Source organism: Rattus rattus, chromosome 4 (assembly GCF_011064425.1).
Source record: "Rattus rattus isolate New Zealand chromosome 4, Rrattus_CSIRO_v1, whole genome shotgun sequence".
Taxonomy (NCBI): domain Eukaryota; kingdom Metazoa; phylum Chordata; class Mammalia; order Rodentia; family Muridae; genus Rattus; species Rattus rattus.
In genome coordinates this window covers 72,492,965-72,637,143 of record NC_046157.1, presented here as the reverse complement: position 1 = coordinate 72,637,143, position 144,179 = coordinate 72,492,965, and the positions used below count along the sequence as shown (strand labels likewise).

The 144,179-nt window shown below is 37.5% G+C and overlaps 1 pseudogene; it reads right to left on the bottom strand.

The window, feature by feature from the left end:
• Nucleotides 1-63,120: 63,120 nt before the first annotated feature.
• Nucleotides 63,121-129,535, bottom strand: LOC116898386 (annotated as a pseudogene).
• Between the last annotated feature and the right edge of the window lie 14,644 nt (nt 129,536-144,179).

Below are 144,179 nucleotides of genomic sequence, written 5' to 3'. Positions count from 1 at the left end.
ATGACTACCGAGGCCGTCTCTTGCTTGGTGAGGAAAGCTTCTATCTATTCCTGGAAAGGTATCTACAAGCACTAGGAGATACTTGCGACCATATTTTTCTAGTTTTTATCTCAGTGAAGTTCACTTCGACTTTCTACTATACTCTTTAGGTCTCTTTGCCCTGTTTGTTTGCTAAGCATTCACTTACTCACATATCTTTTTTACTGCCTCTCTGGCTAAAATCTTAAAGTCCATTATATATACCTTAATTACTTGGACTAGCTTCTTATCTCCTAAATGAGTCCATTTGTGTATCTGGCAAAGTAAGTCTTTTGTTTGTTCTCTGGGGAATATAGTTTTCCCTCAAGGGTGCCATTGTCTTTTTTTCTTAAGCAATTTGGGCCTTTTTTTCTGTTGTACATTCTAAGCGAGGCCACCCCTTGTCCGATCCCAGTTCCCAGTGGCTGTCTCTTGCAGGCCTGTAACCAGGACAGGTTCCTGCATAGCCATTTCTCGAGCCACTTGATCTGCTTTGTTACTGCCCCATGCCACTGAGTCTCTTCCCTCCTGATGTCCTGGGCAACGAATAATACTCACAGTTGCTGGCTTCATCAGGGTATCCAAGAGATGGCAAAGGCATCTGCGGTGCTGATGTGCTGGGGGTTAGAGGTTCAGCCATGCCAGATGACATTTGTTTTGTCCACCATGGCAGCACCCACTTATCTCTGACCTTCATGAAGAGAATTGTTCCCGTCTGTGGACAAGGTAGCCTCTGCTTTCAGCAGGGGTCAATCAGTCAGTTGTAGAGGTCTTCCCTCCACCCATGTGCTTCTGCCAGTACTTGACACTTGTGCTGTGGTGGCTCCAGGTCTGGATTGGGCAGCAAGGTGATTAGATTGCCCCCAACAGGTGGAGAATCTAGTCCATGTCAGCTGACCAGTTGTCCCATCCTCTGGGACATTACATTCAAAGGCAAAACATCAGCCATTCTACTACAGTTTAAGTCCTGGATAAGGTGATAATTGTTAGTGCCCGACTGGCAGGAACAATGTGTTCCAGGCAGAATGGCACTAAGCCACACATCTCCCAGCATCAGGTACTGGTGCACTGAGACAAGTCTTAAGCTCCACATACACAGTCTGCAGATATGCATACACATGCCTCACCCAGCCATTTCAGCACACGCAAGCCATTTTGGAGAGCAAATTTCTCATGAGCAAGGGATAGGGGCAGTCAGGGATGACCATGAACTAGTTTACCCGGCCCACGCCAAGGTCCACTGTTCTTCGGGTAGTCCATAAGTATTGTTTGTTGCCAGTAGCCCCCTGTACCCAAGGTCTTTGATGGATACTGGCCCACTGGAGCATAGGAGCACAGAGCGTTGGGTCCCTGTATACACAAAACAACTGGGTGAGCTTCCCTTCTATCTTTGCACATTGCCAGCACTCTAGGACTGAGAGGCTCTCCAGTGGCCCAGAATCACCGAATCTTGTTCTTTCTGGGGCAGTCCCTGACCCAGTGTCCTTTTCTTTGCATTAGGCACACTGATCTTTAGCCACAGATTCTCTTCTGTTGCCAGGTACTGTCTTCCTAGGTTCCCTAACTACTGTGGCCCATATATGTTCCTCTCTTGTCTTTTATCTCTCTTTAGTTCTTTAGTTTCCTTTTTCTGTCTCTTTTCTTCCCTAGCTTTCCACTCTTTTTTGTCTTCTTTCTTCCTTCCTTCCTTCCTTTCTTTCTTTCTTTCTTTTCTTTTTTTCAGTCTCTCTGTCTGCATCTCACAGCTACTAGGTGCTGTCCACTTTTGTGCACAGACCCTGAACCACACATATTAACCTTATTTTCTCCGCAACTTACACTAAGTCAGAGACTTAGCTTAACACTTCAAGTTTCTGCAACTTTTTCTTCATATCTTTTCCTTACTTTAGCCAAATTGGTGGGGCATTTTTTCATCCCCTCAGAGACCCACCATTGGAGTCTGACGGTAGACCTGATGCTCCCTACCTTCAGGCGTATTGAAGTCAACAGGCAGAAGTGAGGGCCTTCAATCCATGTCTGGAACATTTTTCTGGCCTCTAGTAGGATTCTGTCTTTCCTGTAACAACTACTAACAAGCATTTCAAGTGGAATAGTGTGAAAACAAGAAGAGAGTCCAGAAAGTAGAGGTCCGCCGAAGAGGACAAATAGCATTCAGTCACACAGAAAGACAATCAAAAGATTAACAGACAAAAAAACAGAAGTGCGCACAAAAATCAAAAAATAAGCAGCCACAGTGAGATCACCACAAAACTGAACTGATTCAGATGGGAGCTTCCGTGAGCTCACCAAAAGACAGATGGAGAGTGGATTCCACATCACTTTTCCTTCTCAACCACAGACAGATGAAGGGGAATGGATTCCACTTCACTCCTCCTTCCCAAGGTGACACCACAAACATATGAAGGGGAGCAGATTCCACATCACTCCTCTTTCCCAACCAGAATCTGTTCTAACACAAAACGAAGACCTAAGACACACAAAGACCACTCTGGAAATACAGACAGCCTGAAGGACGGGTCTTTTCTCCAATCCTGGAGAATCACCGAATCCTCACCGGCACCCAGACAGGAATCTCCCAGGCGTCCCTGGGGTTTCCCCAGACCTCCTGGGACGTCTCCCAGGGCAGTACAATCGGTGAGCCCCTGGCATGTCTACAGCTCATACTCGAGTCTCTCCTGAGACACGAGCCTCCCTCTCAGCCTGAGATGGGAACTACTGCAAAACCAGAACTCCAGAACTCGCAAGCAAATACAGACCCGGAATAGCAAATACAGACCCAGAGTTTAGCCGGCACAAAATGCAGACACAGACAAAGACACAGATGCTATCTTACCTCCAAGTGGGTCTTCGGAGACGAGGGTGGTCACTGATCCCGGACGAGCCCCCAAATGAAAGACCACCAGAGCGGGGAGACCCTCACTCAAGTCTCGGGATGATGCGACCCCCGAAGAACTCACACAAGACCATCCGTGCTGTAATCACATGAGGTTTATTGATAGGAACCAGTGCACTGGGGTTGAGACTCCTATCCCACGCAGGGGCAGTGGAGTTCGACCTTTTGTTTATTTTCTTTTCAAATGTTAGACCCTTTCCTGGTTTCCAGTCAGGTAAGCCCCCTATCCCATCCCACTTCCCATTCTTCTATGAGTGTGTTCTCACACCCACCGCTTCCTGCCTCCCAACCCTGACAATCCCCCACACTGGTGAGTCCAGCCTTGGCAGGACCAAGGGCTTTGCCTCCCATTGTTGTCCAACAAAGTCATCCTTTGTTACATATGCAGCTGGAGTCATGTATACTCTTTGGAGGGTGGTTTATTCCCTGGGAGCTCTGGTTGGTAGGTACTGTTCTTAAGGGGTTGCAAACCCCTTCTGCTCCTTCAATCCTTTCTCTATCTCACCCAATGAAGACTCCATTCTCAGTTCAATGGTTAGCTACTAGCATTTGCCTTTGTATTTGTCATGATCTGGCAGGGCCTCTTAGGAGATAGGTGTATGTATGAGGTTCCTGTCAGCATGCACTTCATGGCATCAGCAATATTATCTGAGTTTGGTGGCTGTATGTATATGGGCTGAATCCCAAGTTGAGGCAGTCTCTGGATGGCCATTCCTTCAGTCTTTGCTCCAAACTTTGTCTCCATGTTTCCTTTTATGAATATTTTTGTTCCCCCTTCTCAGGAGGCCTGAAGTATCCACACTTTGGTCATCCTGCTGGAGCTTCATGTGGTCTGTAGATTGTATCTTGGGTAATTTGAGCTTTGGGGATAATATTCTTTGACAAAGGACCTAAAACCATCCAGTGGAGAAAACATAGCATTTTCAACAAATGGTGCTATTTTAACTGGAAGTCAGCATGTAGAAGAATGCCAATTGATCCATTCTTATTGCCTAGTTCAAAGCTCAAGTACAAGTGAATCAAAGACCTCCTCATAAAACTACATACATTTAAACTACTAGAAGAAAAATTAGGGAAGAGCCTTATACACATGGACACTGGGGAAAATTTCCTGAACAGAACACCAATGGCTTATGCTCTAAGATTTAGAATCGACAAATGGGACTCATAAAACTGCAAAGTTTCTGTAAGGCAAAGGACACCGTTGTTAGGATAAAATGGCAAACGACAGATTGGGAAAACATCTCTACCAATCCTACATCCGATACAGGGCAAATATCCAATATATACAAAGGATTCAAAAAGTTAGACTCCAGAGAATCAAATAACCCTACAAAAAATGGGATACATATCTAAACAAAGAATTCTCAACTAAGGAAGATCGAATGGCTAGGAAGTACCTAAAGAAATGTTCAACATCCTTAGTCACCAGGGAAATGCAAATCAAAACAACCCTGCGATTCAACCTTACACCAGACAGAATGGTCAAGGACAAAAGCTCAGGTGACAATAGATCCTGGCATGGATGTGGAGAAACATTTCTCCATTGTTATTGGGATTGCAAGCTGGTATAACCACTCTGGAAATTAGTTTGGAGGTTCCTCAGGAAATTGGATATCTTAACCCTGTTAGGAACCAGCTATATCACTCCTGGGCATATACCCAAAAGATGCTCCAACATATAGAAAGGACACATGCTCCACTATGATCATAGCAGCCTTCTTTATAATAACCAGAAGATGGGAAGAATCCAGATGTCCCTCAACAGAGGAATCGATACAGAAAATGTGGTACATCTACATAATGGAGTACTACTCAGCTATTCAAAATAATGACTTCATGAAATTCATAGGCCATTGGATTGAACTAGAAAATATCCTGAGTGAGTGAACCCAATCACAGAAAAACACACATGGTATGATCTCACTGATAAGTGGATATTAGCCTAAAAGCTCAGATTACCCATGATAGAATTCTGTTCCTTTTCAAAAACCCAACACAACTTGGGACAAAGGGTAACAAAATTTGTTAGTTTGATTCACATAGTTTGTGTCAAAATCCAGAAATGTTGAAAGACTTGAATGAATTTTTAAGTCATAATGATGTTTGGAACTCATATGCTATAAATCCACACAAATGTTAAAATATGTGTTTTCACTTCATATAGTTTTTCATTCTAAAAAATATTATACGTACTTTCACTGTCATTGCTCTAGAGAAAAATGTGGGCTCCACAATACCACATCTTATGTCAAAATTTAACACATCTCTATGCTTGAACTTTAATATGTATTAAGTGAAAACTTACTTTGCACTTATCAAAATAGTTGCCTAGTTGAGAAGAGATAACCATTGTATATTATCACACAAAAACACACAAAATTATGCACACAATAATGTAAAAAATGTTAATGATCTACTAAATTATGCAAGCAAAAATCTAATTTGTTGTTTGTAGACTAGAGTTAAGGTAGGGTGGGAGGAGAATATATAGTTAAATGACAATTGAAATATGAATTAATATAGTCTTAGCTACCTATGACCATCCTTACTCTTGCTACATTATTTGTATTGCTATGAGAATATCATCTAGGCATAAATATTTATTTTCATATATTTTTGAAGTCCAAGTGCATTTGTGTTTTTCATGTATGATGATTTTAAAAATAATGGAAGGTTATGGCTTATTTAGTTCCTAAGGTTAAGAAACAACAGAAAATATCTCATTGGATAAATTATTTCTTTCTGTACCATAGGAGATGGAAGCAATATTCATCAACAATGTAAGGATTAATTAGCGAATTTTTACAGAAGGTTTTGAAGAACCGATTAGTGCAAATGCCATTATTTGTAATAAGATCATGCTAAAATTAACTTGAAAACCTGGACTTTGTTCCCAATTCTTTTTCTGAAAGATCTACAGCTTTCTCATAGCCTCCATGAGTATATAATACTTAGCTGACAGGTCACCTGCCACTTATAATTAATGTCATAGAAGGGATAAAACAGAATGGCAGGTTTTACACCTGATGTAACTTATCTTCTGTGAGGTTTTTCTTTGAATGTCTCACTTCTCTACACTCACCTTTGTATTTTTAATATTTTCCAAAGGCATATCGTTGCTATTGTTTTTCAAATTTCCTTATCCATTTGATTCTATTTTGTTGCCTTGTGCTTTGGTATCACAGAAAAACATTTTCTTAATTAAGAAATAATTACCTTCAGATTTCCCTTACAAACATCCACTTTGTACGTCTTCTTGTAGTTCACTCAAGAAGGCAATCTGTTGGAACAGCTGCATGAACCGCGATATAATCCTGATTCTTGAAGACGAATCTGCTGCAACTGCAATAAAAGTTGGACTTCAATTGCCAACACCCAGAAGGACATTTTGTTTCACGGACTTACCTCTTTTATGTCTCTGTGAGTACCAGGATATCTCAGTAAGCCTTTGCCAGAACTCATTTCCATATCTGCAGTGTCTCTCACAAGCCAGAAAATCAGCAAGGAAAGGAAAGCTAAATTCAAAACAACAAGACGAGAATAGAAATGAAATGATTTGGAAAAAACACTTAAGAATGTAATGTATTTGCTTAGGTTAAATCAATATAGCTAAAGAATATTGAAAATAATTAGAATGCTTAAGAAATATTTTTCTATATGACAATACCTATTACATATTATGTGATTTTCTTTCCCTTGTGATTATTCAATAGTCTTCAGATAAAGTATGATTGTAATCATACTTTACTAACACTTTTTATGTTTTGTTTCTTAAAGAGGAAAGTGGGGCTAGTTATAGGTAATACAATTTTCCTCTGCAAAAAGACAAAAGTCACTTAATCCAATAACTACATTCAAAGGCTTTGAAATTTCTGCTGCTAGATACAATATCTTGGTAAATTAAGTTCATATATAAATTAAGTGAGTTAGTCAGGAAGATCACCTGTCACAGCAATGTTTGCATCAGAAAACCATAACAAATTATGTGGCCTGATGTCTTTGTTTTTTTTTGTTGTTGTTGTTGTTTTGTTTTTTGTTTTTTTGTTTTGTTTTGTTTTGTTTTTCGGAGCTGGGAACCGAACCCAGGGCCTTGTGCTTGCTAGGCAAGCGCTCTACCACTGAACTAAATCCCCAACCCCATGGCCTGATGTCTTATATTTCCCTTTTCACCTTACTTCACAGTTACACTATTCTGGACAGCATTTGTCATATGACAAATTTGCTTTCAGGCCATGTACATCCTTTAAAAGGCCATTTCCCTAAAGATTCCTTCAACTTATATATGAAATGTTCTTACTATTCTAATAGCATTTTAACACCAATATTAATACCACTTTTTCATTGAAACAAGTTTATTTTTCATTTAATATATTCTGATTAGATTTTTGTCATCTCCTTCCAGTTCCTTCCCACCTCCTGTCCCATCTAGATCCACCCATGTTTATTTTCTCTCACTAGAAAACAGACTTTTAAGAGATATAAATAAAACGATATGAAATAAAATACAATATCACCAAACCAAAACAGATACGTGAGAATAGAACCAAGCAAGTAGAGAGAAGGACAGGTCCCAAGAAAAGGCAATAAAATAAATATATATGCAGACTCCTACTGGTTTGTACACTCAGAAATCCCATAAGAAGACACACACACACACACACACACACACACACACACACACACTCACGTGGAGAGAGGGGGAGGGAGTGGAGAGGGAGAGAATGTGGGTGAGAGAAAAGGAGAAGGAGAGAGAGTTACAGGACTTGTAGGGTTAAAAAGAGAGAGACAAAATCAAAGAAAGAAAGAAAGAAAGAAAGAAAGAAAGAAAGAAAGAAAGAAAGAGAGAGAGAAAGATAGAAAGAAACTCTTTAACATTAAACTCTAGATAAGAATTTCATAAAGTGTCACATTAAATTGTGTTACAAGGCGAGCATACCTGAGTAGCCTATCAATGTAATCTCGAGTCAAGAAACACAATTATCTTTTGACAAATATTTATTTACTTATTTTTATATATGTGCATCTGACATATGTACTGCATGTTTTTATATGAAATAAGTACATGCCGTGCAATACATATGGAAGTCAAAAGACAGCCTTTTATGCTGGGCCTGGCTTTCTTCCTTGTTTGAAGCAGGATCAGTTGTGTTGTTAGTTATCTTAGTACATATGTCTGTCTGGCGAGCATGTAGTCTTCCAGGGATCCCTTTGTCTTGTCTCACTGTAGGTATAGTAGGATTACAGATGTGACACAGCCTCTGGCCTCATATGAGCTGCAGGGATCTGAATTCAGGTTTTCAGGTTTGTATTACAAGCAATTTCACAAAATGGATTATTTATTTAGTCCTATATCCATCATGTATTTGTGAGGCATTTTCAATGTTATGTGATGATACAGACATAAATTTTGTCTTGACATCAAAATGAAAATTATAATAGATTTAAAAGCAATTTTTTAAAGGTATGCTAAAACAGACAGTTGTATTTATTTTAGCCAACCTTAGCGATTTGGGCAATCTGGAAGTCACTAACACATTTCACACACAGATTAAGTTATACCACAGCAGCATCTCCTCAGAACGCCAAATGCCGCCAGCAGAGAGCATCAATATGAATTTAACTGTGCAGCAAGTTGAATATGCTCTGAGGTTACCCACCAAGTGCCCGACAGCCCTTTGAGTTATATGTGTCCAGGCCTAATTTCTCAAGGCATAATTCTTCTGCCAAAGCTCCAGATGGAAGTCCATTTAATCATAATGTATCTTACAATTATTACAACTGACATTTTGACATTCCATTTTGGCCTGGAAGGTTGACCCAGCTGTACAGTATATTATCCTTTCAATATATCTGCTCTAATTCGTGTGGTGTGAAAAAATAGCAATTCCAGATTCTTTATCTCACTGGGTGCATGATAAATAACTCTGTAGCTCCTGAGTCTTGCTATAAAAAGCAGGTACATCCATGACAGCAGTTTCAATCAAGCCAGTTACCACTTAGTCTCACATTGATGCTGGATTCTAGAAGAGATTTGGGCTTGGCGTACTTGTCAGGTAAGGAAGCTAACAACCATGGGAACATGAATCATGAAGTTTAACAACCGTCTGGGTTGACTGCATGCTATGTTCATTATAGACATGCTTCTCTTCTTTATAAAGCAAATATTATTTTATGTTCACCTAAAATTATATACAAAAAATAGTTATCTTCATCAAGGTTATGGCTCTCGTTAAAAGTGTCCCCTACCAAGAAGATAACTAATAAAATCACCAGTGTTGTGTATGAGAAAAATTTTGGAGGGTAGTCCAGTTGACTCTGAAAATAATAATAGGCTACCTCTATTACTCATGGTTATTTCTCAGAGGGTGAAACTAGCAGACCGTAATGCTGAAGACACGGGATACTTAGGACAGAGGAGCTGCATAATTTGATGTGGATCCACCTGAAAGCCTCTTTCCTGTGGTCTAGGATCCATAGAATCAGAGAGTACAACACCACAAGCAGCCAAGGGAGGGAAACAATTTATAGTTCTACCTGTGACTTTTTAAAAAAGTTTACACTACAATAACTTTCATTTTTTCTTTCTTTAATTTTTATTGGATATTTTATTTATTTACATTTCAAATGTCATCTGCCTTCTCGGTTTCCCCTCTGAAAATTCCCTATCCCATCCTCCTTCCCCTTGCTTCTATGAAGGTGCTCCCCCTCTCAACCACCACTCCTACTTCCCTGTCCTGCCATTTCCCTATACTGGGAATAGGGCCTTCCCAGGACCAAGGACCTCTCCTCCCATTGATGTCTGACAAGGCCATCCTTTGCAAGATACAATTCACAGACCATATGAAACTCAAGAAGAAGGAAGATCTAAGTGTGGTTGCTTCAGTCCTTCTTAAAGGGGGAACAAAATATTCAAGGGAGAAAATACAAGACAAAGTGTATAGCAGAGACTGAAGGAAAAGCCATCCAGAGAGTGATCCATCCCATACACAGACCCAAAACATTCCAGATGCCAAGAGTGCTTGCTGGCAGACCTGATATAGTAGTCTCCTGAGAGGCTCTGCCAGAGTCTGACAAATTCAGAGGCAGATGCTCACAGCCAGCCATTGGACTGAGCATAGGGTCCCTAATGGAGGAGTTAGAGAAAGGGCTGAAGGAACTGAAAGGGTTTGCAACTCCATAAGAACAACAATATCAACCTACCAGATGCCCCAGAGCTCCCGGGGACTAAACCACCAACCAGAGAGTACATTTGGAGGGACCCACGGCTCCAGCAGTATATATATATATCACAGACATGCTTTTCTCTGAGCCAGAGTTTCATATCTGCCCTGCCATTCATCTGCTGTTGCAATGTCTATTTGGTCATTTCTGAGTACTACATTAACTAAATCACAGAGATTTATACACTTTAGGGAACAATGATGAATTAATTTCCCTGAGTCTTTATGAGAACATGATATTAAAACAAGCAACCATAACCATAATAATAAAAAGACCTTTCCCTAAAATAAACACCACTAGTCAGAAATTGTGAAACATATAAAATTATATCTTGCCACAGTGTCATAGACAGTCACAGAGGAAATATGATGGGTCCAGAGACAAATGCCTATTTTACCTGTGGCACAGACAATAGCAGGCTTAAATTTATGGTGTTTGTCTGTGACCCCACCTTCAGGGAGGATAACAAAGCCAATTATTCATGGATCAAAGTTCCATTTTCTGAAGCATATTCAGGGAGAAACCAATCATCAGACATGCAGAAATATTTGGGATTCTCCACCACCAAGCAATAGTTATTAAAATGTTGAGGCAGACAGCAGGGTTGTAAAGTCTTTTCTTCTTCTTCTTCTTCTTCTTCTTCTTCTTCTTCTTCTTCTTCTTCTTCTTCTTCTTCTTCTTCTTCTTCTTCTTCTTCTTCTTCTTCTTCTTCTTCTTTCTTCTTCTTCTTCTTCTTCTTTCTTCTTTTTTTCTTCTTCTCTTCTTCTTCTTCTCTTCTTCTTCTTCTTCTTCTTCTTCTTCTTCTTCTTCTTCTTCTTCTTCGTCTTTGTCTTCGTCCTCCTCCTCCTCTTTCTCCTCCTCCTTCTTCTTCCTCTTCCTCCTTCTTCTTCCTCCTCCTACTTCCCCTTCCCCTTTCCCATTCCCTCCTCCTCCTTCTCTCCTCCTCCTCCACCACCACATCTTCCTGCTCCTACTTTTTTATAGAACCTTTTTGAATTTCACAACGTGAACTCCAATCATGCTCATTTTTCTAATTACTCATATCCACCCTTCACTCTTGCCACCTCTCACACAAAATCACAAGCACAAAATCACACACACACACACACACACACACACACACAAGCAAACAAAGAATCAAAAAACATCTCATTATGGAAGTTGTACTATGTCACAGTGTTTCCCACAGTTTATCCCTCTGTCCATCCATCGTCATTGGCAAATGTTCATTGCAATTAATTTGAGATCTCTGGTTTCTGTGACATCATCAATAACTGAAGATCTCCAGCTTCTGTGACATCATCAATATTGGATCCTTACCTGGACTTCTCCAGCTATCCTGTTGCCTTGCTTCATGGAGATCCTGCAGCTTTGGATCAGTGGTACTGACAATTTTCTGATGTAAATGTTGGGGTGGGTCCACTCACAGCCCTGGATCTGGGCCTGAGAAGTAACTGAGCTGTTCAGCTCATCTGCTCTCTTCTGCACCACCAGGGTAAGCTCTCCAGCCCTGCTCAGACTAGGCCACCAATACCTCCAAGAGCTGGAGGCAGCTTCTGCTCCCCTGGTCTCATGGCCCCTAACTTGTTCACCTCCAAAGCCAGCTCCACTCTGTTCTGCCCAGTCAAGGCTTGGGACCCATCCTCCCAAGTGTTGCATCCTCTAAGGGGCTGAGGCACCCTTAGAGCTGACACACCAGTGCTTTCCCCACTGCCATTGGTCCAGTTCTTCTGAGTTGCCCAGGCAAGATACATGGCCCTCTCTCACATTTTTACAGCCAGTGATGGGGAAGGGTTAGCTCTCAAGCACTCAGGCCCTTGGAACCAGCATTCCTTCCTAGCATAAGTGGAAAATGGGGAAGTGAAAGGGAATCATGTGTATGATGTGTGCTCTACAGAGTGTAGCAGAACATGACAGGTTGTGTCAGTTTTGCACAGCCACTGGACATCCACATGGTCTCAGGTGGCTACCCTTCTCTTTACTGGAAATATGAACCACGGATATTGACGCCAACCCGTGCTGCTCCATATCCACGAACCCAGGTATTGCCCTTAGCATGGCCCCAGTTAGTGGGGTTGGCTACCCACAACAGTTTACTCTCCACCCATCAGAGTCTTAATTTCCATTTCTTCATGATGCCCAAGCTGCCACATTCTTTTTCTTTCCAATCTGACCACCACATATTCACAGCGTTTGGTGGTCCCTTAGATAGATGATGATGATGATGACGACGACGACAACGACAACGACGACATCGATGACGACGACGATGATGACAGATACATACATACATAGATAGATAATAGGTAGATAGATACATACATAGATAGATAGATAGATACATAGATAGGTTCGTAAATAGATGATATATAGGAACATGGCACCTTTACATACTGGAAACCAATGCAGAATAAAAAGTTATCTTAATCCTATGTTGGATAGTCTGTGAGTATTCATTTTTTAACATAATTAAGGGTTAACCAGGAAATCTCTATTATTTTACTTTCATCTCTAGAATTAGAAAGTGTTTTCTTTCGTTTTTCTCAAATTTATTAAATAATAAAGAATAGAATGCATCTTTATGTAAGACAAGTCAATGAGGGAAAATGTGGCATTTTTTCTGGGCAATTTTAGAAAATGGCCTTCCATATTTGAACTAGATAAAAATAATTAGGAAAATGTATTTAAACTAAGTATTTAGAGAAACTAAAATACTAGTTTAAGCTACATCTCTTCACTTTTCTGCTTTATGTCCTCTGCGTTTGCTTTTACCTAGTTTTCAAATTCTTCCAAATTGCGTGCTGTGTTAGATGATGGCCTTGGCTGACACGATAAATATGTGGTGTTTTGCTATGTTTTATTTTGTTTCCTATAAATGTTCATCTAAGAAAGAAAAAAAAGAACAATTCTCATTTACATTGTTAATTTTTATGTTCATCTCCTACTCACCTGATTTGACTTTCACTTTTTAGATTTATGAGCTGTTAATAACATAAACTGAAATGTTTAGAAAATATGATGTAGTACTCTAACAGAAAAAGACAGAGAAAATGGGGGTCAATCTTATGCTCCAACAACAATTATGTACATAAGATTACATAAAATGAGAATATTATTCCATTTCCTCATTTTTCCTGCTCTGATAGGGGTTGAACCCAGAGTCTCAAGTCGGCCAGCCATACAAATACTGCATCAAAGAGCCACAGCCCAAGCCCTGATATTATTTACATTTTTACATGGAGTGTGCTGAATTGCCCATTCTAGCCTAAAATAACTCTGTGCCCAGGTAGGCCTAGAATTAACAGTCCTCATTCCAAGGCTTATCACATGTCTGTTATTATGAGGATGTTGTATTAAGCCTTGCCTACTTTGTGTTTCTAAGTTCTTATATGCACATGAGGGAAATCTCCTATTTGATGGTTTTACAAAAGACTCTATTTGGCTTGGGTGGACGTCAATAAAGGAATGGAATGTATATTTTCATATATTTGTTTAATGGTGTTCAAACAAATGTGAGGAAATGCTCTCAGGATGAACTATATTCCAGACAAGGATATATCCTATTCTTATGCTTTTTTCTTTTAATTCTGATGTTTCTGATGCATTCATAGGTGAATTTGACAGAAGATTTCAGTTATCAGAGTTATTATTTTTAACTAATGGTAGAGGAGAATTCTTTTAATGACTTTGACAACCTCCCAGAGACCTTTCTAGGTCAACTTTTTATTGGACAACAGGAAAGAAGGTGATTTCTCATTTCTGTAATACAATTTATAAAATATTTTTTCTGAAGATTTGGAAAATTTATGTGCATTGCTACCATATATCCTCCTAATCCTGAAAGAAATCCATAGTAAAAAAAAAGTCAAATGAGTTTACTTATGTAAGCAAGAAATTGTAGTGCAATCTTTAGGACAAATTTGATTGGATTAAGTAAGCATCACTTAGACAAACCTCTGGGCATGGCTGCCCTCTGGGGCTTTTCCAGAGTAGCTTAACAGTAGAGAAAAGGTCCACACTGAAATTTGGTAATACCACTACCTGTTCTGAGGTTCCAGAACATGGAGGTGGGGGAGAAAGAAAGAAAAATAAAAGAAAACAAGCTAAACACCAGCTACCATCTCCCAACCAACTCATGGAAATATTAATAATTAATATTAATAATAATCTGCTATGCTTGCAGACATGAGCCTATCGTAACTGTTTCCTTAGATCCTTCATCTGCCAGCTCATAGAGACAGATGCAGACTACAAAACAACAGGTAGAGCTCAGGGACTCATATGGAAGAATGGGAGATATTGTTGAGCAAGCCAAGAGGACACCTCAAGAATACCTACAGAGTATTATAACTTGGACCCATGGAGATTCACTGAGACTGAACCATCAATCAAAGAGCATGCAGAGGCTGGACCTAGCCCCCCTACACACTTATATCAGATGTATGGCTTGGTCTTCATTCGGGTACTCTAACAACTGGAGTGGGAGTTGTCTCAGACTTTGTTGCATGGCGTCCCATCTCTTCCCATAGCTTGACTGCCTGGTTTGGCCTCAGTGAGAAAGGATGTGCTTAAACCTACTGGAACTATGTATCCCAGTACGAGGTGGTATGCAAGGGAGGCGTCTCCTTCTCTGAAGAGAAGGGTAGCAGGACTGGAGGGAGGGTCACTGTGCTCAGGATGCAAAGTGAATTTAAAAATTAATGGGAAAAGAAGCTGTTCTTCCTTAACTTGTTTTAATCAGATTCTCTCCGCCCCAAACACACACATACACACACACACACACTCACACACACACACACACACACACACACACACACACACACACACATCAATGAGAAAAATAACCAATGAGAGGAGCTGACAGAGAGTAGTGAGGCCATTCATATACTAAACCTGAATATGCCATTCCTTCACTTGAAGAGTTTTAGGGGAAAAAAATGTGTACAGTCTAGAGTTGCAAGCTAGAGCCCCATAAGCAGAGTTTAAAGGATAGTGTACCAGAATTCTGGACCACCAGAATTCTCAGTGACATGTGAAAAATAGGGGCCTATTTTCCTAGGAAATGTCAAAGAGAAATAAAGATTGTACTAGAAACGGTACCACAGGCCCCTTTCTATATTGTTTCAAAGGATCAGCCATGACTGTGAATGAAGTGAAAAGTAATGAGCTAATTTATTTAGCAGAGGGAAACTTAGAAGAGGATAGCATTCCTGCTATGGCCTAGTTTCTACCAGCTACTCTTAGGTTTAGAGCAAAATAGAGCAGCAATGAGCAGGAAGACATGGACAATATCACTGAAAAAACACTTCCACAGTAGGAAAGACACACTGACAGGAAGGCACCCCAACAGAAGACATAGTCATCAAAGACTCCAACTTACGAAAATGAAATGTCATTTGATAGAGTCTGAGTGCACAACGGTAGAAAGGTTATCTCTGACAAAACAGACAAATGAACACGTACCCAGAAAACTGGTTTTGTCCGTGGAGTTGAAGGTTTATGACCACCATGGCTGTGGTCCAGGGGAGTATAGCAATGACACAAGCTTGAAGTAGCAAATGTGATGCTCCGCACGGTGCTGTTTCTGAGCATAAACATAAACACCTGTGGAAGTAACAAGGTCACAGGCTATTGAATCAAAGTTCTGAAAAGTCTGAGACCAGACCACCACAAATCATAATTAGGTTCCCTGCAAGGAGGCCTTTAGAGGCCATACAGGATACAGTGAAAATAAGAGCAAATTTCATGGAAACCCAGGAATATTGGTTATCACAGCATCATGTGAGACATTTGCTGAAGAAAGCTTGAGGCGTGTCACAGAGCAGTAATATTAGCCAGGACAGCTGGAGCACTGAGAACGCCCCTGACAGCCCAAGGTATGGGATGTAGAACTGAAAGATTTGGTTGCTGTCAGTTGGATTCCATTTCTATTCCCTTTTGAAATGGGATGGTTTATTTTATGTCATTGCATAGTAGGAGTATTAGTTTTTTCTTAATTTTATACAGCTTACAGTTACGAATTTGCCTAAGTGTCAAATGAGGTTCACTTTTATACATTCAGATACTTTTAGAACTGTTAACACTAGAGATATTTAGAGAGGAATTGAATCCTCCTTTCCACATGAGATTTACATGAAATTTTGGGACAAAGGTTTCAAAATATTATGATTTAAATTATATTTGGAGATGTGAGGTTGTGAAGAAATGGACTTTTTACAATTAATCTTGACTATCCCTTGATGTAATTTAGAATCACTTTTTGTATAAACTTATGTGTGTGACATTAGTGGCATTTATAGACCAGTTTAACTGAAATGGTGAGACTCTCTTTTGTGAGCCACATTGTCTGAATAGATGAAATCTCATATTAAATAAGAAGTAGAGAGTATTTAAGGAAGGAATCTGAACAGCCATTTTACAACCTGCTACCATGTGCTCTCTAATACAATGGACTCTACATACATATCAGAAGCCAAAATTAGATGTTCCTTAAGTTGTCTTCTCGGGTATTATAACAACGTGAAATGCAGTTCACAGTTTTTTCCATCGCAAGTTTATACTCTGACAAGTGCTACCTCTGGAGTTCAGATTCTTCTCTGATTTGCAAAACTTTAGCTTCATAAGGAGTTGATTTCCTTTTGAAAAAACTTACACAACATTCCCCCATTTCACTGAGCATTTTTACTGAGACACCTTTCTTAAGTCTGAATGCTATAGCACCAATGTAGGGTGCTATGACAGATAAACTACACTCATAGACACTACTGTATCACACAGTGAAATGGTAGCAACATATACCAAACACAAATAACTAAGAAATAATTTCAATTATTTTCAGGTTTCTCATATCTGTCTACCTGGATGGTTTGTGTGTTGGTAGGCTCATCGTAATACCTCTATTGTTGCAAAGGATAGGCATATTAGAATTAATTTATAATATATTTCAATTTTAATAACACTAGACTTCTGTCTAATATTCAGTATATATAAATTCCTTGGGGTTGATTTTTTTTATGTTCTCTTAATTTCAGTTAAATGTATTAAAACACCATGGAAAACTGACAGCAAGGATACATTTACTATAACCCAAATAACTCATCAAGAATGCTTAATTATGAAAACTGTTATCATTATTCCCAGGTCTCCTGGAATTTAATGAACAACAGAATTTCTTTTTATTATATGTGCCATATATATTGCATGGTAAATTTTGTTTCATCTAAATATTAATGTCTTGGGCATATATGTGAATTAACTCAGGAGCACTTGCCTCCTTATAGACAACAAGGTTTTTTTTTTTAATATCTCAGCATTATGGAAATGTTAACTGGTAAATGAAATTATTTCCTATGATCAATTTAAATTCATGTGTCTTTAAAGCATTCAATTCCCTTTATACTTCTTCCGTCCTCTACTGAAATACTTCAGGGTAAGTCAATTGATTTAAATTAAAATGGATGGTTTTGTAAAGGTTGGCCATTTGTATAGGTGATCTTAAAATTTGTATGAGTGCTATTAAAATTGTGGTATTATCTTGTGGCAAACCAATATCATTTTACTTTCTCTATATTATATAAGTAATGTAAATCTCAAATTTAAAAAACCATTTTATTATAAATAATTTTGTAACTTCACTTAAATGTATCTCCACTGTTTCTCTCTGTACAGTATGCGTTTATAGTTTCAATTTCTGTCCATAAAATTGATCTTGTGTTAGAGAATGTTTTTATTGGCTTTTAAAACAGAAAATTCACCAATGTATGTTAAATAATGCTTTCCCCGGAAGCTACATGTATTTGTTAATAACTACCTATTCAAAGATTGTCATTATTTTAAGTTTAGCTTGATCCTCATGAAATGTAAACAATAACATACAGATAACAAGTGGAAAACACAAGAAGCTATATCAAAATTTAATAAATAATTTTTAGAATTGCAACAAATTGACTTCCAATAACTGTTTTTTAATTTTTTATTAGATATATTTCTTTACTTACATTTCAAATGGTATTACCTTTCCTGGTTTTCTGTCCATAAGCCTCCATCCCCTCACCCTCCCCAATATGTGTATTTCCCCATCCATCCTCCTTACCCCCCTATATTCCCCTGCACTGGGGGTCCAACTTTGGCAGGACCAAGGGTTTCCCCTTCCACTGGTGCCCCAACAAGTCCATCCTCTGCTACATATGCAGCTGGAGCGCTGGGTCAGTCCATGTACAGTCTTTCGGTAGTGGTTTAGTCCTGGGAAGATCTGGTTGGTTGGCATTGTTGTTTTTATGGGGTTGCAAGCTCCTTCAACTCTTTCAATCCTTTCTCTAATTCCTGTTCTCAGTTCAATGATTTGCTGCTAGCACTGACCTCTGTATTGGACAGGCTCAGGATGTATCTCTCAGGAGAGATCTATATCCGGTCCCTGTCAGCATGCATTTTTTTAGCTCCATCAACCTTTATCTAGTTTTGGTGGATATATATATATATATATATATGCCACATGTGGGGCAGGCTCTGAATGGCCATTACTTGAGTCACTGCTCTAAACTTTGCTTCCATATCCCCTCCTATGGATATTTTTCCTCTTTTAAGAAGGAGTGGGAGCATCAACAGTTTGGTCATCCTTCTTGAGCTACCTGTGGTCTGTGGAATGCATCTTGAGTAGTTCAAATTTTGGGGCTAATATCCACTTATCAATGAGTGCATACCAAGTGTGTTTTTCTGTGATTAAGTTACCACACTAAGGATGATACTTTTTAGTTCATTCCATTTGCCTATGAATTTCATGAAGTCATTGTTTTTGATAGCTGAGTAGTACTCCATTGTGTAGATGTACCACAGTTTTTTGAATCCATTCCTCTGTTGAAGGGTATCTGGGTTCTTTCCAGCTTGTGACCATTATAAATAAGGCTGCTATGAACATAGTAGAGCATATGTCTTTGTTGTATTTTGGAGTATCTTTTGGGTATGCCCAGGAGAGGTATAGCTGGGTCCTCAGGTAGTGGAATGTCCAATTTTCTGAGGAACCTCCAGACTGATTTCCAGAGTAGTTGTACCAGTTTGCAATCCCACCAACAATGGAAGAGTGTTCCTTTTTTTCCACATCCTTGCCAGCATCTGCTGTCACCTGAGTTTTTGATCTTAGCCATTCTGACTGGTATGAGGTGGAATCTCAGGGTTCTTTGATTTGCATTTCCCTGACAACTAAGGATGTTGAACATTTCTTTAGGTGCTTTTTGCGTGTTCAATAATCCTCAGCTGAGAATATTTTGTTTAGCTTTGTACCTCATTTTTAATAGGGTTATTTAGCTCTCTGGAGTCTAACTTCTTGAGTTCTTTGTATATTTTGAATATTAGCCCTCTATCAGATGAAGGATTGGTAAAGATCTTTTCCCAATGTGTTGGTTGCCATTTTGTCCTAATGACAGTGTCTTTGGCCTTACAGAAGCTTTGCAGTTTTATGAGCTCCCATTTGTCGATTCTTGATTTTAGAGCATAAGCCATTGGTGTTTTGTTCAGGAAATTTTCCCTAGTGGCCATGTGTTCGAGACTCTTCTCCACTTTTTCTTCTATTGGTTTGAGTGTATCTGGTTTGATGTGGAGGTCCTTGATCCACTTGGACTTAAGCTTTGTACATGGTTATAAGAATGGATGAATTTGCATACTTCTACATACTGACTTCCAGTTGAATCAGCACCATTTGTTGAAAATGCTATCTTTTTTCCATTTGGATAGTTTTAGCTCCTTTTTCAAAGATCAAGTGACCGTAGGTATGTGGGTTCATTTCTGGGTCTTCAATTCTTTTCCACTGATCTATCTGCCTGTCTCTGTACCAATACCATACAATTTTTAGGACTATTGCTTTGTAATACTGCTTGAACTCAGGGAGTGATTCCCCCAGAAGTTCTTTTATTGTTGAGTATAGTTTTTGCTATCCTGGGTTTTTTGTTAGTCCAAATGAATTTGTAAATTGCTCTTTCTATCTCTATAAACAATCGTGTAGGAATTTTGATGGTGATTGCATTGAATCTGTAGATTGCTTATGGCAAAATGGCCATCTCTACTATATTAATCCTGCCAATACGTGAACTTGGAAGATCTTTCCATCTTCTGAGATCTTCCTCAATTTCTTTCTTCCGAGACTTAAAATTCTTGTCATACAGATCTTTCACTTGCTTGGATGAAGTCACAGCAAAATATTTTATTTTATTTGGGACTATTGTGAAGGGTGTCATTTCCTTAATTTCTTTCTCAGCCTGTTTATCCTTTCAGTAGAGGAAGCCTATTGATTTGTTTGAGTTAATTTTATACCTTGACACTTTGCTGAAATTGTTTATCAGGTTAAGTAGTTCTCTAGTGGAACTTTTTACCTATCATATCATCTGCAAATAGTGATATTTTTATTTCTTCCCTTCCATTTTATATCCCTTTGACCTCCTTTTGCTGTCTGATTGCTCTGGCTAGGAATCAAAGTGTCTTGTCCCTGATTGTTCCTAGGTCCTTGCACCCAGCAGGCACAGTTTGCACTACGCGGTTCTCTCTTGGGTCTGGACTGTGGGCAGAGGGTGTTCTCCTCTGACTTCTCAGTAGTGTCCATAGTTCTGAGGGTCCAGCTCTCTCCCACACAGGATTTTTGTGCTAGGAGCTGTTTGGCCGGTTCAGTTCGGTCCTGGGCACAGGCCAGAACCAAGGGTACTGGCAGCTGTCTGTTCCTATATCCCTGTGTCCAGAGGCACTGTGCAATTTCCCCTTGGACCAGGGATGTGGGCAGAGGTGTGCAGAGATGGCAGTCTGTCTTGTGGTCTCAGGATGTCTGTACTCTTCAGTGGTCAGCTCTCTTCCCCACGTGATTTGGGTGCAGGAAACTGTGGGATGGTATCAGCTCACTTCCAGCAGAGCCAGAAATAGGAACTGCCCTGACCCAGAGCACTTCTGCCTCTGTGTATCCTGAATCCACCAGGCAGGTCAGTTGGTAGCAGAAAAGTGGGTGTTACCTCTGTTCTCAAGTATGTGATGGCGCTTATGGAGACTGTCTTCCAGCTCTAGGTGTGGGCAGGAAACAAAGGGTCCTGCCCTGATTGCTCCTAGGTCCTTGCATCCAGCAGGCACAGTTGGCACTTTGCAGTTCTCTTTTGGGTCTGGACTGTGGGCAGAGGGTATTCTCCTCTGATTTCTCAGGAGTATCCACACTTCTGAGGGTCCAGCTCTCTCCCCTACCGGATTTGGGTGCAGGGAGCTGTTTGGCCGGTTCAGTTCGGTCCTGGGCACAGACCAGAACCATGGGTACCGGCAGCTGTCTGTTCCTATATCCCTGTGTCCAGAGGCACTGTGCAATTTCCCCTTGGACCAGGGATGTGGGCAAAGTTGTGCAGAGGTGGCAGTCTGTCCTGAGGCCTCAGAATGCCTGCATTCCTGGGTGGTCAGCTCTCTTCAGACTCTATTATTATTATCTCATCATCATCATCATCATCATCATCAATCTATTTTTTTACAGTCCAGTCATTATCCCTCTCCTGGTCCATCCTCTGCCAGTTCTTTATTCCATTTCTCCCCACCCTACCACACCCTATCTCCAAGAGGATGTTCCCAAACCCCCCATGCCCTACCTTACCAGAGGCCTCAAGTCTCTCCAGGGTTAGGTGTACTTCTCTCACTGAGGCCAGAGCAGGCAGTCATTTGCTGTATATGTGCCAGGGGCCTCATATCAGCTGGTGTATGCTTCCTGGTTGGTGGCTCAATGGCTGAGAGATCTCAGGAGTCCAGGTTAGTTGAGATTGCTGGCCCGTCCTCCTCAGCTTCTTCCAGCCTTTTCCTAATCCAAGCACAAAGGTCCCCAACTTTAGACCATTAACCAAGTGTAAGAATCTGCTTCTGTCTCAGTCAGTTGCTTGTTGGGCTTCTTGAGGGTCCCCATGCTCCTGTCTGTAAGCACACCATAGCATCATTAATAGGGTCAGGCTTCAGAGCCTTCCCTTAAGATGGGTCCTAATTTGCGCCTTCAGTGGACCTCCTTTCCCTCTGTCTCTTCTCCATTTTTGTCCCTACAGTTCTTTAGACAGGAACAATTCTGGGTTACTCCTGCCCATACAGCACAGATTCAAAAACAAAATGACATAGTTATTGCACTTTTCATCTGAAACACACTGACCCCTTCAAAAGGTATGACCCAGTAGTTGCATTTTCGTGGAATAGTTGCACTGTAGGTTTTCTTGGTTCTGCAACTCAGATGTGTGTTTTGCCTCGACTGTCGCTCACACTGACAGCAAGCGGTTCATCAGGCAACAGCCGGATGCTCTGATAGCGAATAGCTAAAGATGGGAGGTGAATGCACCAAAGGAGTACTTGACAGAATGTGAAGGAGTAACAGAGCTTGGCTGACAGACACATCTTTCCCCAGTCCCACCTGTTTTGGAGGTGGAACTGGGAAGTTTTCCAAAACATCTTTCAAGAAATGAGAAGTTGAAACTATCTCACCTAGCAGGAATCTTTGGTTTGAAATGCTGCCACCACCCCTATCAAAACTCTTTTCTAATACAAACGGTTATGACATACAAAATAAGGGAGTAAAATGAAAAATGGCATTTGTGTCGCAGTCATTTAAATGTGTAGTTTTCTAACCCTATTTATGAAGAGCATTTATTCAACAGTATATAGAAATTGAATTTTTTTTTGTGTGTGATATTATTCAGAAGCTGCAGGATGAATAAACAAAGAGCAAATAAAATGTAAGTGGGAGAACTACACACAAATTTGAAGGACTAGGATAGTCACAGTGAGTTTTCAGACTTAGGCAGCTGTTACATAGCATATATAACGGATATTAACTGATCAGCAGTGTTCCTCTATGGCCTACTGGAAATGCATACACTGAATTCATGATTTATTACTCTAACTATGCACATATTAAACACTGGCAACTTCTACTCACATTTAATAGTACAAATGCAAATTTCAACTCATAATGGAAGGTGTTATGTTTTTCTGCTAGCTACGTGTGTTCAAGAACTAAAGTGAAAGAAGTTATTGCAATAATTTCTTTAGGTTTACTCCATAGATACATACATAACTCATTTTTGTCCTGGGAATGTAGTGACTTTTATTTTGGAGAGGTTCCAAATAGTGTCATGTAGCATTTCTCAAAGTAGGCTCAGAATTCTTCAGGTCACTGATCCAAACTAAGCAGAAGAGTCCACTTTTCTTTTTTTCGGTTTTAAATATTTTTTAATTAAAACCGACATTTTATTTATTTACATTTCAAATGTTATCCCCTTTCTCAGTTTCCCCTCCTGAAACCCACTAGCCCATCACCCTCCCCCTGCTTCCATGAGGGTGCTCCCACACCCACCCATCCACCCCCCACTACCTCTCCACCATGACATTCCCCTACACTGGGGCATCAAGTCTTGATAGGGCCAAGGAAGGGCCTCTCCTCCTCTGCTCCCACTGTTATCCACCAAGGCCATCCTCTGCTACATATGCCGCTGGAGCCATAGGTTCATCCCTGTGCACTCTTGGCATGGTGGTTTAGTCCCTGAAGCTCTTGGGGGGCTGGTTAGTTGATACTGTTGTTGCAAACCCCTTCAGCTCCTTCAATCCTTTCTCTAAGTCCTCTAATGGGCATCCCATTCTTCAATGGTTGGTTGCCAGTGTCTGCCTCAGTATTTGTCATGCTCTGGCAGAGCTTCTCAGGAGACAGTCATATCAGGCTCCTGTCAGCATGCACTTCTTGGCATCAACAATATTGTATAGTTGGTATACAATGTATAAGGGCTGGATCCCCCCGCGGGGCAGTCTCTGGATGGCCTTTCCTTCAGTCACTGCTCCACACTCAGTCTCAGTTAAACTGACTACATTTAAATACTTGAGTGTAAGAAATGGAGATCTTAATTTTGAGCCAAGTCCTGGGTAATGCTTTGGAACCGTGAAGTATAGGATTAAATGCAGGTTTAATATAATGGCAAAGAGTCAAATCAGGTTATTTAACCAGATTTTAAATTTCTGCTTCCTAATTTGAACAAAGAACATTGCAGTAGCCAACATAGAATTTTCTCTGACAGCGAAACAGAACTTATGTAACAGATTTCTGTATAAAGTAGAGCTAAATTGATCGGCTGGTTGAGAGTAGAGAAAGATTAGACATTCTTAAGAAAAGGAGGTAATTAAAATTCAGACTACATACTGCCTGTGGTAGAAAGATTCCAGCTTGCAGCTTGAAACCTGGGCTGATGGACCACTCACTGGAGCTTCTGAATGGGCTCCCTGGGACCGTGTATGAAAGTGCAAGGAACAGTTTTGCTTTTTCAAGTAATTTCTGAGTTTCTCTGTCAAGCACATAGATGCCCATCATCCTGCTCCTGCATTTCCTGTATTATGACATGAAGTGGGTGCTGCTATTAGCATATTCAGACTGTCTGAATCGGTTAAAGTGGGGGTATGCAAATGAACAGCAGGAGCTGGGTTATTTCAGGTGAAGTATTTTTCTTCTTTTTTATATGCAAAGTTCTCTAATTACCAGCTTTATTTTCACACTGAAATGCATTTCTAAGTATATTACTCTCTAATGGCATCTAGATTAATTTCTCACTCAAGAAAAATCAACACCGTGAATGCTGCACAATTTTAAAAGCATTTCTGTTAAGGAAGCAAAGACAGAATCAGGCCTTTCTTTCCTGGATTATCATTCTGAATCCTGCTAGCATAAGTATCAGAATGTCAGAAGTATAGATGTAGGAAATGACTGTCTGGTGATGCCTGAAGAAATCAGATTAGCTCTTCTATACAGGCAAACTCAGACATTTAAAGAATTAACACTAAGTAACCCGGAATAAAAAGATTGGCTTTATAGACATACTGTTGCAGGCACATAAAATGTTGACATTCAGGCTTATAGTATTCAAATTGTATTTTTACTGGCGAAATGGAGGTTTCCTTTGTTTTTTTTAAGTAATTTTATTTTTTCTTGGAAATTTTATTTACTTACATTTCAAATGTTATCCCTTTCCCCCCACCTCCCGTACCTCCTCTCCCCTCCTGAGGATGCTTCCTTTCCCAGCCAACCACTCTAACCTCAATGCCCTGGCATTACCCTACACTGGGGAAACGAACCTTCACAGGACAAAGTCCTCTTCCTCCCAATGATGCTGGAAAACGCCATCCTCTGCCACATATGTGGCTGGAGTCATGTGCCCCTCCATGTGTACTCATTGGTTGGTGTTCAGTCCCTGGGAGCTCTGGTGGGGTCTGGAAAGAATTGTTATTCTTTCCATGGGGTTGCAAACCCCTTCTGCTTACTCAGACTTTTCTCTAACTCCTCCTTGGGGTCCCCTTGTTCAGTCCAATGGTTAGCAGCAACCATCTTCATCTTTATCAGTAGGACTCTGGCAGAGCCTCTCAGGGCACACCCATATTTTCCCTTGTTTTCTTAATCACAGTGATAAAAAATTTAAAATGAACTAGGAGAGATTCACATGGTCAATATTATTTAGAATCAACATACAAAACAACAGGACAGGTAAGCTGAAAATCCCAGTTGTTCTAGGGAGGAAGAATGTAGAAAGAGAGTCCTGCCTTTAAATTAACATACAAAAGCTGGCTTACTTAAAATTGTAGGTCAGCATATAACTGCATGGTGGAAGGAGTAATCTTCAAGGAAAAAGAAAACAAAGTAAAACAGAAAATGGAGGAGAGAGGAGAGCGGAGAGAGAGAGAGAGTAATTAAGTAATTTCAGATGGTCAGAGAAAACACACATAGGAAAGAAAATAAAAATTATGTTTTTCTAACTTATAAGCCTATCATAGGGCACACATTTGAAGAGTGTTTCCTAAGAAGAATAGGAATATTATTATATCAAATTCATGGAATAATTTTTCTTCCCATTTCCTTTGCATGACTTCAAGTTTATCATTTTTTTCATAGGGGATAGAATATTGGCCAGACTGGCCCATCTGGATTAATTTTCAAGGGAGGGAGTAGTGGTCTGCAACTTTGAATCTTCATAAACTGATCAGACGTCTTGTCCCATCCAGGGCCACGGATATTCTAGTCTTTAAGCTAGGAGGACTATGGAGCAGCAATTGTAACAGTTTTCTTTTTCATTTTTTTCCTTCTTCTCATTGTTTTTTTCTCCTTTAATATTGCTTTGAGAAAAAGAGTGAGGGTCCAAAGCCTAGAGTGAGGGAGTAGTCCATCCTAAAATGATTCCAATGTTACTACTAATACTCGCCTGGTGGTTTTTTTTTTTTTTAAAGATTTATTTATTTATTTAATGTATACGAGTACACTGTAGCTGTCTTCAGACACACCCAACCCCATTACAGATGGTTGTGAGCCACCATGTGGTTGCTGGGAATTGAACTCAGGACCTCGGGAAGAGCAGTCGGTGCTCTTAACCGCTGAGCCACCTCTCCAGCCCTCGCCTGGTGGTTTAACAACATTGAATTTCTTTTTTTATTTCTGAGGAGTTTTTGAATATATTCCATGTTGGTTTTCTGTAACTTCTATTGCATCTATAGCTTTATTCTTGACATTGCTTCTTCCAGTCTTCAATTATATTTCTACAAAACTAGTCCCTTTAATTACCTTTTTCAATATTATACTTGGTCCCTATACTTTAAGAGTAATTTATTTATATACTATATTCTTAATTTGATAACATATATCATTTAAGTGAAATAGTTTTGTTAGTGTGTAATATCTATAATTATGTTACAAAATGCATGTCATTTTTTTTAAAAAAGTCTATTAATAATGCACATGTCTATGTTAGAACACAAATATGCCTATTATTTTAAACTGCTATGATTACTTAATACAGCAAATTTGACTAAGAATGATATTTAATTTGATATATTTTCTAAAAATTAGATAACAATCAAATACTTGTTAGAATAAGTGGAATAAGTTATATTGAAGATCTAAATAAAATAACTTGAGAAATTATTTTTATAGTTTGAAATTTTCAGCTTTGGTGCCCATATGAAACCACATGAAAAGTGTTGTGTTTTATAAAGGCTACATTATAAAATCCTGGATTTTATCATATGGGATCTCCTTTTCAACCGTGCCTTTCTTGACATGCCAAGCCTCATGAATATAAAGATTATGTTTTTCTCTGAATATAGTCTTACTGCATTAAAATCTTTCTCAGCAGCTTAGTTCATAGTCATCTCATTTTATCTACAATGAATATAGTTGTATTTTTATTTCAGACTATACAACGTACATTCATTCTAACATCCCAGGTCTGTCCATATCTTTGTAATCCTTTATCAACATTGTCAAGGTTCAAACTTTTAACAAATTGAGTTGTAAAGATATAGCTGGATTTTAATGGCTCTTCACCCACCTGGTAATATCCACTTACAAAATAGGCAACCTCTCTCACACGTGTGATAAAATTTTTGTTTTATATAAAGAGAATTGTAAGGACAAAGAAACAATTGGAAAAAGATAAATAGGTAGAAAGAAAGAAAGAAAGAAAAGGAGGGAAGAAAGAGAAGGAAAGAGAAATGAAAAAAGGAGAGGAGAGTTGCCACCATTAGATAATTTTAAGTCCTACTTCCTTGAGGCTAATACTTTTTTTTTTTTTTTTAACATTGGCTGCCTTTTTTTTATTCTTTTTCATTGGCTACTACAGATTTTTTTTCGTTTTTTTTTTTTTTAGCTGTTGCATTTTTAAGCTCACTTCAACTACTGAGGACTTGATATTTATTCCAATGTAGTCTAATAAAACCAAGTTATATGAGTTTAGTTAAAAAAACAATGACATTTGATGCACTCTACTTGAAAACCAGATAGGAAATTTTAATACTTCACCTTTATTTCTGGTAGGCTACCAAAGAATCAACTATTATTCAGTTAACTTGGTAAAGACTAAATTATAAAATAAACAGAATTATTTAGATGAAAATGTGTAATTTGCAAGAGATGATCGTATTTGCACACTGGATCTAGATTATCTGATGAATTGGCATATAGCCATATGTATAAATTCAGCCAGTTCAAACTTCACTTCTTTTTCTTATCTCCAGAATTCATGCAAAGGTACATGTTTTTCTAATTACTATAAATTTTCATTTTGTATGTGGTAGACTATTTTTTTTTTGCAATACTTCACTTAAATCATTACCTCTTACTATCCATAGGTAATGATTGCTCATTACAAAGGTTAATAAAGTTACAATAGGAAGGTCCCTGAATGAAGCAATATTAACACCTTGTCAGCAGAAGAGCTAATTATTTTGCTGATAAAAAATTAGCAGGGATCTAAAAAATATGGAGCACACACTGAAGACTGGCCATCCTCATATGCCCCAGTATAGATCAGAGATCCACGCTATTTTCACACTTACATTACTGATTTCATAAATGAGGTTTGAGAAATCCTCAAAACATAAATATCTTTCTAATTCATTAGTTGATGACAAGGTTCATTGCCTATCTCAGAGAAGTCCTAGAATTTTGTGCCCTGGAATAACAAAACTAGACAAACGCAGTTGGATATTAGCATCAGAGTCAGAAAATTTATTAGGATAAAAAAGGATGCAGATTGGAGCTCAAAAGGCTTGTTGTACAAAGGGTAGAGAGCTTATATTACAGGTAACATTCTGTAAGCTTTTGGGGGTCATTAGCATACCATGTTATTTCTCACAATTTGTGTATTTGTCACATCAACCTACACATAGAGCTCCATATCCTATATTGCATTCGTAGATTATTTCTAAACCTCATGGGGATATTTTGTTTTTTGAATGAAACATGGGTCACTTTCAGAAACTCTCCAATGAATGGATTTAATTATGCTTACCTAAGGGTTTGCACTCTTTGCTAACTCTTTTCTTTAAAATGCTAATTTTGTAGCTTTGGTACAAACCTTTGCTGGTTGCACTCTCTCCTCTACCCTCCTGCCTCAGTTCCATGTTGACCTCTAACCACACCAGTTATTATTTTTGTTTTAGTTGAGCCTTTTCTGTATTCATAAGTGTAATTTAAAAAGCTTATATTAATACCGTGCCAGTTTTTTCATTCTATGTCAAGCTTTAGCTCATACTTTGCTATCATTAATATAAATGAATTCCAAAGCTCAGATATTCTTTATGCTTATCATATTTCTCTCAATTCTTTCTATCCTTGTATGTTTTCCCCCAGAAAAACAAAGAGATAGCTTAACTAATTGTTGCAAATCGGAATTTCAATTATATAGCAACCACCATCTCGGATCCCTTAGACCTAATGAAGTCTGACTATCATTTCATGGGGTAATTTCCTTTTGAATCCTTCATAAGAAATCATCTGAACTATCAATGTATATATTAGTAATGTGTACAGGAGATTTCTAAGAAGATCTTTAAGGGTTAAGAGATTTCTAGGTCCCAGTAATGTGAATTTACAAGAGCATTTCATCAGTTTTGAGATAGTAGGTAATTTCTATATTAATATAAAACATACTTAATGGTATGTTGGACTAGGATACGCATGTAATACATCACGAATCATGAGGACTTATAAATATATACCATCATGTATGAAAATAGACAATTCAACTCCTGACTTCTTACGTTCCATATTTCTAATTTATACACATCTATAATCTTATGCAAATAATTTCTAGATTGCGTGCCTACTCTAGTTCTAAAAAGACTTGATCAACTAAAATTTATATTTACTTTAAAGCAAAAATGTTATGTAGTAGGAAAAATAAGAACACACAAGAGGTATTCTAGTTGTTCTACCTGGATGGCTAATTATGTTATGCTTTATAAGAAAAATTGAGTGTTGGAAAGAAAGACAGGTAGGGGTGGCAGTAAAGGGAAGGAATGGCAGGGGAGGTGGATGAAAAGAGAAAAGAAATGCTATGAGTTTTGAAGTGGACACATGGGGCCACAAAGGCAAGGGAGTTATTTCCAGCAACCTCCAGAAGACATGGTTCCATTCTAATGTCAAGATTAAAAAAGAAATATATGATACTTTAATTTAATAATTATTAGTGGCTTCAATAATAACAAAATTTAATAAAACATGATGTAGAAATTCTCTAAGTAATGTAAGCATAAGGCAACCAATCTTCTAATTATAAATAAAAAAACATTCATGTGTATAAGAAATAGGGCTGTTTATAAGAAAATACATATTCTGTTTAAAGGTGTCTGACTAAGTGATATATGTATGTAACAATGTGTAAAGACAGCAAGTTCATTATGTTCTATTAAAGGAAGTCAGCCAAAAACACAAAATTATAATTCACTTATTTTCATCTTTATATTTACTGATTAATCTATAGAAAAAGAAAAGATATTTAAAGATAAGTGAAGGAAGTAGAAATGGTAAAAAGCTTTGATAAATAGAATACTTTATGGAATATGTGTATCTAATAAAATAATTGAGTCTATGACAAGAGATATGAAAAAGAATGTAAGGGGGGACTGTGAAGGGCAATATTTGAGAAATAAATAAATATGCAAGGGTAATGTGTCTCTGCTAGGAAAATTATATAAAAATAGAGACTCAAAATACAGATGATAGAGGACACCACAGTTTACTAGTAAGAAAAAATAAAATCTAAAATATGTCTAGAATCATTATGTATTTTTTCTTCATTCTTTTGTATTGGATTTTTTAATTTATGTTTCAAATGTTATCCTCTTTCCTGGTTTCCTGTCCATAAACCTCCTATCCCATCCCCCTCCTCTTCTTCTATGATGGTATTCACCCCCAATCACCCACCCCTTCCCAGCTCCCTGTCCTGAAATTCCCCTCCACTGGGGAGTTCATCCTTGGCTAGACCAAGGGTTTCTCCTACCATTGGTGCCCAACAAGGCCATCCTCTGCTACATATGCATCTGGAGCCACGGGTCTGTCCATGTGCACTCTGAGTAATGGTTTAGTCCCTGGGAACTCTGGTTGGTTGGTATTGTTGTTCTTACTTGGTTGCAAACCCCTTCAGCTACTCCAATCCTTTCTCTAATTCCTTAAACAGGGACTCTGTTCTCAGTTCAATGGTTTGCTGCTAGTATTCTCCTCTGTATTTGACATGTTTTGGCCTCTCAGGAGGCAGCTATATCAGGCCCCTGTTAGCGTGCAATTCTTGGCATCAACAATATTGTCTGAGTTTGGTGGCTGTATGTATATGGACGGGATCTATGAATTCTTTACATCATGCTTTTTAGCCACAGCATTAAGTAACTACTGTATTTGATTTTTTTCTGTATTTTCTTATATGACCCATTTTGACAATTAACAATTACTTCAATATGATATAGCACATGAAGTCACTCTTAATCATTTGTTTACTGTATTTTTCTCCTCTTCATGCAAGGCACTTTATCTTCAGGTTTATTTTGCCTGTTCTAAGCAGGTAACAGTAAAAAGCTTCTGTTGAGGGGAAACAATCACAGAGCTCCATGCCACCTCTGACCTGGTACATTTATATGGCAAGCTTTGACACTTGCTAATATCAACTGCTGTGTATGAGGTCATGGAATGTTTGTGCTTTATTAGCTGCCATTACTGACCACAAATTCAAGTGAGGCCCCTGGAATATAATGTCTGCCTGCTCTTTGCTGCTTTTTTTAAAAGTGTGAATCAGATTCTATTATTCCTTGACTTCTTAGTTCAAAGACTGCCAATATATTTTTTATATAACAAGAGCACTTGCCAGTGGTGAAGGTCTTACATGACATAAAAGTATGTGACGTTCAGAGCTACCTCATTGCACATGCTTCTGTCCTGTTTTTCTTTGGGCAAATGTTTCTCATTTTCTTAAAACGCATAATGTGTCTTTGTCCCTCAAGAATGACCTTTACATTCTGTTCCACATATTTCTCTGTCCATGGATTCTGTGGCTTTTCTCCAGCCTTTTGAGTCTTGGCTACAGGTCTTCCTGCTCCAGAAGGCCTTTTCTGACCACCATCCAAAATACATCTTTTCTATGTCATATTTCAACCCACACATGACTAGCTTGGTTTCATGCTACTGAACTACCAATAGTTGATGTTATAATGAACACTAATATTTTCATTTTCTTCTTTTTTTTTGTATTTTAGTAAATAAAGCTCCCTAATCTCAAAGTCATTCCTGTACTCACGCTATAAATCCTGTTGTTCAGAAAGAAGAAGGCACTTGGGGAATGTGGGCTCAGTGTAGAAACATAGCTAATGGCTAGCACATGTTCTGTAGATAGACACATAGGCTGTTAGCATGATAAAATTGCCTGCCACTGCTTAATTTGGGAGAACTTATTTGACATTTCCACTGCCCTCCATCCTTTATCTGAAGAGAGGTAGCATCACATATCTAAACTCATCCCATCCATCTCTTAATAAATCATCTTCTGCACTGGTCTATGTTGTTAAATGCAAATGAACTTAATGGTCAATATTCCTAAAATATTTGATACATCTTCTAACTTTACCTCATAATAGACTATGCCACTTACTCTTTGAAAATGACTTTTGTTATGAAGCATTTAACTTTTCATCGTCTTCCTGGAGGTGAGAATAGTTTCTTTTGCTAAACCTATCCTCCATCGCTGGCATCGATAGTTCTGAGAGAGTGGCTCCGTTTTAATATCAGCCCATGGGAATAACAAATGAGTGTGCATAAGCTTCTCCCACAGCAGAGTTTTGACATTAAGAAAATTAAAATATGCCCTAATCATAGAATGTTTTAACTGTTGTCTGACATTTTAAAGGATTTTCTCATGAATTTCAGAATAGATTATGTTCCCGTCTAGCTTCTTGGTTAGAGAAAATAATCTTCTAAGTGATTTGAACTTTATTTCTAACTTACTATAGAAAAGTGTAAGAGAAAGGAGGAAGAGAAGAGGGGACAGAGAGAAGAAAGATATTTTTATTTGGTAGAAAATCCTTGTGAAAAATGAGCCTTTCTCTGTCCATCTGCATTTTCATTTCACAGGAATGCCAAATATCATATTTCTATTATAAATCATATATATATGTATATATATTTTCATACTGTTATAGTTAACAAAAAGGCCATGCCGAGATACAATAGACTTATTTTAAGAGCCATATGCATATTTCTTTTACAAGGAGCACCAAAAATAAGAAATTCTAATTCTTTTTCATGCCTCTGTAATAGAGCCATTTAATTAATCTTTAGAAATTTCTTTTTTTCAGTTTTTTTTATTGGATATTTTTTATTTACATTTCAAATGTTATTCCCTTTCTTGGATTCCCGTCCATAAGCCTCCTATATCCTCTCCTACCCCTTCCCTTCCCCATAAGGGTGTTTGCCCCATCCACCCCCCAATTCACCGCCCCCCTCTCCGACATTCCCTTACACTGGGGGTCCAACCTTGGCAGGACCAAGGACTTCTCCTTCCTTTGGTGCCCTATAAGGCCGGCCTCTAATACATATGTAGTTGGAGCCCAGGATCAGACCATGTATAATCTTTGGGTAGTGGTTTAGTCCCTGGGGGCTCTGGTTGTTTGGCATTGTTGTTATGGGGTGGCAAGCGCCTTCAGCTCTTTTAATCCTTTCTCTAATTCCTCCAATGGGGGTCCCGTTCTCAGTTCAATGGTTTGCTGCTAGCATTCGTCTCTTTATTTGACCTGCACTGGCTGTCCCTCTCAGGAGACAGCTGTATCCGGTTCCTGGCAGCATGCATTTCTTGGCTTCAGCAATACTGTATATGTTTGGTGGCTGTATGTATATGGGCCACATGTGGGGCAGGCTCTAAAGAGGGATTCAAATTTTAAATATTTTTCTCTGACCAATGCTAAATAGGTTGATATTGTTCACAATTTGGAGTTTTACTTGCCATTCAAAAGTAATAAACCTTCTTTAGGTCTGTGTCTTTAACACTCAACTTGAGCTTCAAGTTTGTTGTCAAATTTATTTTATATAATCATATTCTCTGTAATTTACCTATGTGGCCAAAATGACAGTTGCCTAGTTTCTGGAGTGATTGCTTGATATTCAAAACCACATATTCTCCCTGTTTTAAAGTATTTGATGTTACAATACTATCATGTGTCCAGTTTTGTATATTTTTGTGCAAATCATTCAATTGTGTTATGAATTTCAATAAAGGTTTACTGAGTATAGACTTTCTAGATACTATTTCTTCTAATGATATGCCTGGCAAATCAAATATCACTATCTTTCTGTATAAGAAATAAAATATAGAAAATAGAAAATGTTAGAAATATTGTTATAAATATTATGATTTATGACAGTAGATGCAGTTACTAAACTCTATAGAAAGATTTAACACTTACAAAATGGGAAGTTTTAGTTATTTTGATGTCAATGGGCAATGGAAAAAATGTGAATTGAAATAATGAATATAACAATGTTAGTAATTTTTTCTCTGCTCTTTGGTTATGAATACAGGAGATGACATTGACTTACCTCACATAATTTTTAATCCTTAGCATCAAGATACTTTATAAAACCTATGTATCTCGATGATGACATGTTGCATTTTCCAGTTCATTGTAGCCAGTGATTTTCTGTAAGAAAATAATCCTGTAAGGTTTATATAAGACTTGTAAAGTTAGACAAACAGAATTTAGATCTTGTATCCCACATCTCTCTCATATTCCATAATTACCTCTGCATTATAACTGTTTTTCTATGTCTATGCCTCAATCTAATAAAACATGGTTCTTCTCTGACGACTGGTGTCCACACACATCCATTATGATGACCATCGAGTGGTTCCTGTGCTACAAGTTCTTATATATCTCCAGGACTTTAATTGTGTACCTTTCCAAGTATTTCAAATACTCTCCACTTATTTCTAGCATTCCTTGATGCAGATTCATACTCGAAGGATCAACTCTTCTCACTTTATTGAAAGAAATAAGAAACCTCAGCTATAATATTATGTCTCAGTAGTGTAACACTCAAGGGGCTAAGGTAGAAGTATCATGAGTTGAACATTAACTGGCACTACATAGGTCAAGAATATCTTGTGCAGTGTCAATAGTGTGTCAATGAAAAAACAGATGAACCATGAGAAAGGAGAGAGAAACAGAGAAAGAGAGAGAAAAATATATAGACAAGGAAACAAGATTTCATAAGACATTATATAATATCTATGCGTTTGCCTATATAACACCTGTGAGCATACTTTTTTTTTTTTAGTGAATCCCCAGGCCCTGTTAAGGACACTGTCTTCATTTATGCACTTGATGGAAACAAAACAATCCAAGTTTAAAACAATCTAGCATTTTATCCTTGTATATTATTTCCTCAGAATATATTTAACTACAAATCCTTTCACACTAATATTGATTTGTGGAGCTTGTTCCTGTCTCAGGTTAATTTCTTGGGTTACTTCCTTCTGCAGTAACTGCCATAATGGAATTCACACTTTTGACAAAAGCACTAGAACCAAGAAGGGGCAAAGACGACAGTGCAGAGGGAGGGCAGGAAAGAGGAAAATGACGTAATTACATTAATCTTAAGAAATGAGCTTCTTCATAGAGGTAAAGGGGAGGGGAGAGGGAAAATGGGATGGGAGATTTGTGGAGGGGTAACTGGGAAGGTGGATATACATGAAATGTAAAAGAGTAAAATGACTAATAAAAAGAAATAATGAAACAATTTGAAAATGAAATAATTAAACATAAAATTTGATTAATAATTACAATAAACTATACAAATAAAATTACTTAGGATTCTATAAGAAGAATAAGCTATAGGAGTCTTATGCTAAAGGGCCCTCACCCATTTTTTCAATACACATTTCAATAATTTGGCTGTAGAGAATGGCCTTTGTATATTGCATGAACATAATATAAATAGTATCAATGAATTTAAGAGTTTAAATTGTAAAACATTAACATATATTTAGGACACTATTTATTATAAACACTCTCATTTCTATGTAATTTGGAATTCAATTAGTAGTAATCCAGGATTTAATTTTAAAATACCATGTGGATTTTCCATAAGCCACTATTTTAGGCATTACTAAGCTTAGAATGATTAGTTAAGTTGTACCTATCAGTCATAAGTAAACACAAGTACAATGATAGAGAATTGAAGATGAAATTTACTTGAATATTTTATCATCGGGACCAATGTATATGGTGACAAAGTTTATTGCACTGTCAACTAAATTTGAAATAAGTATTCTGTGCAAGTTTTCCTCTATTGGCTTATATATAATTACGCCCCTCTTTTTCGCATGTTGTCTCTAAATATTTTGAATATAGATGTCTGTGTTCATGTACATATGTCTATATCTCAAAACTCCTCCACTGAAATAGACAAAATTGCAGAATGCATGCTTAGAGTCAATGTTCATTATTTCATAATAGCAACCCACAGAAAGGCCTGTTTCCTTTCAGCAGTCACAAAGAAATCCCATCTGATTTACTCAAAGCAGTAGCTTTAGGGAACAAAAACCTTTGGTAAGCTTTCAGTAGCATTACAGAATTAATAAGATTTCTGAGAGTTCCCTGACCGTTTCATTCTCTTAACATTCTAACTCAACCATGTAGCTCAGACTATGTGAGAACCGGAAAAAATAAATATAATATCAAATAATAATCTTTTGTGGAAGCCAGCCTAGAGTCAACAGTTGAAGGAGACTGAATATCATATTGCTAAATGGCTTCCCCATCAACAAAGCAATTCTTTTTAATAGGAATAGAGTCTTAAAACGGATGGAAGCAAATTAAATGAGTTTTACAGGATTTCCTCCAGTAAGTCCTATGCCATCTTCATTTGGGAATGGCTTCAGAGAGAAAGCAAAGCGACTGCTGTGTCTGAAAGTGGTAATTAAATCCTCAATTTTCCTACAATCTTTTAATTGTAACTGTAGCAATCCAAATCTGATTAATGGAAAGTTTCCTCCTGGTAATTAAACATTATGCCAAAATTCCTGGTATTAAGATGTTTATTAAAAGTGACACAGACGTCTAAAGTTTTGAGAAGAATGTCTGAAGATTGAGATCATAAGTACCTTCATAACTTCTGAACTGAGTCTCTCCTAAGGTAGTGACTGTGATGCATGTTGTCACATTTCCATGTTTTTTTTTCCTCTTAAAACTTAGAGCATTTATTCTAGATGTAAAGAAAATTCATCTCAGACATAGCATCCATTATGAAGATGTAAATACAGTTAGCAACATAGAAGCTCCTATAAAGTCATATATTTTAATTTGTTTTAGGGTAAGAACTAAATTTCTTTGGCTCATTGATGATCTTTTTCAAATCAGTGTCTCACACACCTTTCAATATCATTATTTAAGAAACCACAGAGCATATATGGCTTGGACCTATCGTCCTACACACACCGTGCACAAGTAGCAGATTTGCAACTTGGTCTTCATGCAGGTCTCCTAAAAACTGGAGTAGAAGCTGTCCCTGACTCCGTTGCCTGCTTGTTGATTCTATTACCCTAACTGAGCTGCCTTGTCTGTCCTCAGTGGGAGGGGATGTACCAAATACTGCAGTGACTCTATGCACCAGGGTGGGTTTGTACCCAGGAGGATCCTCCCCCTTCTCAGAGGAAAAGGGGAAAGGAAGGCAGGTTGGAGGAGGGGGAGTGTGTGGGACAGACTGGGGTGAGAGTGGGGTTTCAGCATGTAAAGCATATAAGAAGAAAGAAAGAGAGAGAGAGAGAGAGAGAGAGAAGAAAGAAAGAATAACATAAATAAAGAAAATCTTGAAGAGGTAATGATATTTTATCCTAATCTATCTCAGACAGGCAATCTTACTTATTAGAAAGAAAGAGTGGCAACAACCAGAAAAACTCAGAAAATCAGATTCTTTTTAGATAAGACACTTCAGTACTCATTTATAAAACTCTAAAAATAAATTTATTTTCCAGTCAGCAGAATTTATTTTGGGGAAGTAATTCATTCCAAAACAAGGGACAAGAAAAGAAACTTTTAGGTGTGGTTCTACTTGAAGGTATTAAAGAAAATTGGTAGTGTAAAAATTAAATTAAAAAAAAAATCAGGGTCAAAATTCAACATACTAAATAAAACCTACATAGAAAAATATAAGGACAAGTTAGAATACACATAGTATAAAGAAAAATTGTCCCAATAATAGATTAAATTTCCTTGGGAACTTGTATGGTAGTATGTAGAAACGTTCTCTATGCTGTTTGACTTTCCTATTTATAGATTACATTTTGCATTCACTCCAGAAAGAATCTAATTTACATTTTGTGGCTTCAACTTAAACATGTTTACCTCAGCAGGTACTAATGAATTATTAATTACCATGATAAATTGATAAAAAATTAATTCAAGAGAGAAATATTGATAAAATTTTGGCTACTGAAAGCAGGTGATTTTATAAAAATATGTTTATAGAGAAGATTTCAAATACTGCAAAAAGTCTCATAAGCAAATATTATATAAGTGAATATACTATAAACTTAAGATATCCTTCAAATCTTACTTTATAATTAAAAGGCAGACATTTAAATATCTAACACATCTAATTTCTGCAATGGAAATTAAATAATAAATGCAAACCTACATTATGTAAAGTATGAAATTCAGAGTTTCAAAGGAAATCACAGATAATAAAAAGTACTTGAAATATTCAAAGGGATGTCGAGGTCTAATAAAAAATTACTAATATTTTTAATGTTTTGCTTTTTGACATTAATTACTATTGCTAAACTAGGAATACAATTAAATTTCCTTCTAAGTCACAGTGCTTCTTTCCCACATGTAATACAACTTTTTGATCAATTAACTCTTGCTCACTTATACTCTGTAGATAATGTAATTTTATATATTCTAGCAGGCACCTTCTGTGTCATCAAAGGTTTACTTAGAAATAAAGAGAAAAGAATAAGTAAAGAAAATTGGGATTAACCATTGAATTCACATATATCCCTTCATGTACTTAACATTTGAGTTCTTTAAAAACAAATCTATGGAAACTAAATAACTTTTAAATGAGTTTTTCTTTTTTACCTTGATAAAAACAAAATAAATTTAAAAAATAACATTTCTAAGGAGAAAGAATTCCAATAGTAAGGCAGAAGTTTATTCTCTATGGTTACATTTCAAATAATTTTAAAGATTACAAAACTGTATAAGAAAGACACATTACTTCAATCATTCGAGATTAATGTACCAAGCTGGAATCTCAATATGATTCAAAATATTTATATTGCTTACACACAGGAATGCTTTCTTACATAATGAAAATATAGTAATACATGCTGAAATATTACCAAAATTTTATAGAGATCTCTAATTTGTAAAATGTCCCCAAACACAACAAATACGTTATAGTTTACAATTTCTGTGGAGCAAAAATATGCAGACAACACTGTCTTTCTTTCAATGCCTCATAAGAATCAATCAAGGTAGCTAGATAGACTTTCGCTTGATCTGAAGATTCACATTAAAAAGTGGGTCTATTGGAATAACACCTAATTGTTTAAAAGAAATCTTAAGTCTTTGCAAAGCCTGGAAAGATGTTTTATAGACAAGTAAGATCATAACTGTTTACACAGGCTTTCATACCCATCAACACTATGTATTAAAATTTTAAAAAATCATGTTAAGAACAGATTCTGACTGAGCACAGGAACCCCAGTGGAGGAGTTAGAAGGACTGAAGGAGCTAAAGGAACCCTATAGGAAAAATAACCAACCTGAACCCCAGAGCTCCCAGAGACTAAACCACCAAGCAAAGAGTACACATGTATTGACCCATGGCTCTAGCCTCATATGTAGCAGAGGGTGGCCTTGTCTGACATCAATGTTCTTGTGGAAGGTTGATGCCCCAGCACAGGGAAATGTCAAGGCACTAATGTGGGAGTGGGTGGGTGGGTGTGTGAGAGAGCACCTTCATAGTAGTAGGGGTAGGGAAATGGAATAGGAGGGTTGTGCAGGAGAAACCAGGAAGGGAAGTAAGATTTGAAAGGTAAATAAATAAAATAACCAAGAAAGAAAGACAGAAAGACAGAAAGAAATGAAGGAAGGAAGGAACAAAGGAAGTACAAAATAAAGTAATTTTTAGCTATTGAGAACATATTTCATAAAATATTAAATATTATGTTGGCTTATTATGTATGTCCTAATTTCTAATTCATTGGTCAAGGTATCTTGTTTTAATAGAGGTGCTATTCTGTTTTATCATTATAAATAGGTATTAAAACTTATAATCTGGAATAATGACATCTTCAGCCATTTCTGTTATCTAAAACTGTTTAAGCTATTGGGTTTCTTTTCTCTATTTGTTAAAAGTTATGTTGTGTTTTGTGGTGTTTTCTGAGATCTCTTTTAATTATTTGTCTTCAAACTACATGATCTCTGAGACCTCTTGGGTATATTTATCATTTTCCTCCAAGTGAAATATCTTTTATAATATCCTTCATAGATCTTTATTTTTAATTAATTAATTAATTATTTTTACACTCCAGATTGTATTCCTTTCTCTGTCCACCCCACCCCTTGAGAGTTCCACATCCCATTCCTACTCTTCACCCCTCCTGTATTCACTCCCCCCCATCTGCACAAAGATGTCCCCACTTCACCCACCCCACCAGACCTTTAAACTTCCTGGGGCCTACAGTCTTTTGAGGGTTAAGTGCATCTTCTCTGACTGAACACAGTACCCAGAGGTCTCTGTAATGTGTGGGAGGCCTTATCTCAGCTGGTGTATGCTCCATAGTTGGTGATCCAGTGTCTAAGAGATCTCAGGGGTCCAGGTTAATTGAAACTGCTGGTCCTCCTACAGGGTTGTCCTCCTCTTTAGCTTCCTCTAGCTTTTCCCTAATTCAACCAGAGGGGTCAGCAGCTTCTGTTCATTTGGTTGCATGCTCATATCTACATCTGATTCTTTCAGCTGCTTGTTGGGTCTTTTGGAGGGCAATCATGATAGGCGCCTTTTTGTGAACGCCCAATAGCTTAAGTAATGGTGTCAGATCTTAGGGCCTCCCCTTGAGCTGGATCACACTTTGGGCCTATTGATGGACCTTCTTTTCCTCAGGCTCTTCTCCATTTTCATTCCTACATTTCTTTCAGAAAGGAAGAATTATGGGCCAGAGATTTGGCTGTGGGATAGCAACCCTATCCCTCACTTGATGCTCTGTCTTTATGTTGGAGGTAGGTTCAGTAAGTTCCTTCTCCCCACTGTAGGGCCTTTCACCAAGAGCCCCCCCACACCACACACACTTTGAGTCCTGAGAGTCTCTCACTTCCTAGGTCTCTAATACATTCTTAAGGTTTCTCCCAACCTCCTCCCTCCCAAGGTAGCCTGTTTCCATTCTTTCTGCTGAACCTCAGGCCTTCAGTCCTTTTCTCCTACCCAGTACCAGACCTTCATTTCCTTTCTCTCCTCTGTTTCTCCCCTCCCTCCCCACTTGTGGTTTCTTTCTTCTCCCTCCCAAGTGGAACTGAGGCGTCCTCACTTGGGCCCTTCAGCTTGTTGAACTTTATGAGTTCTGTGAATTGAATCTTGGGTATTCTGTACTTTTTTTTGGTAATATACACTTATTAGTGAGAACATACCATGTATATCTTTTGGGTCTGAGTTACCTCACTTAGGATGACATTTTTTAGTTACATCCATTTTCCTGCAAAACTTAGGATATCCTCATTTTTAATAGCTGAATAGTATCCCATTTTGTAAATCAACCACATTTTCTGTATCTATTTTTCTGACATGGGATATCTGGATTGTTTCTAGCTTCTGGTTATCCCAAATAAGACTGCTATGAGCATAGTGGAACATGTGTCCCTGTGGTATGGTGGGGCATCTTTGGGGCCTATTCCCAAGAATGGTATTTCTCAGTCTTTAGGTAACCCACCATATAAACAAACTCAAAGAAAATAATCACATGATCATCTCCTTAGATGCTGAAAAAGCCCATACTTAAACATAATAAAAACAATTTACTACAAACCAACAGCCAATATCAAATCAAACGGAGAGATAATTGAAGCAATCCCACTAAAATCTGGGGTGTGACAAGGTTGCCCACTCTTTCCAATATAGTACTTGAATCACTAGCCAGAACAAGAAGACAGCAAAGATATCTAGGGAATAAAAATTGACAAAGAATTAAAGGTATCACTGTTTGCAGACCATATGATAGTACACATCAGTGACCCCAGAGAACTTCTTCAACTGATAAACAACTTCAGCAAAGTGACTGGATATAAAATTAACTCAAATAAATCAGTGGCATTCCTTTATACAAATGATAAACAGACTGAGAAAGAAATTAGGGAAACAACATCCTTCACAATAGCCAGAGATAATATAAAATATCTTGGAGTAACTTCAAGTCTCTCGAGAAATTGAAGAAGTTCTCAGAAAATGGAGAGATCTCCAGTGCTCATGGATTAGCAGAATTAAGATAGTAAAAATGGCCATCACACCAAAGGCAATCTACAGATTCAATGCAATCCCCTAACACAATTCTTCAGATACATAGATATAGCAATTCTCAAATTCATCTGGAAAGGAAAAAAAAAAACCAGAATAGCTAAAACAATTCTTATCAATAAAAGCACAGCTCAGGGAATGACCATCCCTGACCTCATGCTCTACTACAGAGCAATAGTGATAAAAACTGTATGATATTGGTCCAGAGATAGACAGGTTGATCATGAAATAAAATTGAAGTTCCAGAAATAAAATCACACACTTACAGACACTTGATCTTTGAAAAAGAAGCTGAAAATATACAATGGAAAAAAGAAAGCATCTTTAATAAATGGTGCTGGTCTAACTGGATGTCTTTATGTAGCAAAATGAAAATATACCCATATTTGTCAACATGTTCAAAGCCCAAGTCCAAGTGAATCAAGGACCTGAACATAAAACTAGATACACTAAATCTAACAGAAGAGAAAGTGGGAAAGAGCCTTAAAGTCATTGACACAAGGGGAAATTTCCTAAACACAACTGCAATGGGCCATGCTCTAAGATCAAAACATGGTAAGTGAGACCTCATGAAACTGGAAAGCATTTGTAAGGCAAAGGATAGAATCAATAAGACAAATAGGCATTCTACAAATTGGGAAAAATCTTCACTAATCACACATCAGAGAGAGGGCTAATATCCAAAATATATAAAGGACTCAGAAGCTTACCGCCAAAAATCAAACAACACAATCAAAATATGGGTTATAGAGTTAAACCGAGAATTTACAATAGAGGAATCTCTAATGGCTGAGAAGCACCTAACAAAATGTTCACAGTCCATAGTAATCAGAGAAATGCAAATCAAAACAACCCTGAGATTCAACCTTACACCAGTTAGAATGGCTAAGATCAAAATCTCAGGTGACAACACATGTTGATAAGGATGTAGAGAAAGAGGAACACTCCTCCATTGCTTGTAGAATTGTAAACTGATACAACCACTCTGGAAATCAATTTGGAGGTTCTTCAAAAAATTGGAAATAAACCTACCTAAAGACCAATAACTTTCTTAATAGTAATAAATTCCTTTTATGTTTTGTCTTGGAAAGTTATCTCATTTTTAAAAGTCAGAATGGCTAAATTGAATATAAAATCATGAAAATTGTTGACATGGATGTGGAGAAAGAAGAAACATCCTGGTTCTAAAAACAAAACAAAATAACAAAATTTACAAAGACACCCCACTACTGATGTTCTTTTACCCTAAATCATAACAACAAAGAAATCATGTCATTATCTGTGGATGTTTTCAAACTACTTAAAATATCTGACTACTGGTGGTGTAATCATTGTGTATCACCTTCTCCAGTGTTGGGAGCTGATCTTTCTTATCAGATCATATCACACAAACATTCTTTTTCACCTAAAATGAACTCTGACTCCCACACAGAACTCTACAGAGTGGTAGCTAGTAAGTTATCAGCCTTGATTCTGAATCAGTCCCTGTAGGAAATGGGTGACTTTTTCATCCATCTGATCTCTGACTTTCTATGTAGTATGACCTTTAATGTCTCCATGGATTAAAAAACCAGGGTTTGAAAAATGTACATGGTAGACTTCTTTTGTCTGATGGAATTGTAAAATTTCATATCAGTTTCAATACAGATTCTCTACTAGACCACCATGGGCTAAAATATCCCAGAAGAGCACTGTCCACATCTATAAATGCAAACAACCTCACTGTACGAGGATGTGATTTGTAAAGTCATCGATTTTATCTTCAGCTCTCCAATTTCCAATTTTGTGTGAACTCCCTAATCTCCCTTTTCGTAAATTTTCTGACATGCTTTGAATATCTGTAGCATGAGACCATGACATCATTTTGCTTTTTTCTTACTGATGTTTCAAAAAACAAACAAACAAATAAAAGCCCCCAAAACAAACAAACAAAAACTGCTCAGGCATAGAATCATCAAAAAGGTAAGAAGGGAAAAGGATTAAAGCAAAAAATGAAGAGGATCAAAAGTTCCTTTAAATTATTATCATTGCCACCACCACCACCACCACCACCACCACCACCATCATCATCATCATCATCATCATCATCACTGTCATCTTAGGAAAGAGCTCTGTGGAGCTCAGTGGTATCCTTTCAAAATGAAGGTACCAAAAAATTATAAATTCATTTACGTTGTTGAAATAATATGTAATAAAAAATAATCATACGTTACTTGAAATACTCTTCAAGAGAAAAAGCTAATCAAAATAAAATGTTGTACCATATAAGGTCTGCAGTAAAACAATTAACAATAATTCCTATAAGGTAGCTCTATGGTAATAACCATTCTGAACCTTGGGAAAATGATGGAATCTAAAGATTGGATATCATACAATTTCAAATAGCTCTTGATCTAAGGTCTCAAACAGAGAATTCTCTTACTACGTTTTATATTTTTTCTAAGAAATAAATTGAAATTCTTGTATCCAAAAATATCTACAATAAAAGTCAGTGAGATTTAAATTTTTAAAAGAAATGTGGGATTATAAAAATTTTGATAGTCCACATTTTTTGAATGTACTATGGCAGTATTTTATTAAAATTATCATGCAAATTGACTTTTAATATCGAAGATAATTTAGTATTATGTTTCTAAAATTGGCAAAATTTGAACAATGTCTAATTTTTAAACATATTTTATAGATTGCAAGTGTTTAAAAAATTAAAAGAGTATTCATTAATTTTCCTTTTCCCTTCAAGTATCTGTTTCTTCATACCAGAAATAATAACAAAATTATATTACTTGTTGTGTTTCTTTGAGCTCCTTAATATATGATTTATATTACTGAATAAGTTATATAATAGAGTATGTAAATCTGATTTGATATCCTTTCTATTCTATGATGTCTGAAATGCATGTCTGCTATTGTTATTGGCTGTCAATTTTGATTACATCACACAAGTTTATTGTTCCACTCCCTTAAGACAACATTTGTTTATTGTGTAACCAACATATTTACACAAATTTAGGAGTAAAGTGTCTCCACACCTTTAAACAAGCATATAAAAGAGTATGTAGGGGATAAATAATAGAAAGGAGATCTAATTATTAACAATTGTGTTACTTAGAAATAGTACTTTAGATGATAATTTTTATTTTATTTTATTTTTACCTTATTTTATACAACAAAGCACAGTTGAAATTTTAAAAGCAATTTATCAGTAATACTTGATTATTTTGGACTTAGGAATATTCATTGCACTTGAATTTTCTGTTTTTAATGCACACTAATGATTTCTTAAGATATGATTCGATGGGGCAAAATGATATCATTATAATGACCAGGATAATATCTTTGAAATGATTGTTTAAATCTAATTCTGTTCTGATAAATTCTATGTAATTTACAGAGTACGAGTAACACAGACTCTCTGCATTGATGGCAGTTGTTTGAAACACAGTAGAAAAAGGCTTCTGTACTTTCAGAGCACTGAACATGTGTTTGCAGAAGTCCTATAACTTTCCTTTTACATGAATGTTCTGAGATAAAACAGCTAATGGAGCAAGTGGATATAGTTTATTAAATGCAGATACTATAGCTTGCATAAATACTTAGCAGTTATCAAGTGAGGGCTAAAGTTAGTTTGGTTGGAGATTACAATCACATAGGAAAGAACAAGTTATTTTTTATAATGAATAAATCATAAATTTAAATAAGGAGTTCATATTTCATTGAAAATGAATTTAACATACTGTAGTTATTAATAATAAAGTTAAAATCAACCATTCTGTGTATATATCTACAATTTTTGTAAACACCTTTCTACAGATTTAGCCAGAAGAAAAGATAAGAGATGGTTTATAAACTACTGAAATATCACAGTTCAAAGGTGTCTGTATTTACCAAGTGTTATATTATTATAAATGGCATATTCATATTTTGTGAAATGGTCTTAAAGTATTCTGTCATTCTACTTTTGATAAGGATAACCTGACCTGAAAAATAAGGTATTTCATAAGAAATGCTATTTAGAAAGCTTTTCCTTGCTTGGTGAGCAGAAACACACTTGCTCAGAGAGAGGGCTTGGCAGTTCCCAATTAGCCCTCTGTGGCAGGCAAATTCTTCTGGTCCAGAAAGTCCACAATTCAATTTCTCACAGTTCTTTGACATCAGTGAGTATAGACACAGTGGTGATAACTTCTGATTCTAAAGGTGCAAAGAAAGGAGGCAACCTCTTTTACCCATTCTTCCTTTAAAAGAGTAGAGTTGTTAAAGGGGTCAGAAGGAGGAAAGACCATGCAGAGTCTCCACAGGAAGCACTCAGTGCCCTGTCTGTCAACAGACTGTAGTGCATAGAATTCATCACAGAGAAACCCAAAGGATCTTTACCAGGACTCTTTCCAAAGCAGGCGTACCTGTTTCACGGGACTACTCAAGACCCATAGCCAATGGGAAAATAGAGTAAGGGCATCATACAGCAGCATGAAGGAAATACTTGGACATTTTAAATGCACTTGAAAGCATTTCATTCTCATAAAAAATCCTTTGACTTCTAGTTCTTTCAATTAAATTGCTTGATACAGAAAATAAGAATAAACAAAAATATATTGAAGTCCTGAAAATATACTTCTGTCAGAAACATATGGCTGTAAAAATGGAGCTAAGAGTCTGTATTACATGCAGGTACTTCAGAATTTTAGTGACAGAAAAACTAAGTAGTTGTCTTTTATTATGTATCTAGGTAACCATGCTTTGGATTTCTCTGAAAGTTAAGTAAAGCTACAAGCATGATATTTTTACCCTAACATTATTTATATTTTGTTTCCTAGAAACAGGTTACCTAATTCAGTACTCTACTAATTAGAAAAGTATTGATTTCCCAAAAAATGTACAATAAACTTGGGGGAATTCTAGATAAAGTAGCTTGCAGATTTTAAAAGGGAATAAGTAGGAGGCCCCATACAGTATAAAAATGTTAACTAACATGATGAAGAGTGGGAAGTGAAAGGAGTAGTAACTTGGGGAAAAAATGTAAGATTGAATTGCTTTCCAGAGTCCATTCAGATTCCTAAAGCAATTGTTTTCAAGGTAACCTTTGGGAAACACTGTCCTGGCAATGTCCTCAGTGTCTTCCGTGACTACACTGTCTGTGGCTCTGAAGAAAATTTTTACCACTGGATGCTTCGGGTCAATTAGATTTTACAATTTATTTTCTTATTGCTCCCAAATGTCTCAATCCTTCTAACATAACAACCTTCTATATCTCTTTTACCACTAGTTCTATCAGATAAATCTCCTTTTCCCTTACTTTCAGTGCAGAGATCGCTAGAATTTACTGGTGTCTAACAAATTCCCAATGCCCCAGCCAGAACTTAGTAAAGAGGAGTGATTGCCTTCACACGCCCTGATGTGATTGTTCTCTGTATTAAGTCTAAAATAGTATTATACTTTGTTGCTATATAGCACCAGGTTTTAATGCCTGGCATGATCTCATATACCTTACTGAAATAAAGAATTTTCAGGAAGGACAGTTTCGGTTAGTATTTTGTGGGTGTGAGTCTGTCTGTCTCAATTTCAATGGTTTCAGTTGCCTTTGATTTGTACATAAAGGGATTTCATAAATAAAGGTTTTCATATATTCAAGGTATTTTTCCTTATGTGAATGGGGTAATGATTACCCTGTCAATATCTTCTTACATGATGAAGTGACTATATTAAGTATTTACTAAGTTTTTCTTTTTTATTGAATAATATATGTATTTACATTTCAAATATTAGCCCCTTTTTTGGTTCCCCCTCTCTCATTCTCCCTACTCCTGCTTCTATGAGGATGACACCTGCTACCCACCCTCTCCCACCTCAATACCCTAGCATTCCCCTACACTGGGGAAACTAGACTTCACAGGAACAAGGATTTCTCCTCCTATTGATGCCAGACAATGCCATCCTCTGTTACATATGTGGCTGGAGCCATGGGTCCTCCCATGTGTACTCTTTGGTTGGTGGTTTAGTCCCTGAGAGGTGTAGGGTATCTGGTTGGTTGATATTGTTGTTCTTCCTATGGGTTGCAAACACCTTCATCTCCTTCAGTCCTTTCTCTAACTCTTCCATTGAGGTCCCTGTGCTGTCTGATGGTTAGCTGCAAGCATCTTAATTGGTATCAGCAAGACTCTGCCAGAGCCTCTCAGGAGACATCCATATCAGGCTACTGTCAGCAAGCACTTCTTGGTATCAGCAATAGTAACTGGGTTTGGTGGCTGCATATGGGATGGATCCCCAGGTGGGGCAGTCTCTGGATGGCCTTTCCTTCAGTCTCTCTCTACTCTTTGTCCCTGTATTTTTCCTGGTAGTATTTTGTTCTCCCTTCTAACAAAGGCTGATGCTTCCACATTTTGGTCTTCTTTCATCTTGAGCTTCATATGATCTATGAATTGTATCTTGGCTATTCTGAGCTTTTGGGCTAACATCCACTTATCAGAGAGTACATACCATGTGTGTTCTTTTGTGACTGAGTTACCTCACTCAGGATGATATTTTCTAGTTCTATCCATTTACCTAAGAAATTCCTGAAGTCCTTGTTTTAAATGGCTGAATAGCACTGTATTGTGTTAATTTATGATACATGCTTTTTCACAAATTAACCTTTATTCTATTTTACTTAAAAATATAAGTACTATACTATGATAAAAGGAGTAAACCTAGTCTTGCCATTTACTCAAAAAACTACAAATCTACTTTTTATTGTTTCTTAATCATTGATTGGACAAAATTTATGACTTATTTTTTATATAAATGTTAGGTGAATACTGAGGACAAAATTAAAACACATGAAACCCTATACTCAGTGAAATTACAATTTCTTGATGATTATTTTAATTGCTTTTATTTTTAATACTCTGTGTGTGTGTCATGTGGGGGGCTCAGGTAAATGCACATCAGTGCAGGTGCCTGCAGCTTGAAGAAATAATCAGATCCCATAGAGCTGAAATTGCAGGCAGTTGTATGACTTCTTACCTGAAGTGTACTTGGGATGTCTGGAAGATAAGTAAACACTCTTAATCACTTAACAATCACTTTACCCCCAAGAAATATGCATGGATACCACAGGACAACTCATTGAAGTATTCACTCTCTTTTGAGTTTATTCAAATGTACCCATCAGGTCTAGAAACTATGAATACAATGTTACCAGTCAGCCTAGTAAATTATGTCCAAGTAAGACTGATAAATCATATATCATTTCATTTTTGTATTTATTTTATCTCAGATGATTATTCATACATTTAGTGTTTGAGAAACAGCAGGTAAAATTTAAAGGCACTTTGAAATTTAGTCTCTATCCAGAGACCTCTAATTCATAAATTTGAAAAGATCACAGTAGGTAAAATAGCCAGTGCTTAAACAAAAGAAATATGGGACTGGACTAAAACACTTAGAGAGCAAAATACATTCTATTCAAGCCTGGCAATTTGAGTTGATTTCTACCCTTAGAATTTATACTTTCTCATTTATGATCTTGCTGCTCTTTCTCGTAGTACCCAGGAAATGGAGATGGTCTAAAGTTCCATCAACTGTGAAACATAAAAATGGGATATTATTTGACTGAACAAAATAGAAATTATAAGATGTTCAGGGAAATGGGTAAAAGTAGAAACATTTACCCTTGCTGGTTAGGATCACAAAAGCGAAATATAACAGGCTTTTGTGAATGTTAGTTCTAAGTTTTAGATATATGTGTGTTTCAATCTAAATAACCACAGAGATTAGGAAACTAGTAAAGAATAATGGATGGGAGAGAAGAACATCCAAAGGGGAGTGGGGTTGGGGATATAGTCTTATAAATGTTAAAAGGGAAACTAGAATTTGAGGATCTAATGGGTGTAGAAATGAGAGTGCAGAGTAAATTAGGTAATAGGTGAAGAACAAACCAACACTGAAATCCTTCTGAAAAGTCAAATGCTGCTACTGTAGAAGCTTCCTAAAATATACACATATATGAAAAGAATTCAAATGAACCCGCTTATATAACGGGAACACTCATACCCCAACTATACATCTAATGCCTTTGAGAAAAGTTTCCCATACAAGGAATGAGTTATATCTTGATGAGTCACACAGAAGAAGGGATCCCAAATTCCTACCAAACCTAAACCTGACAGGCAATTGATATTTCTCAGTGTCCTTATGAATAAACTCCATAGGTAAAGATGTCACTTACTTATGTCATCAAACATGAGCAGAGCAAGGTGGTGCCTATCTACAATCATTAATCCTACTGTAAGGTATCCATAGTGCTGGAAAATACTTTGCTTGCTACCCAAAGATGAATTCAATCAAAACTCTCACCTAGCATTAAGCTCTGTGACCTACAAAAGCAACCTGCATGCAAGACATGTTGGTGCAATAGTAGCACAGATGTTATAGAATTCACAAAAACCTTTTAATCGAATATAAAGCCCACTCCATGTGATGGAACCAATACAGGATTTCAAAAGAAGACAAGACTCTAAGACTAGGTATATCATAGGCCCTGGTGGAAAATATACTGTTACTATTCTGCTGAAGAACCATTGCAATAAAATGGCCTCTAATGACATATTCTTATACTATTCATACTTCATTAGACCAGGTTCTTTTTTCAGTAGATGGTAGTTAAAGCCATAACTATACAACAAGCAGAGAGTAAAACATTGGAATACTCATCCTTAATGGGAAGTCTTAATAAAAACCCACTTCTCTAAGCTCAGTGATATACATAGAAGAGGAGGCAGTAAGGCTTTAAGACCCATGGGTAGTGGATGAATTCAAGGCTAAAATGTCTTCAAGCTGCAAGAGAAGTAGTCACATAAGAAATTACAGAGACTGTGAAAACATGTACAAAACAGACAAAAATCTCAGCACTAAGAGAAGAAAATGGACTAAAAGAAACACACCTCACAAATAAACTATTTGTAATTTATATCATCCAAAATATGGGGGAAAACTCACATGGAATATGCTGTGCATAAGGCCTAAAATCAAAAATAGGCTCTATGAACAGGAATAATTAGACAACACAAGATGGATTTGTGTATGTGTGTGTGTGTGTTTGTGTGAGAGAGAGAGAGAGAGAGAGAGATTTATTTCATTTTTCATTGTTGTTATTTGTTGTAAAATATGTGTTCTTATTTTGTTGACATTTTTCTTTAATAGTTTATTTCATTTTATTTTTTGCCTTTTTTTCTTTTTTATTGAAAGAGGTAGAAAACATGATTTTGCATGAATAGCAAAGTTAAAGAATCTGGAAGTAGATAGATGAGAAATAAGATGAACATATGTTGTAAAAAATTGTTTAATTAAAATTTTAAAAGTAGATGCTTTCTTTATTAAAAATAGAAAGCATAAAACTGTAAGATCATGGTACATGCTTCTGTAGTGAGATGATCCTACAAAGATTTAAAAAGAGCCATGTCTTTAAAATTTACATATAAAATGATAAGGCATAAACAAAACAAACTCTAAGAAAAAGAAAGTTAGGAAAGAACTCCTCAATCAATTGAACAAAACAGAACAGAGAAAGAGCAGCAGTGATGTTTTAGTCAGTGATAGACAGTAGTCTTTGTTTCAGGTAATCAGGCAATAAAGAACTGCTAATACTTAAATTCTATCAAATGTAGGTAGGGTTGGTAAAGATCTTTTCCCAATCTGTTGGTTTCAGTTTTGACTTATTGACAGTGTGTTTTGCCTTACAGAAGCTTTGCAATTTTGTGGGGTTCCAGTCAATTCTTGATCTTAGAGCATAAGCCATTGGTGTTCTCTTCAGGAAAATTTCCCCTGTACCTATGCGTTTGAGGCTTTTCCCCACTTTCTCTTCTGTTAGTTTTGGTGTCTCTGGTTTTATGTGGAGGTCCTTGATTCACTTGGACTTGAGCTTTGTACAAGGAAATAAGAATGGATTGATTTGCAGTCTTCTACATGCTGGCTATGCACTAGTTGAATCAGCACCATTTGTTGAAAATGCTGTCTTTTTTCCTCTGGATGGTTTTATCTCCTTTGTCAAGATCAAGTGACCATAGGTGTGTGGGTTCATTTCTAGGTCTTCAATTCCATTCCATTTGTCTACCTGCCTATTTCTGTACCAATACCATGCAGTTTTTATCACTGTCACTCTGTAATACAGCTGGAGGCTAGGGATGGTGATTCCACCAGAAGTTCTTTTATTGTTGAATATATTTTTTGCTATCCTGTGTTTTTTAGTATTCCAAATAAATTTGAAAATTGCTCTTTCTAACTCTATAAAAAAGTGAGTTGTAATTTTGATGGGAATTTCATTGAATCTGTAGATTGTTTTTGGCAAGATGGCCAGTTTTACTATATTAATTCTGTCAATCCATGGGCCTGGGAGTTGTTTCCATCTTCTGAGGTCTTCTTTAATTTCTTTCTTCAGAGATATGAAGTTCCTATCACACCGATCATTCACTTGTTTCGTTAGAGTCACCCAAAGATATTTCATATTATTTCTGTCTACTGTGAAGGGTGTCATTGTCCTAATTTTTTTCTTATCCTGTTTATCCTTTGAGTAGATGAAGGATACTAATTTGTTTGAATTAATTTTATATCCAGTCACCTTGCTTAAGTTATTTATCAGGTTTAGGAGTTCTCTGGTAGAATTTTTAGGGTCACACAAGTGTACAATCATATTTGCAAATACTGATAGCTTGACTTCTTCCTTTCTAATTTGTATCCCGTTGACCTTTTTTTGTTCTTTAATTGCTCTGGCAAGGAATTCAAGTACAATGCTGAGTAGGTAGGGAGAGAGTTTGCAGCTTTATCTAGTCCCTGATTTTAGTGGCATTGCTTCAAGTTTCTCTCCATTTAGTTTAATGTTGGTTACTGGTTAGCTGTATATGGCCCCCCATAGGAAGAACAACAATATCAACCAACCAGATACCCTGGAGCTCTGAGGGATGAAAATACCAACCAAAGAGTACACATGGAGGGTCCCATGGCTCCTGCAGCATATATAGCAGAGGATGGCCTTGTAGGGCATCAATGCAAGGAGAGGCCCTTGGTCTTGTGAAGGCTTGATGCCCCATTTTAGCATTGTAGAGTGGGAACTTTGGAGGGAGTGAGTGGATGGGGAAGGCTCCTGATAGAAGTAGAGCTGGGAAATGGTATAGGGGGATTCTGGAGGGGAACCTAAAAACTAGGAAAAGGGTTTAACATTTGAAATGAAAATAAAGAAAATATCCAATAAAAGAAAGAAATATTTTAATTCACTCGTTAGCCTTCCAGTCTTATCCAGTTCACCAGTTTCCTCTTTGCAAAAGTGCCACGTTTCTTCACTGACTAATACTGACAGAGAGGTAGGCTCATTATCAAGTGAATGTGATATTGCGGGTATTCTGTAGCTTTAAATAATGTGTAAATTCATGCCATTACACATGAAAACAAAAGAAACAAAATATACTGTGGCTGTGCTTCTAGCATGCATGTAACCTCCTTACTTTAGAATTTTGTACAAACAGAATGAGACTGTCCTTCTAAATTAAGACGCATCTTAGTTTCCAAAAATATAAAAGAAAAATTCAAGAAAAGAGAGAGAGAGAGAGAGAGAGAGAGAGAGAGAGAGAGGGAGAGAGGGAGAGACAGAGAGAGAGAGAGACAAAGACAGAGAGAGACAGAGAGAGAGAGACAGGGAAGCAGACAGAGACAGGGAGACACACACAGAGAGAGGGACTGTTAGAATAGCAGAGTGAAATGAAGAAAGATTATGTTAGAATTCAAGATCCCAAAGACATATTTTAGAAGATAGGCAAACCCTAAAATTGGGATTATGATGTAAATTTTTTAAAGAGAAAATAATTAATCAGAGAAAACTACATAAACACATATTCTGTTTAAGCAATTCATTTAGAATTTTTAAAAGACTTTGAAAGGTTGAAGTTTGAAGGCTTTCAAGTATTTCTCATTAATATGTACCAGTGGGAGATATTGTCTTAACAGTAAACATGTTAATTGGGCTTAGCTGACAGTTGAGAGAGAAACTTATATAATAGGGGTCACAAACTCCAAAGCCTACAGGGGCCATGCTGTTAACATAAATGAGAGAAACAACCTCAGTCCAAGAACAATGAAGCCAAGCTGGAAGAGCCTCTGTGAACTGGGGACCACATAACCTTTCTAGAGGGCCAGCCTGTGTTCAAGCCTTGCCAATCATTGCCACAAGGGAAGACAAAGTTTACAGTGCTGGACTTCCTAACTGCCTCTCAGAAAGGCTGAAAATATAGATTAAGATGTTGATATGGGTTGATGACTTTTTGTAAAACAAGCATGAGACAAAATGTCCAAGAGTTATAGAAAGAGTGGAGCCAATAACTTTTGAATTCTGGTAGAAAACAATAAGGTATTTTACAATTCTCAAAAAGAGAGAAAGTTGGCAGAGTTTGGCATTGCTTGAATAAGCAACAGTAAAGAGGGTGAGGGAGGAAGAAGCTGTGAGGAGAGGAAACAGAAGAAAAAGACACTAATATCATTTATTCTTAAAAAGTGTCCTATGTTAGATGACTAAAAAAAAAAGGTAGGTTTAATATACCTTTCAATTTCAGCTTTGTTTCCATCAAAACCTGTCAATGGATTATATAGCAATTCTGTCAGACAACTGACATAAAATCCATTTCATTTCTGATCAAATATATACATGGTGAAGGCTGAAGTACTTTATAGTAAACATCTTTGTCCATGAGCAGAATTCATCTGGAGTATTGTATCTATTATAAATGCTAAATGTTTGACAATCACTTCAACCACTTCTCTCTATTTGTGTGTGTACATTTACAAGTACGTACATGATGTATAAATGTATATATGTGTATGTGCATGTGTATGCACACACATATGTCTATACAAGCATACAAAATGATGACTCCATATTCAATTGGAATGAATAGATATATTATTTTTGAATAGATTTATTATTTAAATAGAATTTTTAATATCAAAATGCTGAGTTGAGAATAAGAAAAATGTTTGTTATTGAAAGGTAGGTGTTGCACAATCTCGCGCTCCCTGCCTCCAGCTCACTGCTCCCAATCCCCATGAGATAGAGAGCTCACCGCCAGGAGAGGTGGGCACTCCCGAGACTGCAGAGCAGAAGAGACCACCAACACTGCCAACCCCTGCTCACATCCCTGGCCCAAGAGGAAACTGTATACGATTTCTGGGTTCCCTTGGATAAGGACACAGGAGCAGCAAGTCCACTGCGTCTGAGACACCGCCGGTACCTGAAGGGACCAACCAGGTAAACAGTTCTCTGCACCCAAATCCCGTGGGAGGGAGAGCTAAACCTTCAGAGAGCAGACACGCCAGGGAAACCAGAAGAGACTATACTCTGCCCACACTACTGATTCCAGAGGAAAATACCAAATGCCATCTGGAACCCTGGTGCACTGAAGCTCCCAGAAAGGGTGGCACAGATCTTTCTGGTTGCTGCCCCCACGGAGAGCTCATGAGAAACACCCCAGGAGCAAACTTGAGCCTCGGGACCACAGGTAAGACAAACCTTCCTGCTCCAAGCGACCTGCCTGGTCAACTCAAGACACAGGCAGACAGGAACAGCTGAAGACCTGTAGATAGGAAAAACTACACGCCCGAAAGCAGAACACTCTGCTCCCATAACTGGCTGAAAGAAAACAGGAAAACAAGTCTACAGCACTCCTGACACACAGGCTTATAGGACAGTCTAGCCACTGTCAGAAATAGCAGAACAAAGTAACACTAAAGATAATCTGATGGCAAGAGGCAAGCACAGGAACACAAGCAACCGAAACCAAGACTACATGGCATCATCTGAGCCCAATACTCCCACCAAAGCAAACAGTGAATATCCAAACACACCAGAAAAGTAAGATCTAGATTCAAAATCATATTTGATCATGATGCTGGAGGACTTCAAGAAAGACTTGAAGAACTCCCTTAGAGAAACACAGGAAAACATAAATAAACAAGTAGAAGCCTACAGAGAGGAATCACAAAAATCCCTGAAAGAATTGAGGAAAACATAAATAAACAAGGAGAAGCCTATAGAGAGGAATCACAAAAATCCCTGAAAGAATTCCAGGAAAACACAATCAAACAGTTGAAGGAATTAAATATGGAAATAGAAGCAATCAAGAAAGAACACATGGAAACAACCCTGGATATAGAAAACCAAAAGAAGAGACAAGGAGCCGTAGATACAAGCTTCACCAACAGAATACAAGAGATAGAAAAGAGAATCTGAGGAGCAGAAGATTCCATAGAAATCATCGACTCAAGTGTCAAAGATAATGGAAAACAGAAAAAGCTACTGGTCCAAAACATAGAGGAAATCCAGGACTCAATGAGAAGATCAAACCTATGGATAATAGGTATAGAAGAGAGTGAAGACTCCCAGCTCAAAGGACCAGTAAATATTTTCAACAAAATCATAGAAGAAAACTTCCCTAACCTAAAAAAAGAGAAACCTATAGGCATATAAGAAGCCTACAGAACTCCAAATAGATTGGACCAGAAAAGAAACACCTCCCGACACATAATAGTCAAAACACCAAATGCACAAAATAAAGAAAGAATATTAAAAACAGTAAGGGAAAAAGGTCAAGTAACATATAAAGGCAGACCTATCAGAATCACACCAGACTTTTCGCCAGAGATTATGAAGGCCAGAAGATCCTGGACAGATGTCATACAGACCAAAAGAGAACACAAATGCCAGCCCAGGTTACTGGATCCTGCAAAACTCTCAATTAACATAGATAGAGAAACCAAGATATTCCATGACAAAACCAAATTTACACAATATCTTTCTACAAATCCAGCACTACAAAGGATAATAAATGGTAAAGCCCAACATAAGGAGGCAAGCTACACCCTAGAAAAAGCAAGAAAATAATTGTATTGTCAACAAAACAAAGAGAAGAAAAGCACACAAACATAACCTCACATCCAAATATGAATATAACAGGAAGCAATAATCACTATTCCTTAATATCTCTCAACGTCAATGGTCTCAACTCCCCAATATAAAGACATAGATTAACAAACTGGATACGCAATGAGGACCCTGCATTCTGCTGCCTACAGGAAACACACCTCAGAGACAAAGACAGACACTACCTCAGAGTGAAAGGCTGGAAAACAATTTTCCAAGCAAATGGTCGGAAGAAGCAAGATGGAGTAGCCATTCTAATATCAAATAAAATCAATTTTCAACTAAAAGTCATCAAAAAAGATAAGGAAGGACACTTCATATTCATCAAAGGAAAAATCCACCAAGATGAACTCTCCATCCTAAATATCTATGCCCCAAATACAAGGGCACCTACATACGTAAAAGAAACTTTACTAAAGCTCAAAACACACATTGAACCTTACACAATAATAGTAGGAGATTTCAACACCCCACTCTCATCAATGGACAGATCATGGAAACAGAAATTAAACAGAGACATAGACAGACTAAGAGATGTCATGAACCAAATGGACTTAACAGATATTTATAGAACATTCTATCCTAAAGCAAAAGGATATACATTCTTCTCATCTCCTCATGGTACTTTCTCCAAAATTGACCATATAATTCGTCAAAAAATGGGCCTCAACAGGTACAGAAAGATAGAAATAATCCCATGCGTGCTATCAGATCACCACGGCCTAAAGCTGGTCTTCAATAACAATAAGGGAAGAACGTCCACATATACGTGGTAGTTAAACAATACTCTACTCGACGATGACCTGGCCAAGGAAGAAATAAAGAAAGAAATTAAAGACTATTTAGAATGAAATGAAAATGAAGGTACAACATACCCAAACTTATGGGACACAATGAAAGCTGTGCTAAGAGGAAAACTCATAGCTCTGAGTGCCTGCAGAACGAAACAGGAAAGAGCATATGTCAACAGCTTGACAGCACACCTAAAAGCTCTAGAACAGAAAGAACGCAAATACACCCAGGAGGAGTAGAAGGCAGGAAATAATCAAACTCAGAGCTGAAATCAGCCAAGTAGAAACAAAAAGGACCATAGAAAGAATCAACAGAACCAAAAGTTTGTTCTTTGAGAAAATCAACAAGATAGATAAACCCTTAGCCAGATTAATGAAAGGACACAGAGAGTGTGTCCAAATTAACAAAATCAGAAATGAAAAGGGAGACATAACTACAGATTCGGAAGAAATTCAAAAAAAATCATCAGATCTTACTATAAAAGCCTATAATCAACAAAACTTGAAAATCTGCAGGAAATGGACAATTTCCTAGACAGATACCAGGTACCAAAGTTAAATCAGGAAGAAATAAACAAGTTAAACAAGCCCATAACTCCTAACGAAATAGAAGCAGTCATTAAAGGTCTCCCAACCAAAAAGAGCCCAGGTCAAGACGGGTTTAGTGCAGAATTCTCTCAGACCTTCATAGAAGACCTCATACCAATACTATCCAAACTATTCCACAAAATTGAAACAGATGGAGCACTACCGAATTCCTTCTATGAAGCCACAATTACACTTATACCTAAACAACACAAAGACCCAACAAAGAAAAAGAACTTCAGACCAATTTCCCTTATGAACATCGACGCAAAAATACTCAACAAAATTCTGGCAAACCGAATCCAAGAGCACATCAAAACAATCATCCACCATGATCAAGTAGGCTTCATCCCAGGCATGCAGGGATGGTTTAATATATGGAAAACCATCAACGTGATCCATTATATGAACAAACTGAAAGAACAAAACCACATGATCATTTCATTAGATGCTGAGAAAGCATTTGACAAAATTCAACACCCCTTCATGATAAAAGTCCTGGAAAGAATAGGAATTCAAAGGCCCATACCTAAACATAGTAAAAAGCCATATACAAAAACCAGTTGCTAACATTAAACTAAATGGAGAGAAACTTGAAGCAATCCCACTAAAATCAGGGACTAGACAAGGCTGCCCACTCTCTCCCTGCATATTCAATATAGGTCTTGAACAATCAGACAACAAAAGGAGATCAAGGGGATACAGATTGGCAAAGAAGAAGTCAAAATATCACTATTTGCAGATGATATGATAGTATCTTTAAGTGATCCCAACAGTTCCACCAGAGAACTACTAAAGCTGATAAACCACTTCAGCAAAGTAGGGCTGGGTATAAAATTAACTCAAATAAATCAGTAGCCTTCCTCTACACAAAAGAGAAACAAGCCGAGAAAGAAATTAGGGAAATGACACCCTTCATAATAGACCCAAATAATATAAAGTACCTCAGCGTGACTTTAACCAAGAAAGTAAAAGATTTGTAAAATAAGAACTTCAAGACTCTGAAGAAAGAAATTGATGAAGACCTCAGAAGATGGAAAGATCTCCCATGCTCATGGATTGGCAGCATTAATATAGTAAAAATGGCCATTCTACCAAAAGCAATCTACAGATTCAATGCAATCCCCATCAAAATACCAACCCAATTCTTCAAAGAGTTAGACAGAACAATTTGCAAATTGATCTGGAATAACAAAAAATCCAGGATAGCTAAAACTATTCTCAACAATAAAAGGACTTCAGGGGGAATCACTATCCCTGAATTCAAGCAGTATTACAGAGCAATAATGATAAAAACTGCATAGTATTGGTACAGAGACAGACAGATAGACCAATGGAACAGAATTGAAGACCTAGAAATGAACCCACACACCTAGGGGAATTGATTTTTGACAAAGGAGCCAAAACCATCCAATGGAAAAAAGATAGCATTTTCAGCAAATGGTGCTGGTTCAACTGGAGGTGAAGATGTAGAAGAATGCAAATCGATCCATGTTTATCACCCTGTACAAAGCTTAAGTCCAAGTGGATCAAGGACCTCCACATAAAACCAGATACACTCAAACTAATAGAAGAAAAACTAGGGCAGCATATCAAACACATGGGCACTGGAAAAAATTTCCTGAACAAAACACCAATGGCTTATGCTATAAGATCAAGAATCAACAAATGGGATCTCACGAAACTGCAAAGCTTCTGTAAGGCAAAGGACACTGTGGTTAGGACAAAACGGCAACCAACAGATTGGGAAAAGATCTTTACCAATTCTACAACAGACAGAGGGCTTATATCCAAAATATACAAAGAACTCAAGAAGTTAGACCGCAGGAAGACAAATAACCCTATTAAAAAATGGGGTTCAGAGCTAAACAAAGAATTCACAGCTGAGGAATGCCAAATGGCTGAGAAACACCTAAAGAAATGTTCAACATCTTTAGTCATAAGGGAAATGCAAATCAAAACAACCCTGAGATTTCACCTCACACCAGTGAGAATGACTAAGATCAAAACTCAGGTGACAACAAATGCTGGCCAGGATGCGGAGAAAGAGGAACACTCCTCCATTGTTGGTGGGATTGCACACTGGTACAACCATTCTGGAAATCAGTCTGGAGGTTCCTCAGAAAATTGGACATTGAACTACCTGAGGATCCAGCTATATCTCTCTTGGGCATATACCCAAAAGATGCCCCAACATATAAAAAAGACACATGCTCCACTATGTTCATCGCAGCCTTATTTATAATAGCCAGAAGCTTGAAAGAACCCAGATGCCCTTCAACAGAGGAATGGATACAGAAAATGTGGTACAACTACACAATGGAATATAACTCATCTATCAAAAACAATGACTTAATGAAATTCATAGACAAATGGTTGGAACTGGAAAATATCATCCTGAGTGAGGTAACCCATTCACAGAGAAACACACATGGTATGCACTCATTGATAAGTGGCTATTAGCCCAAATGCTTGAATTACCCTAGATGCATAGAACACATGAAACTCATGACGGATGATCAAAATGTGAATTTTTCCTTCTTTATAAGGGGAACAAGAATACCCTTGGCAGGGAAGAGAGACGCAAAGGTTAAAACAGAGACTGAAGGAACTCCCATTCAGAGCCTGCCCCACATGTGGCCCATACATATACAGCCACCCAATTAGACAAGATGGATGAAGCAAAGAAGTGCAGGCCGACAGGAGCTGGATGTAGATCTCTCCTGAGAGACACAGCCAGAATACAGCAAATACATAGGCGAATACTAGCATCAAACTACTGAACTGAGAACAGGACCCCCGTTGAAGGAATCAGAGAAAGAACTGGAACAGCTTGAAGGGGCTTGAGACCCCTTATGAACAACAATGCCAAGCAACCATAGCTTCCAGGGACTGAGCGACTACCTAAAGACTATACATGGACTGACCCTGGACTCTGACCTCATAGGTACCAATGAATATCCTAGTAAGAGCACCAGTGGAAAGGGAAGCCCTGGGTCCTGCTAAGACTGAACCCCCAGTGAAGTAGATTGTTGGGGGGAGGGCGGCAATGGGGGGAGGATGGGGAGGGAACACCTATAAAGAAGGGAGGGGAGGATTAGGGATGTTTTCCCAGAAGCCAGGAAAGGGAATAACATTCGAAATGTAAATAAGAAATACTCAAGTTAATAAAAAAAAATTAAGGGAAAAAAAAAAGAATATAAATGGAATGCCCGCCAAGTAGGATTTCCTTTCTGCTGTAACTTACGTAGAATTCAATTTATGGCAGCTAAAAGAATAAAGGTGCTTAGAGACAGCCAAACAAATATATAAGAAGCAAGTGCCACAGAAAGCTTACAGTGGGCAGATGATGCATTGCTAGCATGTGGTAGTATATATATTATAAGAACAGTGATGCTTTTGAAAGGAAAATTATACAGATTTATGGTTTAAAAATATAAAATTAAAAGAATAAGTTTCAAAATCCATAGACTCAGGGCTAAACACTGTCCAGGCAGGGCAGGGCTCGCCCTGCAGCTAGGACTGACAGGCCATAAAGATAAAGAAAAAGAGTGCAGGAACCAGCCCAAGTTATCAAGACTGACTCATAAACCATTTGGCAGGAGGGCACCTCCCCCAGCTTACTCAGAGTCACACTTTAACCAGATGTCCTTCAAACCCTGATAAGCCCCTGGCTTCTAAAATCCTGTACGCTCCAGTCAGCACGTACTCTTCTGCTGTGCTGTAATCTCACTGCCATGTTGAAGGAGCCAATCACTTATAGCCGCGCCAGAAATTAGCCAATTGTGAGTAACTGCACCAAACCTCCTAGCTTTCCCTATATAAACCCCTGACTTTTGAGTTTCGGGGTCAACACCTCTGTCCCCTGCGTGGGATACGTGTTGGCCCGGAGATCCCCGTAATAGATCTCCGTAAAAAACCTTGCCTTTGCTTATTACATCCAAAATGGTCTCTCTGTGTCTGGGGTCCGCGATTTCCCGAGACTTGAGTAAGGGTCTCTCTGCGTGGGATCTTTTCATTTGGGGGCTCTGTCTGTGATCGGTGTTTCCTGGGCCGAGCCATCCTTAGACTCGAGCTAGGTTTTTTCAATTGGGGGCTCGCCTGGGATCTTGAGACCACCCTAGACTCAAGACCCTTGAGGTGAGTTGGATGTTTGTCTGAGTGTTTCTGTGTGAGCAGCACAGCATTGGTCAGTCTGTGTCTGCCTCTGTTTTGGTTCTGCCATGTGTGTATATGTGTGTGTCTTAGTACCGGTCAGTGTTAAGAGGGTAGATGTGTATTCCTGCCCTATGTTAAGAGCATGGATGTGTATTCCTGCCCTGTGCTAGGAGAGTGGATGTTTATCCCCACTCGGTGCAGCTGCCTTTGTGGTCCATGAGGATCCTCTGGCTGCAGAAGGGGGGACGCCCCAGGCCCACAAGCTGCAGCCCTGGAAGACGTTCCATGGGCGGAAAGCAGTCGGGAGAGCCCGACTGTGGGCAATCAGGAGGACCTGACTGTGGTTTTCTGGAATAAAGGAGACGGAGTGCTCCTTTTACCTAGGCAGGAGTGGAGGAGGAATCCCACTCCGTCGGAGGTCGCTTTCAGCTGCCTGTTTAAGTATATAGGTGCGGACAAATGTGCTTGGACGTGTTAGTGTCTGTTGTCTGTATTCTGTTTCTGTGTTTGGTGTTCTTTTTCTTTGCCATGGGGCAGACTGTGACAACCCCTTTGTCTTTGACGGTGGACCATCGGATGGGCAAGAGGACACTCTGGAATCCTGTTGGGAGGTAGAATCAGATGGTCCATCTCATCCCAGAAGCAGCTAAGGTTAAGCTGCAATTTGGGCCAGGTACTGAAGGTACCAGGCATCTGTGGAAATTGGTTATAGGATGCTTTGTCTTGGTCTTGTTTGTCTAGTTTGTTTTCTGTGGTATTGTCGAGTGTCTTTTTGGTTTTTGTTTCATTTTTGAATTTGGACTGATGACTGTGTTTGAAATCTTGGACTGATGACTGTGTTTGAAATCATGGAACTGTTTGCTTTGTTAGTCAAAGAGTTTTACTTGGTCCTCTTGGTGCTTAAGTTAAAAGTTAAAAAATAATTTGCTTGAAAAAATTGTTTTCTGCCAGGAGTTTATCTTTTCTCTTGAGCCTCCTTCCCAAGGAGAGAGATGCCCCCCAGGTTGGGGGGCAGAGAAGCCCCTAAAATAGTTTCAAAAAGAATCTACAACAAACTGTGAAAAACTTTGTTTTGCCAGTCAAAATTTAGAATTCAGGCTTTGGCTGTGGCCAAGGTCAGGATTAATGTTTTCTTTTCCATGGGCCTTTAGCCCAGTGACACAGCTTGGTAAAGGACTACTACTGCAGTCCTGGTATGCGGAGACACGGAGAGAGCTATAGTTTTGTGAAAGGTTGGTACTATATTATTAACAATCTCTTTATTAGATGTAAGAGACAGGAAGCCCCAGGTGAAGTGGTTACAATTCTTTTGTCAGCTGCTTAGTATCTAGCACCCAGGTTCTAACCATCTCTCCATCCTTTTGTTATTAGTTGTTACTAGGAGCCTAGTTTCATTTGGAGGCTGGTTCTTTTGAGAGGCAAAGCCACCAAGTTGACACTGAAGAGAGGTACTCCTTAAAGGAAAATCTAAGTCCAGAGAGACAGCCGGTAACAGATAGACTGCCCCTCTGCTCGCTTTTCTGTTTCATAGACAAAGCTTGTGCTTATTTTTACAATGGCCTTTTTGTCCAAAAAAGGCCTCCTGGTTTAGCTGTATGAATAAATGCTATTTGTCCTCTTCAGTGGACCTCTATTCTCTAGATTCCCTTCTTGTATTCTCACCATCCCACTTGAGGTGCGTGTTAGTAACTGTTACAGGTCTTCTTTATCACTGAGAAAAGACAGAATCCTACTAGAGGCCAGAAAGAATGTTCCAGACATGTATGGAAGGCCCTCACTCCTGACTGTTGACTTCAATACCCCTGAAGGTAGGGAGTGCTCCTGGGTCTGCCCCCAGGCTCCGAGGGTGGGTCTCCGAGTGGCTGGAAAATGTCCCACCAATCTGGTTAAGATAAGGAAAGGATATGAAGAGAAAGTTACAGAAATTTAAAGGGTTAAGCTAAGTTGCTGAGAGTTAGTATAAGTTACAGAGAAAATAAGGTTGAAAGAAAAAAAGAGGTAAAAAGAGCAGGAAGCTAGGGAAGAAGAGACAAAAGAAGAGGAAATTAGAGAGCTAAAGAGAGATAAAAGACAAGAGAGGAACATATACTGGCCACAGTAGTTAGGGAACCTAGGAAGAGAGTACCTGGCAACAGGAGAGAATTCCTGGCTAAAGATCGGTGTGCCTAATGCAAAAAAAAAAAAAAAGACACTGGGTCAGGGACTGCCCCAGAAAGAACAAGAGGGGCCACTGGAGAGCCTCTTGGTCCTAGAGTGCTGGCTATGCACAGAGATAGAAGGGAAGCCCGCCTAGTTGTTTTGTGGATACAGGGACCCAACCCTCCGTGCTCTTATGCTCCAGTGGGCCAGTATCCAAAGACCTTGAATACAGGGGGCTACTGGCAACAAACAATACTTATGGACTACCCGAAGAACAGTAGACCTTGGCGTGGGCCAGGTAAACTAGTTCATGGTCATCCCTGACTGCCCCTATCCCTTGCTCATGAGAAATTTGCTCTCCAAAATGGCTTGCGTGTGCTGAAATGGCTGGGTGAGGCATGTGTATGAATATCTGCAGACTGTGTATGTGGAGCTTAAGACCTGTCTCAGTGCACCAGTACCTGATGCTGGGAGATGTGTGGCTTAGTGCTGTTCTGCCTGGAACACATCACTCCTGCCAACCGGGCACTAACAATTATCACCCAATCCAGGACTTAAACTGTTATAGAGTGGCTGATGTTTTGCCTTTGAATAGAACGTCCAAAAAAATGGGACCACTGGTCAGCTGCCATGGACTAGATTCTCCACAAGTTGGGGGCAATCTGGTTACCTTGCTACCCAGTCCTGACCTGGAACTACCATAGCACAAGTGTCAAGTACTTGCAGAAGCCCATGGGTGGAGGAAAGACCTCTGCGACTGGCTGATTGACCCCTGCTGAAAGCCGAGGCTACCTTGTCCACAGATGGGAACAGTTCTCTTCATGAAGGTCAGAGATAAGTGGGTGCTGCCATGGTGGACAACACAATGTCATCTGGAATGGCTGAACCCTAACCCCCTAGCACATCAGCGCTACAGATGTCTTTGCCATCTCTTGGATGCCCTGATGAAGCCAGCAACTGTGAGTATTATTCATTGCCCAGAACATCAGGAAGGAAGAGATTCAGTGGCATGGGGCAGTAACAAAGCATATAAAGTGGCTTGGGGAATGGCTATGCAGGAGCCTATCCTGCTTACAGGCCTGCAAGAGACAGCCACTGGGAACTGGGATTGGACTAAAGGGATGGCCCCACTTAGAATATACAATAGAAGAAAAGGCCCACCTTGCTTAAAAGATAAACGTACAATGACACACTTGAGGGGAAAGCTATACTCCCCAGAGTACAAACAAAAGAATCACTTTGCCAAATACAGAAAGGGACTCATTTAGGAGATAAAAAGTTTGTCCAAGTAGTTAAGGTGTATGTAATAGACTTTAAGATTTTAGCCAGAGAGACAGTAAAAAAGTATAAGGTATGCCAGTAAGTGAATGCTTAGTAAACAAACAGGGCAAAGAAACCTAGAGAGTTTAGTGAGAAGTCGAAGTAAACTTCACTGAGATAATATGGTCACAAGTATCTCCTAGTGCTTGTAGATACCTTTTCAGGAATAGATAGAAGCTTTCCTCACCAAGCAAGAGACGACCTCGATAGTCATCAAGAAGATACTGGAAGAAATCTTCCCCAGGTCTGGAGTGCCCAAGGTAATCTGGTCAGACAATGGCCCTACTTTCGTTGCCAAGGTAAGCCAGAGTGTAGCCAAGTATTTAGAGTCGATTAGAAATTACACTGTATTTACAGACCTCAAAGTTCAGGACAGATAGAGTAAATAAATAAAACTCTAAAAGAGACCCTGACCAAATTGACCATGGAGACTGGCGCAGACTGGGTGGCACTCCTTCCCTCTTGCTCTCTTCAGAGCAAGAAATAGCCCTTCCAGATTCAGCCTTACCCCCTTTGAGATCTTATATGGGGCCTCAGCTCCTCTGACTGTATTAGATGATGTTATTAAACCAACATGTCATAGTAATAATGATTTGTATGCCAGGCTAAAAGACCTACAGGTGATACAGAAAGAAATCTGCTTACAGCTGGCAGCAGCCTATGCCCCAGGGGCCCCCGAGACATCTCATCATTTCCAGGTTGGAGACTCGGCTACATACGACGACACTGAGCCCAGACACTCGAGCCTCGCTGGAAAGAACTCTACCTGGTGCTGCTGACCACCCTGACAGCCGTCAAGTCTCAGCCCTCACCAGCTGTGTACTCGCTGTTGGGGCTGAGAGCTGGGATCTAGAGGGACACTCAGATCTTCAAAAAGCTCCCTAGACTTACATATCGGATAAGTGGATACTTCAGAGACGTGACTGGGAGGTTGCTATAATGCTCACTTAAAGAGTTTGCTTTAGAAACAAAGATTTCATGTTTGCCCTGGGTTCTATCAGGATAGGTGTGGAGATAGGCTTGATTTCTATTACAAATGATGTAACATTACATATGTTAGTATTCCTAACACTTCTTGGGACTGTGCCTAACCTATATAAGTTTAAAAGTTCTAAAAGACAGTCATGACCTTTGTATGTAGGTTCAGATAGTGTCTAGATTAGAATCCTGATGCTAAAGACTTAGTAAGACAAAAAGATAAAGACCCTTAACAAGGTTGGTTTGAGTCTTGGTTCACTCGGTCTCCCTGGATGACTACCCTACTCTCTGCTATAGTTGGGCCATTACTAATAATTTTCTTGGTTTTAGTGTTTGGCCCCTGGGTGACAAACAGGTTAATTGCTTTTGTTAAAAATTGAGTGGGTGCTGTGCGGTTGATGGTTCTGAGACAACAGTACCAGTCAGTTAGGACAACTGGTGAGACCAAATATGAGACTTATATCAAAATTCTAAGATTAGAATTACTTAGTGGAAGAAGAGGGGAATGAAAGGAAAATTATACAGATTTAAGGTTTAAAAATATAAAATTAAGGGGTTGGGGATTTAGCTCAGTGGTAGAGCGCTTGCCTAGGAAGCGCAAGGCCCTGGGTTCGGTCCCCAGCTCTGGAAAAAAGAAAAAAAAAGATTCTTGAATAAGTTTCAAAATCCACAGACTCAGGGCTAAACACTGTCCAGGCAGGGCAGGGCCCGCCCTGCAGCCAGGACTGACAGGCCATAAAGATAAAGAAAAAGAATGCAGGAACCAGCCCAAGCTATCAAGACTGACTCATAAACCACTTGGCAGAAGGGCACCTCCCCCAGCTTACTCAGAGTCACACTTTAACCAGATGTCCTTCAAACCCTGATAAGCCCCTGGCTTCTAAAATCCTGTACGCTCCAGTCAGCACGTACTCTTCTGCTGTGCTGTAATCTCACTGCCATGTTTGAATGAGCCAATCACTTATAGCCGCGCCAGAATAGCCAATTGTGTGTAACCACACCAAACCCCCTAGCTTTCCCTATATAAACCCCTGACTTTTGAGTTTCAGGGTCGACACTTCTGTCCCCTGCATGGGATACGTGTCGGCCCGGAGATCCCTATAATAGATCTCCGTAATAAACCTCACCTTTTGCTTATTAAAAAAAAAAAAAAAAAAAAAAAAAGGTGGTGCTGGCTGACAGGAACCAGATGTCTCCTGAGAGACACAGCCAGAATATGGCAAATACATAGGCGAATGCCAGCAGCAAAACACTGAACTGAGAACTGGACCCCAGTTGAAGGATTCAGAGAAAGGACTGGAAGAGCTTGAAAGGGCTTGAGACCCCATATGAACAAGAATGCCAACAATCAGAGCTTCCAGGGGAAAAGCTCTCAGAGAGAACTTTCCCTCCGGAAGGAGACCCTCCAGCCCAATGACCAGACTGAGACCACAGGATGCAATCAGCAAGAGGATTTGGTTTATTGTCAGAGTACACAGGCACCTGTGGGTGCTTCAGTCAACTCGGGGGACTGGCTCGCCCAGTGGAAACCAGGATGGGTTTTTTATAGGGTTCTGGGGAGCAGAAGCAAGCATACAGAAGCAGATGCATGGTTACAGGGATATAATTGGTGAATTCTAATATGGCGAGCGTTCAGCCCAGGGGCAAGTTCCCAAGCCACCTTCCTGGGTGTGGGACCTCTCCAGGGGCTTTCCACATTCCTCTTTTTCATTGTCAGGCGCTCAACCACACACATCCTGCTTGGCAGCCGCTGTGTTCTCAGTGTTCTGACCTTTCCCTGAACCAGTCATCTTAAGTACAGCCTTGCAAAATGGCGTTACTGCTGCTAAGCCGGGGTCTTTCACAGGAACTAAGTCACTACCCAAAGTCTATATATACATGGACTGACCTGGGCTCCAACTGCATAGGTAGCAATGAATAGCCTAGTAAGGGCATCAGTGGAAGGGGAAGCCCTTGGTCCTGCCAAGGCTGGACTCCCAGTGAACAGGCTTCTTTGGGGGAGGGCAGTAATGAGGGGGATGGGGAAGGGAACACCCATATAGAAAGGGAGGGGGAGGGGTTAAGGGGATGTTGACCTGGAAATGGGGAAAGGGAATAACAATTGAAATGTAAATAAGAAATACCCAATTTAATAAAGATGAAAAAAAAAAAGAAATGTAGGTATTGTTATAGAATAGTGACACAAAAAAATAATTTTAGGGTCCCAAAAGGATCCAGGAGAACAACAACAACAACAAAAATAGGTTATTTCATTTCACAGAAGACATTTTCTTTGTTAATCAAATCAACTCTCTTATCTCCATTGAAATTCTGCCTATCCCAATGTTTTCAAGTTTTATGTTAAATATTATACATGTGATTAAAGGATAAGGAAATGCTTCATTTGTAAAAGTACTTGCTAAAATATATAGATTTAATAAATAATTTCACATAGAATGGATGACACAGACCTCAAACACTATTACAGAGCAATAGTGATAAAAGTAGGTAGATCAGTGGAATAGAATTGAAGACTCAGAAATGAAACCACACACCTATGGTCATTTGATTTTTAACAAAGGAGCTAAAGTCATCCAATGGAAAAAAGATAACATTTTCAACAAATGGTGCTGGTTCAACTGGAAGTTGGCATGTAGAATGATCCATGCTTATCACCCTGAACAAAGCTCAAGTCTTATATCGTGGCCTCAACTGTGATCTTGAGTGTGTCAGAGCCTCCTGGGTGTGTCTGATCTCCTGCGTGTCTAGCTTCCTCTGTGATTCAGTCATCCTGTAATCTTGGGCATTTCAGAGCATGTGTCAGTTGGGCTTCTTCTAGGTGTTATATGAGTGGATACTGAGCAGCACACCACAGGTCTGATCAGGGTGCAGATTCAGACAGGAAGGAACATGTGCTACTGGCTGCTCACGGATTCCTGTGCCCCTGGATCTTGTGAAACCCAGTTACTTCTGGTATTGTGGCAATCTTGAGGCCTCCTCACCTATGATCATGGGCTTGTTAGAGCACCTTTCAGTTGGACTTCCTTTGGCTGTTATGGTAATGTGTGCAAAGCCTGCATCTAAGACCTGCTCAGGGCTTGGGTTCTGCATTTACTTTTAATTATCTGTGTGTAGAGAAATTTTACTTGAGCAACATGGCTGCTTTGAAAATGGATAATATCCAATGACTTCAATTGGAGTGCAGACATAACACATGACTTTAACTGCTATGGCTGGAATGCAGACACACACTTGGCACAAAATTTTAAAGTAAAATTAATTAGTAGGAGAAAAGAGCCAGGTTTGAAATTTATTTCTAATTGACGGGCAGACAAAGTGATGAATCAGAAAAGATTTGACAGAAAGATTCAGAGATAGAATACATTCAACTCTCAGGAGAACAGCACAGGAAATACAAGCTATTAAAGAGCAGGGAAGGGAGATAGGGAGTCGGTCATTTGGAAGTCAGTGACGTGAGTTCACTGTAGTAAAGTTTCTTTTTGAGTTCATGCAGTTTAGGACAGGTCATCAGAGATAGTTAAATGTAGAGAGTGATAAGTAACTAGAAGATTAGAACAAATGGACACTTAGTTTGCGACCAAACAGAGCAATTCTGTGAGAGACTGAAAGAACACAGATTGAATTGGTCAGGTTGGAGTGGAGTTTGTGCTACAACAGCTGAGTTGAACCAGCCAGTCAGTGTTCAGAAAGAACTGGAAAGGGTTATCAAATTCAGCATTGAGCCTCTGTGACAACAATTATATTTGACAAATAAATGTTATTCTTATATTTGTACATGAGTATTTGGAGGCTGTGTGGTATTGAGTGAAGTTACCCACAGAGGCCAGAAGAGAATTTTGGACCTTCTGGAGTTGGAGTTACTGACATTTATGAGCTGGAACAATCGTATTTATATAGGTTCTATTTCACTATATTCCCAATGTAACCAATCAGGTATGAAGGAGAGAAGGCTTGGACAGGAATAAAAGTTATTTTAGAGTATATGCAATAAGAAGAAATTATACACTCACCTAGCTTTTCATGGAAAACACTTTCATCTAAATTTTTGCTAGCACAGAGTGTGGCATGTTTAAAATGAAGCATAGATTTATTCAGAAAAGGGACATACATAGTATAAAAATGGTTATACAACCCAATCTGTCAATCAAAACTGAAAACCATCCTAACTATACCTCTTCTTCCTTTAGGCCTTATAAAGAGGTATGCTGAGATCGCTGAATACTCTCAATCAAGTGGCATGCTGTCTATTACAAATATATATTCAAGATTTTACACACACACACACATACACACACACATATACACATACACACACACACATATACACATACATATACATACACACACATATACACACATACACACACATACTCACATACATACACACATAAACACACATATTCACATATACACATACACACACATACACACATATACACATACACACACATATACACATACACACACATACACACACACACACACACAATTTACATTGCTTTACTCCAACATTATCTAGTTTCATTTGCAAATCAATGTGAGCCTTTATTTTCAATTCTTTGGACCAGACACAAAAAATCGAACTGGTAATACTTCTCTACATTGGCCTGTCTGTGCCTAGTGGCTTTCTCATCCTTTAGCCTATGGGGTCCACCAGTGTACAAACATATTTAGGACTGCTGTCCTTTAGTGATGTTGAGGATACCGCACATGATTCACCATGCTAGAAGATAATTTGCCTAATCTAGATTTGAGACTCTGCTTGCTTCTTCCTCATACACCACATTGATAGCTTGGTGGAAAATTTTGCCACAATCTAGGGGTGCCTTGAACTATTTTGCACCTGTCTTCTACAAAAATTCCTATTCTAGCCTGATGTGCTATCTTGTGAAGCGGATTTCAGGGAGGGATTTTAATTCTCAGATATACCCATAAAATGACATCCTTGTCTTTTTTTTTGCCTCGGTTCTTGTATTCCAGCTGGCCTCAGGTTTTAGCCTTATCTTCTTGCCATTCTGTTTTATTTCTGATCCTGTTGCATTTTCTGGTTTAGGGGGAAGTTGTATTTTTTGGAGAATGGTCCTGTCATTTGCAAAAGATTGTGTCTATTATTCCTATCTGCTAAATGGTAAAAGAAAATTTAAAGGTCATTTAACAATCTCTACACAGAAGTTTTACATTTTTGTTGTAACACAAAACATCACTTTTTTTTTATATTGTAAATATGCCTTTACACTCAGAGCTATTATACTACCTCTGATCTAATTTCTGACAATATTCAAGGTAGTTTAAAATAAAGTGGTTTGTTAAAAATTACTTCAGTATACAAATAAAAATAACCAAACATATTGTATAACACTGTACAAAATACTAAAAATGAAAATATTTCTGTAGTATTAATTTTCAAAAATTTAAGAGTATTAAGTGTCAGTGGTTGGTTATTTAAAAATTTAAATATGGTCTGTGGCAAGCACTGCTGGTTGCATTTGAGTCTTAGCTTATGAAGCAATGTGCCATAGTATTTGGATAGCAATGTACACTGGTAGAACTGTACACACCCAGGCGTGCTACACACCCAGGCGTGCTTGCAGTGAGGGCCAGGTGAAACTGATCCAAACAGGGAGGTGGAAGGCCTGATTTCACAAGGAAGAGTTCATGGAAAGCTGTAATTTTCCTGATAAAAGGAAAACTCTTATCACTTCCCATTGCCATCTACCCTGTTCCTTTCTCATTTATGATACAAACGTTGGTTCCTACAGGCAAGCTCCCATCTTACAGCCCGGGGGACAAAAGATACAGACTGAAAATAGTCGAGAAGAAAGATAAAAGGTGTCTGGGATTTGAGTAGTAATTTGGCCTTTTATTTGTGTTCCTGAACGATTTCTTTCTTTCCCTCTTTTCTTTCTTTTTTGTTGCTTTGCTCTTAAGATATTCTCATTCAAGTCAAGAAGGTGTATGTCAGAGTGTTGGTTGGGAGGGAGAAATGAGAAATGGTGAGCTTATATTATAATCTTACAAATAAAAGATAGAGGAACAAAATAATCTCATTCCTTCATATAAACTAGCTTTAAATCAATAGCAGCTTCTGCCTCATCCCCTTCAATATGGGTAGTTTGGGTTTGCACCTTCATGACTGATGATTTAGCCTGTCAATATTTACCTTTCAACTGCTTAAAGCGAGATGTGGAACCTTTCCTTAATGTAAAAAACATGATTTTTCTAAGTGACCAATGGTAAATATTTTTACCATGTTCCTGTATATGAGGCTCCTATGAGTAGCAATGAATGAAGCACTGGAAGTTGTTGGACCAGTGTGACAGTCAAGAAACCCCCTTATCAATGATGAACAAAGAGTTTATTTCTCTGGGAGATGATAAATCAGCTTACTCCATGGGACAGATCGATGTAACATAAGGAAGGCATAACGGCTTTCAGGATGTGGAATTAAATGCCTTTCACTGAGCACAACCAGTCCTCTGATCTGCCCCCAACACTCTGATACACCCTTCCTTGACTTGAGTAAGACTATCTTGAAAGCAATGAAAAAAAAAAGGCTTTGGATTTCCAATGTCATAGCAAACTATCAATTCTAGAGCTTATTTTGGTGGTATCCAAGGACACTAACTTCTAAGGTGAAGACTAAGGAGAATGTCCCAAAACAAATTGGAAATAGGGTTTTCTTTTAGTAATTTTAAGGTATATTTGCCCCCAAATTGAGACTTACCAAGGCAAAATAACAATGAAATTCTGGAATATTTAGATAAGGAAAATTCTAGATATGTAAGAGAAAATATACTGGAATTTATCTACTGAACTGAACTAGCAAATGGAATGGACTTAACAGCCTCTCAATGATGAACTTTGGGCTTTAGGGTAAGGAAGTGTAACTAAAAGCATGCATAAAGTATGTGTGGAAAAATATAAGCTACAAATATAAGCTATGACTCCCTCCCCCTCCACCCAGGGTCCTAGAAGAAAGGTAAATCTCAGAGGGCTGGTCACTCAGGATGATTCTTGGTTACTAGAGACTAGCAGAGGAGAAAAATCCAGTGATAAAGAGCTCCGAAAGCACCGAATCTAGAAGCAGCATTCAACTGGGATGTTTGTCTTAAGGATTGGGAATTGGTTATAATTATTGCAATGACATAGAAGATCAAAATAGACCTAATACACTCTCAGACACATAAAGTTTCAAAGATGCTGCATAAATAGAGTTCCTTGAAGCAACAAAAAGGGCAAATGACAAGGATGATACTAAGCAGTAAATAATCAAGAATGAGTAATGGTGCTTGGGAGTTGTCTAACAAAATGTTAGAATTTCTTACTTGCCTCACAACTGAACTGTAGTAACACCATGAAAACTATCACATTAAAAGGTTATTGTGCACTTGAAGGGTGCAGGAGACATCAGTAAATATTGCCAGTATGTTTATGGTATATGTATCCATAATGAAGATGGCTCTGTTGTAAGTAAAAAGAAATACCTTAAGGCCTGATTGACATTGCACCTGAGGATACAATCTTAGTCCAGGGCAAAAGTAATATCTTCACATCCCTGCTAGGGAACAGCAGCTGCTGAGGGCATACAGAGTCCAGGTAAACCTGATCATGTGTTCCTTGCATCTCCAAGCCATCTAATAGTCCTTTCCTGATCTCTGAAGGAATAAGTGAAGCTGCCGTATTTTTAAATTGACAAAATCCCTACACTGAACTTGTACAGCAAAGAAAATTATAATTGGCAAATTTAATCGAGAGTTGTTTTCATTGAACGTAGCCCAGTGAGTAAATGAGCAATAAGATTATATTCTGAGCAACAGATTTAGGCAAAAATTAGTTTTACCATTAAGGATTTATAGATGGATATCTCATCCATCTTTCACTTGACTTAACTATGAGACATTAGTTGAAATTAGCTGAGAGTAAATGCTGATCGGTTCAGCCACAGATTTGTTGTGACTCCAGACATAGATGTGGGCCATTTTCTACAGTAAATACAGAAATCTTCATATGCGAACAACGCACACCTGTGCAGAAGTAACGTTTATTATCCAAATGTAATTAATTGTCACATTGGAGTTTACTTCTGAATAAGCACACTATTCCCTAGTTCTTTCTGAACTTTGACTGGCTGGTTCAACCAAGTTGTTCTGACTCAAAAATCCTTTTCAAGCTGAATGATTCAAACTGGCTTCTCCCTTGCGCTGCTTAGAAAAACTGCCTTTCAATTCAACAGGTGTTACTGTGGTGATTGCATGAACTAAATGGGACTGAATGAAGCTGCACAAACTCTACAGAAAGCAACTGCACTGAGCTAAACTGCACCAAATTGCACTGATGAATTTAACTAAACTTCACTGCATTACCTGAACTCAATTGAATTGAACTCAGTGAACGGACTGCCCTATCTATCACCTTTTTCCTCTTTATCTTTATATCTCCCTCTTTATTTCTGCAGTACCCTCTTCAGTATTCTCTCTCTCTCTCTCTCTCTCTCTCTCTCTCTCTCTCTCTCTCTTTCTCCTCTCTCTCTCTCTCTCCTGTCTTTTCTCATGAAAGTTTGGCATACCCTATCTCTGACTCAGTCTTTCGAATCATTCTCTGATTCATCATTTTGTCTGCCCCTCAATTAGAAGTCAATTTCAAAGATGGGTGCCTCTTTCTACAAACTAATTTTAATGATCATTAATAAGTGTTTTTGGACAATGAAATCATGAGTTTGGAATTATGTATAATGGAATGACTTACATAGCCCTTGAAGAAAGCACATACCTGCTGTTTTCTCCTCTTGATATTTGGCTCTATGTATCATCTCTTACCTGTTGGTTTTTTATTTATTTGGAGATAATGTCCTGCTTTCAGAGACTGAGATTTTGGAAAATTCAATGTGAATTTGTTTGTTCCTAGAGACTTAAATCAAGTAAAATAATATTGATAAAATTTTTTTTTTTTTAGGGCTGAGAAATGATGCTGCCAACAGACATGAAAAGGTTTTCTATATTTAGCAAAATGCAGTCATTAAATATATTTGCTGTTCATGTAAACTATACATTTTGACTTCTGGTAGCTTAAAAAGTTTATAAAGCCCGAGTTGTGAATTTTTTCCCCAATGTAGGTGATTTTAGTAACCATAATTATTTTACTAAGTATTTCCAAAAGCTTAAAGAATCTCTGTTTCTGTCTCTGTCTCTGTCTCTGTCTCTCTCTGTCTCTGTCTCTGTCTCTGTCTCTGTCTCTCTCTCTCTCTCTCTCTCTCTGTCTCTGTCTCTGTCTCTGTCTCTGTCTCTGTCTCTCTGTGTCTCTCTCTGTCTCTCTCTCTCTCTCTCTCTCTCATACACACACACACACACACACACACACACACACACACACACACACGTTTTACAAGTGTTTTACTGTAGGGTTCTGGCACCAGGGTGGTCTCCCACGGAGATCTCTTACCTGGCAGGTGTTCAGGTTTGGCCAAAAGGAGAGAACAAGGGCAGAAAGGGGAAACAGTTTTCGCTGCCTCCTCTGCCTTCTCATTTGTGCAGGTGCTGCCTCTTAGGTTGCTCTGGCCAGGCTGAGCCAGCAGGGGACTGACTAGCTGGAGGAGGGTGCAGGGGAGCTTCTGGCAGCGATTTTGGGAGAGCAGATCTCTTCCCCAAGCGGCGGTGTTACAGCTCTTATGACAGAAGCTCTCAGACGATGGAAAATTCCTGGACACATTTAATTCTGAACATGGCACTTAATTACAGCTTTTTGGATGAATCAGACCTCATCTATATATTTGAGGCATGGTCCTGTTTCTACAACTGATTTGTCTTGAGGCTGCATGACCTGTGGACACACACACACACACACACGCACCTGTGGAGGAGGGGCTTGGGGTATTGCCCTCTGTGACTGATCTGTCTTGAACCTATGTAACCTGTGGTCACTTCCTCATCTGTGGAAGAGGGGCTTCGGGCATTGTTCTACTTGACTGGTCTGTCTCAAATCTCTCTACAGGGGTTTGTGGGGGTCTGCAGCTAATGATGCCCTGATCTGGGAGGCTGGGGTGTACCTGCCATCCCTTTTAGGGTCTCCAGGTGATTCAACCTGTCTCAACCAGGAATCAGGGTACCTTTTACTGTCCACTGCCCCACATTTTACCGTTGGAGACTCACTCATGCATGCTCTTGAGAGCAAGAGGATGGCACACCAGTTGAAGTTCTTTCAGGACCTGTTTCTCCCAAAGGCTGATGAAGTAATTGCTTCAACAAAAACAAAAAAAAAACAAAAAAACAAAACAAAAACAACAACAACAACAACAAAAACAAACCACACACACACCTTACTTTCCCAGGGAGACAAATTTCATCCAAGCCTCATTATACATAGAAAAGATTCCCACAGAAATGGAACCATCCAAATAGTTGGCAAGGATCGCCCTGAGCAACTTCCTAATAGTTTGTCACATTTATGTTGCTCAACAGGGACTGGTCTCAGGGGTCTGCAAGGAGCAAAGTGGGGTGATCCATTCTCAGCAGTGTGCTGAAGACCTGCTGCCGTATCTCACAGTCATAGGGATAAATGTAAGTGTCCTGCCTCTTCATTTGCCCTGAATGGTCTCACAAGAATGACTTAAGTCTGGCCTGAATCTGTGAACCACCTCTCTAACTAAACTAGTCAGTGTTTAATTATTCAGGGATTCTGTGCCAGGTTTTCTTTTTGTTGTTTTATTTTTGTTTTTGTTTTTGTTTTTGTTTTGTTTGTTTTTTATTATCAGACTATTTCTTATGGATATTTTTTATTTACATTTCAAATGTTTTCCCCTTTCCCAGTTTCTCATCTATAACCCCCTAACCCCCTATACCTTCTTCTATGAGGTGTTTCCCCACCCATCCACCCACTCCTTCCTGTCTCCCACCCTGATATCCCCTTACATTGGTGGGTCCAGCCTTGACAGGACCAAGGGCTTCTCCTCCCATTGGTGCCCACCAAGGCCATCCTCTGCTACATATGCAGCTGGAGTCATGGGTCCCTCCATGTGTACTTTTGGATGGTGGTTTAGTCCCTGGGAGCTCTGGTTGGTAGGTATTGTTGTTCTTATGGGGTTGTAAACCCCATTCAGATTCTTCAAACTTTTCTGTAACTCCTCCAGTCTGGACACCGTTCTTTTGTCCTTCAGTGTCATGAGAAGCTCTGACTTGCTACTGAACATTACAATTCAAAACAACTAGTTGAAGACTGCAACTTTCATGTTTTATGAGTATTCACAGAAAAACATGTCAGGGATGATTAACACTGTAGGAGGTGCCTGTTCACGAGGTACCTATTCAAAGTGCATTCTGTGTGTTTTAGAATATTTTAATTAATCGTTCAGAGTTTTACTTAACTTTTTAGCTGGATAACTTTAAATTTAAATATTGTCCAAATCTTTGTATTTCTTATTTGTATCTATGTATCTGAATCTTTGTCCAGACTTCCTCATAATATACTGAAAGTATTCTTCTATCTTCCCTTACATCACTCCTTAATTATTTATTGACCAGTTTATTTCTTATACCTAAGTGTCAGGTGAAAATTCACTTACAAAATAGTATGAGACAAAAGTTCCCATAGTCACAAATTGAATGAATTGACCACTTGCTGAGGTTCATCTTAAATATCCCAAAGCAGAAAAGCCTACATAGTTTTCTATACTGCTATTTCTTTATTATAAAACCGATACCATTTGGATAGTATAGATTTAGATGAAAAACATTCATGTTTACATAATGTTTCTATTTAGTGTGCTCATAACTTTTTAATACTATGATAATTTTTTTTATTATTGGTTTTTTTCTTTTCTAAGTTAAATCCCTAGAACATCTTAGAAAATTAAGTTATTAAATTCAACAATTAATTTGGTGGTCATGATTAAAATATTCTGAGTTTTACTAATTCTGAAAAACTTATATTTCTCTCTCTCTCTCTCTCTCTCTCTCTCTCTCTCTCTCTCTCTCTCTCTCTCTCTCTCTGTCTCTGTCTCTCTCCACATTGCCTGTCTTCAGCAGAGAAATAGAACACATAACGCTCACACATAGCAGTAATGGGAGATGCACTCCCAGCTGCGTAACCCTGCCCAGTTGGGTGCTTGTTTCTTCACCAAACTTCTGATACTGCTGAGTGGTATAATGGTGCTTACCATCTCTTCACCAATGGCATGAACTGCGAATGATGTTTAGAACTTTTTCTTCCATTTACAAAGAGAGAACAGTTTCGGACATCTTGCCCAGTAATCTCATGATGGAAGGCAAGCAGTTTCACGAGACAAGACAGCTTCCCGTGTTCTACCATAGCAACAGACCCATCGTAACTACAGCAAAATGTAGATATCAAGGTTCTGCCAGGGATTAACCTCCAAAACAACCCCTAAAATCTATAGAGTTCCACATTCCCTTAAAAATATATTGTGACAGTATTCAAAATATCTAATAAAGCAGGATCATTGATGCGATGGTTTGAATATGCTTGGCCCGGGGAGTGGCACTAATTAGAAGGTGTGGCCTTTTGGAGGAAGTGTGTCACTGTTGGGTGGGATTGGAGACCCTCCTCCTAGCTGTCTGGGGATGCTTAATCTCTTCCTGGCTTCCTTCAGGTGAAGATTTAGAACTCAGCTCCTCCTGCACCTTGCCTGCCTGGAAATTGCCATGCTCCTGCCTCGATGATAATGGACTGAACCTCTCAACCTGTAAGCCAGCCCCAATTAAATGTTGTCCTTTATAAAACTTACATTGATCATGCTATATGTTTCCAGAAATAAGACCCTAACTAAGACAACTAGCTTGCCAGTATATTTATTAGAAAGAATTTAACTGCATCAGAGTATTCAATTGTATTTTATTAGAATTTATGTAGACTTATTGGGTTCCAGATGATCTAAATTTTCTTTATTTCAAGCTCAAACCCTGACCCAGAAGTTACTTCTTGACTGAGAAAACTTCTTGCTGAGAGGAAACCTCAGAGAAATGCTATGGGGCAAAACACAGGCACATCCGGAGAGAGGTGCAGAGCGGAGAGCAGTATTTGCTTGCAATGCTCCTTTCATTAGCTAAATAAACAACTATAAGTGGCAGTGGAAAAGAAGAAAAAACCTTTTGTCTCTGTCTACCACAACCTTCTTTTCTGGGTCGTTGTATTGCCCGTGCTATGCTGGCACATAACTCTCAAAAGACTATAGGCCCCAGGGCGGGATGAGTAGGCTGGGGACATCCTCATGGAAACAGGGTGGGGTGTTGGTCAGGTGGAGGTGGGGTTGGGGGAGGGTTGGGGAGGAGTTAGCTGGGTGTGGAACAGCCAGAGGGTAGAACAGGAGGGGAATAAAATCTGCAGTTTAAGGAAAAAAATAAGTAAAATAATAAGTACGTTATAATAGTTTTAAAAAGAATGCTTCTAAATTTACAGATATATTGATAATCTATGTATAGAGATAATATATAGTTTATGTATTATATGTTATTTGAGCTGAAATATAATTTGAACTACTCAAGCAATATGTAAAACATTAATATATTTTTATAGTCAATATAAATAAAATACTACACACTTGTATTAATCCAACAAATCCCTGCCTCCCCAGGGTCATCATATAAACACTGCATTTCTATCATGATATCCTTCTCCACCCTGATGTGGTATTGTAGCCAATTTAGGGGAATATCAGCTCTTATAGCAATGATATCAATACTCTGTTGTTTGGCTAAAGGGGCAATTTTACACACAAGTGAAAAAAAACTCAAAACATTCCTACAGGAATCATTTTTATGACGATGTTTACACTGATTTTGTGAGCTTTATGTTGACTATGTTTTAAAACAACAGGGGTCTTCTTACAGGTATTTATCATCAATAAGCTGTTCTGATGAAATTGAAAGAAGGAACCTCATGTGATACATTAGAGACCACGACAATACATGGTAAGGAACTTACATTGTAATCGTTTAAAGGAAATTGGTTACAATGATTTTAAATAAATTTTTATTTCCCTAATGGAATTATAAGAAATTATGAAGAATTATGAAAATAATAAATAAATATGTGCAGATGATGTTATAGTGGAGCATGATAACTCTACAAAAAGGAAGTATGTAAGTGTGAAATATTACATGCTTACAATATGGAGTATTATTTTAAAACTCACCTCAAGCACAAGTTAACCTGTGCTAGACAATGGGTTTGGCTTTTCAGACAGAACATGTCTGTTTCTACTTGAAATAAAATTATTTTCTCTATTAAAATTTTAAAAGAATATTTTAAAATTAAATTGAGGCACTTCCAAAGAAGACAGTTCCAAAAGTTCAAAAACACTTAATTGAATTAATTAATTATATGTGTTTTTATACATTCCTTTAAGTAGATAAAAGGAAAAGTGTAAAGCACATACATTTTGCATGCACAGAAAGATTGACAGTGAGGAGAAGAAAATTTTAATATTTTACCATTAAAGCATAATTCAAAAATATTATATTGCATCAGTTATCTATATGTAAGACGTTTGGCAAACAGGGGTCTTTTTCTATGTATCATGTAGCAATGTTTCAGAGTAAAGTTGCAATTTGTTTTCAGGTCTTCTGTCCAATATTTAGATTAAGTCCTAACACTTGATGCCTAAAAGATGGTGGGCCACAGAAATTTAAATCAACACTGAGAACGAAGGCAGTGCTGGCTCTGACACGCAGGAAACAAAAGCTAGCATCTGCTGCTTCCACTTCCTAATTCTGTTTACTCTTTAGTTGATCTCATCTTTTCCAATATTCATCATCTCCCAGGAAAAAAAAAATTCCCTCATGAACTTTCTGAATATAGCATTTTACTCTTTTCTATTGTCGTTGCTCAGGAGGGCAGGGACCTAGGTACCTACTGAAACTGAGTTCAATGACATTAGTGTTTCATCCACTTTGCTGCTTTGCCTGACGTATTTCCTTTTGTCATGAAGCTAGTATAAGTATTTCCATAGCGTGTACGATGTCTTGTATCGATTAATCATTCTTCATCTTTACTTCTTTTGTTAGCTCCAAGGTCGCAATACCATCCGTATGAGTGGTAAAGACCCTTAATTAAAAATTCGAAGTACCTGTGCAAAGTCCATGCCCCTTTGGCCTTTGGTGATACTCTTACTTGCTTATTCTGTCATGGCGGCCATATTTAACTGGCTTGTAGCTCAATTCTCTTCCTTCTCCAATCTATTAAAAACAACGTAGGCAAGTGACTTTTCTTAAAATATGGTGTAGATCATGCCATTCCATTACTGATTGTTTTCCACGTCTGGCCAAACACCTAGAAAACTTTTGTTTGGTGTTCAATCTCTATTACCATGGATAAAGTATTTTATAGACTTTGTTCATGAGCCCCGCACACTGAGAATCTCAGGCTCTCCAGAACAAAGTAAACAGAATTACTCTTTTCAACATTTTAAAGTGTTCTGAAAAATAAAGAAACATGCACAATGGCCCACTGTTTGGGACTGAATGCAAAACTTTCAAACAAAAATAATTATTAAGGCTTTCTCAGAGGAATAGAACGTGAAACACGTTTGGGTGAGATTTGTGGTTCCGTCACTCAGGAGATCATTAGAAATGACCAACTTCTCTGGAATATTTCAATAGTAAAGTCCTTCATATACATGGATGCTTGGTAGCCTGAAATTTTATAGTAGATATGCCTCTTTTAAAATGAAAGACGTACTTTGTCTCTGTGAAATTTTTTCCTTTTTAAATGTCGTTATGTAAACTGGGCAATGACAATGGATCTGCTTTATATTCTCTGACTTTATAAAACCCCTTGAGGTCTCAGTACAATGCTTCACATTTAATGAACATTCAGTAAAATAAATGTAGAATAATTTTAAAACATGTAAAACGAGATCTCCTTCTGGTTTAAATTTGCATATGTTTGATTGCAAAGGGTATAAATGTTTGTATTCTTTTATTCACCACACGTGTTTTTGTCTTCTGGAAGAAAAAGCTAATCTCTCCATCTATCAGTTATGATTTGAGGATGAAACGCCATGCACAGTTTCCTATAATGGAACCGATGTCAGCAGATCAGTGTATGATTTGGGAATATGCCAGGAATTTTGAGATCTGGGGCTTACCTAGAGAAAAAATGATTCCTAGAAGCATGTCCTTTGGTTTGTACTGTGCACTTCTCTCTGTACACACACACACACACACACACACACACACACACACACACACACACACATTATTCTATGTTCTCTTTTCTCTTCTTCTTGTATACCTTGAGATTAAAAGCCATGGGATAGTTTCAAGCTATATGATTCTTCAGCATATTTCTAGCACCATTGGAGTCATGGATCCTGGCTAATATTTCTGAAATTATGAGCTCAAAAAATATTCTTCCAAGTTGTTCCTTCAGAATTTTTGTCACATTGAAAATTATAAATCACAGAATATTTTGTCCAACTACTTTGTGTGTGTATTTGTGTATGTGTGTGTGTGTGTGTGTGTGTGTGTGTTTGTGTGTGCTCAGTACCTCTTTTTACTACATGTAGTATCAACATTTTTCCAGGATTCATATAGCTTGCAATGTTATGTTTTCCTTTTGTTTAAATTGGATATTTCTTTATTTATATTTCAGAACATTTATTTACTTAATATTTTTAATTCTTAAATTTTTTCTTTTCAAATGCCCATTACTCATTCTTATTGCCATTTTACTCTGGAGTTTAAATATATATTATACTTCATCTTAGTCATATATTTCAGAATTAAACCTTAATATTTTTCAACAATATTTGCTGAATTTGGAATTTTTTTCAACTTAGCTTCGTTATACTAATGCTTTCATTTATGTTTCTTATAATTCTCTATATAATTTTTTGATATTTTATATTTAAATCACTAGGGAATTTTCTGATCTTAATTATATTTAATAAGCACATTCTGCCTTCACTTTTCTACTAAATAAAAACATTAACTGAAAACTTTATAATTACATAGTAACTATTAAAAATAAAGATACTAGATTGATAATAAAGTACTAGCTATAAGATACCAAAGAAATTGTATGAAATAATTTAGAGGGAATAAAGGCCAGAGATACCTGCTTAACAAACCCAATCACAGAAAAACACACATGGTATGCACTCATTGATAAGTGGATATTAGCCCAAATGCTCGAATTACCCTAGATGCACAGAACACATGAAACTCAAGAAGGATGACCAAAATGCGAATGCTTCACTCCTTTAAAAGGGGAACAAGAATACCCTTGGGAGTGAATAGGGAGGCAAAATGTAGAACAGAGGCAAAAGGATCACCCATTCAGAGCCTCCCCACATGTGGCCCATACATATAAAGCCACCAAACTAGATAAGATGGATGAAGCAAAGAAATACAGGCTGACAGGAACCAGATGCAGATCGCTCCTGAGAGACACAGCCAGAATACAGCAAATACATAGGCGAATACCAGCAGTAAACCACTGAACTGAGAACAGGACCCCTGTTGAAGGAATCAAAGAAAGGACTGGAAGAGCTTGAAGGGGCTCGAGACCCCATATGAATAACAATGCCAACAAACCAGAGCCTCCAGGGACTAAGCCACTACTCAAAGACTATACATGGACTGACCCTGGGCTCCAACCATGTAGGTAGCAATGAGTAGCCTAGTAAGAGTACCAGTGGAAGGGGAAGCCCTTGGTCCTGCCAAGACTAAACCCCCAGTGAAGGTGATTGTTGGGGAGAGGGCGGTAATGGGGGGAGGGTTGGGAGGGGGACACCCATATAGAAAGGAAGAGGGAGGGGTTAGGGGGATGTTTGCCTGGAAACTGGAAAAAGGAATAACAATCGAAATGTAAATAAGAAATACCCAAGTTAATAAAGATGGAGGAAAAAAAAATAATTCTCAAGTTTTCTGAATGGAAACTTAAGAAATTTTAAAGTTTTTAAAATCATATAAACATTGGTAAAACACTAAAAAATATGAGGATTTGCATAATCAGGGAGAATAATTACATCTTATTTTTCTTTATTAATAAATGTAATTATTTACTTTCCAATTGCAGTCCCTCTTTCTCCTCTCCAATCAGACCCTCCTTCACAAGCTCCTCCCCCATTACTCCTCCCCCTTTCCTCAGAGAAATAGAAGTCTCCAATGGGTACTGGCCTGCTGTGGTACATACAGTCACAGCATGAAGAAGCATGTCCTCACTCACTGAGGCCAGACAAGGCAGTATAGCTAGGGAAAGCGACTGAGAGAGGCAACAGCTATAATTGTTAGGGTACCCATATGAAGACCAAACTACACATCAACTATGAATGTGTAGGGGACCTAGGTCCAACCTCTGATGCCCTTCGGTTAGTGGTTCAGTCTCAATAAGCCTTCATGGGCCCAGTTTAGCTGACACCGTCAGTCTTCTTGTGGTAGCCTTGATCCTTCTTCTGGCTTCCTCAATCCTTTCTCCCACTCTTCCACAAGAATCCTGGAGGTTCCCCTGATGTTTGGCTGGATCTGTTTCCATCAGTTGAAGCCTCTCAGCAGACAACTAAGAAAGGCTCCTGTCTGCTAGCATCCCAAAGTATTATTAATAGTGTCAGTGGCTGGCAGTTGTTGAACATTATCCATGTCCCTTCATGGCAGATTTTAGTGTTAGAAGATTGGAAGATTCTATAGAAAGTTTTTTATATAAAAATATACTTATTGATTGGAGCAGCAGGTCCCCAGCAGTCCAGACACTGCCCGGACCTGAAGGGACCAGATCAACAGTTCTCTGCACCCAAATCCCATGGGAGGGAGAGCTAAACCTTCAGAGGGGCAGACACACTTGGGAAGCCAGAAGAGACTACACTCTGCCCACATTTATGACTCCAGAGGAAAAGACCTAGCACCATCTGGGACCCTGGTGCACGGGAGCTCCCTGAAAAGGCAGCGCAGGCCCTCCTGGTTGCTGACCTCATGGAGAGCTCAAAAGCAGCACCCCCACAAGCAACTTGAGCCTCGGGACCACAGGTAAGACCAATTTTTCTGCTCCAAGCGACCTACTTGGTGGACTCAGGACACACAGAGGCTAAATTCCTCTGGGACAGGACACTTCCGGTTTTTAGTTGGAGCCTGAACCTTGCTGATCTCTGCCCACAGCTCCCTGTTCCCAAACCCTGTGGGAGAGAGAGCTCACTGCCTGGACAGGTGGGCATTCCTGAGACTGCAGAGTGGGAGAGACCACCAATACTGGCCACCCCTGCCCACATCCCTGGCCCAAGAGGAAACTGTATAGGGACTCTGGGAACCTGAAGACGGGGCACTGGAGCTGCAGGTACCCAGTGGTACAGTTACCTCCCGGCCCTGAAGGGACCAATCAACAGCTCTCTGCACCCAAATCCCATGGAAGGGAGAGCTAAACCTTCAGAGGGACAGACAAGCCTCGGAGACGAGAAGAGTCTACACTCTGCCCACATTTCTGACTCCAGAGGAAGACACTGGTGCACAGGGGCTCCAGGAAAAGGTGGGGCAGGCCCTCCTGGTTGCCGCACTCATGGAAAGGTCAAAAGCAGCCCCCCCCAGCAACTTGACTCTCAGGACCACAGGTAAGACCAAGTTTTCTGCTCCAAGAGACCTGCCTGGTGGACTCAGGACACAGTCCCACAGGAACAGCTGAAGAGCATTTGGCAGGAAACACTACAGACCGGAAAGCAGAATACTCTCTTCCCACAACTGGTTGAAAGAAAACAGGAAAACAGGTCTACAGCACTCCTGACACACAAGTCTAAAGGAAGGTCTAGCCACTGTCAGAAATAGCAGAACAAGGTAACACCAGGGACAACCTGATGGCAAGAGGCAAGCACAGGAACCCAAGCAACAGAAACCAAGACTACATGGCATCATCGGAGCCCAATTCTCCCACCAAAGCAAACAGTGAATATCCAAACACACCAGAAAAGCAAGATCTAGATTTAAAATCATGTATGACCATGATGCTGGAGGACTTCAAGAAAGATATGAAGAACTCCCTTAGAGAAATGCAGGAAAACATAAATAAACAAATAGAGGCATATAGAGAGGAATCACAAAGATCCTTGAAAGAATTCCAGGAAAGAACAATCAAACATTTGACAGAATTAAAATTGGAAATAGAAGCAATCAAGAAAGCACAAAGGGAAACAACCCTGGATTTAGAAAACCAAAGGAAGAGACAAGGAACCGCAGATAAAAGCATCACCAACCAGAATACCAAAGATAGAAGAGAGAATCTCAGGAGCAGAAGATTCCATAGAAATCATTGACACAATGGTCAAAGATAATGGAAAATGGAAAAAGCTACTGGTCCAAAACATACAGGAAATCCAGGCCTCAATGAGAAGATCAAATGTAAGGATAATAGGTATAGAAGAGAGTGAAGACTCCCAGGTCAATGGACCAGTAAATATCGTCAACAAAATCATAGAAGAAAACTTCCCTAAACTAAAGAAAGAGATGCCCATAAACATACAAGAAGCCTAAAGAACTCGAAATAGATTGGACCAGAAAAGAAAATCCTCCCGTCACATAATAGTCAAAACACCAAATGCACAAAATAAAGAAAGAATATTAAAAGCAGTAAGTGAGAAAGGTCAAGTAACATATAAAGGCAGACCTATCAGAATCACACCAGACTTCTCCCCAGAGACTATGAAAGCCAGAAGATCCTGGACAGATGTGATACAGACCCTAAGAGAATACAAATGCCAGTCCAGGTTATGGTATCCTGCAAAACTCTCAAATAACATAGATGGAGAAACCAAGAGATTCCATGACAAAACCAAATTTACACAATATCCTTCTACAAATCCAGCGGTATGAAGGCTAATAAATGGTAAAGCCCAACAAAAGGAGGCAAGCTACACCCTAGAAAAAGCAAGAAACTAATCATTTTGGCAACAAAACAAAGCGAAGAAAAGCACAAAAACATAATCTCACATCCAAATATGAATATAACAGGAAGCAATAATCACTATTCCTTAATATCTCTCAATATCAATGGTCTCAACGCCCCAATAAAAAGACATATATTAACAAACTGGATATGCAATGAGGACCCTGCATTCTGCTGCCTACAGAAACACACCTCAGAGACAAAGACAGACAGAACCTCAGAGTAAAAGGCTGGAAAACAACTTTCAAGCAAATGGTCGGAAGAAGCAAGCTGGAGTGGCCATTCTAATATCGAATAAAATTGATTTTCAACTAAAAGTCAACAAAAAAGATAAGGAAGGACACTTCATATTCATCAAAGGAAAAATCCACCAAGATGAACTCTCAATCCTAAATATCTATGCCCCAAATACAAGGGCACCTACATACGTAAAAGAAACCTTACTAAAGCTCAAAACACACATTACACCTCACACAATAATAGTAGGAGATTTCAATATCCCACTCTCATCAATGGACAGATCATGGAAACAGAAATTAAACAGAGACATAGACAGACTAAGAGATGTCATGAACCAAATGGACTTAACAGATATTTATAGAACATTCTATCCTAAAACAAAAGGATATACATTCTTCTCACCACTTCATGGTACTTTCTCTAAAATAGACCATATAACAGGCCATAAAACAGGCCTCAACAGGTACAGAAAGATAGAAATAATCCCATGCGTGCTATCAGAACACCACGGCCTAAAGCTGGTCTTCAGTAACAATAAGGGAAAAACACCCACATATACATGGAAGTTGAAAATGCTCTGCTCAATGATAACCTGGTCAAGGAAGAAATAAAGAAAGTAATAAAAGACTTCTTAGAATTTCATGAAAATGAAGGTACAACATACCCAAACTTATGGGACACAAGAAAAGCTGTGCTAAGAGGAAAACTCATAGCTCTGAGTGCCTGCAGAAAGAAACAGGAGAGAACATATGTCAGCAGCTTGACAGCACAACTAAAAGCTCTAGAACAAAAAGAAGCAAATACACCCAGGAGGAGTAGAAGGCAGGAAATAATCAAACTCAGAGCTGAAATCAACCAAGTAGAAACAAAAAGGACCATACAAAGAATCAACAGAACCAAAAGTTGGTTCTTTGAGAAAATCAACAAGATAGATAAACCTTTAGCCAGACTAACGAGAGGACACAGAGAGTGTGTCCAATTTAACAAAATCAGAAATGAAAAGGGAGACATAACTACAGAATCAGAGGAAATTAAAAAAATCATCAGATCCTACTACAAAAGCCTATATTCAACAAAATTTGAAAATCTGCAGGAAATGGACAATTTCTTGAAAGATACCAGGTACCAAAGTTAAATCAGGAACAGATAAACCAGTTAAACAGCCCCATAATTCCTAATGAAATAGAAGCCCTCACACCAATACTATCCAAACTATTCCACAAAATTGAAACACATGGAGTGCTACCGAATTCCTTCTATGAAGCCACAATTACTCTTATACCTAAACCACACAAAGACCAAACAAAGAAAGAGAATTTCAGACCAATTTCCCTTATGAATATCTACGCAAAAATGCTCAATAAAATTCTGGCAAACCAAATCCAAGAGCACATCAAAACAATCATCCACACCATGATCAAGTAGGCTTCATCCCAGCTATGCAGGGATGGTTTAATATACGGAAAACCATCAACGTAATCCATTATATAAACAAACTGAAAGAACAAAACTACATGATCATTTCATTAGATGCTGAGAAAGCATTTGACAAAATTCAACACCCCTTCATGATAAAAGTCCTGGAAAGAATAGGAATACAAGGCCCATACCTAAACATAGTAAAAGCCATATACAGCAAACCAGTTGCTAACATTAAACTAAATGGAGAGAAACTAGAAGCAATCCCACTAAAATCAGGGACTAGACAAGGCTGCCTACTCTCTCCCTACTTATTTAATATAGTTCTTGAAGTTCTAGCCAGAGCAATCAGACAACAAAAGGAGATCAAGGGGATACAGATTGGAAAAGAAGAAGTCAAAATATCACTATTTGCAGATGATATGATAGTATATTTAAGTGATCCCAAAAGTTCTACCAGAGAACTACTAAAGCTGATAAACACCTTCAACAAAGTGGCTGGGTATAAAATTAACTCAAATAAATCAGTAGCCTTCCTCTACACAAAAGAGAAACAAGCTGTGAAAGAAATTAGGGAAACGACACCCTTCACAATAGTCCCAAATAATATAAAATAACTTGGTGTGACTTTAACCAAGCAAATAAAGGATCTATATGATAAGAAGTTCAAGCTTCTCAAGAAAGAAATTGAAGAAGACCTCAGAATATGGAAAGATCTCCCATTCTCATGATTGGCAGGAATAATATAATAAAAGTGGCCATTTTACGAAAAGCGATCTACAGAGTCAATGCAATCCCCATCAAAATACCAATCCAATTCTTCAGAGAGTTAGACAGCACAATCTGCAACTTCATCTGGAATAACAAAAAACCCAGGTTAGCTAAAACTATCCTCAACAATAAAGGAATTCTGGGGGAATCATTATTCCTGAACTCAAGCAGTATTACAGAGCAATAGTGATAAAAACTGCATGATATTGGTACACAGACAGACAGATAGACCAGTGGAATATAATTGAAGACCCAGAAAGGAACCCACACACCTATGGTCACTTGATTTTTGACAAAGGAGACAAAACCATCCAATGGAGAAAAGATAACATTTTCATCAAATGGTGCTGGATCAACTGGAGGTCAGTATGTAGAGGAATGCAGACTGATCCATGCTTAGTACCCTGTACAAAGCTTAAGTCCAAGTGGATCAAGGACCTCCACATCCAACCAGATACACTCAAACTCATAGAAGAAAAAGTGGGGAAGCATCTTGAACACATGGGCACTGGAAAAAAATTCCTGAACAAAACACCAATGGCTTATGCTCTAAGATCAAGAATCGACAAATGGGATCTCATAAAACTGCAAAGCTTCTGTAAGGCAAAGACACTGTGGTTAGGACAAAACGGCAACCAACAGATTGGGAAAAGATCTTTACCAATCCTACAACAGATAGAGGCCTTATATCCAAAATAAACAAAGAACTCAAGAAGTTAGACCACAGGGAGACAAATAACCCTATTAAAAAATGGGGTTCAGAACTAAACAAAGAATTCACAGCTGAGGAATGCCGAATGGCTGAGAAACACCTAAAGAAATGTTCAACATCTTTAGTCATAAGGGAAATGCAAATCAAAACAACCCTGAGATTGCACCTCACACCAGTGAGAATGGCTAAGATCAAAAACTCAGGTGACAACAAATGCTGGCGAAGATGTGGAGAAAGAGGAACACTCCTCCATTGTTGGTGGGATTGCAGACTGGTACAACCATTCTGGAGGTTCCTCAGAAAATTGGACATTGAACTGCCTGAGGATCCAGCTATACCTCTCTTGGGCATATACCCAAAAGATGCCCCAACATATAAAAAAGACACATGCTCCACTATGTTCATAGCAGCCTTATTTATAATAGCCAGAAGCTGGAAAGAACCCAGATGTCCTTCAACAGAGGAATGGATCCAGAAAATGTGGTACATCTATACAGTGGAATATTACTCAGCTATCAAAACAATGACTTTATTGAAATTCATAGGCAAATGGATTGAACTGGAAAATATCATCCTGAGTGAGGCAACCCAATCACAGAAAAACACACATGGTATGCACTCATTGATAAGTGACTATTAGCCCAAATGCTTGAATTACCCTAGATGCACAGAGTACATGAAACTCAAGGATGACCAAAATGTGAATGCTTCACTCCTTCTTTAAAAGGGGAACAAGAATACCCTTGGGTGGGAATAGGGAGGCAAAGTTTAAAACAGAGGCAGAAGGAACACCCGTTTAGAACCTGACCCACATGTGGCCCATACATATACAGCCACCAAACTAGATAAGATGGATGAAGCAAAGAAGTGCACTCCAACAGGAACCGGACGTAGATCGCTCCTGAAAGACACACCTAGATTACAGCAAATACATAGGCGAATGCTAGCAGCAAACTTCTGAACTTAGAACGGGACCACTGTTGATGGAATCAGAGAAAGGACTGGAAGAGCTTGAAGGGGCTCGAGACCCCATATGAACAACAATGCCCACCAACCAGAGCTTCCAGGGACTATGCCACTACCCAAAGATTATACATGGACTGACCCTGGGTTCCAACCTCATAGGTAGCAATGAATAGTCTAGTAAGAGCACCAGTTGAAGGGGAAGCCCTTTGTCCTGCCAAGACTGAATATCTAGTGAATGTGATTCTTGAGGGGAGGGTGGGAACAGGGGGGGGAGGATGGGGAGGGGAACTGCAATATAGGAGGGGAGGGGGAGGGGTTAGGGCGATGTTGGCCTGGAAACCGGGAAGGGGATTAACAATCAAAGTATTAATAAGAAATACTCAAGTTAATAAAGATAAAAAAATATGTACTTATTACAGGAGGTGTATGCAAAATATTTAAAAACAGAATCAAGAGAAAACATAAGTTTGTAAATATATTGACAATAATGTCAAAGGCAAAACTTTGGAACAACAGAGAAATGTAAAGAATTTTCAGGACAAAGGAATTGATATGCATTACTTTGAGCAAGGCATTTGTGTAGATGGAAACAGGAGACTATCATGTGATCTAATAATGTAAGGATTTTACAATTATGAATTGAGTGAAGGAATAACAAATAATGAGCAGAAAGTGTTGAGAGCTGGGACAAATAGTTCAGATTCCCTCATTTACAATGATAGGATGTCATTTGAATAAAATATGGTACATGAATACACATGGGAATAGAAAAAGATAAATTTTTTAAACCATAAGAAAAATAGGAGATAAGGAAAGTGGAAAGAAGTTAAGTAGAGAAGAAGAAACAAAGTAGTCAAAAAATAAAACAAAAAAAGCTTTGAAACAAAGCTACTAAAAAATATGGCATAACAATAATTTATTATTTAAAACATCAATTTACATATTGAATGTCTGTCTAGAAATCTACATTTTGCATGAAAAGTATCTTTAAAATTTTAAACATTGACTATAATGAAAATATTAAAATAGTCACTTAATCCTCCATAATTGAAATAAAAAGTCAGAGGAGGAAAAAGGAAAGGGAAGAAGAGATAAGCAAAACAAATCTTAATGAAAAGAGTGGAGGGAGATGGAAGGGGGCAGGGTAGAATAGAAATGACATGGGAAAAAGAGAGGTTGAAAGAAGGGTTGGGGAAGTCATCTGGACAAAAATTTATATAAAGCACTTCTAGTCCTTTGAATAGGAACAGTCACCTATAATGTTTAAATGATTGCTCTATTGGGAATGGCACTATTAGTATGTGCCACCTGGGTAGAATAGATGTGACCTTGTTGAAGGAAATGTGTCAGGCAGGCTTAGAATCTCATATGCTCATATACTCACACCCAGTTGCCGTACAGTTGCTTCTGTTGCCCTTGGATTAAGATGCCGAACTCTTAGTTCTTTCTCTGCCTGAGTATCACCATGTTTCCTGCAAAGACCTTCATAGACTAAGTCCCTAAAACTGCAATCCAGCCCTAATTAAATGTTCCCTTCATAAGAGTTGCCATGGTCTATAGTGTCTCTTGTCAGCAATAGAAACCCTGATTAAGGCAGAGTTTGCCACTGAAAATGCATCAGTTTCAAAATTAGTCATGGGATCTTCAGAGAAATAACAGAACCAACTGAGTGAATCTGTTATATTCCACGAAAATAAGATATGTCTATAAATCCATAGAACTGCTAATATGGTTAAAACACATCCACCTCACATTTATTCTTAGATCTGTATATATATATATATATATATATATATGTATATTTATATATCATATATATGAATGTATATTTATATATCATATTTGTTACACATGCAAATAAGGCCATCTGTCTGAGAGAAAGCAACTCACCTGCAATTATATTTATGAAGAAAAATAACTCTTTTTCTCCCAGATTCCACAGTTAGTCAAATACTCACTAGGGTTGGGATCTTGTGAACTCCATCCTTATTCCTGCTGAGATGTTGATGTCTTGGTTTCCTGAAGGTCTTGTTCAGATCACCATAGCTGGTGTGAGGTCATGTTACAGCATTCTTTCCACTTCCCTGGCACTGTCATTCTTTCTACTCCCTCCCTAAGTCTTGTAAGGCTCCTTACAGAAATCTAGATTAGGGATGCCAGATTAAATCCTCAGAGCCCATAATAGAAGGAAGGAACCAAATAAATGCGTAGGCTGTTTGCAGTGGGAACTAAGGTCAGGAGCACCAGACCATGCCCAACTTGTTCTAGAGTTTCACAGTACTTGATTATTTTCTAATATTTAGACAATAAATTTCTAATAGTGAATAGGAAAAAGAAAAGGAAAAGAATGCAAATATTTATGCTTGAAATTGTAGTCTCATGATTTTCCTCAGCAACAGGGGAGCTGTTTCTAGTGCACTGTCTCAAAGACACTGGGAAGTTTGCTATAGAAGAAATAGTATTTCAAAAACATATCTCTAATGTACCCTTGATCAAACAAGCAACACATACTAAAAGTGTGTTGTATTAATGAGTTGATATCAACATACATTTAGGCAATAATTACAATTTTTGTAATAAAACTTGCTCTGTGATAAATACATCAATTAGAAAATGCTTAACATATTATTTAGCTCTGTAGTAGAAAATAATAATGCATGATTTCTGAGAATATTCTAGGGACAAGCAAAATAAAATATAAATATGTGTGTATATATACATATATATGAACAAATGTTAAATAAGTTTATATACAACAAATATATTCCAAACTTGCAGATGAAATTAATTATTCATGGAAAAAGGACCACAATAATGTTGGCCTAAAGGTGTTCCCAGAATAGAATGTACAGCCCTCAACATTTGTCTTAAAAAAAATCTAGAGTCACTTATGTTTATGCCATTTTGGAATGAAATATTTTAGTGTACTTGAAATGTTTGCCTGATCCTGTGTCAAAGCTCTTACCCACCAAGCTTTTCCTTATTAATTAATTAGGAAAGTAAGTAATTAATTTCTATAGCAGAAATATTATAAACAAGCTTGCCACTGTAATGTGTGTATATTGTTTTATTCTAAGAAAATTGGAAGGAATGCTTTTACTATGAGTAATTGAATCATAAATATTAAATGTCAAAATCTTATATCACACCAAAAACTAATGAGCCTCAAAATATATATCATGGCCTTTATCATACTGATATGACTTTCAAGAGCACAGCATGTTGGCACACACATGTAATCACACCAATTAGAATGCTAAGAAAACATGAGAGCCCAGAGTTTGAGGCCAGCCTTGCTTACTGAGCTATAAAGCAAATTTATTGCTAAAAATGTTTTCTTTGTTTAAAAGTTGGATGATATACATTAAAAAGTATTAGAACTTCGTGTTTTCAAATAATCAATCATTATATCAATAATATGGTAATTTAAAATCTTTATAACAGTTGTGGTCTAAAAATGCCATTATCAAGGAAACTTATGGAAAGTGTTTTGGGGAGAGCTTTCAGGTTCCAGAGGGATAAAAATCTATGATAGAGGAGAAGAGTCTTGTTGGCAGGAGCATGAAGTGAATTTTATTTTATTTATTTATATTTCAAATGTTATTCTCTTCCCGGTTTCCCCTCTGGAACCTCCCTATCCCATCCTCCCTCCCTCTGCTTCTATGAGGATACTCATCCACCCACTGACCCACTCCTGTATCACTGCCCTGGCATTCCCCCATCATGGATCATCCAGCCTTCACAGGACCTAAGGCCTCCGCTCCCATTGATGCTAGATAAATCAATCCTCTGCTACACATGTAGCTAAGGATCATAACTTCAAACCACAAGCACGAAGCACAGTGTAATTAGCATTTAGCAAGGCTTTACCATTTCAGCTATGTACTTCCTCTACAATTTCACTCTTGAGATAAGAGTCCCAGTTGAAACCTTGTGTTAGAAACTGACCAACAGACAGGCCAAGCCAGGATAGCAGGCTGAAATTCCTATTCTCAGGAACTATAACACATTACTGCATTTTTAAAGCTACTTTCTCAGGTAATTCCTTAGGTGGCAATGAGACACATCATATCCTGTTAAGAAAAAAAACGTAGAACTTTTACTTTTTTTGAATTGTTAAACATGAAAGGAAAAGAAAGAAGACCAAAATAAATTTCTAAAAATATTCAACATTTAAATAAACTATTGACAGTTACATCTTTATATTGAAAAAAATCAAACACTCAAATTTACTATTTTCTTAAATGTTATACACAAGTAAAATCTAGGGTTTAGACTATAAGGAAAATTGATATACTTTAAGAATATGTATAGAGACCTAGAATTAAAACATTACTGTTAGAGTTACTAAACTATGCAACAGGCTTGTCGGGAAGAATTCCTGTCCTGTCCCACTTAGTTTCCACAACAAATTTTCTCTTCCATGAATGGTAAATAATAAACTGTTTTCTGTATACCATGCAATCATCAAAATACTTAGATAAAATAAATGTGAAATTGATCTGTATAATATAAAGTGTCAAGGAAAATACACCAGGAAGAGAAATGGTTTCAGAAAAAAATCCAATTTAAAGACATATATCATTTAAAATTTTCATTTTTCCAAGTGAATTCATTTCACATTTTAAATCATAAGAATATTATTTGTAAAACTTTAAATCCTCATGTGTAAATATCAGCATATTCTAAAATAAAGCATGGATATAGTATGATAATACACTAGAGGTTGTAAAGTTGGTGTAAATGAAATAATATTGTTCATTTTTTATAGACAATACTAAATCATTTTTACATACAATTAATGTGCAACTAAATTAATCTTTATTTTGGAAAAAGGCTTACAATAATTTGGATGCTGGTGGATAATATTCTAGGTGCCACTATGTCTTATGTTAGACGGAGAAGTTATGTCAGTTTTAAAAATCAAATAAGTCAAACAAATAATCACGATGATGTTGTGACTTGAATATTCATGAACATATACTGAATATCTTGCTAAAAGGATTGAATCATCATCCAGTCAAATAGCTTGAGGCAGGCATGGCTTTTCTCCAAGAAATTTTCTTGTAGATGAGAAGAAATATTGAGTAGAGGCTTGGAGATCTAATTTCTTTTAATTTAACTCCTCTCATGGAAGCAAATCAATGTTTGTTACTTTTAGTTAGAATCTCTAAGATTGTGTAATTGTAAGTAACTTGGGAGGGTTTAGAGTTGTTTTTAATGGAGATATAAAATATAATGTTACACTACAAACCTCAAAGTCCTGAGATGTCCATTATTTTCCTAAAATATACATACCTCTACTATCATTAACTTGTTCTTTTTTAAAGTTATACACTTAGAAAATAGATTATGAGAATTAATTATCATCTTTCCACCATAATGATAATGGACTGAACCTCTGGACCTGTAAGCCAGCCCCAATTAAATGTTGTTCTTTATAAAAAAAAAGAATTAATTATCATTGAAAATAAACAATATAATAAGGTCTAAAATCATCATTTTATAGAAATAAACTAATATATGGAATCATGCAATTAGAATGAAAGGAGAACAACAAAATTATAAATAGAATTATGACTATGTATAGATACTGTGTTACATAATAAATTTAGCACTCATCTCTGATTTTCAGAGATCTTTCTTTAAATAAGTAATAAGAATAACATAAGTAAATAAGTATTCATGAATGAAATAGGCCTATCAAGTTCACATTTCAAGGAGAATGGCTAAGCAACCCACATGTTACATTTGTCCACACAGGTGTTCAAAGAAATACAGAGTAAATTCTAGAAAAAGTCCAGGTCAAAGATTCTATGATCTATCAAAAATTCTTTTAAGAGTTTGACAAATTTAAGAAACATAATTTCCACCATTAATTAGTACTGATTTATTTCTTCTCCCTACCATGATAATATTAGCCAATTTACAACATTATGATCTTTAAAAGACATGTATTCTATCCATTCCTTCAGAGATTCTATTGCTTATGGTAATTTCCTTTTATAGTTGCATTCATAAAACTTCACCAAGTATACTGGTGATTTCAAGCACTCTCTTGCCCAAATTTCTTTTTATTGTTAAAAAAAGTGTTATCATTTTTGGTTGTTTCAAGTTAGTGGGTCATTTGACTATCTGGGACCAATCAACTATGACAGAAAGCAGCATGTGTTACATATAAGGCAGAACACTTGATTGCCACTAAGAAACTCTCTGGAATTCTCTCTTCCTGCTGTTTTGCTGAGATAACAGAAGCATGTGTCAAGATGGAGACTCTGAATGATGGAAACATCTGGAATCACTGAGCCATGACATAGAGGAGAGCTGCCCCGGAGAGTGTCTTAGACATCTGGTGGTTTTGTGAGCAAGCACGTTTGCTGCTTCTCACTGATGATTTTGAAATTTAGTATGGCTACATAACCTAGTCCATCCTAACTAATCAATCTAATCACCGTCATAGTATCATACCAAACTTGGATATTACAATGCAGCCATTTTGATGGAACTTCTAAATTTTTATTTCTACCCACTAAAGCAGTAGGCCAAAGTAGAAAGGTGATTCCACATACCCCAAAGAAGTCCACATCCTTCTGTGGTTCCAATATTGTGTTGAGCATGTGGGAATTCATCAAACTGACTTCTCATGAAAGTCACAAGACAGTGGAACAAGAAGTAGGAGGGCTACCTGTCAGGGGAGTAATTATTTATAACTGTAAAGTAAGGCTTCTCCTACAATTATCTTCTGGAAAGATAATTTTCCCTCCCTGCCTCCAACTCACGTTTGTTGTCTTCTACATTTATATATTCTTTATTACCTGCTTCAGTAATAGGTGTCTTTGTATTAAGTATAAAACCAGGCTGTTTTTATATTTCTACCAACTATTAGCAGAATAGTGAAAGTAATACTTATATTATAAAATATAATAGCTATTTTAAAAATATCAACAAGATATGCCCAAATTATGCAATAAAGTATATCAGTGCCAACCTTTATGCTTTTCAATTTTGAATTGGCCAATATAGTATCTTTAATCTGAAAAAGTTACTAAATATATGATGTGTGAATAAAATTTTAAAATTTGACATTATTTATATGAAACCAATATACATAGAGGTTTGTATTTCTTGTGCCATTATATCTCATTAATTTTCATTGTATCTAGCTAAATTTTCATTGTATCTAGCTAAATTTTCATTGTTTCATGTTTTAAAACTTTCTGGATTCCATTTCCTTTACAACTTGAGACATTTTCTACCCTTTTGTGTTCTGGAACATTGATTCTCCAGGGACATTAGGGTTATGTATAACAGTTTCATCAGATGCTTGCTGAGGTATTTGGGGGACTGTCATCTGATGAATGCCATGTTATGTTTATCACAGATCATGTCAACATTAATAAAAAAGACATCTTCTTGCAACCTCGCTGATCCCAACCCACAGCTCACTGCTCCCAAACCCCGTGGGAGAGAGAGCTCACCGACCAAACAGGTGGGCACTCATGATACTGCAGAGCAGAAGAGACCACCAATACTGCCCAGCCCTGCCCACATCCCTGGCCCAAGAGGAAACTGTATAGGGCCTCTGGGGACCGGTAGACAGGGGCATTGGAGCTACAGGTGCCCTGCACCCAAGACACCTCCAGAAGCTGAAGGGACCAACCGGATCAACAGTTCTCTGCACCCAAATCCCTTGGGAGGGAGAACTAAACCTTCAGAGGGGCAGACACGCCTGGGAAGCAAAAAGAGACTACACTCTGCCCACATTTCTGACTCTAGAGGAAAACACCAAACAACATCTAGGACCCTGGTGCACGGGGGCTCCAAGAAAGGGCGGCGCAGGTCCTCCTGGTTGCTGCCCTCTCAGAGAGTTCATAAGCAACACCCCATGAGCAAACTTGATCCTCGGGACCACAGGTAAGACCAACTTTTCTGCTCCAAGTGACCTGCCTGGTGAACTCAGGACACAAGCGCACAGGAACAACTGAAGACCTGTAGACAGGAAAAACTACACGCCTGAAAGCAGAACACTTTGTTTCCATAAGTGGCTAAAAGAAAAGAGAAAAACAGGTCTACAGCACTCCTGACACACAGGCTTATAGGACAGTCTAGCCACTGTCAGAAATAGCAGAACAATGTAACAATAGAGATAATCTGATGGTGAGAGGCAAGCACAGGAACCCAAGCAATAGAAACCAAGACTACATGGCATAATTGGAGCCCAATTCTCCCACCAAAGAAAACACTGAATATCCAAACACACCAGAAAAGCAAGATCTAGATTTAAATCATATTTGATCATGATGCTGGTGGACTTCAAGAAAAGACACGAAGAACTCCCTTGGAGAGGGAAACATAGATAAACAAGTGGAAGACTATAGAGAGGAATCACAACAATCCCTGAAAGAATTCCAGGAAAACACAATCAAACAGTGGAAGGAATTAAAAATGGAAACAGAAGCAATCAAGAAAGAACACAGCAAAACAACCCTGGGTTTAGAAAACCAAAGGAAGAGACAAGGAACCGCAGATAAAAGCATCACCAACAGAATACAAGAGATAGAAGAGAGAATCTCAGGAGCAGAAGATTCCATAGAAATCATAGACACAACTGTCAAAGATAATGTAAAACAGAAAAAGCTACTGGTTCAAAACATACAGGATCCAGGACTCAATGAGAAGATCAAACCTAAGGATAATAGGTATAGAAGAGAGTGAAGACTCCCAGGTCAAAGGACCAGTAAATACCTTCAACAAAATCATAGAAGAAAATTTCCTAACCTAAAGAAAGAGATGCCCATAAGCATACAAGAAGCCTACAGAACTCCAAATAGATTGGACCAGAAAAGAAAATCCTCCTGTCACATAATAGTCAAAACACCAAATGCACAAAATAAAGAAAGAATATTAAAAGCAGTAAGGGAAAAAAGTCAAGTAACATATAAAGGCAGACCTATCAGAATCACACCAGACTTCTCGCCGGAGACTATGAAAGCCAGATGATCTGGACAGATGTCATTAAGACCTTAAGAGAACACAAATGCCAGCCCAGATTACTGTATCCTGCAAAACTCTCAATTAACATAGATGGAGAAACCAAGATATTCCATGACAAAACCAAATTTACACAATATCTATCTACAAATCCAGTAGGATAATAAATGGTAAAGCCCTACATAAGGAGGCAAGGTACACCCTAGAAAAAGCAAGAAACTAATCATCTTGGAAACAAAACAAAGAAAAGAAAAGCACACAAATATAACCTCACATCCAAATATGAATATAATAGGAAGAAATAATCACTATTCCTTAATATCTTTCAACATCAAAAGTCTCAACTCCCCAATAAAAAGACATAGATTAACAAACTGGATATGAAATGAGGAACCTGAATTCTGCTGCCTACAGAAACACACCTCAGAGACAAAGACCTCACTACCTCAGAGTGAAAGGCTGGAAAACAACATTCCAAGCAAATGGTCAGAAGAAGCAAGCTGGAGTAGCCATTCTAATATCGAATAAAATCAATTTTCAACAAAAAAGTCATCAAAAAAGATAAGGAAGGACACTTCATAATCATCAAAGGAAAAATCCACCAAGATGAACTCTCAATCCTAAATATCTATGCTCCAAATAGAAGGGTACCTACATACGTAAAAGAAACCTTACTAAAGCTCAAAACACACATTGCACCTCACACAATAATAGTCGGAGATTCCAACACCCCACTCTCATCAATGGACAGGTCATGGAAACAGAAATTAAACAGAGACACAGACAGACTAAGAGATGTCATGAACCAAATGAACTTAACAGATATTTATAGAATATTCTATCCTAAAGCAAAAGGATATACATTCTTCTCAGCACCTCATGGTACTTTCTCCAAAACTGACCATATAATTGGTCAAAAAACAGGCCTCAACAGATACAGAATGAGAGAAATAATTCCATGTGTCCTATCAGATCACCACGGCCTAAAGCTGGCCTTAAATAACAATGAGGGAAGAACGCACACATATACATGGAAGTTGAACAATGCTCTACTCAACGATAACCTGGTCAAGGAAGAAATAAAGAAAGTAATAAAAGACTTCTTAGAATCTCATGAAAATGAAGGTACAACATACCCAAACTTATGGGACACAAGGAAAGCTGTGCTAAGAGGAAAACTCATATCTCTGAGTGCCTGCAGAAAGAAACAGGAGAGAACATATGTCAGCAGCTTGACAGCACAACTAAAAGCTCTAGAACAGAAAGAAGCAAATATACCCAGGAGGAGTAGAAGGCAGGAAATAATCAAACTCAGAGATGAAATCAACCAAGTAGAAACAAAAAGGACCATACAAAGAATCAACAGAACCAAAAGTTGGTTCTTTGAGAAAATCAACAAGATAGATAAACCCTTAGCCAGACTAACAAGAGGACACAGAGAGTGTGTCCAATTTAACAAAATCAGAAATGAAAAGGGAGACATAACTACAGATTCAGAGGAAATTAAAAAAAATCATCAGATCCTACTACAAAAGCCTATATTCAGCAAAACTTGAAAATCTGCAGGAAATGGACAATTTCCTAGACAGATACCAGGTACCGAAGTTAAATCAGGAACAGATAAACCAGTTAAACAACCCCATAACTCCTAAGGAAATAGAAGCAGTCATTAAAGGCCTCCCAACCAAAAAGAGCCCAGGTCCAGACAGGTTTAGTGCAGAATTCTATCAGAACTTCATAGAAGACCTCATACCAATACTATCCAAACTATTCCACAAAATTGAAACAGATGGAGTACTACCGAATTGGCTCTATGAAGCCACAATTACTCTTATACCTAAACCACACAAAGACTCACTCAACAAAGAAAGAGAACTTCAGTCCAAGTTCCCTTATGAATATCGACGCAAAAATACAAAAATACAGAATTTTATTAATTCTGGCAAACCAAATCCAAGAGCACATCAAAACAATCATCCACCATGATCAAGTAGGCTTCATCCCAGGCATGCAGGGATGGTTTAATATACGGAAAACCATCAACGTGATCCATTATATATAAACAAACTGAAAGAACAAAACCACATGATCATTTCATTAGATGCTGAGAAAGCATTTGACAAAATTCAACACCCCTTCATGATAAAAGTCCTGGAAAGAATAGGAATTCAAGGCCCATACCTAAACATAGTAAAAGCCATATACAGCAAACCAGTTGCTAACATTAAACTAAATGGAGAGAAACTTGAAGCAATCCCACTAAAATCAGGGACTAGACAAGGCTGCCCACTCTCTCCCTACTTATTCAATATAGTTCTTGAAGTTCTAGCCAGAGCAATCAGACAACAAAAGGAGGTCAAGGGGATACAGATCGGAAAAGAAGAAGTCAAAATATCACTATTTGCAGATGATATGATAGTATATTTAAGTGATCCCAAAAGTTCTACCAGTGAACTACTAAAGCTGATAAACATCTTCAGCAAAGTGGCTGGGTATAAAATTAACTCAAATAAATCAGTAGCCTTCCTCTACACAAAAGAGAAACAAGCGAGAAAGGAATTAGGGAAATGACACCCTTCATAATAGTCCCAAATAATATAAAATACCTCAGTGTGACTTTAAGCAAGCAAGTAAAGATCTGTACAATAAAAACTTCAAGACTCTGAAGAAAGAAATTGAAGAAGACCTCAGAAGATGGAAAGATCTTCCATGCTCATGGATTGGCAGGATTAATATAGTAAAAATGGCCATTTTACCAAAAGCAATCTACAGATTCAATGCAATCCCCATTAAAATACCAATCCAATTCTTCATAGAGCTAGAGAGAACAATTTGCAAATTTATTTGGAATAAAAAAAAAAAAAACCCAGGATAGCTAAAACTATCCTCAACAATAAAAGGACTTCAGGGGGAATCACTATCCCTGAACTCAAGCAGTATTCCAGAGCAATAGTGATAAAAACTGCATGGTATTGGTACAGAGACAGACAGATAGACCAACGGAATAGAATTGAAGACCCAGGAATGAACCCACACACCTATGGTCACTTGATTTTTGACAAAGGAGCCAAAACCATCCAATGGAAAAAAGATAGCATTTTCAGCAAATAGTGCTGGGTCAACTGGAGGTCAACATGTAGAAGAATGCAGACTGATCCATGCTCATCACCGTGTACAAATCTTAAATCTAAGTGGATCAAGGACCTCCACATCAAACCAGATACACTCAAACTAATAGAAGAAAAAGTGGGTAAGCATCTCGAACACACGGGTACTGGAGAAAATTTCCTGATCCAAACAGCAATGGCTTATGCTATAAGATCAAGAAACGACTAATGGGATCTCATAAAACTGTAAAACTTTTGTAAGGCAAAGGACACTGTGGTTAGGACAAAACAGCAACCACCAGATTGGGAAAAGCTCTTTACCAATCCTACAACAGATAGAGGGCTTATACCCAAAATATACAAAGAACACCAGGAGTTAGACAGCAGGGAGACAAATAACCCTATTAAAAATGGGGTTCAGAGGTAAACAAAGAATTCACAGCTGAGGAATGCCGAATGGCTGAGAAACACCTACAGAAATGTTCAACATCTTTAGTCTTAAGGGAAATGCAAATCAAAACAACCCTGAGATTTCACCTCACAACAGTGAGAATGGCTAAGATCAAAAACTCAGGTGACAGCAAATGCTGCAAAGGATGAGGAGAAAGAGGAACACTCCCCCATTGTTCGTGGGATTGCAGACTGCTACAACCATTCTGGAAATCAGTCTGGAGGTTCCTCAGAAAATTGGACATTGAACTGCCTGAGGACCCAGCTATACCTCTCTTGGGCATATATCCAAAAGATGCCCCAACATATAAAAAAGACACATGCTCCACTATGTTCATAGCAGCCTTATTGATAATAGCCAGAAGCTTGAAAGAACCCAGATGCCCTTCATCAGAAGAATGGATACAGAAAATGTGGTACATCTACACAATGGAATATTACTCAGCTATCAAAACAATGACTTTATGAAATTCATAGGCAAATGGATGGAACTGGAAAATATCGTCCTGAGTGAGGTAACCCAATCACAGAAAAACACACATAGTATGCACTCATTGATAAGTGGCTATTAGCCCAAATGCTTGAATTACCCCAGATGTACAGAACACATGAAACTCAAGACCGATGATCAAAATGTGAATGCTTCACTCCTTCTTTAAAAGGGGAACAAGAATCCCCTTGGCAGGGAATAGACAGGCAAAGATTAAAACAGAGGCAGAAGAAACACCCATTCAGAGCCTGCCCCACATGTGGCCCATACATATACAGCCATCCAATTAGACAAGATGGATGAAGCTAAGAAGTGCAGGCCGACAGGAGCCGGATGTAGATCTCTCCTGAGAGACACAGCCAGAATACAGAGGCGAATTCCAGCAGCAAACCACTGAACTGAGAATGGGACCCACGTTGATGAAGGAATCAGAGAAAGAACTGGAAGAGCTTGAAGGGGCTGGAGACCCCATATCAACAACAATGCCAACCAACCAGAGCTTCCAGGGACTAAGCCACTATGGAAGACTATACATGGACTGACCCTGGGCTCCAACCTCATAGGTAGCAATGAATAGCCTAGTAAGGACACCAGTGGAAGGGGAAGCCCTTGGTCCTGCTAAAACTGAACCCCCAGTGAACGTGATTGTTGGGGGGAGGGCGGTAATGGGAGGGGAACACTCATATAGAAGGGGAGCAGGAGGGGTTAGGGTGATGTTGGCCTGGATACCGGGAAAGGGAATAACATTCGAAATGCAAATAAGAAATACTCAAGTTAATAAAGAAAAAACGAAAAAAAAAAAAAAGACATCTTCTTTTATGGACTTTTCAGCTTCATAAGAGAAATCATCCACATGCTTGTTTTCAAAAGGAGTAATGAAGCTTCAAGTGAATGGAGAACAATAATCTGAGAGTTGAAGAAGGGAGGAGTCCTGACTATAAACATTTTTCCTTTCATAAACTAACAAATCCTCCATTGAAAATGAAGACTCGAATTCTTAAGGTCACAAATAGGAAGACTAGATTCAGGGCACTCATTTCTAAATTCATCTGCTATTGCTAAAGTTAGAGATGTAAGTAAAACTGTCTCTAAGTCGTCTGTGGGGGGAAGAAGAAAAGTAAAATTTTACATTTAAATATAAGCTCTGTTCAAATTTTATCTGAGGCATCAAGGCATGCTTCCTGTGTGGCTGTTTTCCTGGTTCCAGTTGTGTTACATTGTTGTATTCTAAGACACTACCTGTCTCTAGGTATTGAATTGGTAGCAAATGGTTTAAGTGTTTTAATATCCTCCTCAGGAGGAACTGCATTTTAGTTTTTTCATGATACTCATAACTTTTATATTTTCAAAAATTATTAAAATCTTACTTTTTCTATTGCTTCTAATTTGTATTCTCAGTTCCTGAAAATTAACACATTTTTTGTTTTATTTTGTTTTTTGTTTTGTTTTCTTTTTTTTTTTAGAAAGACTATACAAAGAGCATGATGAATTCAATATTATCTTCTGGAAGCTTCATCCAGTTTAATTCATTTTTCATATTTTAGAAAATAAAAGTCGATGGATTTTGTGGGTTTTTTCCTCGTTCTTATCCATTTAATAATTTATTCATTTTACATCCCAATATCAGCCTCCTCTCTCCTCCTATAATCCCCTCACACAGATCTTCCTCCAATTCCCTTCTCCCCTTCTTCCTTTGGGCGGCTCCACTGGCCTTTCCAATCTCACCGTTCATATCACGTCACTGCAGGAATCGGAGCATCCTCTCCCACTAAGGCCAGACAAGCTGGCCCAGAAAAGAGAACAAGATCTACATACAGGTAACAGAACCTTAGACTGTCCCAGCTTCAGTTGTTGGGGGACCCACATAAAGAGCAAGGGGGTCTTCTACTGTGCAGGAGTCCTAGGTCCAGAATACGCTAACTCTTTGCTTGGTGGCCAAGTGTCCAATTTAGTTGACTTTGTTGGTCTCTCCGTGGAGTCCCTATCCTCTTCAGGTCCCTTACTCCTTTCCCCAACTCTTAGAGGGGAAATAAAACAGACAACAGAGGTGGATGGAAGGAGGAAACTGGGTGGGATAGGGGATGGAGAAGGGAGCTGGGGCGAGGGCATCAGGGCGGGCTGGGAGAGAGAATGAAAATCAATGGAGATCTTTGAGACTACCCTCAGGTCTGGGACTGGAAAGCCTCTCAGGACTTTTTTGGGTGACCCTAGCTGGGACTCCTAGTAACTAGGGATATGGAGTTTGAAGAGGTCATCAACTGTAGACAGGCAATACTTCCAGTGGAACAAGAGAGACAACAACTCACCCACAAAAGCTTCCACCAATTAGGTGTCCTGCCTAAAAGATGTTCAGGGACAAAGAGGAGAAACAGAGGGGAAAGCCAACTAATGCCCGGCTGAGATTGAGACTCACCCTATGGACAAGAATTAATTCTTGAAACTATTATTGATACTCTATTGTGAGTGAAGACCAGAACCTAGCATAACTATCTTCTGAAAGGATCCACCCAGCAGCCAAAGGAAACAGATAGAGCTCTAGATGGAGCTCAGTCCAACTTGTGGACTTCAAGATTTTTAAGTAAACAATTGAAATAAAAATTTGAAATTATCAGATTATTAATTTGGGTTTTTAGTCAGTTTTGTGTATATCTAACTCCGTAAGACCTTTATTTTGCTTAAAAATATAAGTGAAAATGAACTGAAAATATGCTGAATCTAGATTTATAATTTCAAAATTGCAAAATTGTTTATAGAATAATATGTTTATGTCATTAAAATAATCTTTTTAATACACTAACATTTGTATATATTTAGCAAAAAATTGACTAATCTTTAATTTCTTTATTAAAATTTCTTTAATTATTTTAAGGAAAAAATATACTTCTATTCAGTAAATATGTGTAAATAAATTACATTAAAGATGATGGTTTCTATGATTTGTAGAGATTATTTTTTCATTTATTTTTAGTTACTTCAATAAACAGTAGTGAAGATTGGTTTTAATGAGTAAAATAGGGGAATTATTAAATTATATTAACATTATCATATTAATGTCAAATTCAATCTTAATATGTAATTCATGTCTGTTAATAATCTGTAAATGTTTTAATATTTATGAGAATTATGGTTTACTGATTTCAACATGAAATAAAATTAGATACACAAAGTAACAGATACATAGTAACTGAACAATAAATTTATAATGAGAATATTTAACTGGAATATATCAATGCACATAAACTGTAACTACATGCAAAATATCACAATTACTCATTTTTCATCTTGGTCCTCTATTGAAAGTCAAATATCATCCCTTAGTAGGATATTAAATATATAACCATAGAATACATTGCCATGTGCTATTGAGAGTAAAGAGATACCATGTACAAGAGTAACAATGTTTCAAAACAAAACAAAACAACAACAACAAAAACCCCACAAGGCTATACAAAAGATTGGTGATTTTTGTATGCAATGAACAAAAGACAAAAAACTCACAAAACTACATAGTTAAATTTGGAAACAAAATGCACATTTATAAGACAATATTTCTCCTTTAAGGGTGGGAAGGTGACTTTTATAAGCCAGCTTTATTCTACCAAATACTTTTTTCTGAATGCCTCTGTGAGAAGTTTATAATGAATTTTGAACTGCAATAAATTTTCACTTGGCTTTGTGGAGCAAATTAAGGGGTCCTACCCAATAGAATAGATGTTGGCTACTTGAGTTATTGCTTGGATTATTCTGAAAGATAGAGGAAGGTTAGATTTTGAACAGTACATTCTCATCATGGTCTTTCTTGTCCTGTCACCGCCAGTAATCTTTGCTCACTTTCCCTGCCATCCAAAACCAAAGATTTTTCTCCTCTCTTTAGAAAGCAAGAGGCAGATGAAAATAAACACACTATGATTTTAAAACAATAGTAATAAATTAATGAAATGCACATATACAAACACACACAAACATACATATACAACTCATAAAAACACCAAATGTAAAACTACGGTATAGAAGCAAAAGGCCAAGTTTTAAAAAAAGGAATCAAAGAAAACAGATGAGACCAAAAAAAGTCTACAAAAATGTTTTGTCTCACGCCGGAATCTTAACCATAAGCTCTTATTTTAAATTCTTTTTAAAATCACTCTTATTTATCTTGAATGTTGATAGAAGATTGAAAATATCATGATGCCTCAGAGTTCATTGTACATGGATATTTTTAGTTTATGAAATAATTAATTTTGAAATTATGTAATTTTCATTAATTTGGTAATGCTCATGTTTTAGCACATAACTTTAAAATAAACAAAATGTTTAGAACTTTGACATTTTGCACAGTTAAGGCACATGTTGGTAAGAATGAAGATCTCAAAGTAAGTTTGACTTATATATATTTCTGAGTTACACGGAATTCATTGCAAAATTATTGTTGCTATTTTTCTTATAAAATCATATTTATGGTCACTTTATTTTTCAGAGTGTAAAACATCTAATGATTAGCTGAACTGCTAAGAAAACCTGATATTTAGAAGCATGAAATACATCCTTGTTAAACATATCATTAATGCTTTTGTTGTTTACATGTTCTACAGCAATTTCTACTGTGTCCTTATATCAAAAATAATTAAGTGATAAAATTCTAAAAATGTGAGTGTTGAGTTTGACCTCCATTGCCAATGAAGACAAATGTAAGATGGAGAAGATTCTGTGAAATGTTGCCGATTCCATTTCTTTCCGTTGCCATGGGTCACTTGCGTATGCAAGGCCTAGCAGTCTTTTTCTGCCAGATCATTAACACGCTACTCAACACCATGAAAGCCTGCAATTATCAATCTACCTAGGAACACGTCATCATCTGGTCCATCAAATACAACCAATTACATCTACTCAGAGGATCAGGTAATCTTTAAATTCATCTGAAATCAGAGCTACAACTCTAAATGTCTCTGTGATTGAGGATGTCATTAACGTAAGCCTCTAATGAATTTGTGAACAGACAAAAGTTTGAAGAGCACTGACATATGTCTAAATAAGGCTGTGGTGTTTATAGAGTGTGTGTGTTTGTATGTGTGGAAAAAGACTTTCCTCTTTCATGCCTATAAACACAAATGAGCATAAAATATGACAGAATTTTTCTATGAAGCTGATATAAACAATTACATATAAATTATCAAGGCAGTCATATATTTCAACATCAATGAAATCTCTGAAGGATAGAAGAAGTGTTTAATCGTTCCTTGACAACAAGGACTCTATCTTTATATACTCAGTAAATGACATGTCATAGTCACTGATTATTTTAAAAATGAATAGAGGAACAAGTGAGTGAAGAAAAATGAACTGTTTTCTTTCATAGTTTGTACAATGGCACATATAATTATTGGACATTTGGGACATTTTTGAGTGCTGAAAAATATGCAGATTCTGAAGAGGTCTACAAGAGGAATTTGCTCTTGCGATGTATTATTTCATTACTAAAGAATTTTCAAAGCAAATTTAATTTTGATTACAGTGCTCATCCAGAAAATAAGAGATAAATGGTGGAAGCTACTGAGTTCATAGTTTCCATTTAGGACGTTAATAAATATAAAGAAATTTCCGGGATTGTGCGGTTATAGCTAAAGTTTTATGAAAGAAAATTCTGCTTTGGTACTGTAGAATCTCACAGTTCTACCACTGGGACTTTTAAAATAAAAATTATGCTGAGAACCTCACTTGTTAAAATGTCACTTGCAATAGTTTTCTTTCCATTAACTCTTCTAAGGTCCCAGGCTAATAAAAAAAATGTATTGTTTTTCTGCCATTTGGTCTTTTAAGCCACAGTTGCATGTGTTTGAGGAACCACAGAACACACGTTAAGTAGATTACACATAGGAAGACTTTGCAGTCAAAACCCAGATTGCTTTCTAAATTTTTGTAGTTTTGCAAGAGCATGCTTATAAAAACTGTCTTTAAGAAATCATAAATTAATAATGTTTTTAAAGAAAACGATGTTTAGGTTTTTCTAGATGCAGCAGGTTTGATTATTTTTCCAAAAGAATTTTGTGCTAAATATATACAGATATTATAAGTGACTTTTATTTATCTATGAGAGATCTCTAACTTTTCTGATTAACTTTTTGCAATTCTATAATTAATTATCAGTGAAATCTACTGATAGCTTTTCAAGAAGAAAAGCAAAAGAATTCATACTTGTTTATTCAGCTGATAAATTGATCCCTTTCGTGTGACATTTCCATAAACAGTAAAAATTACATAGAATCCGCTTAAAGGATGAAATTACATTTGTGCTGAAAAATGAGTAATTGCTGTATATTTTTGACAGATTGTTCTAACTCAGTGGGAAGCAGAGAAAAAGAAAAAGAGCGTGTTGTCTAAAGTAAAATCAATCTTTGCATTGGTATAACCCGTCCTAGGACACATGCTCTATTCAGTTGCTCAGGTTTCCTACAGTGTAGTGGTGCTTGACTTATACACTTAAAGTCCAAAGTTGTTTACATATATTTTAAGTTCTTAGACTAAAAGAGGAAATTATATTTGAAAAAAATGGCAAATACGTTTCATATTCCAGTTTAAAAAAATGTTTGAGATTTTCTTCTTTTGTTAAAATCCTTTGAACATTTTTATTCATTCCTCTGGCCTGGAGGTAGAGGATAGGGGCATAGTCTAGAAAGTCCAGAGACCTGCAATGGGGAAGCTTCCAGGAGTCAATGCAGCTGACCCTTAAAAGCCCAGAAAACTAGAAGAGGGGACATGGAACCTGAAGAGGTCGCTCCGTAGCCAGGCAGGACTCCAAGGGGAGGGGTAGGGATAGCAACTCAATCACAAAATTTTCCACCCAAAATTTTTCCTGTCTAAAAGAAATTCAGGAAGAAAAATGCAACAGAGACTGAAGGAATGGCCACCCAATAACCGTCCCAATCTGAGACTCATCCCATGGCCAAGCACCAGTCCCTGACACACTGATGATATGGTTATGCTTGCAGACAGGAGTATAACTGTTTTCCGAGAGGCTATATCCAACATCTGACTGAAAAAGTTGCAGATACCCAAATGTCCAAACACTGGGTGGAAGGTGGGGACTCGAGGAAAAATAGGGGAAAGATTGAAGGCCCTCAAGGGGGTAGGAACCACAGGGGAAGACCAACAGAGTCAACTAACTTAGAACCTTGGGAGCTCTCAAAGACAGAGCCATCAACCAAAGACTTTACAAGGGATTGAGCAAGTCCCAGGATACATATGCACCTGAGTCTCCGTGTAGGTCCACCAAAAACTGGAGCAGGATCTGTCCCTAAAAGCTGCAGTCTGACTTTGGTTTCCTTTCGCAACATGGCTACTTTGTCTGTACTCAGCGGGAGATGATGCACCTAATCCTCCAGAGACTTCATACACCAGGGTAGTGGGATTCCCAGAGGACCCTACCATCTCAAAGGAGAATGGCAAACGGATGTTAGGAGAGACCAGGAGGGTGGCAGCGTTTGTGATGTAATTAATTAATTAACTAATTAATTAATCCTTTGAACATTAGATCAATATTTAGATGGAAGTATTACCTATAAATAGGATTATTATAGCATGCTACTATAATATCCAACCAAGCATGCTATACTTGTATTTTTAAGATTACATATTTTATTACCCATGATGGTTACTATTAATTATGAACTTGATATTAATTAATATCTTGACAACATTTAAAATAATCTTGAAGATGGGCTTTTATGTGTAGAGTGCTTAAGTTTTGATTGGGATAATCTCTAACTCTGGGTGGCACCTTTCACCGGCCATAATCCTAAACTACAAAGTTGAGAAGGGGCGCTGAGAGTAACCATCATCATTCTGTTTCTTGAATGTTACGCCACATGATTAGCTGTTTCAAGCTCTTCGTGATTTGAATTTCCTGGTATAAAGATCTGTACCTTGAACATTGAATCACCTGTCAGTTTCTCCCTTGAGCAACTTTTGTCATAGAACTTCATAACGACAGTAATGGAAACTATGTCATTACTCATAACTGAGATGCAAACACAGGAAAAAAATAAATAGTGTACAAACGATTCTAGTGCCTTCTCAATTAGGGCTGAGTTTTTCTAACTTTATACTTTTCCTTGTGACAACACATGCATGCATTAACGTTTCCTCGAGATATTGAGTTATATCCTAGAGGAACATGATTCACATTATGTTGAAGGTGATCATAAGTGGACAATCATATTGATGGCTTGTTTCTTAATCATACATTTCTCAGAGCCTGGTAATGGGTGATTAAGGACAGGACAGAGAAAGTAAATCAGATTTAGTTCAAATATGAGTCAAAAGTTGGAGAATATTCACCATGAAACAGGCAAACAGTTGCCATAAATTCTGTAATAGAGTGTTCTTTCTAAAGCAGGAGGGGTGCAGTAAGGTGGTTCTGCAGTGTGAGTAGCTCTTCAGGATTGGTGGTTTGTAAAGCAGCTATACAGAAAACAGTAACTACAGTGTGAGTGTGTGTATGATGATTTAGAACAGGCTAACTTAGTCCAGAATGATAGAAGGCCAATGAGAAACAGAAATTTTTGGAGAATGCTACCTTTTGAGAACTGTTACAGTTTTAAGTGAAAAAGCACTCTGCTTGGTTTTGGTATTATTGAATACATAATAATTTGCTTATGACCCCAAAAGGCTACACAACCTTAAGGGACCATTATGATTAGGAAGGTTTCATATGGAAGTTATGGAAGCACACCACAGGGTTCAGTGTTCTAAGGGTATACAAGCAGGACACTGGCTGAAAGCCATCAAAAGAGTGTACGTCCAGCTCAGTTTAGATGTGCACTGGATGTCTATAAGGGTGAAAATCTTTCACCCGTTTTGTATTTTGATACAATTTCCTCAGTATTATATTTTCCTTTGGAGAAAGGGTGTGAACTTCATAAATATACAACTCAGTCTACAAATACAAGGCTTTTTTCATTCTTTCAGTTCTGTAGTAAGATTGCTCCCTAAAAGCTCCACGTGTTTAAAACTAGATCCTATAATCCTGACTGAGGTAACCCAATCACAGAAAACCACACATGGTATGTACTCATTGATAAGCTGATATTAGCTCAAAAGTTTGAATCACCCAAGATATAATAGACAGAGCACATGAGGCTCAAGAAGAAGGATGACCAAAGTGTGGATGCTTTACTACTTCTTAAAAGGAGGAAAATATTCATAGGAGGGGATATGGAGGCAGAGTTTGGAGCAGCGACTGAAGGAACAGCCATTCAGAACCTGCCCCACATGTGCCACATAAATGTACAGACACCAAAACTAAATAAGATTGATGAAGCTAAGAATGGCATGCTGACAGGAACTGGATATAGCTGTCTCCTGGGAGACACAGCCAGAGCATGTCCAATACAGAAGTGAATGCTAGCAACACACCACTGAACTGAGAACGGGACTCCCATTGGAAGAATTAGAGGAAGAATTGAAAGAGTTGAAGGAGCTTGCAACCCCATAAGAACAACAGTGCCAACCAACCAGAGCTTCCAGTGACTAAACCACCACCCAAAGACTATATATGGACTGACCCATGGCTCCAACTGCATATGTACAGAGGAAGGCCTTGTTGGGCATCAATGGAAGAAGTCCTTGGTTCTGCAAAGGTTCGATCCCCCAATGAATGGGAATGTTGGGGAGGGGGCAGGAAGAGGGTGTGGATGGAAGAAGATATATATAAGGAGAGAGTGATGGGCTAGGTGGCTTATGTCCAGGAAACTGGGAAAGGGAATAACATTTGAAATGTAAATTAAAAAAAAATCCAATTACAAAAAGAAAGAAAGGAAGAAAGAAAGAAAGAAAGGAAGAAAGAAAGAATGAAAGAAGGAAAGAAAGAAAGAAAATAAGAGCACTGGACTGCAAAAAAATAAATATAACAAATAAAATTAAAAAGAAAATAATATTTCTCTCCAAATAAATTGTAAATTTTTATGTACATTACTATAAAATTTCAGTTTTATATATACATCTTTAATAATTTTGCTGATATGTGACTTGCCTTTCAAACTTTGAAAAGTAGCTTTTAAAGAGAAGAAAATTATGATAAAACCCAGAAAGACAATTTTAATTTCATAGTGCATAATAATCTTTTTTATGATAATCTTGTTTATTACTTGGGATAAAAATAAATATCATTAAAAATAAACTGGATCCTCTGACTACAGCACTTTTGCAGTTCCTGGGATACATGGGGGATCCCAGGCCAAGTGTCACCAGACATGCACTTGAGAGACATATTTCTTTAGGATCTAGCACCTCCCCTCTTTCTGTGCTATCCAACTGATGAAAGAGAGAGTCATAAAGGAGGAGACCTGGACACAGACAGAAAGAATTACCTACCACTAATAGGAGAGATTTCCAGACATACTGATTCAAAAATGAGAATAGTCTTCATTTGTAAAACAGTTTTTCTGAATCAGCAAAGTGTTCAATACTCACAAATATAATTATGTAACTTCATTCCGGCATGTTTATTTGTTTTAAAACTCTCAAATTTGACAGTTTATTAAAAAACAAATTCATTCTATGCTACACTTATGCTTATTGTTTTGACATCTCTAATGTTCTAAGATGTAAGAAAGGAAGGAGGAATGAAAGGAAAAGAGAGAGAAAGAAAGAAGAAAGAGTAGGAATTTATTAGTTTAAATATTTATTTCACCAGCAATAAAGTGTTCGTATAAAACCATACACTGTGCATAGCGTGGTGAATAGCAAGAGGAAAGATGCTTCCTAGAAATGATTACACATCATAATTATTTAATTTTCATTCAGAAATATTTAATCTGAGGGAAGCACTTACAATTCAAAAGAAAATGGTGCATAAAATATTTTATGGATCTAGTCCTTACTATGTAATCTAAAACATGGGGAATAATTAAAGGACTAAACAGATTCAAGGTACGTATTTGTCATTTTTATGGGGACTGGAAGAATTAAGACAATTTTAACAAATGGCTTAATTATACTCAGGTAATTGTGTATATTTCAAAGTTAAAAGAATAAAAAATGAATCTCTGTATGGAAAATGATGATCCCTTTAAGCTGCAACAAAAAACCTTTAGATTTGGTAATGGTATATTTTTTCTGTAATTCCTTTACTGTGATAAGGTTACAAAGAACAATTAACTCATAACATAAACTAGTTTATGGAAACCAAATATAATACTTTTAAAAAACAAGTAATATTTCTAGGTAAAAGAAAATAAAAAACAGCAAATAAATTGAGTCTTTAAAATATTAGCATTCAAGAGTTTCATATTCCATTCTGTACATTTCTGCATGATCAGATGCAGATATATATAATCAGACAAAGTAGTTTTACTTAACAAATATTTTAAAATTTATGGACTATCCTACACATTAGAGATTTAGTATTGTACTAAATTTAAAAGTAATACATTTGAGATGGTTTGGAGAATAATGAGAGAAAAAATATTCCAAGACATAAGTAATTAAAAAATAGTGTGAGTTCATAGAATATGAAGGAAATGATGAATTAAAAACAGAAAACCCCTAGCAAGTGTGCAAGGCTTTGGGTTTGGTCCTCAGTTCCAAAAAAAAAAAAAAGCAAAACAAACAAACAAACAAAAAAAAAACCCAAAAACAAAAAGACAAATGCCAAGTGTAATTTTAAAAAAATAGACTTCAGTATTGTAGAGGGCTTCCCATCTGCTCTGTGTTGTATGTAGAAGAGTCAGAGAACAATAAACCCCATGCAAATCTCAGGAGAATGTATTTTACTCTCACTAGAAAAGAATGTACTGTGTTTATGTGAATATTTCTAAAATCTGAGTTTAATAGGTATAGATATAATGTTGAGATTTAGATTGGGGAAATTGTTGTAAGGCAATTTAAAATTTTAAGATATGGATTCAATGTAATCTTATGACAAATTCACTAAGAACATTACTACTACTAGTTTCTTATACATAATTTAAATTTTGCTTCAGATTATATGTAAAGGGGAAAGAAGAAAATATATAAGCCAATATGAATGATGAGAGTATTGGAAGCAATATATATTCTGAATGTATGGGATTGCAAGGTGTCTCAAGCTTGGGAAAACAATTGGTGCCAGATATAAAATAATGGATACTTCAAGTCAATCATTTAGAGATTAATTGCGGGAGCCTAAAGCAAAACAGAGTTGTATCTGATAAAATGGCAGGAAGTAATTGAAACTTAAGGTAGAGTAAGTATTCAGTAAATGAGTATAAGACGTTAGCACTCATGCAAATAAACGAACTGAAATCATTACTAAGGCAGAAAAAGCAGCAGTCCCAATAGGGAAGAAATTACAATACTGCCTTTGAAATTAAAGGTATGTATAGAGCAATATGACTATTGGCTCCCTATCTATCATCTATTTATGATTTCATTAATCAATCTGTTTATATTAATATATCATGTCTTCTTAACCTGTTTTTACTTACACCTATTCCCTCTACACTAAACATTTATTACTACTACTACTAATAGCAATGAGTATCTATGTAGAGAGCTGTGTGCTCAAAATGAAGGACATGCATAGTTTCTTTCAAGTGGGAAAAATAATCACAGTTCTAATTTATATATGAATATCAAATTGCATAATCATAATGCCCATATGAGTTTTCAATATTTTATTGTTTACAATTTCATGTCAACTGACCCAAAATGACAGATATAAGGAGGCAGAGGTACTGGAGATGAAAAAATAAGGACGAGAGAAAGCTAGGGTCAAGGAATTTGCATGAGCTGATAAATTGTGTCAGTACATATATTAAGAAGATTAACTTTCATACAGTATACAGGAAAAAATTAATGACATCAAAAGGGAGCTAAAAAATAAATTTTAAATGAAGGGAACACAGGACATTTTAATGGGCGACATACCAAATTTACAGATGTATTACCAAGGATATCCAAAACTACAGACCACACAGGCCTTGACCCTAGGTTATTATGTGCTTGCATAAATAGCACCTAGACTCTCAATTAACATAGATGGAGAAACCAAGATATTCCATGACTAAACCAAATTTACACAATATCTTTCTACAAATGTAGCGCTACAAAGGATAATGAATGGTAAAGCCCACCATAAGGAGGCAAGCTACACCCTAGAAAAAGCAAGAAACTAATCATCTTGGCAAAAAAACAAAGAGAAGAAAAGCACACAAACATAATTTCACATCCAAATATGAATATAACAGGAAGCAATAAGCACTATTCCTTAATATCTCTCAACATCAATGGTTTCAACTCCCCAATAAAAAGACATAGATTAATAAACTGGATACACAATGAGGACCCTGCATTCTGCTGCCTACAGGAAACACACCTCAGAGACAAAGACAGATACTACCTCAGAGTGAAAGGCTGGAAAACAACTTTCCAAGCAAATGGTCGGAAGAAGCAAGATGGAGTAGCCATTCTAATACTGAATAAAATCTATTTTCAACTAAAAGTCATCAAAAAAGATAAGGAAGGACACATATTCATCAAAGGAAAAATCCACCAAGATGAACTCTCAATCATAAATATCTATGCTCCAAATACAAGGGCACCTACATACATAAAAGAAACCTTACTAAAGCTCAAAACACACATGGCACCTCATACAATAATAGTAGGAGATTTCAACACCCCACTCTCATCAATGGACAGATCATGGAAACAGACATTAAACAGAGACATAGACAGACTAAGAAGTCATGAACCAAATGGACTTAACAGATATTTATAGAACATTCTATCCTAAAGCAAAAGGATATACATACTTTTCAGCACCTCATGGTACTTTCTCCAAAATTGACCATATAATTGGTGATAAAACAGGCCTCAACAGATACAGAAAGATAGAAATAATCTCATGCATCCTATCAGACCACCACGGGCTAAAGCTGGTCTTCAATAACAATAAGGGAAGAACGCACACATACACATGGAAGTTGAACAATGCTCTACTCAATGATAACTTGGTCAAGGAAGAAATAAAGAAAGAAATAAAAGACTTCTTAGAATTTAATGAAAATGAAGGTACAACATACCCAAACTTATGGGATACAATGAAAGCTGTGCTAAGAGGAAAACTCATAGCTCTGAGTGCCTGCAGAAAGAAACAGGAGAGAACATACGTCAGCAGCTTGACAGCACACCTTAAAGCTCTAGAACAGAAAGAAGCAAATACACCCAGGAGGAGTAGAAGGCAGAAAATAATCAAACTCAGAGCTGAAATCAACCAAGTAGAAACAAAAAGGACCATACAAAGAATCAACAGAACCAAAAGTTGGTTCTTAGAGAAAATCAACAAGATAGATAAACCCTTAGCCAGAATAACGAAAGGACACAGAGAGTGTATCCAAATTAACAAAATCAGAAATGAAAAGGGAGACATAATTAGAGAATCAGAGGAAATTAAAAAAAATCATTAGATCCTACTACAAAAGCCTATATTCAACAAAACTTGAAAATCTGCAGGAAATGGACAATTTCTTGAAAGATACGAGGTACTGAAGTTAAATCAGGAACAGATAAACCATTTAAACAACCCCCCAATTCCTACAGAAATAGAAGACCTCACACCAATACTATCCAAACTATTCCACAAAATTGAAACACATGGAGTGCTACCAAATTCCTTCTATGAAGCCACAATTACTCTTATACCTAAACCACACAAAGACCCAACAAAGAAACAGAACTTCAGACCAATTTCCCTTATGAATATCTATGCAAAAATACTCAATAAAATTCTGGCAAACCAAATCCAAGAGCACATCAAAACAATCATCCACACCATGATCAAGTAGGCTTCATCCCAGCCATGCAGGGATGGTTTAATATACGGAAAACCATCAACGTAATCCATTATATAAACAAACTGAAAGAACAAAACCACATGATCATTTCATTAGATGCTGAGAAAGCACTTGACAAAATTCAACACCACTTCATGATAAAAGTTCTGGAAAGAATAGGAATACAGGGTCCATACCTAACATAGTAAAAGCCATATACAGCAAACCAGTTGCTAACATTAAATTAAATGGAGAGAAACTTGAAGCAATCCCACTAAAATCAGGGACTAGATAAGGATGCCTACTCTCTCCCTACTCATTCAATATAGTTCTTGAAGTTCTAGCCAGAGCAATCAGGCAACAAAAGGAGATCAAGGGGATACAGATCGGAAAAGAAGAAGTCAAAATATCACTATTTGCAGATGATATGAGAGTATATTTAAGTGATCCCAAAAGTTCCACCAGAGAACTACTAAAGCTGATAAACAACTTCAGCAAAGTGGCTGGGTATAAAATTAACTCAAAGAAATCAGTAGCCTTCCTCTACGCAAAAGAGAAATAAGCCGAGAAAGAAATTAGGGAAACGACACCCTTCATAACAGTCCCAAATAATATAAAGTACCTCGGTGTGACTTTAACCAAGCAAGTAAAAGATCTGCACAATAAGAACTTCAAGCCTCTGAAGAAAGAAATTGAAGAAGACCTCAGAAGATGGAAAGATCTCCAATGCTCATGGATTGGCAGGATTAATATAGTAAAAATTGCCATTTTACGAAAAGCGATCTACAGATTCAATGCAATCCCCATCAAACTACCAATCCAATTCTTCAGAGAGTTAGACAGAACAATTTGCAAATTCATCTGGAATAACAAAAAAACCAGGATAGCTAAAACTATTCTCAACAATAAAAGGACTTCAGGGGGATTCACTATCCCTGAACTCAAGCAGTATTACAGAGCAATAGTGATAAAAACTGCATGGTATTGGTACAGAGACAAACAGATAGACCAATGGAATAGAATTGAAGACCCAGAAATGAACCCACACACCTACGGTGACTTGATTTTTGACAAAGGAGCCAAACCCATCCAATGGAAAAAAGATAGCATTTTCAACAAATTGTGATGGTTCAACTGGAGGTCAGCATGTAGAAGAATTCAGATTGATCCATGGTTATCACCCTGTACAAAGCTTAAGTCCACGTGTGTCAAAGTGTAGAGGGCCGCAATAACATTCGCCACCACTAGATGGCGCTGGCTTCCACTGCGCCCCACGTGGAAGGCCAGGTCAGTCAAGATGGCGCTTAGCCTTTACCGACAAGCCGGCTCCCTATGGGAGATTATCTGTGGATGTGCCAGGAGTGCCTTCATGCCAGGTCTTTGCCCATTTCCGGGCGTACCTGATGAGGCCGAATAAGCAACCAATCAGGTGTGGGTGCACACCGGGGGGATAAATAGAGGCCTGGCCGCAAGTGGGGCTTCCACAAAGAGAGGAATAGACAGGAATAAAAGTCACTCATAGTAAGAATTTCTATGTCTCGGCTTCTTGCACAGCGAAAGTCGAATGGGACATCTGGTGCCAAGAAACCCTGATAAAAACATGCTCAACATGCACGGGAAGCCTCCATTTCGTGGGAGAAATTCAGAAGCTATGAGTGGGGTAAGACCCTGAGAGACCATGAGCTGGCTTGATCTGCTCCAACTTTACCACTGCCGGACGCTGGCAGGATGTACGCTGGGGTTGCTCTGGCAACCCTCGGCTTTTTCTATTGACCTTGAGTTTCTAGCTACCACCAACGGCTTCAGAGGTCGCGGGGAACTTCTCAGTTAAAACAACAAAGCCTGAGAGCGCGGGGAAAGAAAAAAGATGGTCAGAAACAGGGGGTAGTGAAAAGTTGCAACGAGAAAAGGAAGTTGATCGATCTCAAAGTAACAGTCCCCTCCAATTCGAGGTGAAACATTGGGAAAGAATGCCCCGGTAGAGAAGGGAGGAGGTAAAAGGAAACAGTATGTTGGCAGAAAAACTTTGTCTTGGTGCTTATAAAAATGTATTTAAGTTCAGGGCCGCTCGAAGCAAATATCGTCTGAGGCGCTGACTCGACAGCTTTACAGAGTCATGCTGATCAGATTTGATCGAGGCAGACCGCCTGAAAATTTATTCAGGAGAATCAAACAAAAGGACATCTCAGTGCCCGTCCACAGCCTGATAGAGTTAATGTAATTGGGTTGTGAATAAAATTATTCAGGGCTGTGTTTCACTTCCATACCATTGGCAAATGTCGGTTGTGCCGCTTCAGATAATATATCTTAGTATCTTACAGGAATTGGGTTTCAACACGTTGCGGACTAGTCCAGGAATTGAGACGATCCATCGCCTATCAACTCCACCCGAGTGGATAGTCACCGGAACACCATCTGGTTTTTTCCCTCTTTTTGTCTATTGTTTGTCTCTGGTGCACCAGGATGTCTCCGTGTCTGTCAGTTTATGTCTGTGATTTTTGTTTCTCGTTGTTTAAATGTTTTACGTTTCATGTTCAAAAAAAAATGGTAAAACCTTATCTGCCGGGTCGACACACCTTTGACTTGGTTTTAATTGTTTCAAAAGGAACAAATGAATAAAAAACAGTTCAATCAGTTCTTTAAAGCCCTGTGCCTAGAGCCAGGTGTCTAGATTAGCTGGAGGAGCCGGCTTTAGAAGCTGGCTGCGCCCACATGGGCTGATCTTAAAGGCGCCAACAGCTTTCAGCCTTTTTTTGGTACAAGAGTTGATAGCTGTTTCTCTTAGAAAAATCCCTGACTGGTTAATTGACTCAACAGGTGACAAGGTGCATCTCTTAAAATCATAGCTAAAAAGGTAAAAAATGGTGTTTGATATGTGTAGCCACTAATTTTGTTTCTCATTGGTTTTAAATGTATAAATATGCTCTCTGCTTGCCTTTGGTTGTGGACTATTGGCTTTCAAGTTATTGGATATGGTTAAAAAGGTATAATATTGGTAACAGAAAGTTGGCTTAAAACTGTAATTTAGATGAAGTAATTCTAGATACACGTGACATTGGGCCACCCTAGTGAGACAGGTCTAAATTGAGGTAATGTTTTTATGGAATCCTTATGTTAGAAACAAGGCTGCTAAAGGAATTTAGGAAATGTTTTGGAAAGGTATTGAAGACCGCGCCATTGTGCGTTCAAATGTAGAATTGATAGTCAAACTTTACAAATATAATAGATAGACTTGTGTTGCCTTGGAGATCAGACTAAATTGTTGTTGGGGGTTGAGTTTTGCTTTCCATAGGTGTGGCTTGCCCTGAAGTTATCTGTATTCTAATGCTAATTTCCACTGCCCGGAGAACAGCTGCCTAGTCACATACTAAGAGCTCAGGTGACCTTGTGGTGGTGGTCTGCTGTTACAAGGAGAATTTAAGATTGTGATTAAGGATTGCCAGTGTTACATTGACTAACTCAAATTTATTTATAATTGAAGAAAAAATCAAACAGGTAGCGATTGTTACAAGATTTACGAAGGACTGATGAGGTTTTAGAACTTGTGAGAGCATTACAGCCAGTTTGCTTACTCCAACTGCCATTTCAAGATAGATTTAGAGGATTGTTTTTATGCAGTTTGTTTACATCCTGGCGATTGTGAGTTTTTATTTTGTGAGCTTGCTTATAATTTTAGAGAGCCCATAGAGTGATATCATTAAAAGTGGCTAACAGCCTTATATTATATAATTTTGTTGCTTCTTCAATGTAAGAAGTTAGAACATTAAATCTTTCAGTATATATGGAAATTTTTACTACAAACATTTGCTCTCAGAATGAGCTTTAATATTTGGGGAGTAGCTGTTACACTACTCCAAAAGAATATTCAAGCTAATGTTAAACTTCTAAGGATGTTAATTGGCTGGCACCTCACCTTACCAGAGGACTTAGGGTCTTTGTTATACACATTGGAGATAAAGCTTCAGCTGTTTTAGCACAGAGTTGTGGACTGGAGTCATAGAAGTATTTAAAAGAAACCTGGTGAAACATATCTTGTTTCCAACAACAGTTAATTGGTTATTACAAAATACTGATATTTGGCCTATCACTTATACAAATTTTTCAGACAAAATTGATAATTTTACTTTTTACATGCTTTTGTACTTCCTACATATTTGTGCATATTTTACCCATAGAAAAAATGCGCTTAGAGTTTTTTTCATCTAATGAAAAGGCTACAGATATGATTAGATCACTTGTTTATTCTCTTGAGTTTCTGCTGCTTCAGCACAGATTATTAATTTCATGCTTTAGCCATTGTTTTTAAAATGTTAAAAAATCAAGCTTTCACTTCACATACCGATAGCCAATGTGTGACTTGTAGGTTTACAAATTGATTAAAAGGTTTTATCTTTTAGATACTACTAGCCCTCAAATTTTTTACAATTACTAACGCTTTATTGAGACAGGTTTTCTACTTGAAATCAGTGAGTGATTCCAGTGTAAATTGTCTGACAACTCACTGTCCTTTCAGTGCTCTGGCTCAGAGAACTAAACAAAACCATAGGCGCAGCTATTAGAAAATGATAATGGAGTTGATAACACACCCACACGAAAAGAGGAAGACTCCATTTGCTTACTTTCAACGCCCAGCCTCACCCTGCCAACTCAGATTTCTAATAAGGCTAAATCTGGACCTTGTTTACAGGATTTGACATTTCTAATTAATGCTTATGTTTAGGTAAATAAAGTTTGTGAGGTGCTGGAGAGATGGCTTAGTGGTTAAGAACACTAAATACTGTTCCTTTATAGGACATTTAAGAACTCAAACTGGATTGTCTAGACTCCTTAACTAGGGAGGACAGATACCAGACAGATTAGGCCTTACATAAGAAAAATTAGTGAAAAAATCTCATTCTTTATATATCCAAAACAATAATGCTGGAGACAATAATTTGGTATACAAGTCAAATTATAAATACAAGTGCTCAGTGTCCTCAATTTAATCCTCGAGGACTTATCTTAATAAACAATATTTTAACAATTTTAATAAATAAATAGGGGGAGTTATTCCCTGTATTCTAAAGGGGAGTTATTCCCTGTATTCTAAAATATGCTCCTTTTATTTTAATTTTTAAATTTTGATGCCAAAGTTTATGGCACCTACAACTAGGCACATACTTCTGCCTAGGTGAGAGAGATCCATATTGACATGATCCTGTCCAGATATTTTATATGGGGAAGAGGGAATGTTTGTTTTTTCTACAGGATGCTACAAGAGTGTGCCAGCTGCTGGGTGGTTGCTGAGACTTGCTGATCCTGGTTACATGAAGATTCAGCTATCGTGGTTGGTCCCTAGAGTCATTCCTCTGTTCTGAAAGGAAGGCGGAAGATCCCCCTTCACCTTTTGTCATCACAGAAATTTGCCGTTGTTGCAGTCAGTGTTACCATGCGTGTTCCCGTCCACTGGCCCTACGCTCAGACTCTGTACACTGCTGCTTGCTGACTCCAGCTGTTACCCCTGTCCCTTCATTTCCTGGTGACTCTTGCTGCCTTAACTGGTAACTGGTGTTGCCATTTTGACAGACTGTAGCTTCACAGAAAGCCACCTGTGTAAAGCTACAATGACTGGAGAACTCTGTCCTGGTCATACAGATCTCAGAATTTGGTTCCATTGTTTGCTGGTTGTTCCAGAGAAAAATGACTGATCCTGAACTGTCCTGAAAAAGACCTTGACACTTTCGGCTGCTATTGTAGCAGCATTACAGCTGCAGACATTGTCTGCAGTGTCTGGAGTTATCTCCACCAATCTATTGTTAGACAAGTACAGTGGGTGAACTTTCTGGAGAAGTTACTAACAATTGGGAATTTAAATTTCATTATAGGAGTGGGCTTGACCATGGCCCTTGGTGGCAAGCTGAGGAGGACCAAATGAGGTGCCACACATTATCGGGAGTGGCTCTCTGTTTGATACAGCCCTATGCTGGGGATCAGTATTCATACCATGGTTGGTTTGCAAACTCAGACCTCAACAATAATGTGACAAGGCGTTATTCACTCAAGCACTTGTGGCCATTGTACAAAGGGCCTCCCTACTGAATTTGGTTATCTTGTTCAGGACTTACTCTGTATCTGAGTTCCTGCTCCTGCACCCCAAGGACCTGTGGGTCCATTTGCACTGGGAGGAGAGGGTCTCTCTCTGTATTCTGAGTTCTCTGCTCTTGCACCCCATAGATCTGTGGATTTGCACTGGGATTGAGAGAGACTCAGTGATTTCCTTTGATCAGCCCCCTGCACATCGCTGAGGTTTTTCCTCATTGCACGCGATATGGGTGATCATGACTGCTATAAAATTTATAAATAAAAGGGTGAGATGTAGAGGGTCATCAATAACATTCGCCACCACTAGATGGCGCTTATTTCCACTGGGCCCCACGTGGAAGGCCAGGTCAGCAAGATGGCGCTAGCCTTATCAAGACAAGTCGGCTCCCTATGGGGGAGATTATCATGTGCATAAAATGCTAGAGTGCCTTCATGCCAGGTCTTTGCCCATTTCCGGGCGTATTTGATGAGGTCATGAATAAGCAACCAATCAGGGTGTGGGTGCTGCATTATACACGGGATAAATAGAGGGCCTGATACAAGCAAGTGGGGCTTCCACCATGAGAGAGGAATAGACAGGAATAAAAGTCACTCATAGTAAGAATTTCTATGTCTCGCGTGCTTCTTGCCGGCGGAAAGTCGTGCGTGGGACATCAAAGGATCTCCACATCAAACTAGATACACTCAAACTAATAGAAGAAAAAGTGGGGAAGCATCTTGAACACACGGGCACTGGAGAAAATTTCCTGAACCAAACACCAATGGCTTATGCTCTAAGATCAAGAATTGACAAATGGGATCTAATAACACTGGAAAGCTTTTGTAAGGCAAAGGACACTGTGGTTAGGAGAAAACGGCAACCAACAGATTGGGAAAAGATCTTTACCAATCCTACAACAGGTAGAGGGCTTATATCCAAAATATACAAAGAACTCAAGAAGTTAGACTGCAGGGAGACAAATAACCCTATTAAAAAATGGGGTTCAGAGCTAAACAAAGAATACACAGCTGAGGAATGCTGAATGGCTAAGAAACACATGGCTAAAGAAATGTTCAAAGTCTTTAGTCATAAGGGAAATGCAAATCAAAAGAACCCTGAGATTTCACCTCACACCAGTGAGAATGGCTAAGATCAAAAACTCAGGTGACAACAAATGCTGGCGAGGATTTGGAGAAAGAGGAACACTCCTCCATTGCTGGTGGGATTGCAGACTGGTACAACCATTCTGGAAATCAGTCTGCAGGTTCCTCAGAAAATTGGACATTGAACTACCTGAGGGTCCAGCTATACCTCTCTTGGGCATATACCCAAAAGATGCCCCAACTTATAACAAAGACACGAGCTCCACTATGTTCATAGCAGCCTTATTTATAATAGCCAGAAGCTGGAAAGATCCCAGATGCCCTTCAACAGAGGAATGGATACAGAAAATGTGGTGCATCTACACAATGGAATATTACTCAGCTATCAAAAACAATGACTTTATGAAATTCATAGGCAAATGAATGGAACTGGAAAATATCATCCTGAGTGAGGTAACCCAATCACAGAAAAAGACACATGGTATGCACTCATTGATAAGTGGCTATTAGCCCAAATGCTTGAATTGCCCTAGATGCTTAGAACACATGAAACTCAAGACGGATGATCAAAATGTGAATGCTTCACTCCTTCTTTAAAAGGGGAGCAAGAATACCCTTGGCAGGGAATAGAGAGGCAAAGATTAAAACAGAGACAGAAGGAACACCCATTCAGAGCCTGCCCCACATGTGGTCCATACATATACAGCCACCCAATTAGACAAGATGGATGAAGCAAAGAAGTGCAGGCTGACAGGAGCCAGATGTAGATCCCTCCTGAGAGACACAGCCAGAATACAGCAAATACAGAGGCGAATGCCAGCAGCAAACCACTGAACTGAGAACAGGACCCCCATTGAAGGAATCGGAGAAAGAACTGGAAAGCTTGAAGGGGCTCGAGACCCCTTATGAACAACAATGCTAAGCAGCCAGAGCTTCCAGGGACTAAGCCACTACCTAAAGACTATACATGGACTGACCCTGGACTCTGACCTCATAGGTAGCAATGAATATTCTAGTAAAATCACCTGTGGAAGGGAATGCCCTTGGTCCTGCTAAGACTGAACCCCCAGTGAACGTGATTGTTGGGGGGGAGAGCGGCAATGGGGGGAGGATGGGGAGGAGAACAACCATAAAGAAGGGGAGGGGGAGGGATTAGGGGGATATTTGCCCGGAAACTGGGAAAGGGAATAACATTCGAAATGTAAATAAGAAATACTCAAGTTAATAAAAAAAAAGATAAAAAAAATGAAAAAAAATTGTGTATTTTTCCTTCGAGTCAATGAAGTTTAGACTCATACAATTTTCTTAGAGAAAGTCTTCGTCCTAAAGAATAGGAATCAAAAGTTGCTTTAAGTCATAGTCATTGAGTCTTATTCACAGTGAGGGCTATGTAATGTGGCTGTGGGTTTTGGGATAAGGGGAGTAAACTAAGAGCCACCACCAGTCTCAGAGTCGGTGTCCTGTGGGGCTGGACCATGCATCTGAAATCTTCATCGCCTGCCTCAGGAGGCACACCCAGGTCAACTCCCAACTCAAAAATTTTTGTCATCTTCTCACAAAACAATTAATGATCTGGTTGGCAAAGAGGCACTGTGATGACAGTTACTTACGGACGGAATTCGTTCTCATTCAAGAGTCTACAAAAGCTTAGAGGGCCGAAAGCTTTTAATGTAAATACTGCCATATCAGAGAAAACACATAAGCAAATAAGAGAGCCCAGTATTCTGCTTCCACAAAGTCAAGAATACCAAGAAGAATTTCATTCTCAGTATAAATGCCTGGAGACAGGTGTCGGATTTCAGGGAACCAGAGCCTTCTTTCAGGAGGTCTCACCACTTTTTAAGGAAACGTTCATTTCCTGTACATTCAAGGGCAAGTTCTTCCACTTGAGCTGATACCGCAGATGTGGCGTCACGAAGTGAGTTAATGAAAATGCAGTGTCTCAGATCTGCAGCTCTACTTGCTCCATGGGTTCTACTGTTGGACCATGGCTCTGGCTTAACCCTGTCAGTCCAAACTCACCTGCTTGCTGAGGGATGAAGAGGAGGCACCTGACAATGGAGAGGAGGGGGGCGGTAGTGGTGGTGACAAGGAAGGTGGAAACTCCTCAGAATTAGTAATGGTACTAAGCTGGTGCCTTTGGACAGGACCAAGCAACCACACCCTCATGAACTCTCCTGTATTTCTTTAATACGTCCTTCCTAAAGTCCTCTATCATCATCATGAGACATGATTTTTAATCCAAATCTTATTTTTTTTTGTTGTGATGGGGTGTCCAGGACTTGCTATAGTGGGAGAACTGGGTTCTGATGTTGCCAAGTAGCTTTGGTTTCTGTTGCTTTTGTTCCTGTGCTTGCCCCTTACCATCTGGTAATCTCGAGTGTTACCTGGCATTGCTGTCTCTGACTACAGCCTGTCTCTCCTGTGATTCTGGTTGTGTCAGAACTCCTCAGAGTCCAGCTGTGCCCGGGATCCTCTGCTCTACTGGGTGTTTTAGAGCACCTGGGAGCTTGGCTTCCTCTGGGTGTTGTGGTATTTGGTGCAGAGCCAGCACCCAAGGTCTGCTCAGAGCACGGGTTACGATTGGAAGGGACCCACATCCCTTGCTGGGCATAGGTCCCATGGCCCTGGATCCTGGGGGACCCAAGTACTCCAATTGTTGTTCAGGTGTTGTTACCTTCTCCCCTCTGTGCCTAAGTGTGTTAGAGCACTTGGGCTTCTTCTAGGTGTTGTGAGAGTAGGTGTGGAGGCAGAGCCCAATATCTGCTCAGGTCACTGGTTCAGATCAGAAGGGTATGACTAATTTTTCAATTAATGTTATTGTACAATATCATTTCAGAGGAGTAGTTGATATATTTTCTTTTACATAAAAAAGTAACACCATTAACGTTATGACACTATTTGCTTTGATGTGTTTATTCTTCCTCTGAGGTAAATAAAAAAAGGAAATATATGTATTGCTTGAAAGAAATAGACAAACTATAGAAGTTATATTGATCTATCCACTTACTTAGAATCACATTAAAGCATACATTTCCAAAGGAACAAAAATATTTAATAATTGTTATTTAATGTTAATTACATACATTACAGGGCAATTAATAATGTTAACAATATTAATAATTGTTAATGTGTTGGAAGATATGCTGTTGTCTAGCTGAACTTGTATGAAATAATTGTATTTTATCCTTTAAGATTTACCAGCATCCTATGTAATTTGCCATTCATCACTCTCTGCTCCCAAGACTCATTTACTAAAAATCTTTCCTAAAGTTGAGATGTCCACAGTAATCCTTCTAATTCCCTATATACTTGAGACAACTCTATAAACAGATCTCCCTTTAAGCCTGCTTTAAACCACACTCAGAGTCACAAAGAACAAAAATGAAACACAGGGTTGAGCGTATTCAGCATTCAAAAGAAAGCATAGCCATCTATAGTTTAACCACACTTGCTTTGCTTTGAGTATGGTTTGCACTCCCAAGAGACTCATGTGTTGGTTATTTGGTACACATGAATAGATATTTTGTTTGGGAGATATTAACAGATGGATTTTAATGGACGATCCTGAGATCATGCAAGGTACCAGATTCTAGAGTATGAATTCTTGAGAGTGAGTTCTCTTGAGAGGACATATCTAATCTCTCCCTCAAATTTGCATTTCATGTATGACTATCTGTATTCTTTTTGTAAAACTCACTGTCAACATGATGTCACAACCAACAATGTTTCAGCAGATGCCAAAGCCCTAGGATCATCAGCTTTTGGGTCAGCTTCTAAAGCTTCCAGTAAATAATGCCCATTTCTTTAAAAAAGTAATCTTTTAGATATATTTCATTCCATCATAACAAATGTGTTGATGTGGTATTTAAATCTTATAAGACTAGTTTCTCTTAAACTGGTAGTAATACCTTATTTTAATTTTAAATATAAAGACAATGTTTTAATTAACCTTTACTATATAGATACTTTAATGTTTAATGCTATTTTAAAAAGTCACAATAAATCAAAAGTATAAACATATTGCTACATTTACTTTTAACAACAGTAGCAAAGAGTGGTGAGGAAATTAACAATGGGATGCTGCCAGAGAATTCCAGTGATTTCTCAAAGTTTCACTCAGAGATGCAGCATCTCTCAGGGCTCCTTCAGAGTCTTGTGTAATTTTCTCTGTGACCTTCACCTTGACCAACTTACTTGATTTTTCTTGTTTCACAGTTTTTCTTTTCAATAAATTAAAAAGAGAGGAATAAATGGAAAGGGGATTACTAAGCCTTATCACTCTATAACATTATGGAGGGCATTTAAGACATACAGTTAGAGAGCTTTATGCCTCATACAGAAAATCTTCTTTAAAAACTTATATGATTTTTTTGTGATTGCTAAAATCTCATTGTTGTTGTGTGAGGTATTTTTTTGACTCTTGAGAGCTTGGATCTCTTTGATTGGCAATTGTTGTTACATGGGTGATTTTGGATGCATTATACTTCCTATTTGTAAGTCAATATAAGTAAATGTGGACCTTTCAGCCATTAGAGATAAAAGAGACAGCCTTAACATTAACTCCATTGTGTCACCTACATATTCTTTTTTTACCTAGCTAGGAAAAATAATTTTCTACTTTAGTGCTCTTAAATATGTGAAAATAAAGAACATTAAACATTACATGATAAATGCATTGCTGATTAAACTTTTTAATTTAGTAAATTCTATTTAATATTGTGAACTTCAAAAGGGAGCCTTTTGGTAAAAATTAGGTTGAATATATAAAATTAATATGCCTCTGCATGCAATTAATGCTTAGAAATGTGTGTCTTCACCATCAGGCCTTTTAATAAAAACCTTATCATATTGAGGAATAATGAAGAATAAATCCAGAACTTACCTACTTAAAAGAACATCAAAAAGTGGAAAAAATAATAATATATAGAATATTGGTAAAAATATATATGGTTTTATATATTTTTTCTTCCCTAATATTTATTGATTAGATGAATTTAAGAGATTGAAGTTTTTATGTAATATGTACACATAATATGACAAGTAAGTGACACTATTAAAAATAAACCTTATATTAAGATGGGGAACATAACTGCCATTGTGTACAGAAATCTAGATTTTATTCATAGCAGGATAAAAAAGAAAAATAAGAGGAATTATGCTTTTTATGCTAACATCCAAATAATAATACAAAAAGCTTAAAAGTAAAATAGCTATATGGATCAAATATTTTAAATAAAATCATAGTAGATTCCAATATTTCAAAAATAACATATTTTTGGAAGATACTTAAAGTACCAAAATAATTATGTATTGAACATATTTATATTAAAGCCTGTTGTATGTAGTCAACATATGTGGTTAGTAAAAATATAAAGGCTAGTCTTCATTCTCTCTATGGAATAATTAAGAAACTAAGACCCAAAGAAATATTTTACTTTTCTAGGATCTTAGAGTAAAGTAAAAGTTAAGCTGAGATTTTAAAGTTGAATATATTGCATTAGAATTATTCTTTCCACAGATGTGTCATCTATAAAAATTTTATTTCTGCAAACCTCTTATAAAATTAAGGTAATTATGAAGTTCTTAGTGAGCTGAAAAATAATGTAGCTGAAGGTTGAATTCTGTGTCCCAGTCGTTCCACACTGCTGTTATGTGAGGGTGCCTTTCTTTCCCCACCATAATTCTCACACAGCTGCTCCTGTTCCTAAGGTGATAAAAGACATTAATTTTATTCATCATCTCTGTACTCTAAGTAGAGCTACTTATCACAATATTTGCTAAACATAAATATATTTTTGCCAGTTTTACATTGAAACATTTTAATTTTGCTTGGGATCTATGTCTTTTTCTCTTATGACAAAAAAAATCATATCTATGTATTTAGAAGTATATATGAATGTGAATGTGTGTGTATGTTTGTGTATGCAAGAAACAACAATTAATGATGAAAAAGAGCCATGAATTTGAAAGGACCAAGGAGGTAATAAGAGATGGTTTGAGGGAAGAAAGAAAAAGTGGAGGTACATAATTATAATATCAAAAATAAAAGAAATAATAAAAATACTTTTTTTCAAATACAAGGTGAAATGATCACTTTTGGAAAAAATAGCTCAGAAATACTGCTCTGAGACAACCACATGTGACTAAATTTACTTTATGCATACAGAAGATCAACTTGTAGGTCATTTTATTGAACAAAAAACTAGGGATTGAATTTAGGAATCTTAAATGAACTGATATTGTCACGAGCACCATTCTAGTCCATTTTACTTTGCTTATCCCCTCTGAGTTCAAGGAAGTTTCAAGGAGGGCACTTTTGGTTTCTGCAGAATGAGTTAGGCTTTCAAGATGTTTCCAATGGAAGATTTCCTCTTGCTGTAAACACAGAGGGCTTTTCATAATGGCTGCAATTGTCCTTCGAAGGTCACTGCCACTTGTGTGATATGATTCTACCTATAGCTTTGGCCATGTCTTTGCCAATGTATGCAGTTTAGTCACATGTAAAATGTTTGACTTTTCACACTTCTTTCACAAGTAACAACCTATCAAGTAACCAGTTTGTTTTACTATTGTCATGATAACATGACTAAAAACAACATCGAAGCTGAAGGGCTTATTTATTTACAGGTTATAACTCATCATTATAGAACCTGTGATAGAAGCCCAAGGCAAGAACCCCAGAGGTAATATTTCAGAGACAGTGGAGGAAAACAATATTGTTTGCTATTTAAGAAGTTCTTGCTTATATTTTAAAAATAAACTATAATTACATCATATTCCCTACTTTCCCCACTTCCACATTACTCCTGATTCCTTCCCTCCCAATAGTGAGGGATCTCCTTCTTTAACATTTGTTGTTACATGTGTGTGTGTGTGTGTGTAAGAATGTGCTAATGCACACATGAATATATGAATACCCCCACTAACTACTATTTTTTATGAAACTCAGGAACACCTCCCTAAGCACGATACTGCCATCCTTTTGACTGTTTCTTCCACATCAAACTTTTTAATAAGAAAAAGGCCCACAGACCAATTGTAGACCTGAGAAGAGGGTATTTTTATTTGAGGTCCTTTTCCTGATTTTCTCCTAGTTGTGTGATAATAAAAAAAAAGCAAATAAATAAAAAACAAATAAAAAAAACCCACAGAATAAAAAAGAAAAAAAAAAAAAGACTAACTGATGCCAAGAAAAACAGAAAAATTTAAACTGGCAATTCTCCCACCATACTGCCAAGGTTGAGGTACTTACAATTATGACTTCATGTATAAATACAAAGATTTTTAAGATAGACCAACACTTCTCAAAAGGATGAGACAGACTTAAAAAAGGATGTGAGTGTGTGGTGTGTGTGTGTGTGTGTGTGTGTGGAGGAGAGAGAGAGAGAGAGAGAGAGAGAGAGAGAGAGAGAGGTTTTAATGGGCAATTTATAAAGATAGGTTGCAGGTCAAAAGACGAAATGGAGCCAGAAAATAAGAGAGCCAAAAGAATAGGACAATTGCCAAAGCACGTGAAGCCAAGGATCTGTTGAAGCCGAGGGAAAGCAGTGAATCACCCAGGTTGAGGAGGAGTTGAGGCAGCAGTGAGTTGAACCAGCTAAAAACAGTTCAGAAAGTAGGAAAGGGCGAGCTTATTCAGCAGTAAGCCTCTGAGGTGACAATTCCATCTGGCAACTAAAAGTTATTTTATAATTGGTAGAGAAGAAGAACACAATCTTTAAATCACCAAGAGCAATATGTAAGGCATGGTTCTGCCTCTTAAAAATCATTTTGCCAAAATGCATAATACCAAAAAGAACAGATTAATGATCAAGAAATGTTCTATTTTTAACATACCCTGATTTTTATAAATGTTATCAGTTCATATATTCCATTTTTCTTTCTACACCTACAGACAAGTCTCTTGTAACAGAACCTCAATGCAAATTAAACTTTTTTTGCAACTCACCATTTAGGAAATTACCCGGGAGTCTTTGATGTATGTTACCCAGAAGAAGAGGAAGCAAAAAAAGATGATAAGCATGAATGCTAACTATTCCCAATTTGCAGGGGCCTTCAGGGCCTTTTGTTTTTACCATGTGGCAAATGTTTTATTTATCGTTGAACATATGAAATTGGAAGTATTCTAAGGAGGGCAAAGTTAGGCCATTTGGCTCTGAGACAATATAGAAAAGTTACAGTGAGTAAAAGAAAATAACTTTCTATTTCTTTTGATTACTTGAGCTGTTTCAAAAGCTTGTTTTGTAAAAGCAAATTAAAATCAGTAAAAAGATTCCCCCATTGTGTACTCCTCATCCATAAAGCAAAGGAAACAATGAATACCTATGGTAGTAAGTTTGAGCCTCAAGTAAGAGAATAACCATGTTATCAAAGCACATGAGGTTTTAGATAGTTGAAGAAATACAGATCTTAACTACAGAGGGACACCTATGTTTTTCTTCCTGATTCTTCTTTTTCAGTAGAAACAGACATCACCAGATTGAACCTAGAGACACATACCAGCAGGAAACACTCTACCACCGAGGCTTCTATTCCCTTCAACATATGTGTCCATTTCCACTTGGAAAGATGCGTGAATAGAAAAGAGACCTGTTTCTGTTTATCAGGTCCAATAAATGGTTCCCAGAAATAAATCCTGCCACCAATGAACAACTAGTATGCAGTTGAATATGAAAGGGGAGTGAAGAAAGTCCTTGCTGAGGCTGACAGCTAGACTTACGGTAAATATTTATTCATTCACTGTCAAGGTTTCGCAACAATTAACTGGTGATTTCCAGAAATGTAAAAAACAATCTGATATTTACAAGAAATTTCTAGTGAGCAAAATTATTCTGATAAGTGTTTCAATGATATAAGTATGACTCAGCATTCCATCACATTGATTTTTCATAAACACATATTGAATATTTTAAAATAGAAATAGTACCATGGGAAGAAGATTTCTGTAAAAGAAAAACAAACTGAAAAACAAGTAAACAAACAGAAATCATATTCCTAGCTTTTAAGGAACCTGAACTGTAATAGAATATATTAGCACACAGTAGTTTTATATGTTTCAGAAGTGATTTTTCATTTAAAAAAACATTACTTATGTAATTTTGTTCGTTTTAACAACAAAACTAAACCAAAGCTAAACAAACAAAAAAGAAAACCCTGTATTTATTTACTAACAAACCAAAATTCGAATCAGAGCAGGTTATCCAAAATGGAAAAGACAAGGCATGCAGAATAGTGTGAACATATAAATTGTTTATGCAAAGTAGTAAAAGAGGATAAAATTTATAATTTCAAAATTTATGTTCCAAATTAAATTTCTGGGTGGTAAGATGAGAAATCGCCTGTTCTGCTATGTTCTATTTTAATTTCTGAACAAAGGAAAATGTGTGTATAAACCATCTCCTTATTTTGCTTAGGAGATGTGGACATTTTGTAGTAATAAGGAAAAGTGAGGTGATAAAATTTGAAGATATTTAAAAATGAAGTTACTTATCTCGTGTGTTCTGCCCAAATAAATCTTGAAATTACAGTTCATAGAAGTTTATTCTTTCCTCCTACTTAAAATTATGTAGTGGAGAAGTAGTTCCAAACTTTAGCTTTAAAGAAAAGCTTAATGCTACAGTGTGCCTACTTAAGAATCTAGATTACAACTACAGGCTTCTTAATGGTACATCATTTTATGGAAAAGCCATGTCATAGTAAATCTATATAAATCCTTTCCAAAAATGAGTTCAGGGTTTGATTGAATATTAGTTTTTCCTTAATTAAGAAACTATCAACATCTGCAGGTTATATTAAAAATCACCCAAAAGTGAAATATAAATGACACATGATGTAGTATTCAGCAAGAAATCTGTCTAATTGATTTTACAGCGAAGTTATGGAGTATCTACTAATTTTATATGCTAACACTTGTTCATGCATAGTATTATGATATAGGTGTCGCATGTTACTATATGAATTCAACAGGTTAGGTATTCTAAACTCACTAAACCTGCACTCAGATCTATTGTTTGATTAGTTTTATCAGCATATGAAGAAGTAGAGGCTGATAGACTTTTCATCATAAATCTCCATTATCATTTTATTCGTCACTTTTTCCAGAATTGCAGTCAACTGGCCAAGAAACTCATTAAGATAATATTGCATGGTTTACATTTTGACCACTTGAGATTTGATAACTCTATAAGAGAGCTCTTTCTCGAAGAAGATAATCTCTTTCTCAGCAGCTCTTGACTGTATGTACCTCTTCTAGTGCTGGAGGCTATGTGACACTCTTCCCAGCATACATCAGCTATGTCTACTGTTGTATCATTTTGTCTGGGCTAAGCTAGCTGCTGAGATTTCGTGTAGCATCTTGTATTCTTCTCTCAACAACTTTCGGCAGCTTTTAAAAGTTAGAAGCGATGGTGAGATATAATTGATGATTAGTAACTCCATTTATAATTTTATAGCACTTGCTGATGTATGCGACTGACAAAACTAGCAGTTCATCCACCTTTCAGAAATTTGATTTTAATTTCAAATACACAACCCATACTCGAAGACTTCGCAATTGAATACCTGAAATACTTTTTATTTTTGTGAGGAGTTGTTGTAAACTCGACATATAAAAATGAAGGTTAATTAACCTTTGAGAGGGCTTATCCCATAGCAAAGGTCTTCGTGTACTTCTAGCGCATTGTTTGATCCTATCATTTTATATATGCAGTTTTCCTCAAGAGGCTCATTGCTTCCTTGTTTCTGTTCTAAATTCTGTATCAGCTAAATATATCACTCTCATTATGTTAAGAGACATCTATTTTCCTGATACTATCACTGAAATTATGAAGAAATTTTATTTTTTTTCTTTCAACAATTGCCTTAGAAATATAATAAATTCTGCTTTAAAAAGAATCATAGCATTTAGCTTATTAGTCTATTTGGGTATTTATCAAAAATAAAAAGCCAAAGGCTGACAGTAACATACATTTATTTATGTCTTTTTCAGATATGATGACTTGGGGATCCAAGATCAGTGTGTCAACAGATCTAATGTCCAGTAAGATCTCATTTTGTCTTTGTATTACAAAATTATTTTCTGTCTTTTCTGAGCAATGAGGTAACTAGCCTTTACAATCCCTAGAGCCTTTAATCATACAATCGATACCTGACACTATCAGTATGTCTACAATTTAATGCATGAATTTAAGCAAGACAAAATATAAAGGGTTTAAAAAAACAATTCCTTGATTTTATTCCTTCTTATTTATTGTGACAAATAAGAAGTTTTAAAAAATCAACTTGCCAGTAAATCTTTGATGATTTTGTTTAAATGCCTTCTTTTTCCTCTTTGTCTTACCAAACAAGGTTCAAAACTTTGAGAGATATGTATGATGTATATGAACACAACGATGGGATTAATGGACAGAGATAGTGCCAACTCAGATTCCAAGTGTGTGCCTCCTTCCAGTTAATTATAAATACTGAATAATAATAGAGGCAAAAAACATTTTCTTCCCTAAAATATTGACTTAACATTGGTGTTTTTCTATCTGGTTAGAATATATATATAAATAAAAATATTTTTAAGACAATTTCTTTTCATATATGCATATTAAAGGCCCTGTTAACAAAACAGTAAATTCCATTTTCATTTTCTCCCATGCTTAAACTTTTTGTTATGATTATTGCTATCTCTGTTCTTAACATTGACTGCTATATTTATTGACTTTTATTGCAGTTGTATTAACTGCATTTATTTTTTTAACTTAAAAAAACCAAGGGAAGAAAATGATGATTCTTCCTTGATCAGTTCATCAGAACGCCACACAAAAAAGGTCTTGAGGAGATCTATTTCAGATTTACTCTAATGCATTAAATCAGAACAAAATGAAGTTTTTCTTTTCAGTAAAGCATATTTTTGTACTTTTTAAATTCCATTTTGCTCACCTTTTGGAAAAAGTCCTGTTGCAATAGAATTGGCTTGTCTTCATTTATTCATCATTAGACTAAATGCTGATGGAAATCCTTTGTGATTTATTCATTTTGAAATCATCTTTATTAATTAAGGTGGAAGATACTTACAACAATCACTGGTAAATGATGAAAAATATTTAGCCTGCTCCAATTTGATTGTGATCCATTTAAGAGTTTTTCAGCCTCAAATTAACATCTAGAAGGTGTGCAGCTAGCTGATTGGTCGCGCATGTCAGTAAAAGTACTGTACTGTTCTGAGGGAGGCTAAGACCATCTAATCGTTTTCCACATAATTTTGAGTTGTTATTTGCTTGACGTTTTACTCCTTGCAAGGGAAAAGGACAGGTTGTCATGATAATTATGCAAAAGAGCCTGGGTTAAATGTCTTAACTTAAAGAATTACCACCAATGTACTACTTTTCCAGACACACCACTCTTGTTTATCTTTATTGATAGGAGGTCCAAGCTCACTCACTTTCATTTTCAGGACTCTGACACTCAAAAATTAAATTTCCTGTACTATCACAGAAAAGTGAACAATCAGCCTCACCTAATCACGTGCACTAGTACCATAGCACGTGACTTCTCAGTGGACAGAGCAGTAAAGAGACACACATGTCTCGCCTCCGGTGGCATGATGAAAGAAAGTATACATTAAGGCATCAGAAGAAGTAGGCTTGTTTGGACCCTTTCAGCAGAGGCGTACGTATTACGTGCTGCAGGTTGTGTTGTATAGCTGATGCCAGTGTGAGATCTATACTTTCTTCCACCCACTGCCATATGCTAATAACATACAATCACGGAGCCTTGCCTTGAATACTTAGGCATCTTCATTCATATTTCATCTTTTATATTTGGAGTGTCAACCATTACTGAAAATGAACACTGTTTTGAGTAGGACAGCAAGAATTATTTGGTTTGTTTTCACTCATGTTCGCCTTTATGATCACTTGAATAGATCACTGAATGGGAACAGAGTAATGACGGGATGTTGAGTCAACCTGGTATCACCCATGAAAACCCATGTCTGATTCTTATTGGCTCATCCTCCAGTCAACTGAAGCAAGCCTGTTAGTTCAGAGAAGAAACATTTTAAATCGAGAATTAGAAAAATGAGATTTCTATAATCCTGCCATGAAAAATGTGTATATTTTTTAAAAAGTGTTAATCTCAACTTTTTTCACATTAGAGCAAAAATGAAAATTAATAATATACTATGTTTATGTATATAGTTTTTCAAAAATATTTAAATTTTCCATGTAGAGTGGGTATTTTTGTACCACAGTTGACTGTTTAAAAATCATTAAAATTGAGGATTAGAATGAAGTTTTATATACAACACTAACTTGTTTCATAATTTAAGAAATTTACATTCATTCTTTTAGAGATAAAACTCACAGAAGAAGCTACTAAAATACTATTTAATCATTGTATTTTTTTGTCATGCTCCTTAATTCCTCAAAATTTAAAAGATACCTTTTGAAATAGATATGAGTGCCTCTGAAAATAATTTAGAAGTCTTATTCTTTTCACGCCAAATTTACATTTATGATTTAGCATTATATCTTCAAACATTTGTGATTTGTAACTCAGGGTTTTACATACAAAGATAAAATGATAACCTAAAAACATTTTTCATTTTTACTGTGTTTCAGTTGAATTAGAGAGTACTTCCCACAGTCTATATACCTTTCCTGTGTCAAGCTGTTGGGTATTAATACGTGATTTTTTTCTCCTAACTTTTGTTTCATGGAGAGATAAGGCCAGAGCTTTCTCTCACTTAAAAAATATAAATTGGATTACAATCTGAGTTCAGAAAATTGTTTTGCAACTTTCTGTTCATTTTCTTTTTCTTTCCATTTTTAAGTTTTAGGTTTTACATTCTATTGCTTTTTATAGTAAAATGCCCTTGAGGCATAGCTTTTAGAACAAAGATCCACTCTAAGCACTAAGGGGATGAGATTTCATTCAGCCGTTGCTATAAAGAGAATGTCTATTAGAAAGAACATTCCTAGAAGGAAAATGGAGCCTGGGGTTTTAATGTAAAATGGAAAGAAAATTAGTAATCAGCAGCATTGCTGTTAGACACAGTGGAGGCGGTTCCCTAGCAAAAAGCAGAGGAAATTTTTGTCTGGAAATTCTTAATATCAAAACACTGGGAAAATTTTATAACTATCTTCTTTCTTGCTAGTTAACCTTATCTTTTTTTTTTTTTTGTCTTTTTTTTCCGAGCTAGACCGAACTAGGGCCTTGCGCCTAGGCAAAAGTTATCACCACTGAGCCAAATCCCCAACCCAACCCCGCTCTTATTTCTTCACTCATATGTCCAAAATCAACATCACTAGAAGAGCCACAGCTGATCAAAATACAGAGTTCTGCCCACAAAGTCTCAACTGATATTTGCTGCAACACAATTTCTATAATTAAAGACAAGAATAATTGTGAAGAGGGGTAGATGATTAAAGAGCCAAAGAAAACAGGAAGTTTATGGTAGAAGGTATCATTTAAAAAGATCAAAACGCCATCTTTGATGCTCAACAACATCATCACCAAACATAAGCCACCAGGACAATATCAACAACATAATACAGTTGATGGAAGAAACAATAAAACCCTTGGAGCCTCAATTGAAAACAAAGAACTATAGCGCAACTAATATACAATAACAAGAGAACAGTTTTAACAAGAAAACATAGTTGGTTATTCAAACTGCAGTTGTCATCCCTGAAAAGATATAAAAAATAATATAGTGACTGAGCAACACACATGCCAACACACACACACACACACACACACACACACACACACACACACACACACACAAAGAGCAAAATGACACCTTGGAGGATGGCTGAAAGGTGATGAATTTATTCAAGCTCTCTTTATAAATTTATTTATGTATTCTATTTATAAAAATATGCAATTTATATAAATAGATTTAATAAATATAAATAAATTTACATGAATATAATTTTATAATATATAAATAAAATGCAATATATGCAAGACAAAGGAAAAGTACGCCCTGAAATGAGCAATGAGCAATACATAGAAAGGTTTTTAAGAAGGGAAGGGAGGTGGGGGAAATAATATTACATTATAATTCACAAAAAGTTATTGAAAATATTATATCTTTAGCTCACAACTCAGAAGAGGGGAGATAGAAAACAGAATCAAAACATTTGATGCTATATTTGTTTTGTTGTTTTTTGTTTTTGCTTTTTTTTTATTTCCCAAACCAGTAGGGAGTATTATTATTACATGCTGAGAGCTAATAGTAAAGTTAGTTTTGTTTCAGGAGTCTTGAATACATCTTTTGAAATGAATGTTATAGGAATCATATGTTGAAGGATTCTAAATTGTCAGCATCAAACAGCCAAAGATTATAATTCTTTCAATCTGCCTAGTATCCCAAGTGTATGTTGAGAAAATGTTCTTATTTGGTGGGATCTCTCAGGACACTAGTGCTGCTGACGTTGACGACATCCCAGCGTTCACAGTCATGCATGACTATTAGATATGAGTACGCAATTGATATTTGTTGAAACTAATGAAGAGATTACGGTCTCCAGATAAGAGATTTTGCAGTTGTCTAATGAGACATAACATCTGAAGTTTTTGATCAAATCATCAACAATAGATAAGCTCATCTGTTCTTGAAGGAGTAGCAGCTGCAGCCCAAGTAACTGATGGATCTAGAGGTTTGATTTTTGTCTTCACCCATGGAAACCAGGGAAAGTGAAAATAGAGGATTGTTCCTTATCAAAAAATCTAGAAAAGAGTAAATTTAATAATAAAAAAATACAACAGTATTGATTCCAGTTTAGGTATTGTATTTTATATTATTATACAATAAATCCTTGTATTCACCAGATTATTTATGAAGCAGAGAACAGAAACAAAAACTATCAAGTCTATCCAAATTGCTATCGACAGTTTGGACACTGAAGAGAATCAGAATGACTATCTATGGATTAACTAAAGGAAGAAGATGAGGTTATAGGATTTAAGCGAGACCGAAATAGGACTTTTTGTATCTGAATTGACTAGACCCACAGAGCTCAAAATGATAGGACAAATAGAAACTTCCATTCTTTTCTTTTATCCTTTGAGTGACTAAGGATACCATGCCCCCAAGAAGGAGAGTAATACACTTAATGAGTAAACAGATGCAAATCACTCAAAAATGTTAAATTCATTCTGGAAAACATTAAGACACCCAGCAGTGGTGGTAAGTCAATTTATCTACTGGGTCAGGGCCATGGACAAAATAAATGACAGATAGATGAGGTAGATATGCTGATAGATAGAAAGACAACAAATTGATAAAGAAAGGAAGAAAAGAAAGAAAGAAAGAAAGAAGAAAGAAAAGAAAGAAAGAAAGAAAGAAAGAAAGAAAGAAAGAGATATGAATGATTTACAGTGCCCAAATTATAGTTTTATTAGGGTATGTAATTTGTGAATTAAGTTTTAATAAATGACAACCTATGACATCAAAAATTGATTGTCAATTGATAACACTTAAAGGGTGCTGAACTGGAAGCCTGCTTTCCATCAGATTGGCTTTAGGCATGACTTGGTGCATTTTCTGAACTGCACATATCTATATATGGATTTGAGTCTCAAAAGTCATTCGGCTGAAGACCAAAAAGTGTGAATGTGTGTGTGTGTGTGTGTGTGGGGTGTGTGTTTGTGATTTACACCTGTCCCACCCCTTGAGGCAGTTGGGGGTCCTCCCCATAATGGACTATAACCTAAAAAAGAAAAAATCTTCCTTTCCATGCCATTTTTGTCAAGATTCTTTTGACAGAACATAAAAACTAAATAAATAAAATGTTAGATATAACATCAATAA